This window comes from Scomber scombrus, chromosome 10, assembly GCF_963691925.1.
Source record: "Scomber scombrus chromosome 10, fScoSco1.1, whole genome shotgun sequence".
NCBI lineage: Eukaryota > Metazoa > Chordata > Actinopteri > Scombriformes > Scombridae > Scomber > Scomber scombrus.
Genome location: NC_084979.1, coordinates 17,161,206 through 17,305,384, shown reverse-complemented (window position 1 = coordinate 17,305,384; position 144,179 = coordinate 17,161,206). Strand labels below are relative to the sequence as shown.

Sequence of the window (144,179 nt, the reverse complement as noted above, 5' to 3'; positions counted from 1 at the left end):
TTTTTTAAAATAACATAATATTTCTGTATATGAGACAGGCTTAATCCCCACTGTGGAGGGGGAATGCCGGGGTGGAGTGGGACAGGATGGGTGGGGTCGGAGGAAAGAGGCTGCACATGTGTTTAATTGCTGTTGAGGTAAAATAAAGGACAGCATTTAACATTTTGGCTCTGCTTGGCGTGGAAATAACCTGTTACATTGTTATGAAAGGCAGTGGTCATTCAGATTTTATAAAATTTAGTCACATGAATGCTTGTAAGGGGAACTAATGCATACATGACATGATATTGCTTGTGGAACAATGGATGATGCCTTTCATGTGGCACAGAAGTGTTCATTGTAACACGTCAAAAAGAAAAATGGAAATGGTAAGAGATAATAATATTTGCTTTTATTTCAGTTTTTCTTGTTTCAGGAGATATGAGAAACTATATAGTGGCAGAAAAATCACATGAATGATGGAGCAACTTTTATAGGCCATGAATTTTTCTCAATCAGCTATAGGAGTAATGAATTCCTACAGGAATATACTGTTTTCTGCAAAAGTCAGACCAGTGCTGGTTATTTTTAAATTTCTAGATTTCTGTATTTTGTTTTTTTCCTGTAGTCTTCTCACTAGTTTAAAGTGGGAGTGGCTCAGTTGGAAAACGGTGATATGTACTTTGATACTTCAGTAAAGATTTAGCAACTTTTAAACAGAATCTAATGACAGTTGGTTGTTTGGTTATTTACAGTAAAATCTGATCAAACCACGAATGTGGGGGATACACTTAAAAAATATTTTTAAGTGTATGGCCTGCTGTTACTTTGAACCTTCTGTTATCATGAAGAGTAGAGTTGAATCATATACTTTTTATGTACAACTGCTTTGACGATGATGAAAGATGAAAGATTTAGCAACTTTTAAACAGAATCTAATGACAGTTGGTTGTTTGGTTATTTACAGTCAAATCTGATCAAACCATGAATGTGGGGGATACACTTAAAAAATATTTTTAAGTGTATGGCCTGCTGTTACTTTGAACCTTCTGTTATCATGAAGAGTAGAGTTGAATCATATACTTTTTATGTACAACTGCTTTGACGATGATGAAAGATGAAAGATTTAGCAACTTTTAAACAGAATCTAATGACAGTTGGTTGTTTGGTTATTTACAGTCAAATCTGATCAAACCATGAATGTGGGGGATACACTTAAAAAAATATTTTTAAGATTAAACACTTAAAAAATATTTTTAAGTGTATGGCCTGCTGTTACTTTGAACGTTCTGTTATCATGAAGAGTAGAGTTGAATCATATACTTTTTATGTACAACTGCTTTGACGATGATGAGCCTCTGGCTTGGACATCTCTATACGTATTAGTGAATGTGTAACAGTTTTATCCTGAGGACAGATGGACCCATGCTGGCACATCAGTCTTCATGTCACCCTCTGTGCCAGCAAGTGATGATGTCCTTCCGTCAAAGTGTTGATTTGGCTTCTTTTTTTTCTGTATTCGATATTTCAAAAGCTGCACTGACTAGAATCAGTGCAACTATACAGGTGAGTATTTAAATAAATAAATAAATAAATAGTAAATAGGCTCTTTGTTGCAGAGATTATGTTTATTTTTCCTGAACCAGAACAGTACGTTAAAGGGTAGGTACACACTTTCTATTTCTAGATGTTTCTTTTAACCACGGCATAGTTTTGACTGAGAGGTAGATTGAATCTGAAGTAAAGTAGGCTTAATGCAGTATTTTGGGGACAGCCTGAACCTCTGCCCCGATGGGTGGGGTTGAGATACTGACCACAATGATACAGCTGTAAATCTTCTAAATCTGGTGATTTATTTCTCTGATTGAATAAATAACAGAAAGTGGTACCTGTTGGTGAGCCTGTTTATAATTGCCACCAGTTTTGTCTATGTCTGAAGTAGGTCTACTGTATGTGCTGTTTTTAGATGCTCCAAAGGAAGTTTCTAATTTATTAAGAAGTGATTTTGGCTGGGTTTTGCTTGCAGTGTTGTTGCTGTTATGTGTCAAAAGGCCAAGGGAGGATTTTGGTCCCAGCTGCTGTGCACAGGGACTTGGCCTGGAGCCTGCAGACACACCCATGTCAGCATCAGCAGCTTACATCTTATGAATGCCTTGCAGAGATTGCATGTAGACCACAAATCTGCTCCAGACAGACACATGGAGTAAGGATGGGTATGTTCAAAAATAATATTTAGAAGATAACTCATTTCAGTGTTCTTTAATTGAGTGTGTCATCCAAAATGACCTACAGGTTCCCTGAGTTCTTGATATTGAAAACAACCAGTCACTTTGGTAATAATCAATCTACAGTTTTACTTAGAATAACATTCTTTTGTCAATGCTAAAACAGCAAGATGCACAACACAAAACACCCAAATCTCCTGGTGCTCATATCACAATCCTTTTAACATTTACAGCCTTCCTCCATATGACAACATTTGGAGCCAAAATGAATTACGTAAATGAATGGTTCAGGTTAAATGTTACAAATCTACAACAATTTCAATAGCATTAGAAGTGATGGTGAAAAAAATTACTCAAGTAATAATGATAATCATTTAATTCTGCAGCAGTAAAAATCCAAAATAAAAATGTGGATTTTAAACTATCTAATATACTACAGTAAAATCTATAGCATATAACCTGAATAACTGAGGTAAAAACAAGTTGTCATGTAAATAATGTTGCAAAAACAATAATACTCTCATTTTACTTTACAGCATCCACAAATAAAAATCATTACACACACACACACACACACACACACACACACACACACACACACACACACACACACACACACACACACACACACACGCACACACACACACACACACACACATACACACATCAGCCATGGTCACTTTTGTAGACATTACACTGACTTACATTCATTTCCTGGAGACTCACCGAAATCGTAACCTTAACCATCACCACTACTTTCCTTAACCCTTAGATTTTACGTGGGTCAAAAATTACCCGTATTCATTTTCTATGGAATTTCATCAGAACCTTTGGTTCTTATCAACTGTGACTGTCAGGAATATATATTTTGTGGACCACACAGATTATATATACATACACACGCACGCACGCACACACACACGCACACACACGCACACACACACACACACACACACACACACACACACACACACACACACGGACATTGTAATTTATATTATATAAGTAATTTAAAAGCTCAGAAGGGACTGATATGGATATATTATTTCAAAAAATCTGTTATTTGGATTACAGAAGCTTGATAAATTGCCATCTGTAATACTGTCTGAAATGGTTTGTATTGCTTAGACTTGCTGTAGACTTGTATTTTGGTGTTTTTTTAGTGTATGTGCATGCCATGTGTACATTCGCACTGCAATGTATTATTTTATGTGCTTGTAAATGTATTCTTTTCTTCAAGAAAGGTTGAGATTCATGATGGCAATAGAGAACAAGTCGTAGTCATGACAAGTATGAATTGTTCCCTTTTTTTAGTTGCTTTACCATAATTTAACTGTACTTTTGCTTACACTCACAGGCGCACCAGTTGTGAGATATTTACAGTGAACATTTCATATGTTCAGTTTACACCTTCTGTCTAATACATTCTAGAAAATGTGACTTGGGCAGCATTATGTTTACTCCCCTGTATATGTATATATGTAAGTGTTTGTGTTACTTTTTGTGTTTGTGTGCCTTTCTGTGATGGCTTGCAAGTATCTGTGTTGATCCGACGGAAGAGATCCCTCGGCTTATGGCACTGAGCTGCCCAGTCTGCATTAATCTGCTTAATAGGGTCAAAACTCTGGTCCAAAAATATCAGCTTCACCAACCAATGCCCGACAAAGACCCCCCCCCCATCACCAAATCACAGGAGCATAACAAAGGGTCCAACCTGCAAGGTCAACAATACTCTATGTACTGTATAGCATGAAGTGAGAATGCCTCCCAAGGTTCTCTACACAGAGTGAAAGTTAACTGTAATGGCTGCACACTTGTGTAAACGCACTTAGCAATTACACCAACTGGGCTCAGCTACAAACATCTGGCACACTGCAGATTTATTCTTGTGATAATGAATATTATTCAGTAAAGTATGCTGAAATTTGGACTCTAGTTTGTGATTCATACACAGACATTGTTTATTATGCAGTAGGTATGAACCACTGTAGCAGAGGTAGCTTTCAGCAAATGTACATACTAGTTGAACAACATAGTATATAGTTTATATAGTGTAAGTATAGTACAGTATATATACTATACCTCAGTATAGTGCAGTGAAGAAAAAATGGTAGAGATGATAAATGAAACAGCTAAATGTCATGAAAACGTAAGAATATTAAATAATTAATGAACTAAAGAGAATAAGAGGCAAACTTCTACCTGTATTTACAAGTGACTGATTAGGATCAGCTGTGACAAAATCAGACCCGAGGTCCACTAATATTACAATTTGGAATATTCACATGGATCAGCTGCCAGGAAAAGATCACATACAATTTTAATGAAGCCTCAAGTCTGATTAGAATTACTTAGGGCACACACACCACATGCACAAAGACAAAAACCTGCTAGTTCATGTCAGCTTCAAAAACACAGTGGTAGATTTGGGAAATGCAATAGCTGTTATATAATAATAAGCTGTGTTTTTCTCAAGCTTGACCTCTGTAGCCATAAAAACCTTCTCAGTCTTGAAAGGTCTGACATCAGCAGTTGAGTTCCTCCTCAGTTAAAGAGCTTTAAAGTGAACAATCAAAATGGACATAATATGTTGTTTCTTAGTGGGGAGGGGACATAAATGTGACACAATTCAACTAAGTGCACTATAGTATAGAAATACATCAGTCTTAACACTATGCTTCCATACTGGCTGTTAATGTAAGCTTTTAGTGAATGCTTGTCATTTGCCAAACTTTGTCTAAATGTGGAAAAACTGTAAATCCTCTGTTTTATTAATCAAACCAGAAAAGCTTAATGGTTACTAAATGTTATGAGGACTTATGCAATACATTATTTTGAAGTCTAGGTTAAATAGTGGGCACATACGTGCATTTCTTGCCAACCAGATAGAAAAGGATTGGCTTGTAGTTAAGCTAAATCTGACTGAACATCTGTTCATGTTTACACACACGTGGTAAAGTCACAGGGGTTAGCTTACTAAAATGTACAGCGTGCAATAGCATATTTCTAATGCAGATTCTACTATTGTACCCACTGTGTTTGTGTACATTAAAGCATCACATGTAGCAAGAGCTGTTGTCTCGTTGGCTTCTCCCACCATGACTCGCTGTCTATTAATAGAATGGCAAGAATAGACGGAGCAACATGGGTTGGCCCAGGCCCCACATGACAACTCTGTTTTACGCTGTCTAACCACAAGTCAAGGTCAAACTGCCTCCTTACAAGCATTTTGTCCTCACTGCCACAAAGCACGGCTGCTGTTGTCTGGCAAACTCTTTAACTTAAATATGTAGTGATTAGTCATTCATTATTGATTCTATCTCTATATATTTATTTTCTTTTTTGTTTGTTTGTTGTGTTTAAACATTATAACCCCATATTTTAACACATGACCTCAGACAGTCTTTTTATTATTATAAAGGAAATAAGTCAATGTCAAGAGCAGTATTAAATTTCAGTATGTAAATAGTACAGTTGATTTAATTGATATAATACATTTCAAGCTCATGTTTAGTAAATAAAAAAGCGACAGTGTAGGGGTTAAGCATGTCTTCATATGAAATCCAGACTGGCTTATCTTTTAATTCATGAGACTAAAAGCTTATCCAGAGTTATATCAATGTACAACATCTGTCAATGTATGCTGTTTTTGTTTGTGTTTGTTTATTTGGGTGGTTGGTTGTTGTTTTAGGGGGTGTTTTTGGTTTTGTTTATTTGGTTGGATAGTTTTTGTTTAGAATTGTTGCTGTTTTTTTGGTGTGGGGGTGTTTAAGCATTTGTAAGTATGGGCAAGCTTTGTTTTAGTTTTATTAGTTGATTGGCTGATGTATACATTTTTGAGCATTTACTGCAGATATACAGTAGATTGAGTACATACATACACTAGATATACACAATCAAAGATCAGTAAATCAGAATTTAAAGTCACAATATAATAGAATGATTTTAAAGACGGTACTTTACGGAAAACTGAAAACCAAGAAATTCTTACAGAGAGAAATAAAAATCACCTTCAGTCAGTCTGACTGCATTATTCACTGAGTGGTGTGTGATTCAGTTTCCAGAAAGCCTTGACAATTAATCGTATTAACATGGTTTAAAGAGTGTTCATGATGACACTACTTAGGCTGAAGTGGACAGAAACGAACATGTGAAAAAAAATCATTCATTCAAAGAACATCATGTCACAATTATACGAATATGAATGGAAATAGAAGAAGACAAGGTGATTAATCAGCGTTGACAAGACTCTTTCCAGGAGTTGTTCATACATGCTCTTTAAATTTTATGAGTAGAGTGACAGCTTCCTTACATGCCTGTGTGTAGAAATACGTTTTACAGTGTGAGGAGGTATGGCCAAGTTATGGTTGTCTCTGAGTGTCACTCTGTGGAATGTGACCATTTGTAACCTCCGTGGGAGGCAAAAAATACCTAACCTTACCCTTTAAGAGTTTGAATTTCTTTTTGTTTCCTGCTCTCTAATGATGAAAGATATTTGACTGTGGCAGGTGACAGATGGAGTTGTAATGATTTAGACTTTATATCATTAATAATGCTTACTTTCAAGCTGCACAGCTTAAAGTTTGCAGTTGAAGAAAATTAAGTATAGAGTTCAGATAGGTGATAATTTCAGATTTGCTGAGTTGAAAATGAAAGTGGAAATCTATGTGAAGATAGGAAGGGAGCTTACTCTCATTCAACATGTTAGTGGATTTGTTAAACATCTATTATTGTGATACTGTAACTAAGTCAGATATAGAGATGGCCTATCTGTGTTTGTGTGTGTGTGTGTGTGTGTGTGTGTGTGTGTGTGTGTGTGTGTGTGTGTGTAAACATACACACAGACTCACAGACTTGTTCACTTAAATAAAGACAGACAGACACACGCACACACACACACACACACACACACACACACACACACACACACACACACACACACACACATACCCACCCATACACACATATTTGCTTGCATATTTGCAACAACAACATAAAATGACGTTTAAAAAGATAAAATAATAATAATAATAATACTAATAAACCTAAATGAAGTAATCTTGAATGGGTTAGGAATCTAACCCTAACCCTAACCCTAACCCGATGACCGGGCCCAAGCTCCCTCGCCAGGCCACTAATGAGCGAGACTTGGCGCTACGCATCTTCCAGGGCAAATGGAAACAAACAGCGCCAATATCGCAAATTCGATTCAAAATGGCCGACTTCCTGTTGGAGTTAGTGTATGGGTCCAAGAGACTTTTTTGTGCGTCTTTAGACGATACATATGTGTGCCGAATTTCGTTTGTCTATGTCACTCTGGAGGGAGGGGCTCAATTTCCTTAATCTTCTACGGGGTGCAGTACCCCCATTTGGCCAGCGGTTCCTGTTAAATGGCGAAACGGCAAAATTCCTCACATCGCCACGAAGCAACCAAACCAGTAATCAAAATGATTTTGATAACTTTTCATCTCCAATGTCTCAAGATGTTTCTGAGTGAATTTGAGGTCGGTCAGATTAAATCTCTAGGAGGAGTTCGTTCAAATACGAGGCGTGGAAATCGCCCAAATCGCACATATTTTTCAAAATGGCCGACTTCCTGTTGGGGTGAGGCTATGGTTCCAAGAGACTTTTTTGTGCGTCTTTACATGATACATATGTGTACCGAATTTCTTTTATCTATGTCAATCTGAGTTGAGGGGCTCAATTTTTTTTGGATTTTCTAGGGTGCGCTATTGTATCCAGTAGGTGGCGCTATGGAGCTAACACAGTATTGATGCATAGACGTGTTCAGGGCTGGACCTTCTACATGCATGATTAATTTGGTGTAGATCGGACGATGTCTGTAGGAGTTATAAGGACTTCCTGCTTTTTGGCGAAGGAACGAATGGCGAAGGAAATTGTCGGCACCGCCACGCCCAAATCGAATCCCTAATCAGAAAGATTTTGATAACTTTTGATCTCCAATGTCTCAAGATGTTTCTGAGTGAATTTGAAATCGGTCGGATAAAATCCCTAGGACAAGTTCGTTAAAATACGAGGCGTGGAAAACGCCAAAATCACACATATTTTTCAAAATAGCCGACTTCCTGTTGGAGTGACGTCATGGGCACCATAGACTTTTTTGTGCGTCTGGACATGATACATATATATACCAAATTTCGTTCATGTACATCAATCTGTCACATTTTTATATTCGTTAGGGGGCGCTATTGAGCCATTTTGCGACGGACATTTTGGTGAACCATAAAATATCAAATCTTTCGCCGGGTGTGATGTGCGCGCAAATTTTTGAGTTTTGGGGCACGTTTAGGCTGTCAAAAAGGCGTTTGTTTTAATTAATAATATCTGCAAATACAATAGGGCCTGCGCACTGTAGTGCTTGGGCCCTAATAATACTGATAAACCTAAATGAAGTATCTTGAATGTCTTGTTTGTGTTTCTGTATGCTTGTTTGCATGTGTTTGTGTGTGTTCATGTGTGCACATGTGGCCTTTGCCACAGCTCTGGTTTCTACTCCAGCATAAGGTTACCTAGTGTAGTCTGTGATAGATTAGTCATTCTGATCCCAATTGAGAAGGTAGAAGAAAGATACAGCAGTGACAGAACCTGTGGAGGAACCTGTTTGCCCTCTCCTGCTTTTGCTATTTTACTTACACATTAGTTTACACACATGGTCTGTAGAGCTTTTGCTAAGGAAGGTAAGCTGCGTTTGTATTATTGTTTGGTGATGTTTGTGAATCTGTCTGGATAGTTTATAGTTCCCATTTCCCATTTTCTTCTACTGAGAGTACAAAGAGCAGATTTTGCATTGTAGCTTATGAAATTAAATAATTAAGACAGAGGCCATATTTGATATGTCCCAAGTCATATAGTCAATCAATTTTTTAAGAGGACATATCACTCTCATTCTCATTCTTTGGTCCTGCTGTAATTAATGGTAAATAGCTGAATCAGTGTGACGAACTGTTGGATCTCTTTAAAATTAAAACCTGAAGAGTACGGTTTAGAACCTGCTCTATGTGTAAAGTGCCTTGAGATTGCCTTGTGATTTGGCGCTATACAAATAAAGATTGATTGATTGATTGATTGATTGATTGATTGAGTTCAATCAATCAATCAATCAGTTTTGGAAACCATAATAACCACAATAATAGCAGTCACTTTCCATTACTGTAGGAGACAGGCGTTTAGGAGTTGGCAAGTAAAATTAAATATTGATGCTATGTTGAATTATTGAAATAAACATTAGGAACTCACTGGTCAAGCAGAGCAATATCATTGGCTAATTCCCAGGTATTGATCCACTGTTGCAGCAAAACTGTTGTCAGTGTGCACTGGTTTGCAACTTCTATTTAAGGATCATGAAAAAGTTCTGGTTGCTTGTCAAATGACAAGGAGGGGATAGAAAAAGAGGAGAGGAGGGGATAGGAGGACGAGACGAGTTCTTGAGGGATTTATGTTATTTTATCCATTTGCCATCCTACTCTAAGTCTTATTCCTTTCTCTGACTTGTTCAAATTAGACATCTTTACCAGTTTCAAATCAACCCTCTTCCTGTATGCATAATCTGTCACAGTTTTTGCTTTTTTAACCCACTCATCATCATCTGTTCCTTCTGCTCTTGATTAGCCGCCCCTCTCCTCTTGTCAGGGCTATCATCATGTCTATCCATCCACCCACCTATCAACCCCCATTCTATCTCATTGTCACTTTCCTTCTTTTGCATTCTGTCCTCATCCCACCCAGTCCTTCCTCCCATATCCGTCTTACCAACAATTTTCACGTCATTCTCCTTTTTCACTCAGCTGGCCCATCTCGTTCTTTCTCACTCTCTCTCCCAGAAGGATTGGTATCACTGGCATTAGTTTTAGGAGGTGACTCATCTCTGGACTCTTTAATTAAACATCTGCAGACATCAGCACTTGGTCACACACACACACACACACACACACACACACACACACACACACACACACACACGCACACACCGCATTCAGACAAAATCATGCACACCTCACAGTTCAATTAATATTTGTTTTGATGTTTATGCTGATGAAAAGTAACATATAAATTTAAATGCTGACACAAACAGAAACACAGGAACAAAGTGGACTTATATGGCACAGTGTTGTTAAAATGAGAGCCCTGGTGTCTGGAGGAAGCAAGGCCCATGCTATCACTGCACAGCCAATTAATTATGCACTAATGTATGCACAGTCCCAGTTACCTCTCCTCCTACAACCTGGATTTGGGTCATACAATGATATACAGGGTGTGTACCTCGACTGCCTCTCCGATGAGAAGGCGTTATGTTTGTGAGTATATATGTATACTGTATATTCATGTGATAAAGAGAAATGATGACAGGAGACGTGCAGCAACTATAAATAAATCAATATATATATAAAAAAAATAACTGACGCAGAAAAACAGAGTAGCACGGGACACAGGACATTTTTAGTATCTCATCAAACTAATGAATGTATTATTGAGCATGCATGCACGATGGTCTTCATGTGACAGCTCTTTATATTGTTATGATCTTTTCCTCCTTCAGTTAGGGCCAGTCAGGTGGGAATCCCTCCTGATGTGTTTGTCCGGGGGAATCCCAGACCCCAGCCTGTCTTCACGCTGTCAGTGTGTGTAAAATAATGTTAATTTGTCTGAGGCACTAATTTAAAAGTTTCCTTGATACATGACTGTTGGTTAGTGTTAAACTATTAAGGATTTTTTTTATTAATCTGCATTGCGCTCTTGCCTTGATGACGTCAGCCAGTCTAAAAATATGAGAAATGAATTGTAAAACCCCCCGAGAAAAGAACATAAACCGAACCGAACCGAAAACCGTGACCCCAAAACCGTAATATGAACCGAACCGTGGATTTTGCGAACCGTTCTCACAGTCTCTGCAGAGGGTCATAAAGACAGCCCAGAGGATTATTGGCCGCCCTCTGCCCTCCCTGGAAGAGATGTCCAGCTCCCGCTACCTCAGGAGGTCCAGATCGATTCTCAAAGACTTCTCCCACCCAGCACATCATCTGTTCCACCTGTTGCCCTCTGGCATGCTACAGGTCAATGAAAGCCCGCACCTCCAGATTCCCTGGGCCATAAAAACTATAAACAAACAATGATCTTGTGCAATACTCTTGACCGCTACTTGCTTCTATTTATTGTTTTATTTATTCTATTTAATTTTATTGATCTTATTAAGTGCAATACCTTCCTATTATGTCATCTTTTTTAGCTGCGTGTGTTTTGTTTTTTTCTGGTTGTCTTGTTGTAATCTCATTATATGTTAAATATAATGACAATAAAGCTTTCTATTCTATAATAAATCAAGTGAGAAGTAGGGCCACTTTCTTTTTGGAGTTGGTGGGGTCACCCTGGCCATTAGAGAGAATTCAAGTCTTAGGCACTCCCGCATTGGCTTCACTTTCCAGAAGCAGGGGCGGACTGCACATCGGGAGCACCGGGACAATTCCTGGTGGCCTGATAGTTGTTCTGGCCTGACTTGAACTTCACCAGCAATAGTATAGTGAGCAAGAATCAGTTGCAGGATGCCCGGACCAAGCTATAAAGTGAATGAAGTGAGAGAGCCGCGCTGACAGTAAGAAAGCTGGTGAATCAGATCAATAAAACTTTATTTTCTGATTGTTTTACAGCGGTTACGTTCAACAGTACAAATAAACTTCCCCACACTCAACCCTGCAGCTCAGCCTCAAACCTCTGAATTTGAAACACCTGCATGCTGTTTAAAACACAGCAGCAGCTTTATGTTGCTTTAGTTAGTTCAGTTTAAAACAGTCTAAATGAGAGATCCTCATATTTCCATCTTTCAATCAACTCTGATCCACTTCTAAGACATCTGGAAGTCTTTTATTGCTTAGCAGACAGTTAGTTTAGTTATTTAAAGAAACACAATGTAGAAAAAGATATTTACTGAAAAATGTCAAAATCTAACAGTGTTTTATATGTTCCTCAATAATAAACTTGTTGAACTTAGATAATCACTTCTGCTTTCTTTGTTTCAAAGTTAAAATATGGACATTCGTTTTTTTATGGTGTGTTTGGAACATTTATTAACTGGTAACATTTATTCCCTGTGCTCTGTGGGTGTGTCATCATCATTCATATCTATTAAACCAGCAGTTAAATTACTAAAGCACAAATGTTTTTTCTAGATATAACCTCTTAATGTTGCTCTCAGAGTGCACCAAAATGATGCATTTGACTTAAAAATGTACAAAATTGTCTTACCCCCTACAGGGTTGGACTGAGGTCCAAATACCATAGTCTCTCAAAATTCTGTGGGAAACACTGGGCCACTGGATTTGTAATATCAAATTAGACGTGTGTTGTTCTATTTGTGTGATATAGGATTCTTGCAATCAATTAACTTTTATTTTATTGGCAATATGTTATTTAAAAAAGTCATTAAAATAATTTTTGATCTGATATCTGCATGAAAAGAGTGGCCTGAATTATTGTCCCAGTCCGCCCTTATCCAGAAGTACCTGCTCAGTTGTAGCCAAATGGAAAGATTAGCCACAGCATGAAAACTACCTGCCTGATATTGTGCCTCCTTTGTGCCACCAAACAGCTCTGACCCATTAGGGCCAGAGCTGTCCTGTTATCTGGCACCAAGATGTTAGCAGCAGATCCTTTAAGTCCTGTATGTTTCAAGATGGGGCCTCCATGGATTGGACTTGTTTTTCCAACACATCCCACAGTGGCTCAATCAGTTTGACATCTGGGGACAAAAGCAACACCTTTAACTCTTTGTCATGTTCCTCAAACCATTACTGAATGATTGTTTCAGTGTAGCAGGAAGAGGGTATACTGTTGCCATGAAGGGGAGTCCTTGTTCTGTAACAATGTTTAGGGACATGCTACATGTCTAAGTAACATCCACAAGAATGCCAACATTGAAGGGATTTCCAGAGCATTACAATGCCTATGCCTTTGCAATCTTCCCCTACTGCATCCTGATGCCATTTCCTCCAGATAAATGGCACACACAGTTTTGGTAGGTACCACAAGATCTGCTGTTTTGGAGATACTTTGACCCAGTCATCTTACCATCAGATCCTTATGCTTGCCCATTTTTCCTATGTCCAACATATCACAGTCTGCTTAATATGTCACAACCATTGACAGGTGCCATTGTAATGAGATAATCAATGTTAATCGTGTTGTTCATTTCAACATGTAACAAATGAGCTACACTTACAAACCAATACTTGTTTTACTATGTTTTTGTTTCCCTTTTTCACAGTAACATGATTCCTTTATACAATTGCAGACTGTCAAAAGAAGTAGCAAGGAGATTACTTCAGTCTTTTGGTCAAAAAGTAGTGGAATCTTTTCCTATTGTTGACATCACTTTTGTTTGTTCTTTCATTTTCCTGCCTTCTTCACTTTCTCCCCCTGTTTCCAAAGAGATGAGTGTCTAAGAAACAAGGAGTAATGATAGAATGTTTGCTTTCAGGTGTCATATTCTTGTCACCTGATAATTAACACAAAACAAATGCATGCCTCATGCCTCATGCCTCATGCATACACTGTCATAAACACACTGACGCTATCTCTTTCTATGTCTCATTCTACAGGTGTTGGAGGTGAACAAATAGGTCTTGTTACTTTAAGTCCTACTGAAGATTCTGACCAGTGAACCTCCCATCCGTCTGTCTGTGTGTGTGTGTGTGTGTGTGTGTGTGTGTGTGTGTGTGTGTGTGTGTGTGTGTGTGTGTGTGTGTGTGTGTGTGTGTGTGTGTGTGTGTGTGTGTGTGAGTGTGTGATTGTCATATCCTGGGGTCCCACGGCTTTGCATTGGCTGAACTGCAGCCATGGAGGTGGCCCTGGTAGACCTTGAGAGCCTGGGTGACTTTGATGGCAGCCTTGAGGACGAGATGGACACCGATGCAGATGAGACCACAGCCCTCACTGTGGACATTCCCCCAGAGAACAACAGCCCAGGCAGCAACTACCATCTGCGAGTACCTCAACTTTCTGATACGCCTTCCCACCAGAGTCTCTCAGTGACATCCAGCATTTGGGATTCCACCTTATCTTTGCCCATTACACAGACACAGACATTGGAAATACCACAGTCTCCAACGATGCCAACTCCAAGCAGACATGGGCGCACTAGCTGTGCTAGTATGATCTCCAACTGGAAATTACTGCTAAGAAGTGAAGGCACCAAGGAGAGTGAGACGATCTTCAGCCGGCTTGCTAAGGAGTGCTGTGAGGATCTGTTTGTAGATAAACGAGGGCTGGATGATGGAGACCAGAAAGTCATTATTAACATTGCAGGTCTCCGTTTTGAGACACAGCTCAAAACATTGGACCAATTTCCTGACACATTGCTAGGAGATCCTTTCAAGAGGATGAACTATTTTGATCCCATGAGGAATGAGTACTTTTTTGATCGGAACCGACCCAGTTTTGATGGGATTTTGTATTACTACCAGTCAGGGGGTAAGATCAGACGTCCAGCTAATGTTCCCCTAGATGTGTTTGCAGATGAAATTGTGTTCTACGAGCTTGGAAACGAGGCCATGGAGCAATTCAGAGAGGACGAGGGATTCATAAAGGATGTTGAGATCCCTCTACCTGATAATGACATATATAAGCAATTCTGGCTGCTGTTTGAGTACCCAGAAAGCTCCAATGCAGCCCGGGGTGTAGCATTGGTGTCTGTTTTTGTTATTGTCATATCCATTATTATTTTCTGCATGGAAACACTGCCAGAATTCAGAGATGACACTGACACAATTGTGCCCACAGCAGCACTGCCTTTCAACCAAACCAGAGGCTACACTACTGTGGCTCCACCAAGTGGAAAGCCCACAACTTTCTCTGATCCCTTCTTCATTATTGAGACGGCTTGCGTTGCTTGGTTCTTCTTTGAGCTGTGTGTGCGATTTTTAGTCTGTCCGAGCAAAAAGGAATTTTTCAACAACCTCATGAACATCATTGACATAATATCCATTATCCCCTATTTTGTTACTCTGGTAACAGAATTGGTCACAACACCTCAAGAGAATTCAGGGCAGAACATGTCTTTGGCCATTCTGCGTATCATCCGTTTGGTCCGGGTGTTTCGTATATTCAAACTCTCACGTCATTCCAAGGGACTACAGATCCTGGGACAGACTCTGAAAGCTAGCATGCGTGAGCTTGGCTTGCTCATCTTCTTCCTCTTCATTGGTGTCATCCTCTTCTCCAGTGCTATCTACTTTGCTGAAGTAGATGAGCCTAACACACAATTTGTCAGCATACCTGATGGCTTCTGGTGGGCTGTGGTCACCATGACCACTGTAGGCTATGGAGATATGTGTCCTATTACCATGGGGGGTAAAATGGTGGGCACCTTGTGTGCCATTGCTGGTGTGCTGACCATTGCTTTGCCTGTTCCTGTCATTGTCTCAAATTTCAACTACTTTTACCACAGAGAGACGGAAGCGGAAGACAAGTTGCCCCTGACAGATGCTCTTGAGCAAGCCATGAAGACTGACGAAGACACCAAAGAGAGTAGCAACACCTCGCTCAGTAAAGCCAATGGCATCTGGCAGACTGATAAATTGTAATAACTGTAGAAGAACAGTATTTAGGGAGTATTTTACAGAGACTTTACCACTAAGCAGGTAAGAAATATAAAATAATAGAATACTGATGAAACTGTTTTGATTTCCTCTCAAAATATGGTCTGATGGAATCAATGAGATTTCCCACCTATGAGTGTGTTTTATAATGATATACAAGGTGTACCATACTTTTGCAACTCTTTTGTTTCTAATATAAAAAATGACTCAGTGAACAGTGTTGGACAGAATTCACTATGTTCATGTTCAGGATGTGTATGTCAGTACATTATACGTTTACTTTAGTTAAAAAAGTTTAGTTGCATAGAAAAAGAATAAAATCCTTTATTGTCATATTTCAGCAGTATGTATGTTTGAAAAATCATCTTTATAATGTTGGTTTTATTGTTGTTGCTTGTGATGTTTTACTCACCAGCTTCACTTTGGAGACCCTGTGTAATAGAATTTTATGTTTATACACCACTTAATTGTTTTCCCAATCCCATTGTGCTAGCAAACACAGATGGTGGGCATATGTAGGACGCTGACACCAGAGATTTTGTTTATGTCCAGAATCCTCTGTGTGGTGTGCAGATGAATATTGGCTATAAGTCACTCTGTTACAGTACATCAACTGGTATACAACAAAACATACAGTACAACAAATATCTTTGTGCTACTTTATTTGAAGAGCCTCCCAACTGTGTGTGCCTGTCCTTCCATCTGTGCACCATGTGCTCTATGCTGGTCACTAAAATACCACACAAATGCGCAAAGTGAGGAAAATGCAAAACTGTTGAAGCACTACTTGCGCTGGTCATTGCACCTCCACAAAAACATGAATAAAATTAAATAAAACAAGTTTAAACCTGCAGTGCAGAACTTTTACATATAAATGAACGTCCTTTTTATTACTGCCTTTGTAAAACGGTTTCACACAATGCTGATTAAGCCTATCACTGCCAGATAGGTTTTTGTCTGTGTATTTGACAGTATTCAGAATTAAGTCTGGTGTCAGTGACAACATGCCAATACTGGATGAATGAATGTATCCTGCACATGTTAGTAGAGACCAGTCCTCTACTAACTTGAATTGGGATAAAATAATTTAATCGTGCAGCTCATCTAAACTTTACACATGTTATCAGACCAAATGGTTCAAATTCTGACAGTGAACTTAGTCATTTTGCAGGGGTTGTGTGATGCTCAAAAAAATCAGTGCAACATTTTATAGCTGCAACAGTATGGATGGCGGGTCTATGACAGACCCTGTGACATAAACATGTGTCAGCAGTGTTTTTGTATTAACTCTCACTGCCAGAAGGGGGAGACATAAGTCCTGCACTCTAGCTTGAACGAATACTAAAGTCTAAAGTTAAATTTCACAACCCAAAATGTTCACATAATTATAACTGTCCACGTCATTGCAGAGCCACTTCCCAATTCAGCTTAAAGGAATTACCTTTCTGCTGCTGGAATAGTTGATAAATCATTGGATTTGTACAGTGGTTTATAGGTTACATAAAGATGAGTGACATCATTTAAGTATGTCTGTGCAGCACGAAATTCCTACAAGTTTAACAAGATAAGGCTGGAGTTGACATTCATATTGGACATTGTCGGTTGTACCTTTCATTTTCCGTCTTTAAAAACATTGTCAAAGACATATTCTGTGGGCTCCAATAGTTGCTGCCACTGCCACAATCTGCAGGTAACTGTGCAAAATCATAACTGATAGGAATGATCACAGACAAGACCATGGTTGTAAAAAAGATCATAAACACAAACTAACAATACATAAAAATTCCCAAACAAAATGTTCCCTTTTGTGTCTTGAATGAGTAACTTGCGTTTAGTTTCTAGATTACAGCCCTGTTATATATATTTATTTTAAAATGTGTCACGTTTCTATTGTATTTATTCATTGTTTGACAAGTAGCATGGGTAAGAATCTTCCATTATTGATCGCAATGTGACTCCACAGTATGTATTATAATGGAGTGCCTTAAATCATGTAATGCTTGGATATTTTTTAATTTGCCATACATATCTTAATATCTGTATGTTTATGTTGCATATGTGCTCAGTATTTTTGATTTCAGCTTGGTTAAAAATGTAGAAGTTGTAACTTTTCTCAAATCTAGCATTTTTTCTTGTGAGCAAATAACTATAACTTATTTTAACAACATAATTGAAGGTTGTTTTTTTTAAGAATAAAAATAAATCCCACAAAGAAATGCTTTCTGACATGAAATACCAATAACCATGTCCAAAGTATAAGGGATCATATCTGTTTATAAGAAAGATGCTGTCCTTCAAAATGTGCATCTCATGTTATAAACATAATCATTTTTGTAAATTTGTGGATATCACATTGAGAAAGTAAACCTTTCAGTTACACCATGATCAGAAAATCATATAAAAACATTGAGAAAGTGAGACAAAGAAAGAAGAAGCCAAAGACAATTGCTGAAAAAAGGGAATAAAGGGAGCTGTTCCAGGTTCATGTGACACTGGGTCAAAATGTTCCCTGACCAGTCTTATTTTGCAGGAATAAATGTAAATTATGCTGTATCAGTGTAATGTATTAGTATTTCTTTTATAACATGTTTAAAAGAAATTTTGGAAAGTGACATGTGAGTCCAGATCCAGGAATATGATATGTCATTATCTCAAACTAGCTTTAGACTCATGTAATGTTTGTCTGAACTTGTGGTGAAGCATAATGATGAAACCAGGATTTCATGGATATGTTTTCTGTATGTTTGACAATCAGTTTTGTGGTGATCATGATTATGGTACTTTTACAATATGATGTCAGTTTTTATGATATAGTCAGGCCTTCGTCTATAAAGTCACGGTTGTACAAGTTCATAGGTAGACTGGCCTGAAGTGAATACCTGCATCACCGTGGCCACAGCAGACCAGGTTTTATTACACCGGTAAGACTTGTGCACTGTATTTGTATTTGTATGTATAATAACATTTCAGTATATGATTTACTGTAATGTAGATGCAATATATTCTGGGATTTTACATCATGTCGCCTCATGTTTTTTTGTGTTTGGACGTGTTTATATAATTTTGTGTGTGTAAGAGAGAGAGAGACAGAGAATTAACATTCTTGTGTTCTCTCCTTATCTTCATCAGTGTTTCCCTTCAGGGGAGAAAATCCCTCATGTTATATAAGATTTAGTCATTAGTTTCAGTAACCTGTCTCTGCTTTCACTGTAATGTTAGTGCTACCCACCCCGTCCTCCACACACACACACACACACACACACACACACACACACACACACACACACACACACACACACACACACACACACACACACACACCAAGATAATGGTCACATCAACAAGGCATGTGGGGCAGTGTAGCAACCGTATCACTGGAAGTCATCCAGACAACAACAGGATGCCAGCCTCTGGTTGACACAGAGCAGTCTGTTCGGCAAAGATGCTAGTTAGCTTTCACCTGATACCTTTCTTACCGGACTCCCTTCAACACCTCATCTCAGACTGGGGAAGGCTCCTGTAAACAGATGGATGGAGTTAAACTGGTGCATCTTTTTCACACAAAGCAATAAACTGTGGGGAGAAAGCGAAATAATCACTTTCCTATTTCATATCATAAAAAAATACATCTCATATATATATATACATATATATTTTATTCATATTGTTTAAATGTTTATTTTTAAACCAAATAATATTTAAAAAATCATAATAGTATACCATCATAATATGAAGAATTGTATTCCCATATGCACATATCAGGTAGCATCAGGGTTTATTTATGTATTTATATATAGTATTGTTAAATGAACCAACCCTATTCTATTAATAAGGTGTGGGTACAATTTAATTACAATGTTTTTCAGTGAAAGCCTGTATATGTATCAGATGTTAGATGTCCCAGATGTCTGAGAGACTTAGATTAATCTATACATATGACCACAGAGGTGGTGTTAAATCATCTCAGTAGATGAAAATTAAGCTGAGATATTACTGTTCTCAACACACAACCTACAAAAAAACTATAACAACTTATGATTTGCAAGAAGAGTCTAATTAGCAATGAAGATTAAAATGGACTCATAGACAACTTCCTGCATGTGAGACCCCAAGACAGATAAAATAGACTAAAGATTAGTTCAAATTTTCTTTAGAAAGCATTTGGTATTAAATTCTATCAACTGCCAATATTAGAATAAGCAATGTTATCATACCATTAATATTAAACATATTTTGATAACTCCTAAACATAAACAGACATTAACATGAATAGATATCCATAGTTATACCTGTTCTGCTTGATTTACCTACTGTAAATGTGATGCCTCTTGACTAAATCAAGGCATTATGTTTGCTTTATTTCATTATTTGTTTCTCACTCTTCATGGTAACATACTAGGCAGTCATGGTGAGTTGTTAAAATAATTACAATAATAACAATAATGTAAGATAAGCCTACTGTTCAACTTCAGAGCTGAATTTTTTTCTGTCACTTCACAACTGTTGTGTTATTATGCAGGATCGGGTACAATAACAGAAACTCAGTGTTTCCAACATTTCAGACAGAATGCTGGTGAAAGGCGCAGATTAGTATTATTCGACAACTCCAGCCTCCTAGATTGTTATGCAGTTGAAAGTAACCCGAGACTATGAATGGATGTATGACACAGATTATTACAGGACCATTAAAAAAAGAGGGACATCTAAGGATAAAGAGGCAAAACAGAGCTGCCAATAAAAAGAGAGAAAGGGGCGATGAACGTCACTTGGGAAGAGACAGGAAACAAGAGTTCACACGCTATCTGGTCTGTGGTAATGGACTGTGAAGCACATAGATAGGTTACAAGCAGGTGACTAAAATAGGTTGCAAGTGAAATAGATTTTTGACACGCACATAAATCAGTGTCACACAAAACACATGACGAACGGAAAGCAAACTGATTTGACATGTGGTAGTACAATAATTGTCCTTTATGTAATCTGAAGTACAAAATGATAAATACTTTTTTATGTTTCAACTGCTTCTTAGTAGCATTGGTGAGTGTTACATTTTCAAAAGCTTTATCCCTAAAGGCACTTATTTAATATTTGAATCTATAAAAGTCTCAGCTGATACACCATTCACTCAACATAATATTTTAACGGTCTCCTTGTCAGTGATAGTAGCAGATAGTAGTTTCTGCAAGGATGTCACAACACTCTCCAGAGACATACAGAATCAAAATGTATTCATTAAAATATTATAAACCTTTTTTTTCAGATGCCAAAGGGAGGATAAGGAGCGACTGCTCTAACAGAAATTTATTTTGTATTTCATCCAGCAGCCTGCTTAGCTGTGTGCTTCGCTGTTTGCTTTACAGCTCATGTCTCCCATGACTTGTATTTAAATAGCTAATGTGAGCCTGAAACCTGACTAAAACAATCCTTTCCTCTGCCTGCTGTTCCTAATGCCTGATTAAGCCCTCCTTCCTTCAAAATGCACATCTCGATTTACACATGTCAACATCTGTAGTCTCTTTCCCCCATTGAGCAATGTTTTTATACTGCTCATTTAAACTGATGCATCATTACTCTGTGTTGGTCAGTTTTTAAACAGTACAGGATTGTTGAAAAACGTACTGTTACTATATTAAGCTAATTTATGTTTTTAATTTTGCAATAACAGCTGAATTTCAAACAAAAACATCGTTGAGCCTAGTCATTTCCATGGATTCAGACTCATATTTGAAAATAATATACCCATCCAAATGCTAAATCCAAATATCAGCCAGGATTAAAACAGCTTTGAATATTAATCCTAGTGTCTCTTTCTGGTGATTTATCAAGAATGTGCGTGTGTGCATGTGTTGTGCCCCATATTCTCATGGCACTGTGAGGTTTAAGCCACAGTCAGTCAATACGACTGCATCCTTGTCAAGGTCAGGTAGGTCACTAACATTGTAATCCATTACAGTCACTAGATACCTCATGAAAATTGTAATCAGTAATGTAATCCAAGGGATTATCCAAATTTACTAATATTACCAGGTCACTTTACGTATTTGTTGTGAAAGTAAATCAAGTATTATATATAGATTCATATCATAAATTACAAATTCATAGAACATCTTATTTGTAAAACCAAAACTTGTATCTGTTACATTTAGGAGGCATACGAGTATATTTTAATGAATTTTCTCAATCTCACTTCAAAGTAGTTACCCAAAATTATCATCTTCTTTTTCAAAAAGAATGCCTAAATATAATCTATAATGTTCTTAAATGCATAATGTAATCAATCTTGTTTTAATTGTTTGTTTCTGAGGTGTGTGTGGTAGAAAACCTAAGGAGCATAGCACTTTAGGTTTTGGATTGAGGGTTTTTCTGTCACTTAACTATAAAGAGGCACTAATACACGTACTCTGTAGGGAGCTTAAGTGTAACCAGAACCTAATTTAAAAGCATTAACATTTGTAATAATACAAATAATAGCCTTGGAACTTTGTTTTTTGGTCACTCCCTATGTTCAGATAAGGACAGGACTTTGTTTTCAATTTCTAAACGCAAATGCTGAGTAAGATGAAAAATGGTCCTAGAATATGGAAAGTAGCACTCTATTTGTTTGAGAAACACCAAAGCTGAATGAGAGACTACAGAGGTTTGTGGAACAAAGGCAAGCCCTGACATGACATCCTAGCTTTGGGTCTTTGTATACTCCAATGTGCTATGTATACACTCACAAATCTCCCACACACATAAGAAAAAAAACAAAACGGGATTGCATCTGAATTTAAACATATAAGATTGAGTGCCATCCTTAAAAGTGTGGGTCACACTCATGCAGGTGCAAAAATCACCCATAATCATCTATATGTAGGTGACAACTGGAGTGTTATTTTTTTCATTCAGTATTTGAAGTTAATCTGCTGGGGTGACATTAGATTTTTACTACGAGCTATATACTTTCACATATTTGCACATAACATAAATACAAATGTGGGCCAAATCAGGATTCTTCTGCTCTTCTTTTCAGTGCCTACCTTACCAGTTAAGCTGAAGTGTGTGTTCCTTTATCTCCACCCTTTTGTTATTCAAGTGCAAATTAACTTAACTATACTGTTGACTTTGTGAGTTTGTGTGATCAAAGGGCTGGAACATCACAGTGGAAGATCCCTGTCGAGCGCTTAAAGATGCATGAGTGTTCTCCATCATTAAAGAGATGCTTTGATGGAAAGTTCCACGACGGAGTGAGAGATATGAGAGGCGAGTGAGAAGATAGACAGAGGGGGGCACAATAGGCATAGGATGGACAGTTTGTGTGACACACAGGAAAGAATTAGCATAGTGTTTATTTCTGTTCAAGCTGTGTGTGTGTGTGTGTGTGTGTGTGTGTGTGTGTGTGTGTGTGTGTGTGTGTGTGTGTGTGTGTGTGTGTGTGTGTGTGTGTGTGTGTGTGTGTGTGTGTGTGTGTGTGCGTGTGTGTGTGTGCGTGTTATTCACTCTTGTACATCTTCATCTATAATTAACTGTCTGGTGATAATAGCCCACTGTCATACAGACAGCACAGGAAAGACCCAGATTGTGGATTTTAGCGGTCCACTGAACAAAACACTTGAATTTAAAACATTTTGTTAATAAATAAAATCTTTGGTTTGAGCGTGTGGTTTAAAAAAACAACACAATATTCATTCTTTGCTGAATTTTCTACTTTTTGATCAAATCTGGTATTTTCTTCTTCTTATTATTATTATTATTTTTATTGGTTTTTCAAATTTGTGAACAAACAACAACAAAACATACAGAACAACAAAAAGTCCCACCACAAACCAGAGCTGTTCACAAGTCATTTTTTACAAGTCCAAGTCAAGTCTCAAGTCTTTGAGCTAGAGTCCAAGTCAAGTCTCAAGTCGTTGAGGGTCAAGTCCAAGTCAAGTCTCAAGTCTCTGGTCAAGAGTCCAAGTCAAGTCTCAAGTCTCTCGCCAACACTAAATCAAATTCAAATTCTGACCTCAGAGCTGTACAATCCTTCATCCTGATCAGTTAGTCTTGCGAGCACCTGCCCATGTCTTTTTTCGAGGTGTTTTAACTGTCTGCTGTCACTGAAGTTTGTATGTATGTATCTGTATGTTGAGATGCCCTCTCCTGAAACTCTAACCAAATCTACCTTCAGGTATTAATAAAGTTACCTTGATATAGGACAGTATGAAAATGTATCAATTGTAGGTTCACTATAGAGAATCTACTGCAATGTGATGTGAAGAAACATACACTAAGAATTATTTCAGTTCCATAACTGTATTTTCTTCAACAAAAAATAATTATTTCAACAATGTTGTAAAATACAACAAAATGAACAAAACACACCAACCATTCTTCAACAATAAATAACAATTTGAACAATGTTGTAAAATACAACAAAATGAACAAAACACACCAACCATGGTGCAAGAAAATGAGATGTTATACTAACTTAAAATTCAAACTTAAAAATGAAAAATGATGTTGTGTCGTCTGAATAATCGATTGATCAACTCATCATTTCAGCACTAAAACACAGAATAACTACACATATTGTTCTGCATGTGCTGCAAAAATAAATATGTTTTGTGGTTTCATTTCATTAGATACCGAACACCACATTTTATCCTCTAAGGCAGCATGAACACAAATCACCATCAGTTCAGCAGCAGCGTATCTTTGGTTATATTTAGTTTTCTGATGTCAAATGAAAAACAGACACGAACTGATGCTGCGAACGATCCTGCAACACAAGTAACACAAACCTCAAACCCCCTTTCACCTTCCTGGAAAATATTTAAACAACAGAAAGGTTACATTTCAAAAACATCAAATTCGAAAGCGTCTTTGCTGACAGACTTGCACGGTGGGGACGCATGATAAGTCCCCCTTGGCTAAACACCCTCTCCACTGGTGCACTAGTGGCTGGCACTGCAAGCACTCTCATAGCCACATGATAGAGCCTTGGGAAGGCCTTGGACTGCCTTTTCCAGAACTCAAAACAGTCCACTCCATCTTCATCTGATGACACCTGGATATAGCGGATGAGCTCAGCCTTGACAGATGATCCATGGTCCATACTTTTCTTGGTGTGTTTCTTCCGGTAGCCAGAGAAAAGACGTGGAGTTTTAGTTGGTGGTGACTCCTCCTGATCATCGTCTCCACTACTGCTGTGACGCACAGTCACTCTCTGAGCCTCAGCCAAGACCAGGTCTGGAAAATGGTCATCAAAAAGCATTTAGTTATAGTGTCATATCATGCCAATGATATACAGTGTCAATGAGTATATTGACACTTTGAATCAATCTAAGAATACAGCATATGTAATAAACTTGAAATCTTTGGTTATGCATAAAATGAATGCCATGCATAATATGTAATATATGTTTGGAAATGGTGTGTATATCTACCTATTATCATCTCCTTAACTTCACTCTTCACTTCATCTGGTGCTTCGACATCTTGCTCTAGCCAAAAGAGGCAGAATGATGGATCCAGTAATGCAGACATCATATAGACAATGTCTCCAAATGGAAGATGAACTGCTGGATCATGTGAGCTATCCATTTTGACATTCACAAATATCCCTTGAAAACGGCGTTGAATGGACGTCTGCAGCGCTTTCACTAAACCCACCAGGTGGTGAGTAGCAGTCAGCATCCTGGTTAGATGGCTGTTAAGTGACAGGACACAAGGAAGAGCTGCACTAAGGGTGACAACTTTCTCCCCTTGAGTAAGGTCCGTTGCTTGAAGAAATGGGGCTAAAACTTCCACAAGTTCTTGCAGTTGACCCCATTCTCTGGCTGACAAACACAGGCCTTTATGACCCTGAGATTCCAAGAGTGAATTCAGGCTTTGAGGATCCAAGTCAGTGACTGCTTCAACAAGGCGCAGAGTGCTGTTCCATCTAGTTGCTACAGCAGAGGGGATACTGCGGTTGGCACCATACTCTGCTTCAAATGCCTCTTTTAGTCCACAAGAGGAATGCAGTAGACTACAGAATTTTGTTATTTTTGCCATTGCAGTGTTGAGAACTTTAGTTTCTTTAAGTCCATCTCGCACTACCAGTTGCAATGTATGTGCAAAGCACTGAAGGCGTTTTTTCCGGCAGCTGCTCTGGATATACTCAACTTCGTGTTGGTAATCCTCATTGACGTCCTCCCAGAGCTCACTGTTTTCCAGGTCATCATCTTCACTTTTGGCAGAAGGAAAGCACACAGTAAAAGCTTTCTTCATGTTTGATGCGTTATCTGAGATAATATAATCTAATTTGTGCTTTATGTTGAATTTGTCACACATGTCTTCAAATTTTTCACTAATCCTCTCACCTGTGTGAGACCCTGTGAATCGTTCACAAGCTAAGAGAACTGACTGGAGACTTGGGGTGCTATTGTGTAGCTCCATGAAATGGCCAGTGATTCCCAAAAAGCCCCGCATGGTTCTATCCGTCCAAATGTCCACAGTTACAGACACTGTGTCTGTTTTCTCTAATTTTAACTTTATCTTGGCCTCTTTGTCTGCTGCTAGCTCACTCAGTTGTCTTGTTACAGTGGCCCGGCTGACTGGACAATACCTCTCATCTACCACAGACATAAAGTTTCTGAAGCTAGGCTTCTCAATCAAAGACAGTGGCAGATTGCTTGAAATGATGAGGTCGTTAATTATCGACTCTGTGATGGCCTTCTGCCTAGGGTGACCCTGGTGGTATACTTGCACTCCTCTTCCCTGCATCAAGAAAGAGTCAATGCTGATCTGTCCCTGTCCAGTAGTCCCTTTCTTAAACTTGGTGAATTCTGTAAACCTGTAGATGAACATATAAAATTAAAATACTTGCTACTAATAAAATCCACATGATAGCACTGTATTGGGAACTGTCCTGAAAAAGGTAAACCAATACAGCAACATTTGAATCATGTTGAATAAATGAATAATTGTTATTATTATAAAAAAGGAACATGAATAGTATATATGAATTTCATATATGTTATTCGTGTTTCTTTTTTTTATTACAAAACATGAACATCACAGAAACACTGCACTGCAGTTTAACACTGTGGTACAAACACATTATTTTTTCTCCAAGCTGCCTTTTATCTGCTGCTTAACACAACAGGAAATGTGTGGGGATATTATAAAATATATATATATAAAATGATCATAGTTAATTAATTAATTAGTAGCTGAGCCACTAAGTTAGTGGCATCAGGGAAACTGATGGTATAGGCCTGGTGAAATGTTAACCCAAAGTCTGTCACATCATATGGCCAACAGAAAATATGCAATCTACCTGTTCACAGCATTAGCACAGTTTGTTGTGGCTAGTTTGATGGCTATATCTAATTTTAACATCTTTCATGTTAGCAAGTGACTAACCGGTTGGGGTGCGTTTTCAGATGCCGGATGAAGTTAGATGTAGTTGAACCACAATCCTGTATTTTTTTCCCGCACTCTTTGCACACTGCTGTTCGCTTGTTGGCTGACTGTGTGAAGGCATTGTAACCAAATGTAATTATCTGAGGCACTCCTGGTGAACTCGTTGCACTCGCCATTGTTGCCAACCAATATTGAAGATGTGCGCTTCACATGGCGCATGCGCGTGACGTGACGTTAGTGTTTACATCTAGCTCAGAGCCAGAGATCATACAAAAAGATTAATGACAGATAAATAATGAGAAAAATAATAATAATAACATGAAATAAAAGTTGTTCGCGAGTCTCGAGCCTCGAGTCGAAGTCAAGTCTGAAGTCTTTTGAGGTCGAGTCCAAGTCGAGTCTGAAGTCACAGTTTAGTGAGACTTAAGTGCAACTTGAGTCCGAGTCGCGAGTCCGAGTCCCCAGCTCTGCCACAAACTAACATTGAGCGCTGCAATATACATATATATATATATATATATATATATATATATATATATATATATATATACAAACATATACATATACATACACATACATAAATAAAAATAAATAAGAAAGTAAGTAAAAAGACAACAGGAGACAGGTAAATGAGTAGCACATATAGAGTAAAGGAAAAAGTAGTCAGTCCTCATCTTCCAGGGACAGATGATAAGTTATAGTTTCTGTAGGAAGGAGTGCAATGGTTCCCAGATCCTCCAAAATTTGTCAGATTTACGATTAAGGTCATGAGTCAGTTTTTCAAGAGGAATAAGAGCAGACATCTGCCCTATCCACATGTCGACTGTAGGGACCTGAGGAGTTGACCACCACAGCAAAATATTTTTTTTTGCCAGAAACAAAAGAATCACTAATAGAGATTTGGTGTCCGTGTCCAAAAGATTTTCTGGAGCATGGTTTAAAAGACAGAAATAAGGAGTCTGCAAAAACTGTTTACCAGTAGTCATGTGACCGCATCCAGAAAGTCTGCATCCAGAAAGTCTGGATGCGGTCACATGACCAAAACAAGTGGATAAATGTACCTTTGTGTATTTTACATTTATAACAAAGATTGGAGGTGACAGGGAACATTCTCTGGAGGCGAACAGGTGTGTAATAAGTTTGGTGAAAAAGTTTAAAGTTCTGTTCATGTATAGAGATTTACGTACATTTAGGGAAAACCCCGCTACAGATCTTGTCCCAGTCTATAGGACTAAACGTCACCTCCAGGTCACACTCCCACATCAGCTTCAGAGAGTCATAACCTGAAGAATCAGAATAAAGTAGTGAAGCATAAATCTTGGAAAGCAGTCCTTTGGGAGATTTGGCCAAAACTATAATGTTTTCCAGCTCTGACAGTCTCATGCGAATCCCACCTGTCCTCAAGAGAGACCCTACAAAATGACGAATTTGGAGATAATCTCTATGGGGAATATTAAGATCAGCCCTGATTTGCTCAAATGACTTAATAGAGTTAGAGACCAACAGGTCTGTGAAGTTTGACAAGCCCTCAGATGTCCACTCCAGCAAACCAATACTTCTAATCTGTGCTGGTAAATCCGGATTCAGAGCCAGAGGAGACCAGAGAGAGATTGTGGGGGAATTGTTTAGGTATTTCTTCATATCCCGCCAGACCAGTAGTGTGTTATAAACAATTGTGTTGTTCTTGAGATGATTTAATTGATCTATATTATTGATATAAGGAAGAGAGTTAAGCCTTCTGGGATGGCAAGATAGGGATCAAGACCCAACCGCTGTGTACATACATCTACTGATGCCTAGTCTGGACGCATCCTCAGTGATGTTCCTGGGCTCATAGGGCGTTTCGGGTCTTTCAACATCATACGCCCTCCTCCAGGTGACCCAGCCAGGGTTGATCAGACCCCAGCTTGCGTCCAGACGGCTAGCTAACTACCATGACTCCATGGCTCTCCTCTTTTGAGCCAAAGCCATCTTGAGGCTCTTTATGCCGCTTCGGTGGTGCTGCGGATGGCTCTCCTCTTTCTCTCTCCCTCGAAGCCTAAGCTACTGAAGGCTCTGGCCAATGATCGGGCTGCGAAACCCCTGCATACAACCTCCACAGGGAAACACCTTGCTCTCCAGCCAGCCTGCTGGCAGTTGCTGACCAGTCCCGTGTATTTGGAGAGCTTCCTTTCAAAGGCTTCTTCCAGGCGGTCTTCCCACGGGACTGTCAGCTCCAGCAGCACTGCTTGCTTGGTGGACTCCGAGACAAGAACTATGTCTGGTCGCAGGGTGGTGACAGCAATATGGCTGGGGAACTTTAGCTGGTGTTCGAGATCCACCAACAACTGCCAGTCTCTTGCAGACATGAGAATGCCTGCAGATGTTGTTCGTCTGACAGGAGTTGGGTTGTCTCCAGCTCTGACGAAGGTGATGGATTTCTTGGAGGGACGGAACTGCTTTGCCCACTCCAGGCCTGTGCTGATGGCTTCCGCAATGGCCTTAAGCACTTGGTGATGCCTCCACCTGTACCGTCCATCTCCAAGTGCCCTTGTGCAGCAGCTGAGGATGTGTTCCAGGGTTCCTCGCTTGGAGCACAGTGGGCATGCTGGTGTCTCTGCTATGCCCCATGTGTGCAGGTTAGATGGGCTCGGAAGCACGTCATACACTGCCTGGATGAGGAATTTAAGGCGGTGAGGCTCAGATTTCCACAGCTCTGCCCAGGTCACTTTCCTCTCGACCGCGTTCTCCCATCTCGTCCAAGCTCCCTGTTGCTTCATCCCCACTGCCTTGCAGGTTCTCGTCTCTTCCACTGCTGCTCTCACCTCCTCCTGGACAAGGTGCCGCCCTTCCTTCCCCCTGGTGTTGATTTGGGGAGTTGGAAAGGAACCTAGCCCTGCTCGGCCTCGTGTGACCACTCCCACCAGGCTCCTTTGGCGCAGCCTTGCATCAGCCTCTCGAACTGCATCCTCTGCCTTCCATTTCCTGCCAGTCCTCACTTGGATCCCTGCCTTAGCCACCTTCGGGTCACTTGAGTCCCTGTACTGAACCACTTCTCTGGCTCTCGATACTTTAAATTCCTCCTCCAGGGATTTGAAAGGGAGTTGCAGTTTGTTTGAATTTCCGTAGAGAGCGATGCTGCTCAGGCTCCTTGGTAGGCCAAGCCATCTCCTGAGGTGGTTGCTGACCCTTCTCTCCAAGGTCTCAACTGTCGAGATAGGGACAGCATAGACCAGGAGGGGCCATAGGATCCTGGGAAGAATGCCATGTTGGTAGACCCAGGCTTTAAACTTCCCAGGGAGGCCAGACTTGTCCACGGTTTTCAGCCAGCCATCCAACTCAGTGCAGGTTGACTGAATAGATGTAGTGTCTCTGAGAGAGCAGTCATAAACCTTTCCCAGGCTCTTGACTGGTTTCTGTGTGATGGTTGGGATGGCTGTGCCTGTGATGGTGAACCGGAACTTGTCCTCCACCTTCCCTTTTCTCAGCACCATTGATCTGGATTTGATGGGTTTGAAACGCATCCGGGCCCACCCCACGAGCTTCTCGAGCCCTTTCAGAATCCACCGGCAGCCTGGGACTGATTCTGTCATGACTGTGAGGTCATCCATAAATGCCCTGATGGGTGGTTGCCGTTGTCCCGTCTCCCGAATAAGCTGTGTCACCACACCGGTATGCTCCAGACATCCTGACATTCCGGATATGCCTCCTTTCTGGACTGATGTATTGATGTAGGTGTTCTTTGCCAGGTAGGTACACAGCCGCTTGGAAACAGCGCTGAAGAAAATCTTTGCCTCCACACACAGCAGGGAGATGATGCGGAACTGGTCAAGCTGAGTGGAGTTTTCCTCCTTTGGGATCCAGACCCCTTCAGCCACTCTCCATTGATCAGGGATCCTCCCCCTTCTCCAGAAGACTCGCAGGATTTTGCACAGACGCAGCAGGAGTTTGGGACAGTTCTTATACACTTTGTATGAAGTGCCACTCGGTCCCGGAGCAGAGCTTGCCCTTGCTTTGCGGACAACCTCCCTGACTTCTGCTAGCTGCAGCTCCGACATGTCGAACTGCATGTCTGGTTCAGGGGGTTCTATGAGGGTGTTACACTCTCCCAACTCCTGCTCTCTTGCGGGGTCGCTGTACGTCTGCTTCAGATGTTGATCTATGTCTTCCTGCGAGGAGGCCAGTTTGCCACTTCGCTTCTGCCCCAGCAAATCCTTGGTGAACTTGAAGGGGTTAGCGATGAAAGCAGCATGTTTGCGTGCCCTCTCACGCCGCCGCCTCCGATGCCACTCAGCCCGGCGGAGAACTCTGATGTTTTTCCGTAGGATGCACATTAGCTGGGCAAGGCCAGTGCGTTCCTCTTCTCCTGCTGCCTTGTACTGGGATTTCAGTGCTTTCATCTCCTGCCTGATGTTATGGATCCTGACCGCTCTTTGATTCATGGAGTAGGATGTTCTGGAACTTTTCTTCTCCTTCTTTTCTTTCTCCTCACCAAACCGTTCCGCTGCAATGCTGAAAATGGTTGTCGTCATCACCTGAAGCTTCTTGTCTGCCTCTCCTTTGGCCATTCCCTCCAGAATCTTGTTGACATCGTCGTCAAACTGTTGCCAGAGTGAGGTCATGCTGGCTGCAGGCCATTTGATCCGCCTCCTGTCGGACTTGATGCTCGAGGGATTGGTTTGCAACACTTGGAGGTTCTGGGCACTATGGGGTGACTCCAGGCCTAGCTCCTCCTGCGTCTCACCAGGTGTAACACCTGTGCGTTGTGATGCATCTGCTCCCACCGGGCACTTCATCCTCGCTCGGTGGATCTTTAAGCCATGGATGTTCTTGCAGACTTTACCGCATGTACACTGCTTGGTCATAGTTGTTTGTCCGTTGCTTGGGTCTGTTACCGTTGTATCCGTCCGACTGGGGTGCTCACCCCCCCCCCCCCCCCCCCTCTCTCAGGCACCCCTGGGGGTATTTTTCCATTAGATTCATCATAGCTTGGTTGGGTTCCTCCTCACCATAAGGAAGGAATCTTTTCTGTTCAAAAAACAATTTGACATCATTTTAAGTTGCGCTGACCAATAATATAGTTGTAGATTGGGCAGGGACAAGCCTCCCAGATCCTTTGGCTTAGTAAGTGTGTAAGTGTAGAGAACTCAAATAGCATGGGAGATTTTGAAATACATAGTTCAACTGAGGAAGAATATTCATTTTTATAGAGTTGATTCTCCCAAGGAGAGAAATTAGTAGGGAGGCCCATTTTGTCAGATCATTATTAACCTTTTGAATTAGGGGTGAGTATTACAAATTATTTAAATCAGGAGTGACAAAGATACCTACATATTTGAAGCCCCTCTTGGACACCTGAAAAGGAGATTGTATTGACACATCCTGTGGGATATGAAAGGGAAATCTGGTATTTTCTGAAAGGTTCTAAAGTATCAAGGATGCACATTTTTTTGATTTAGACAAAATTTTAATTTTGTTAGCATTGTCATGACAAACAGTAGGCTTATCTTAAATTATTGTTATTATTGTAATTATTTTAACAACTCACCATGACTACCTGGTATGTTACCATGAAGAGTGAGAAACAAATAATGAAATAAAGCAAACATAATGCCTTGATTTAGTCAAGAGGCATCAAATTTACAGTAGGTAAATCAAGCAGAACAGGTATAACTATGGATATCTATTCATGTTAATGTCTGTTTATGTTTAGGAGTTATCAAAATATGTTTAATATTAATATGTTATGATAACGTTGCTTATTCTAATATTGGCAGTTGATAGAATTTAGTTCCAAATGCTTTCTAAAGAAAATTTGAACTAATTTCTAGTCTATTTAATCTGTCTTGCGGTCTCACATGCAGGACTGATGGCTACTGTCCACGTTTTTAAATAGATGTACTTACTTAATTTATTGATATGGACATACAGATGTGTCTGATATGAAGTTTTCTTCTTCTTATGACTGAAACCTTTCAAGGGGAAAAAATTGGAAAAGACCTCAGGAAGTGCAACAGAGGAGCAATTCTTCTCCCAGGACAGACAGACATGCAATAGATGTTGCTTGTACAAAATAGACCATGGCAAAATACAGCAAGGAACTCAACCCTGAAGTGCTCCACTGGAACATCTGACAAATCAGGCTGTGGTTGAACTGTATAGGAAGCAGGTCATTCTGTAAATAGAGAACACTCTCAGAGACCCTGCATTAAAAAAGCAGTGCCGATACAACCATGTCAACTGTGCATTGGGAAAGTTTTCCACTGTATGTACCAGTCATGAGAGAATAACTCGCTATTGGTTGTTAACCCATCTTCATATGAGATCAATTCAGAACAAAACTGTGTTTCATTGCAGACAGTCATGGGATACATTCAAATGGTAACCTCTTCATTAACATTGACTTCAACACACAAGTTTGAAACTTGAAATCTCAAGAGTCCTGTGTAGCACCTGGGAGGGTTAACAGTTTAATAGGACCAGAAGTTAGGTTTGGAGGAGCAGTAGATGAATTAAAGCATAGGCAATAATAGACCTTAGACTAGAAAGAAAGTTCAAATGCCAGCTTGTTTATCTAGAAAACTTAGTAGTAATAGGCAAAAACTAAAATTTCGTTCAAAGGATAATTTTTTGACTAAGGGAAATTTAAGTTCGTATTTTAGGGTTTTGCTTCCATTTCTCCTTTTTGAGTTAACTCAGTTTATTTTCTCAATCTAGTTTAATTAAAATCTGTCCAGGTTATTTTAACGTCTTACTCCTATTTATTTTAGGTTCAACCTTTTGTTAGCTTACCTTAACCAGAAAACATAAATATTTCACAGTAACTCACCCATCTGCATTACCAATGTCTCAGAAGCAAAATAAAATCAAACGCCACTTAAAGGTTATGTATGTAGAAATCAGTAACTCCTTCTCAATAGCAATAGACACAGTGTTGTTCAATAGCAACACCGTGGCTGGTAAGCAACAGGATGTGTCCAAGAAGCACCATGATGTGACTGAGGAGAAACGCACTGTGTTTGTTGTGAAATGTGTGCTTATTATTACCTTTGGACTACCAACAGAAAAAAACAAAAGGGTTCTGCTTTCGCTCTGGAACTTGTTTTCTGCTCCTTTGTTGAAGAAATAATGATTTATGTGCTCTGGATTGGGCAACTGGTCATTGTGGTTTTATTGTGAAATGTTGTCATTGACAGCAGCAGCAAGCAGTCCCATTAGCCGAGGAGCTAATCTCTGCACCATTTTTGTTGTGTTGTGTCCTTATACCGATGTTTGTTGAGATTAGTGGGATAGAGGCCCCATCCTGAGAAATCAGTCTATAGAGTGATATAGACAACCAACAAAGTCGGGTAATGTCTCATTTTTTAAATTACATTAATACCCATTCACTCATTGGAGATGAAAAAAGATTTAAAAAATGTGAATAGCTTCATAATATTTAGCTACATATAGAACCTTTAAATCTACACACTTAAACGTTGCAATTCAGTGCATGTCCACTGCATTCAGATTTCACAAACCAATGCAATAGTCCTAGGATGACAATCTTTCCACTACAGTTTGCAATAACTGGAGTATAATGTCTCAGTCCTAATCTACCTCTTTCCCGGTGAAAATTCCTAAAGTGCAGACTACACTTTACAGATAAAACAGGCAATTGAGCTGATTACATGCTAAAAGAAACAATTAACTCACCAAGTCCTGTTTAACTTAATTATGTACAATCCTCAGCATTGAGACCATGCAAAAGCAAAGAAAAATCATCACAAAACTGGAGAAATAAAGTTTACAGCATCTTTTCTTCCTCTTCCTTTTAACTCCTAATTAACAGGTGCTGTGCTTTTGGCGCTTTTTTGTGTATACGGAAGTAGAGTTAAATGATCAGTCACGTTGTTAAAGGAACAGTACAAGTATTTTCATGTCTGTGTTTTTAACCTTGTAAACATGTTTTAACAACAATAAATTAACAATGAACTTAATATATTTATAAACTTAATTTGTTTGTATTAACTGTAACCTTTTTAAAGGGTTTTGGTCACCTATGTTACACGTGCTCCAGAGAAACAAAAATGAAAAGGGATTGGTAATAAATTAATCAAAGCAGTTTCAATTCTACAATTGTTTCTAATATTATTGAGAAATAGCTATAGCATGTAAAAGGGTGTGTTTTTTCCGTGTGTGTTCTTCATCTTTCTGGAATGACTTGCAATAGATTCAAAATGGTTATTATTTCCTGTATGTAAATTATAAGATGTATCAATCGACAGTTGAATTACATAATTATTTTTGATGTAATTAAAAGGAAATCATTGCGAATAGCATGTTAATATAATTGATTATAGTCATGATATGATGAATGAAACAGATTTAAGACAATTTAAGAGCTGCCAGTCTGTTTAACAAGGAGGAGACATTCCTTAGTGCAGGGAATCATCACCTTAAGTAAGCATTTCTTCATCTCATCAACTAGGCTCTAAATTTAGGAGAAGCAAGGGGGTGAGGAGGAGGAGGAGGAGGAGGAGGAAAGGATTAAAAACAGAAAACTGTCAATCTGTTGCTTTTTATTACTCACAGGATCCTGCTGATGGTCTGAGAGATCCACTGATGACACACGCACAGACACAAATAAAAACACACTCATCTATTAAAACATGTAAGTTGTGCTCCCCAGTGAAACCTGACATCTGTTTAACTCTGTTGATTGAGTGGACAGAATTAATCTGAATTATCCCCTCGAGATCCCACAGATTACCTAACTTCAAGACAGACAAACAAAGAGTGATAGTTGGTCACGTTTGTTCTGGGCATCTTAAAATTAAGAATTTCCTATAACTTGCACATCTTTTCATGATTCAGTCATACAGCTGTGCCTTTTGTTCCCATGTGTAATTTTAGTTTTATAGGTATAATTTCTTTTAAATTCCTGTCTGGCAGATTAATAACTTCTGCATTTAAAGCAGCACAAATGCTCACAGGCACCATTAGAAGTACTCATCAAAATTACATTACATTCACTTAAACAGGGGAGATAATTGTGATACCAATTTACAATGGCAATACTAAAATATATCCAGGGGAATCTTGCAGACATAAGGTGATTTCAGCAATACAATAATATGTGTGTATATGTATGTGTGCATGTGATAAAAGACAAAAATCTATGAGTGAGTCCTATTCATTGGTGTTTATGTTTAAGTTGAGAATATGGAATTCACAGAGTTTAAAGGCTTTTCTTCAGCAGTCATATGATGGAGAATAAACACTAGACTAACACACTCTGACTGGCTGACCACACACATTCACATGCACTCTCTCACACTTACACATAAAGTAATGCACCCACACAAATATATGCACAGACTGAGTTAATACCATAAGTGAGTGTTTATACAGTATGAGGCACAGAACATATCTCTAGTGCCTTAAACCCTCTTTCAAAAGCAAATCAGTGGACAAATACACACAAACACAAGCTTTCATGCATTAAAACCAAATGAGAACAGAAATACTAGATTTAGATACTGATGGGTGACAAATTACAGAAATGGATGATTATAGTTAAACACCATTCGTCTGATGATAAAGATGGACATCACTCTCTAACAGGCCCACACAAAATATCCCATAAGTGTTCAGTTGGGTTGATGTCTGATGACTGCAAAGGAGATACCTGACATCATTTTCAGACATAAAAAATCCCTCAGTAAGCACTCATGCCTGTATATAATTTGCTGTATGTTAGCTTCTGAAAATTAAGTAAACATGTAAACAATTAAGTATGTGTGTATGCCAAATGTCATATACCATCAGTTCTTAACAACTAATAGGAGAGAGATTACGGGATACGATGAGAGAGAAATGGAGAATGACATGCAACAAAGTCTCTGCGCATGTGTAAACCAAGGATGGTGTGGTTTATGGTCTCCCTTTCTTTTTTATGTCTCTCATTTTGAACTACTCCCAAATCAGACATAAACATCCCCTTGCTTCACCTCCTGTCCTGTGTCTCCTCAACATATCAAAGCATTTATCATTTGACAGCACAGAGGGAGCACTTTCTGATTTCTTTTTTCTTCTTAACTTCACATATTGATTTATTTGTGAGCCTATTTTAAAAATAAAAAAAAGTTGGATGGAGACTCTGTATCTCAGGCCGTAAAGGTCACAACCTCTCTTCATCAGCTCAAAGGTCATCCCCTTGTCATCAGCGCTGCATGTCCATTGATCAAGCACAGTGAGGCAATGACAGTATAAAATCAACCTCCCTCTCTGTCAACCAAACCTCCATTCTTGGAATCATAAATTATGGTGAACATCCACAAACAAATGTCAACCTGTTTGTGTGCCATCACAGCCTAAATACGCATTAAATACACCCAGTGCTTTTCACCCAGTCACCAAGCGGATTAGTGAAAAAGTAGTGTACTTTTAGAGGTATCTTCACCAAACAGACTGGTAGAAGCCAGTGTTCTAATTTTAGCCATGTCAGTCATTTCCTCAAATCAAATTTTTATGGCCTGTGATGCTCCAGCAGGAGAGGAGCGGAGAGGAGAGGAGAGGACAGGAGAGGAGAGGAGAGGAGAGGAGAGGAGAGGAGAGGAGAGGAGAGGAGAGGAGAGGAGAGGAGAGGAGAGGAGAGGAGAGGAGAGGAGAGGAGAGAGGAAAAGAGAAGAAAAAAAGAAGAAAATACACATGCTTTTGATTTTCAGTTAACAGAATCTGTTCTTTTCCTGCATATCCTGAATGTATGAGCCCCTGCATGTTTCCATTGTACAGACACCACACTCTGCCTCCTCTCTGTCTTTACAAGGCCATCTGGTTGCCGACTGACTGGCTGGATCAGTGGCTGATGTAGGATAGCAGCAGATGTGTGTGTTACCCGTATGATCCATCCACACTCATTATATAAGAGGATCTCTCCACAGGTGATAGGCCATCTGTATGAAAAGAACATGGAGCACAGATATCAAATAGTCTGTTCCAGCTCATTGCCAACACATGTTACTGTTAGGGCAGGAGTGTGAAAGGTGGATTAGCTGATCAAGTATTTCTGTGGTGGGGGGGCCCTGTAGTTTCTGGATTAACGCACCAACTGTGAACTGCAATATCCACTGTTCAGTCCTGTTTAGGGACCTTTGACCTTGCATTAATGTCTCATCATAATTTCACAATAGGACATATTTTTACTTTTCCATCACCATATTTCACATATTTTTAGTAAATCAATGTAAAGAGTATTCTCAAGTAGGTGGAGACAGCAGTTACAGTTTACAGAGGTCCAATCCAAATCCCTGGATTAGAGTTTTGAGAGATTTTAAAAAAAGATTTATTGTTTGATGTGTGCTCTTGTAGACCTTTTGATATCATGTCACATGTGATATCAAAAATTGTGCTCCACCCTTGTGCTCAATGCTCCATCTTGTGGGCATTTTATGAAACAGCATTTAAATTGCCCAAAGATTTATTGTATTGTCACTGTCACCAATAAGTCATGTAGTGTTTTCATTCTAAAGTCAGTTCATCCTGGGAAATTACAAGAAGAGAAAGCCCCTTTAAGTAAGGACTGTATAAAAATTATTGTATTGAGAAGGGCTGAATCCTATACATCATTTTATAAATGAAAGTGTTTCTAATATTTTATTTTGATCCTCCGCTTGACTTGGTCAAAAAACAAAAACAAAAAAATACTGCAACACCTCCCCCAAGACCTCAAAATAATACTCTATGGCAAACACAATAAAATGAGAGAAATAAATCCAGCCACTCCGTATTATTTAATAAAGGGCTGCTAGAGAAAAGATTTTTAAGTTTTTCTACAGCCACAAAATACACACGCCCCAGCAATTTGTCTTCTGATTGACTGCAATACTTTTGTCCCACCCCAGATTAAAAATAACAAAGGTGTGTTCATCTGTATCATTATTTTAACTAGTAGCTAGAGGTTTCTCGAACAGTGGCAGCAAGCAAAGGCAGGTAATTAAGAGCTATCCACAGCAACACATACCTTAAAAAAGAAGAAGAAAGAAAATCATTGAACAAAACAAACAAGATGAACACTGTTTATTCATTTGCATTTAAAAAGCATTCGAAAAGCATTTTATCATGGTGGCCATAAAACTAACTGATTAGTGTTTAAAAACAGAAATAAAAAATATAAGCAGGAAGCATGACTTCACACAAGTCAGCTGATGAATCACTGGTATTCACACTTCTATCCGCAATCAGTTTTTGTGATTTGACAACAGAAATCACTGTTGGCAATTAGTTGGCAATAGTTTTTTAAGAGCGAGAAACATTGATTTCCAAGACTCCACTCCCTAATTATTAGAACCACACAATATTTTCACATTCATGCTCTGAGGTGGAGAAAATTGATTTTTTTCAGCCTCAAAATGTTCAGACGAAACACAGGCTCTCCTTGAAAAACCTTTCCATGATGTAAGTTTGGTGTTGCTTGTGTATTTGGCGCCTTTTTATTTAGTTTTACATGCTGAAAATATTCTACAAATGTGTACTATAATAGAACCAATTACTACTAAAACTAAAGTGTAGTGGAGGTTTGCACTATTGACACACTGATACACTTTGAACAGTAAAATGTTTTAACCAGCTTTGCTTAAACGACTTTAAATAGAACCAAACTCAACCTTCAAATATCTTAGGTGCCCCAGTTAATGGCAATATGGACTCAGGAAAAGCCTAACTTTACAAAATACATGCAACCAGCTGAATACACAGAATACACTTATTTACATGTCTGTTTGGTAAGCTATGTTTAAGTCAGAGGCTCTCTCTGTAATTCTGGTTGCATGATGGGGTGACAAACCGTCTGTGCAGACTACCGTGCCAGGCATCTTCTGAGTGGGCAGAAGAGGAAAGCTTATGGTGAGGTGTTGAGTGCCTCTGTCTTTGAGGAACCTCATATTCTGGCTGAAGTTTCAACCATTGCAACAGCAAGATGATGGGCATTACTCTAAAATACAGAAATGAGTACAATTCGGTCAAGTTGAGTCAAATCAAGTCAGGTTGAGATGAGACATGAAAAATATTGAATGTAACACACAAGTTTTAAAAAACTCTGAAAGCTTTGAACAAAATTTACAGTGTAATTATTCCATTAAGGTAAGACAACATTCTTACCTGTCCTTTATGTTTTTCTTGAGGCTACAGACAATAATGTTGAAAAAAAAGAAGCTAAAATGTCTGAGGACATGCCAAATCCAGTAAACCAATACTGGAACCTGCCTGAACATCAGTGGAAGACAGAGAAGACACAGTCAACTGATGAATCACCAAGTCAAATTACAATGCATTTGTAATTGCTTAAATTATGCCAGTGCAAGGACATTACCATGACCTAAACAATAACAAAGTCAAGAGACTCGGCAGGATAAACTCTGGATTGGTTAGTGTGACTGTTGAATGGTTGCTGCTAGATCTGTCTCGAATCTGAAAACTTTACCTGACATCTTTGCATGACAAACAGAGGTATACATGAAAGTTTCCAAGCGACCATACCTCAATATCATGAGGTGTTATCGCAGTCATGTCTCTGTTATGTACTGTATGTTCAGTTGATTACCTGTGCCTACTCTTTAGCACTGCAAAGAACGCCAGCATGAGAGGCAGGAGCAAATTGGGTAAGATTCTTGCAGGAAGTCCAAACATGCTGAGATACATCATCTGGTTGCCCAGCAACACTGCAACACAAGAGCAAGACTTTGTGTAACAATTGGAATATTTTTCTTCACAGGATATACAACTTACAAATTCGAGTGACAGTGTCAGCTGTTTACTAAATTTGTACATAACTGAACTATTAGCAGATTGAAAATCAATATTTATATATACAGTGCATATCGATATGACAAAATACAGACAGATCCTTTTTCACCATTTTTCTGTACATTTTAAAATGAACAAAAATCAGTGTGTAGTGTGTGTGTGTGTGTGTGTGTATGTATCATCCATACCATTCTTTGCTGTGTCACAATTGGGAGGAGGTTCTTTAGTCATGAATTTTCCCATCGATTGGTATTCAGTAGAAGAACTGCCTGTCTGCATGCGTTTGTTGTCTGTAAAAGATGTCAAAATAGTGGCCTTGTTTTCCACCTTCATCTCCTCCCCTTCCTCCATAGTGGTCTCCTGGTGTTTCAACATTCTAGTTTGGTTAAAGTTATGTGGCACTTGGGATACTTTGCGTATCGTCAAATATGGGGCAAGATCTGTATGCGAGGGAAAGATGTGACAAACAAATAAAGAAAGTAGGTCAGGTGAGATCCATACACAACAGAAATTAAAGCATCTCATTATGCCCCACCTAACAGTGAATATAGTTAACCCACCATTGCTCAGAAGAAAATTAATGGCATCTTTGTAGCCACTATGGTATGCTTGTTCCAGGGTCTGAAGAAGATTTTACAAAAACAGAAAAATAAATGTAAAGGTATGGCTTAAATTTTGATACAATAAGAAATACTTTATCTACCCCACGGGAGAAACTGAGTGCATACCATACAATAAGACACACATCAGCTAATAGAGTAAACAACAGGTACAGTGCACAACAGGTACAATAAACAACAGGTAACAATAAACAATAGGTACATTATAGTTATAGTATAGTTATAATTGGAGAAGATGCAATTATTTGAACATTTAGATTGACAGATATGTTTATGCTAGAGTTTTTCTCTGAGTATAAACATCTGCACATGGACAGTTTGACATACAACAGGGACTGACCTCTAAAGCCAGGGGGTATAGGGCATTGATGAGCCTTAGACTGTTAGCCATGTTGCCTTTTAAGGTGGTTCCACTCACTACCATGTCCCACGAGCACGGTGTGTCTGGGGGACAGATGTCTGTCTCTCCAGAAAATGGAGACACTGTTAAGGTGTGACTGCAGAGTGGAGATAGTACTGGTTGCATGCTGCTGAAACCACCATCCATATAATGCTGGGAGATAAGATCAAATACATATATGATGCAGACTAAACAATGTGCTCCAAGTGAGTTAGTGAGAATACCATAAAAAATACCACAAATAATACTTACTTCTCCCTTGAAGGATGGAGGCAGCATACCGCAGTACCCAGGCACAAAGCAGCTACATAGCAGAGCCTAAGGACAGTATAAGGAATAAAAATGGTTAATGGTTGTTTTGTTTTTCTTACTGGTCCATTTGCAGGTTCTAACTGCTTCTTACAAATCAATATGATGTGAAGCTGTAGTGAAAACTCACTTGTACCACATCCTCTTTGGAGTGGAACTCAGATATGACAGAGTTCTTGCCATCAGACAGGCGGGTTACAGCCACAGCGAGACGTCCACTGGCCATTTGGTGTGCCTCAGAAGGAAGATGTTTATGTAAAATGTGCTTTAACCAGTGGAAAACATTGATTGAGGGGTTAAATGGTCCAAGTGTAAAAGCCTTCATCTGTTTCGCAAAATGCAGCATTTCATCCCGAATGTTAACTGTGAAAGAGACAATTTCTAAGTCAAAAACAGTATTTACATTCTACAGAAGTAGATTCATGACAAAATATAAAGTCACTTACTCAGGCTCATTTCACAGACCACAGCAGCTGCTACCAGAGATCCAGCAGATGCACCAACAACAAAAGGTGCTTTATGCAAAATCCTGGGTGCATAATTTAGTAAGCACTGGGCAACCCCTAACTGGTAGGTGGCAAGGAATCCGCATCCAGAGAAGGAGATGGACAGAGGAACTTCTCTATACTGACAACTGGATACACCTGGAGCCATTTCTAAATGCTGTCAATTATCAGTTGAAATGTTTTCAATGATAGGTGATGAGAAGCACTAGTGCTCTCCCAAAAATTAAACTGTTTTTTAGAAACAGGGTTAAAGCAAGCTGAGATGATTTATCCAGTGAAGAGTGGCTCTCACAGTTCACAATCAGTGCTTTAAAAAAAAAAATCTCAATTAGACATACCATGTTGGTCACGCCCATGTGATATAGCATACAATACTGTCAGTGTTGTTTACTCTTTTTCTGGTCCTAAAAAGCGAACATATTTTGGTTTGCTTATCTCCGACTTGCTTCCACATGATACTGAAAAGCTCAATATTTTGGCAATGCTGAACTAATGAATGAGGAATACAAATCCATAAAAGTCCAAATCAACAATTACAGACTCTCATGATCCCATTCTTTAAGTAAATAATGACTCAAAAAAAGAAAAAAAAATAGGATTTGACTGCAACAGTACTTTCAGTACAACAGCTACATATTCTTCACATTGCCTATATCTTGTGAGCTTGCTAATGCTCTAAATGAAGTGCCATTTTACTTTCATCTCTGTCCCTTAAAAGTTTCTGTAAATTAAACATTTGTTTACATTTGTTTTTAGTAGTTTGTGTATTCCATGTAAGTATTTATAAGTCATGACAGATCAATTGTAATAACTAGAATATTCACCAGAGGTCAATCTGGTCACTGACTATCAATAATAATGATGATAATAATAATAATAATGATAATAATAATAATGATAATAATAATAATATAGTAAAACTTGTTCTATGACATTATTCAAATCATTTAAGTATTCAAATAAACTTAATACCTTAATGTATTCATCATTTGGGTAGTGAGAGAGATACCAAAGTGATTACAAAAACACTATACGATTGTCACACGCACTTTCCATACCATACAAAATATTTATTTTACAAATCATGAAAAACACTTATAATTAGCATCCAGACTATTCAAGATTATTCAACAGACAAGGCAGGATAAAGTGTGATTACAACTAGCCTATAGACAATGTCCAACTGGTTACTTTGCTCTTTGCAACAAATAGCTCGTCTTGGAGCTAATATAGAAAACTATTTGTGAAATAACTGTCTGTACAAACTGGGATTCAACCTTCCACAAAAATGTTTCCTTACTTTTTTTTTGTGAAGACTAACAATCACTCCATTCTGCTGCATCTCATTTAAGAACAATCTGAAACAAACTGAACAAATTCAAGCCATTTCCTACACTTACCTGCAAGAACCATATAGTGAAAATAGTACACATTTTGTATTGCGGTTGTGTTGAGAAGCCTGATACATTTTAATTATGAAGATGATTCTGGTGGTTGGATATTGATGTGATATCTTTCACAGTTTTCCTTGTCCCTTAATATTAGTGTTCATTCTGATCACAGCAATACATACATTGATTTACAGCAAAATAAAACGCTATCTCACAGTGCAAAAACCCAAAGACATTACACCTAGCTGTGCATTTTGTACATTTTATGAAGCTGAAACCACATGATAGACATGCAGGATCTCCTTTTTTATCCTGTAATAATTGTTTTTGTACCATATTTGGACATCTAATCCTGCTGTTCTATCTGACTGGAGCACCAGTTGGAGGAGGCTGTGGAGAAACACGATCAGGGGAAACCTCAAAATGGTCATCGATGAACTCATGTGTAGGACTGCTGTCTGTAAAGTCCCTGTCCTGAGGAGGAGTGTGTTCTGGGGACTCTGGAGGGTCAGCCTGCTGTTTCCTGATGTCCTGTGGGGTTTTCAGGAACCTGAGGTGAGCCAGAGGGGAGATGCATTAACAATGAATGTGTTATATGCTGTGGGGAGAAGTCAAAAAAGATAATGACAAAGAAAAAGGGGCAGAGACCTGAAGAGGAGTTTCTGTCCTCGCTCCTTTTTGATGATGTTGAGCTTGTAGTAGTGCCGCAAAGCACGGGACATTTTCTCATATGTCATATTGTCACGGTTCTGTAAAAATAGATTACACATCACCAAAGGCCAAAGGGCTTCACCTTTTTGTCTCTCCACCTGTGTCTCTATTAGCCTTGTAAGATGAACCCCAGAGACCTGGCCTCTCACCTTGTGGTTTCCCCAGAGACGTGCCAGCCCGTTGGGATCAACCACCCTGAACACCAGACTGTCCTGGTCCTCCCATCTGATGTATTCTTGGTATCGGTCATCACACAACAGCTGATACACGTAGTCCCATAGCAGTCGGCACTCTGGCAACGTTTTAAATAGAAATAAGAATCATATTATTAAAACATGTAGTACTATCATTGATGTGGGGTATTTAAAGCTCTATTAAGTAAATACCCATAATGAAAGAGATCATGTCAAATACAACATTTTCAAATTCTACTCAATCTCATGACTGTAGGCTTGCCCATGTTTCTATGCCACTTTTATTGCTCAATTAACTAAGATTTTTGCTATTACTGTACAAGTGAAGAAAATTACTTATTTGAATCAACCCCCACTGCAGCTTTTTGCAGTGTAGAGTAAATTTCAGTTCATAGTTTCAGGTCTGTTAGTGTGATTACTGTATATGGACCTTTGGTTCATAGACAAACTCAAAGTGAAATGGTTGAAAGCTTCCAAATAAAAATGTGGTTGTATAACATATATGTCACAGCAAGTAAAAGAGACACAGATATTTCTCTTAAGAGGCCAAAATCCAGGGCTACATAGTGAGTATGATATTTGAATATTGGACTTAAATGTGTTAGTTGCTAGGAAGAGGACTCATTGTATTTTTAAAGGCTTGTTTTTTATAGAGCTTTTCTACCCCCTACTGGTCAAAGTTAGCTTGATGCAGCTTTGAAATGTCTTTAATTTTACTGCAGTATATCTGTGAACTATTTTTGGGATTACATGTATGTTTGTTTTATACATTTTCAGAGTGAACAGAAAAACACAATAATACCTGGGATGCGGCCATTAGCTTTGTGCAGTGGGCTCCTAGGCTTCTCCCGGCTAGACAGGTTGAGGGGCTCCTGAATGATGCCCCCTGTTTGGGGAGGACACTGGACTTTTTGGGGGGGAGATGTAGAGACAGCTACAGCTATCAATTTAAGAAAGCGAGAGAGATACAGAGACAGAGAGATAGAGGGACAGATAATCACACATCACAGTTAATAATGAAAACTGCTGCCAAATGTGGTATAGTAGTTTGTTATACCCACTACTATGTGTGAGAGGAGCAGGATAAGTGTATAAGATCAAAGGGCGATCTCTGAGTAGGGACATGGGCTCTGTCTGGCTGCTCGCAGTCGTTACAACAGCTGCCGACACTGCAGTAGTGAAAGCGAGGGAAACTGTGAGAAAGAAATATAAGGAACTGTGACAAAAAGCTAAACTGAAAGCAAAAGTGATTTTACAGTCGCTCAAAGAGTTTATTTACAATAATGTGTGTATCAAAGACTAATGCAATATTCAGGAGGCCATTTCACTAATTGCGTACAGTGAGTAAAATAAAGTCATTATTTTGGACTCTGGAGTTATAAGATTATTGGTTTCCAGGTAACTGTAACACGCCCACTGGCATGCATCCTACTTCCTAGAGTGGAAAGCCCCTGTTTTATGGTGGGGACAAAAGAGGAATGCACATGTTTGTATTGCTCTATTTAAGGGTAAAATGTCATCAACACAAGTGGAAAGCAACAAAATACTTGTACTGTACTTATGCACAGTTATGAGATGTTGGTACTTTATTGCAATGTGACAAGGAAATACTGTGATTTTTGCTTCTCTGTGTTTATATAATGGGTATGTTTACAAATAAATTTTTAAAAGCAAAACACAGTACATTAAATATGATGTATTGCAAACTACCAAAACAGCACATTATCTAATGAAACTTCTCAACATCTGAACCAGGTACTACATGGCAATTTTTTATTGTCTACTTATTTTGCTACCATTACTTTTGCTTGACTTTTTAAATGCAGGTCTTTTTCATGCCATTTGACATTGTGGTTACTTCCTCATACACGTCCCCACATGTATAGAAAAAGTGTAGCGAAGGTTTAAATTTGAGCTTAATTTAGGATTTAGAGTTTGGGCATAGGAATGAAAAAAACATCAATGGTTATCCTAACACTTACAGTAAAACAAACACACTGTATGAGATAGCACAAATTCCCGTATGACGTGTTTGCACATGCACATGTGGCTGATCAGGAGGTATTCAGACACACAGTCAACAAGGATAAGCAAGATTGATTTAATACACAACAAACTCAGTCAATCAACTGTGTGTATGTGTGTGTGTATGCTTTGCACTCTATGCAGCCTTGCACTATGTGTAGCACAACCTTGTGGATATAATGCATAACAATGTGACCTGCAAATTACCTGAATCTGACAACATACTAGTACAATAAAGTAGAGTCTGACTGAACCTGAATATACATCATGTTACTGACCTGAAGTGTCCTGGACTGTGGGAGGTTGTGGCTCTTGGACATTATGGGCAGGGACCAGGTGGCCGACTGTGGTCTGGATGTGTCCGGTTGCCAGGGAGGGAGACGTATTTAGGGGGTTGCAGACCACACTCCTCCTCTGCTGTTTTACACACTGTAGGATCTCATACAGGACATCACCTGTAGGAAACAGGAGAAAGGGAGTGCCTATGAAAAAACAGGCATGAAAGCAGTCAGCACACCCTCTTTCTGCAAACACACTCTACCTGAGCTGGGGCAGCGGTGTCTGAAATCTTCCTTTGTGAGCAGGCACAGGGCTCGGCCATTCATCTCAAAGCACCCCTTCTCAGGCCGGCGCAGCGAGTACTCCTTCTGAGCCCAGTGGAGCCAGTGGGCAACATCATCCTTATCCCACAGTGATGGGTTTATTCCTAGAAAATAGATTCAAAAACACACTCATAAGCTTTGCAAGTGGAAGGTGCTCAACTACTTTGTTGCAAGTAGGTAACTTTCAGGACTTTGACTCACGCAGCCGTCCAGGTAGATGCCACAGATCTTCCTGAGTGGGAGGACTGGCCAGAGGAAGCTGGTTAGGGGCTGAGGGATGCCCACTAGGAGGAACGTTGACTTGCCTTGTAAGCATTGAAGGACTGTTTGCTCTGTTTTCTTGCTACAAAACATTCACGTTTATGCACACAAGTACACCCACACAAATAAACACAAACACAAACACGAACACACAAACACACACACAAACACACACACAAACACACACACACACACACACACACACACACACACACACACACACACACACACACACACACACACACACACACATACACACACAAATGTGTTACAGTCTAGAAACAGAGTTGGTTAAAATTAATTGGTTTTCAATAAACAATTGTAACTAACATGATCAGAAAAACAATCAGAATCTCCTCTGTGTGCTTTTTAAGGCAACACATTAAACGGTTTGCAGATGAGAACAATTTACCTTGACCAAAGGTGACAGGGAAATGTTCTCCATGGAAAAGTCCTTTTTTCGATTGTAACAAAAAAATAATTTAATTTACTTATACGCGGACTTACAACTCGCCCAATGACTGAAATAAACTTCAGGTTAAACCTCCCTGAACTCCATTTTAAGTAAAGACTTCATATTACTTTCAAAGAAATAAAAAGTCTATTTTCACATTCGAGCCTTCCGGGAAATGAAAACGAAAGAGACATAATCCTGGCGGGGGGTGTGTACAAAACAGGCTGATTGGAGGAAGCTGCCGCAGAAGACATTTCCACAAACATTTGACGGCGATCCAACTGCGTCTACTGTAGAAGTGTTACATCAAGAGTATGGGAAACACATAATTTGTTTAGGTGATTTTCATACTTCCATTGTCTTGAACGTGAACATAATGATAGATAAAAAATAATGAGAACCATTTGTTATAAATAAAAGATGCAGGCAGAGGGTTATTTAAAAACAGAGTGAGTGTGGATTGTGTGCATGAGCAGCGCCTGCGTTCATGACACACACAGTCCAGAGCTCCTCCTCCTACAAACAGGAAGATAAAGTTTATCACCAGCTGCAGCTACAGTGTCACCAGTGTCGTACTGAGCCACAAACGAGGTGTGTTTATCCAGGCAAGTGCCGTTTAAGAGACCTATTCTCAATAATGCAGCCAGTATGTTAAAGACATTCAGTTTACTTTACGCCAATGCGACGCCCACAACCGCAGGGCTCATATCCTACCTGTAGGAAAAATATACATTCACTACAGTCATCGACCACTTGGGAACAAAATTAGAATTAAAGGAAAATTCTACTTCATATGTAGGCGATGTATGTATACAGGCGTTACTTATAAAATGCTTGGTAAGTGTCTATCCACTAGAAATGTGCTGTCATGTGCGTTAAGACCTGACCATACATTTTGAAATACCTGCAGGAACATTACGACGGTCCTATTGTCAGCATAAAATATCCCTCTGACTGGAGAGAAAGCTTAACTAGGTCTACTACTGGTTGTGCGCAGAATGATTTGTATAACTGTAGCCTATATGTACATATATGTGCATGTTAAAGTGTTGAAAACTAGTCTATTTTTTAAATTAAACTAGTCTGTTTTGTTCAGTCACTCAGCAGATTAAACATTAACTTAGTGCAAGAAGTTAAGGTGAGCAGAGTCCAACTCAGAAAACACAAAAACCACTATGAAAGTTTTCAACAGAGAACGGTTTTTCACCTGATCCCTTGATCTTTTATCTGAGTCATAACTGTCATCGCTGCTGATTACTTAAAGATCTGACTGAAAATCCAAAACATTTGTTTTAATTTGAACAAATTGAAAAAGTAGGATTAAAAAAGCTCAGTTATGTTTGTTTGTTTTGTATGGTTTTGAGAAAAGAGTCTGGTTGTAGCAGCTATCGCATAAATGTCAAGATAATGATATTGCCATAGGACAAGTGCTTAACATTGCCAGGATTTGTAAAATATAGGGTCACTGGTAATGCTGAATGTTAAAATGATTTGTATTGAAATTCGTGGTTGTAAATATCTGAAATAGTAATGTAGCCCCTAAAAATGCCCACATCTTTTTATCATATTTCTCCAGTGATGTGGGCTGAAAAAGTTGGGAAACAGTTGGGCCACCCAACACGATCAGTGGCAGGATGGCTGGTCAGTAAGTTTCTCAATATACGGAACCGGGTCCTTGAGGAGAATGCCGTGCAGCTTTGTGGGATTCAGCCTGGAGACACAGTGCTGGAACTGGGTCACGGCCCAGGTCTGGGTCTGCAATCAGCAGCCAAACTGCTCACAGAGCCCGTAGGCCACCTTATAGGAGTGGATTACTCAGAGTTCATGCACCAGGTGAGGTATGAATACTGGCATAGTGGATTAAGTTTTCAAGTTCCAGTTTGTTTATCACATACATGTGTTGAAGTTTTTTCGAAAACAGTGGCTTAAAAGGACAAAGCAAAGCCAAATCTGCCCAGCAAACTGTAAGCCTTTCTATGTGCAATGAAGAGCTCCCTAGAAACAATAATTAACTATAGTGAGGCAATATTGTATTTGAAAGGGGAACATTTCTCAATTTTAGAATAGTAGCCTATTTCTCAATTTCCCCCTTTACAGATGGCTAGTGAGCATATGAAGGAACTTGTGGCCAGTGGTAAAGTGACCCTACACCACTGTGATGTTGCAGCAATGCCTCTGGCAGACAGTACTGTGGATAAAGTCTTTCATTGTAACTGCTATTACTTCTGGCCTGACCTCAGGGAGGGAGCCACAGAGATACACCGGGTAATGAAACCGGGTAGGTGATGACACTGTAATACAGACTGTCCTGTAAGGAACATTGGTCATGCAAATTAAAATCTCTCAGATGCTCTGGTGATTTAATACTTTAGTCCAAGTTTTGACTGTCTTTTTTTTCTCGCCCTTGATTCCACCCAGGAGGCCTGATGGTGACAACACTGAGGCTGTTCAATGTGGCTACTATGGCAGCAAAGCAAGTGATGCCAGGGGAGAACTGGCACCCGGAAGCCTACATGGCAGCTTTGAGAGACTCGGGTTTCACTGATGTCAGAATGGAAGACAAACAACACAAACACATTACTTTTCAGGCTATCTATGCCACTGCCTTAAAATGAGAGTGTATTAAGATTGTGAGTTTTTTCGACCTAATTTCTGTGATTATGAGGTATTGTATGATCACTTTGGTTTTCACATTGTACCTTTTGAAGATGGAAATGTGTTTTATAATAATGATAACATGATCATAAATTGCTCTCTTCTGGCTGTAAGTTGTTTCCTTTGTTTGATTATCTTCTCAGCTGGACCTCCCTGTATCATAGTACTTTGTTGAAATTTTTCTGGATATGGGGAGAACTTGAAGTAGACCTGAGCATCAGAAATACATTATAATTTATTCTGAGAGCTATGGTTGAAATATCACCATATTAACAAGGGAATTTTCTGATATATATACATCACAATATAATAAATACATGCAAAGTCAGTAATATTCCAGTCTTACATGTCCAATTTATGAGATCAAACTCTTTGTATGTGTAAAACAAACCCTTCAGTCTTTAGTTTTGTTACTGGAAGCTAGAAAGTGCTGTGCTGCTGGCTCACTTGAATATCCTCCTCCACTAGATTGACTTCTTGCATCAAATTACTGTTACTAAAATAAGGTTGAATATTCTGAAGACTTTTGTACTTGATAACAGCACATAGCTTGATGCTTGATATACATGTCAAATTAAATACTGTATATAGTATTACTATGTATATATATATATATATATATATATATATATATATATATATATATATATATATATATATATATATATATATATATATATATATATATATATGATAATTAGATAAAATATACACAAACAAGGTACAAGGCATTAATGAAAGTGCAGAGGACCAATTACAGCATTCCAAATTATAAGCAATTAATTCCGTAATCCAGGTAAGGCATCTAAAATATAGTAATAGTGCATGGCAATAATCCTTTCTTAGTGCCAGTGTTAAACCCTGATCTATTATCTAAATTGATATAAATAATCTAAATATAGGCCTAGACGAATTGGTGAAATATGTAATAGTCTTTAGTTGATGCCATAGACATATGGACTGAATTAGTCCTTATATCTCATTGGAAGCATAAAGACAGTGATGAACGCCACCAAATGACATTTTGTTTCATCCAAATCCAATTCAAAGCGTTTGTATATACATATATATACACACACGCACACACACACACACACACACACACACACACACACACACACACACACACACACACACACACACACACACACACACACACACACACATATATATATATATAAACTGAAAATGTATAAGTTTCATAAATATAGAATTTATAGCAGAGCTGTTATATCTGCATTAGCTTGCGCAGGTGGACCTAATAAAGAGGCCAGATGTATTTTCAATAATGCTTTCAGTGCAACAGTTGGTGGCGATCATGCTCGGGGTGAGTGCCATTAAAACTGAAGAAGAAGAAGAAGCGCGCGGGGAAATCCAAAACAGACACCACGTCGTCTCTCCTCTGTCTCTGCTGTAAAGACAAGCGGCGGTCGAGAAGTGGAAGACAACTGCAAAAGAGGAAGCAAAGTAAGCCAATGTAATTTAATATCGAGTGAACAACATCTTACTTTAACTCCAGCGTTGTTACTGGCCCGAGAATGACATGCTAATGTTTTCATAGCGACACCATTTAGAAGGATAACATATTAATTAGCTAGTATAAGCAGTGGTACATTCGTGACAGTGTAATTTGACGTATGTAATACGTACGCCCATGTTAATAAACTTATAACCATACAACAAATGATTTTGTTCCTGTACCAACTTAATCAATCGATAACCCTAGGGGCAATATCAGTACTTGTTGATATAACTTAGCTACACTCCACTACTCATCGTTTAACAGGATGCAGAGAGCTTCTCGTTTGAAGCGTGAACTTCAGATGCTGAGCACCGAGCCACCTCCCGGGATAACATGCTGGCAGACCGAGGAACGGATAGACGACCTCCGGGCACGTAAGTACTCTCATCAAGGTCCAGGAACTGGATCTAAAACAGGACTAATGCCAAAGGTTAATTAGTAATTTAATAATAATAGTAACTTATTTAGTTATCATTACCTTATATATTTGATCAAAATCATTTAAAAGAATTAATTTATTGTCTTAAATTCTCCTTTTTAATTTTCCTTACTTATCTCCTTTGTAGAAAAAATAATGCCTGTATTTTCTGAAAAGGGGTTTTTATATTAAAAAGAAAAATAAGGTCTTTGGGGAAATGTCTGTGGTCTGTGTTTGATTGACAGCAGCTGGCAGGCACTAGAGTTCTCTAACTTGCACCACAGCTTCAAAGCCTTGGGTAGACAGTGTCTGATTGGTCCCAAATATAGTCTGCAGCATGACAATGACCACAAACATAGAGCCAGAGTCATAAATAACTATCTTCATTGACAAGAAGAAAAGAGAGTTCTGCAACAGATGGTATGGCCCCTGTAGTGTCCTAATCTCAAAGTTATGGAGCCAGATTAAGATTAAATTATGAAACAGAAGCAATTGAGATAAACACAGAAAGTTCTACAAAGATGTTTGGAGCAAGCTTTTATTGAATTGAATCAGTTTGTTTCTGTTTACAGCACTTTGTATTAAGTTAATTGACGAATAAAAACCACTGATGGCAAATATTTTTGAAAACATCTTCACTTAACTTTTAGAGCTTAAAACCTTTGCACAGTACTGTAAATGGACCAACATGATAGTTGCAGGTACATGCTGTTGAATGTGCAGCAGCTGACCAGCTGATTCATAGGAAGGTTTTTATTTTCATTCCCTTCATTTACAGAGATAGTTGGAGGGACAGGAACTCCATATGAAGGTGGACTCTTTTCCCTGGAGATCATGGTCCCTGAGAGGTAAATTTCTCTGAGATTTAACATTTTTAAAGGAGTTCGCTCTCCTTTTTCTTTGCTTACTACTCTGTAGTAGGACTGATCTGCTATTTTCTCTAGATACCCATTTGAGCCTCCCAAAATCCGATTCTTGACACCCATCTATCACCCAAACATTGACAATTCAGGACGTATCTGCCATGATGCTCTCAAACTCCCACCAAAGGTTGTAACAGATTAAAAGTACAATTCAAATAATCTGAAGAGTTTGGATCAAGAAGTGATAAATAAATAAGATGTACCATCTTACAAGTGTTGTTATTTTTCCTGCTTTTTATTTTTTTATTCAGGGTGCCTGGAAGCCATCCCTAAATATCTCCACAGTCCTCACTTCCATCCAGCTGCTCATGGCTGAGCCCAATCCAGATGACCCACTCATGGCTGATATAGTGAGTTGCACTTCATCTCATAATCACACATATAATACAGTACACAGCATGCAATAGCCTAGCATTGATACCGAACACAATCACATTGCAGTGGTTTAATCATTCTTTTGTGGTTTTCCTAACAAATATTGGTATGTGAAGCTTTTGCGGCATTACTTTTATCATACAAGTCATACTATGCTTCAAAAATGATCTCAATTATGCTGTTTATTTACAAGCCAGATGTTTTGTTGAAAGTCAGGGTAGAAATTCTTACCTCTTGTCACAAAAACAGCCTCTTACAGTGTTAAAATCACAGTAGAAAAGCATTGCGAGACTGATCGATTTTGAAACACCACTGTATACATCTGAAGGACATTGTAAAGAAACATTTTTTTTGAATGCAGTCATCAGAGTTCAAATACAACAAACAACTGTTCATGCAGACGGCCAAGAAGTGGACAGAGGAACATGCTGTTCAGAAGAACACGGTAAGTCACTCCGGCATATAGTCGAAGCTGATAAAGTAAAGTATTAACTGTTGTTCATAAATGAAACAGTTTATTCTCTTGAATCTTTTTAAAATTCTATTATATGCTGACTGTCTCTGGTGAAATGTATTGTTGACTCACGGTCTGATTTACTTAAGGTTTGTGTGTGTACTAAAAATGTGTGTAAACTTTACATCACCCACAAAAAAATGTACAAGTTGATCTACTAAAGGCGCACTGAAGGTTGTGTCTTTTAAACGTGCAAGATAATACGCACTGTCCATTTAGTACGTTTCGCAATAATGAATATGTAACATAGGTAGGGCTGGGAAATATATCGATATTACATCGATATCGTGATATGAGACTAGATATCGTCTTAGATTTAGGATATCGTAATATTGTGATATGTCATCAGAGTTGTCTTTTCCTGCTTTTAAATGTTGCATTACTGTAAAAATGTGTAATTTTTTGAACTTACCAGACTGAACCAGAGTTCTAGCTGTTCTGTTATTTAACTTTTACCCACTTTGTCATTATAACCACATTACCGATGATTATTTATCAAACATTTCATCGTGTAAATATTTTGTGAAAGCATCAAGAGTCATCTCTACATTATCGTTGCAATATCGATATCGAGGTATTTGGTCAAATATATTGTGATACTTGATTTTGTCCATATCGCCCAGCCCTAAATATAGGGCGTTTTTACCCCAGTGTGCAAAATACAGGGAGGAGAAAATGCAAATATGTTAATTTAGCACACACATTGTGATTTACCAAACCTGGAGTTAATTTTGCTGACAATAACTGCATCAATAAATAATACGTTTGAAAGGCAGGTATTAACCAGCTGCGTAGTGCACACAGATGACTGCTGTTATTGTGGTGAGGAGGAGATGGAGGCACAATGACAGAATACTCACAGAATCGACCCGTGTTAATATTTTTGAAGTGGAATATTTTTGGTTTTACTAACAGCATTGACTTTGTCACAAATACTCTCCCATATAGTGTTCTTTTCTGGTGATATGTTATTTGCTGTAACTCAATATGTTTGTTAACCTCTACCACTAGAACCTCTAATTCCATGGGGTCAGTTTTCATTTTACATTTGCGGGCTTTCTGCTTGTCCAAGCTCTCCTTTAAGACATGCATAACACTCATTGAAATACTGCTGTCTCCACCTGTTGTCATTTGTGCAGCTATTCTTAGTAGATTACCTGCAAAACGCACACTAACCAAACGTGCAGTCTGTTGCATTGTACACGCAATTTAGAACCCTTTATTTGGGATCTTAGTAAATCAGTGTACCTTGTAATTAAATTGGCGGTTTGTAGTGGTATCTTCTATCCACAAGGTGGTGCTGTACTCCTTTTATAGACTTGAACTTCAGTGCTTCAAAGTGATGCAGGCTGTACAATTTGTGTTTAAATGTGCCCTTAACATTTCAAACTTTTTAGTTTGGAATGTGGAATAATGGCACATGGGCAATGCTGTCATTGTATGAAATAGTTTGTATCTGTCTGTGTTCAGGGAGTCACAGAGAGCAACAAAGAAAATACCCCAGATCAGAAAGCATCATCACGCAAAAGAGAGGCCCTCCACACACAGCAGGAGGAAGAGGAGCCAACAAAGAAAAACTGTGTGTAGTTTGCACCACACTTGTTAGATCCACAGGTCTCTTCTCCAGAACCACCTGCCAGTATGTAAAGAGTGTATTTTAATTTTCAATTCAGTGGTAATACCTTCTTTAATTTACTATGTGTGCATTTGTCTTGTTAACCCTGAATATTGTCATATTTATATGTGGAATGTCCTTTTTTGTCTTATTATAATAATAAAGTTTAGTTTAACATGAATTCATTGTTGACTGTAATATAATACTTACAATGCCTTTACTTCTTGGGCGGTATGAAGGTGTGTTTCAGAAAAGTAGCATAAACAAAGTGGTTGATGTATACAGTATAAAGATAATTTTATTCAAACATATGCTTACCAGTTGTATACAAAGTATGTACATCCTAAATAGCAACACAAGTTGTTTTTTTTTTTTTTTTTTTACAAACTAAGGATTTATTTTTTAACATATAAAATTATATATTTGGTGTTTATCATATAAAAAGGCAGACAAACATCATAAGGCTGTAGTGAGTCAATACCATGCTAGTTCAGAGGTAGTTACATTGTATGTACATATTGCTAGCCTACTCTAAAGTCTGTAGAAAGATAGTTACATCCCATTCAGTCTGTTTGCTTGCCTCATGTTTGACAGTCTCATATTTGAGACAAAACCATGTAAACCATATGAAATTGTACGTGCGATATGTTTCCTGTTGCAATTTACCACCACATGAGTAAGTTTTATAACAGCGATTACATAGGTGCAGAGAAATATATCTGACAATAGCATTTCTATGAATGAAAAATGTTAGCTTACTCTGGTAAAAATGACCTGGCGTGTCTGATGATGAATCCCTTTATTTAAAACAGATCTTAGCAACAGGTTGGAGTTCATAATAAAATAAAACAAACAAACATAGTAGATAACTCCACTTAAAATATAACCGAACAATCTGTAACCTCTAAGCTGCAAGTCTTATTATCACATTTCAGTATAAACATTTACGCTTAGAATTCTACTTGCTCTACCTAAAGTCCCCACGGCTAAACCACTGCTTATATTTTCCATGTAGTTACAGGCTTTGAGTTCAGCTCTCTTTTTGTCATGTGAATCCATGACTGTTACAGTCCACTGTATAGTGTCTGAAATTGTCCTTTATTAGAACAGTAATGCCATATTGTGATGTTTCCTTTAATAGTCTTTATTGTGAAGGGAACTTTTAGGTGCACTCTCCATTTTCAGAGGCACTTTGTTTTGCTCTCATAGACTTCTCTAGAGTACTCTACAGTCTCTGTGTGGACTCATTCTGAGGTGCATGTAGACTGATAACTCAGTACTGGTCTTGCTGCTTCTGTAAGATAATGGCCCTTGAGTGTCCATAGTGTCCCAACTATTCAGACAGCTAACTTGGAGGCTCATGGATGAGAGGTGAGAGAGGAAGTCATGGCAGAGTGATACAGGGGCCAAGTGTTATGAATCACATCTTGATCCAAACTCTTCAGACGTTCAGTGTCGTCCAGGCTCCCTCGTTCTGTCACTCTTTCTCTGTCTCTGGCAGTGGGAGTGGGTATCTGGCAAGGGATGAGAGGAACAGAGGAAGTAGACGAGCAGTGGGAAAATCTGATGGGATCCAGCCGTGGTTGGGGAGAAGACCCCCCACTGTATAGGGTATCAGCATCAGCGAGTGACACCTGTGTCGATGAATCGGAGCAGGAGCTCTTCTCTGTCTCCACAGACACCAGTGAGTCCAGGGTGCGGTCCCGACGTAGCTGTGGATGTGCTTTGGGGCAAGGCCAGAAGAAAAACTGGGAGTGGTCTCGTGTAAAAAGCAGGAAGAGGAGGGGGTTTAGGCAGGCAGGCAGGGGCTGCAGAAGCAGGAGGACTGATTTTAGCACCTCCTCCCCCAGAGAGAGGAGACCCAGGAGGGAGCAAAGGGAAAGGAAAGCTACTGGCACATAGAGGAGGCCATTTGTGAATATTAGCCAGGCAACATGTTTGATCATAGCACAGTCCCACAGGCCCTCGCATTCTCCCCTAAGTAATTCCCAGTAAAGGCGGATGTATGAACCTGTGACTATGAGCAAGCACAGGGTGTTCATCATAATGAGCGCCAAGGGGAAGACCAGGGAGGATGACAGCCGAGAGGTTGGAGGTGGCAGGGGTGAGGGAAGGCAGAAAGGTGAGGACCCGTACTCCCCAACTCCTACCAGTGGGAGACAAGCCAAGGTGAGGGAAAGAGTGAGGCAGAAAAGTGCGCATGTACGTACACTCCCAAGGGATGGGGACTTCCCATAGGCACGGGCACATGTCACACTCACACCACACTGCACAGCCGCCAGAGTCAGCAGCAACACACTTGCCTCAGATGCAAACACCCAGACCCATCCTGTCGCCTGACAACCAGGACCCCCTTCCCAGCGGGCACCATGGTGACCAAACTCTCCCAGGGTTAGAGCATCCACAAGAGCCAGGGTGCATGTACACACACCCGTCAGCAGATTTGAAGCGCCCATGCAGGCCACAGTGAAGCGGAGTGGTGACAGGTAGCCAGGTGAGCTGAAGAGTGACAGGAGCAGGAGGGAGTTTCCCAGGAGAGACACCAGGGAGATGGACCACAAACCCACACGAACCAGCCAGCTGCCCAACAGAGAGTCACAGGGACGGAAAGGACCTGCAGCAGCACAAACGATACAAACTATCAGCTTTAGATAAACAAACCCAATACTGTATTTTGGAGAAAACAGTATGCAAGCCAATTTATAACTTAACAACTTGATCGTATCACTGAAGGTGTATCTTCACATACCTGGTGTAGGTGTGCATTGGACACTGGTCTGTAGTTTGGATTCCTCTATTTCTAGCTGGAACTCCTCCAGGTCGGGATCATCTGGAATAACATGCATTATTAGGGTAAAAAAAAAGGTCCAATACATTTTGGCCAATCTGTTGTACAAGGTCTGTTAGTCTATTTGAGGCTCTATATTAGATTAGATTAGTAGCTTTATTGTCATTATATTGAGGGTCAGACAACAATGTAACGAAATTTAGATAGCACTCCCTGAGCCATAACAACATTTAAGACAATTAAAAACAACTTAAGACATAAATGCATGTTAGATTGTGTGTGGCACTGGCTGTAGGGGGTTGGAGTTATAAGGGAGGTGATCTAACATTCTTTCACACTGAAACACATTTTTGTATAAGATAATAGTAACTTTGGGAAATGTGATCATCGTGACTGGTTTTATAACAATTAAAGCTAAATATATTTGAATCAGTTGTATGTAATTGTTTAATCATCTTTTATTATTGTTGCCTTTTGGTACACCCAGCTCATTTTTATTTTCAGCTTTAATGGTGTAGGTTTAATTGTTCTAATTTCATCTTGATTTTGGTTTATTGGTGTTTATATTTTATGCCTGCCACAGGAATGCATAAGGGTCAACACTCGAGTGTAAATGTGGGTCAGTTGCCAGGTAGCTGTAGTCTCAGTGAGGCTCTGACATGTTTCAAGCAGGCTTATGTCAATAATTAGGCAGTGAGCACAGACATATGGGACTCAGATTTCCATGTATTATTTTACCCCTCTACATTGGGCTTGCACCATGTGTGTTAAATACAGTATGTAAGCTCACACAGATATTGTAAGTGTGTGCTTTCTTACAGTGTGTGTCAGCATGGATAGGGTACATGGCTACAGTCCTCTTGTGCAGGTCCTCATCAGTGTTACTCTGATCAGTGTCCCACTGGCTGGCTGGCTTGTAGCTATCACAGGAACCATACACACAGCACTGGTAGGCATAAGGCATCTCGATCACCCTGTAACAGACAGATGGCCTCAGTAATGTAAACCAGGAAGAATAATGCCACAACAAATAGTAAAACAAATGTGTATGAAGAAACTGCTATAAAACCTTAACACTTGACTTGATATTATTTTTTTTTTTTTTAGCATTGCTACTGTAGTTTAGCGTTTAGTTATTTTTAGAGTATTTACATGAACATTTCAAAGCAACACTACAAATGAAAAATCAAGCAAAATTCCACATCATCGATAGGGAAAATGTGAGTGAAACTGTCAGTTTTCTGAAGTCTGTGTTGTAGATGGTTTTATGCAAGCCTTTACTGTATATATACAGTGCTTTTGAAATGTATTTCTGCCAGGCGTTCTGGTTTGGGCGATGTTTGACAGTCATGCTAACATTGCCACTTGATCACCTGCCATCTCCTATTAATTTGAAACTCACTCTCCATTTTAATTTTACTACACCTTTCCAGGCCTTGAGGGATGTTAATCTTTGAAACAAGAATTAACTTGCTGCTGATAAATGCTTTCTCATTGTCAGAGTTCAGTTCAAGAGTAGCTTGCAGGTATACACTGTAATTAGTCCATTGTCAAACTTGGCTGCTTTTGGTACATTTAAGATATTAATAGAAAGTTGTGAGAGGAAGGATAATTGAGGGGATGGGAAGGGATTCATTGTTCGTTACAGCCACAGGTTACACACCTGGAGCAGTAAAAATGTACTCAGTGTGTTATCATCTTAAATCAGTTTTTGTCAATAAACCAAAATAGAAAAGTTAATATTAGACAAGACAGAAGAGAATGATGCTGGACGGTGGGTGTGTTACCTCATACGGGGGAAGTGATCAGGACTGTAGGCCTCATATAATTCCATATTGCCCCTCAGCTTGAGATGGGTGAGACCCCCCAAACCTGCAACTGGCACTGAGCTAAGTCTGTTCTCAGTCAGGTCCCTGAGACAAAAGACCCCGAAAAAAACAGAAGGGAGTGGGTGTCAGATGAGAGCAAGCCAGTGTGTTTTTATTTCAGGTATTGCCGAGGGTCATCCTCAGTAACAAAAAGGCCTTGTCTTTTAGATTTTTGAACTGTTCAGACAAGGCCTTCTATCAGATTCCCTCCCGATAACACTTCCTGTCAGATGTAGTGGGTTTGCTTGTTTAGCTAGGCATACTTCAACTAGTCTTCACACAATGAATCAGTTTATATTGGCATGACACGAGATGAGTCTTCTGGCCACACAGAGGGGTTTTGCAAACAATAAATGCATATCAGTGATCTCTGTAGACTGCCAAAGACAACTGGTTTTCTGTGGCACTCACAGTCAAGTGCTTTAGGTAATGCTACAGCTCTGACATACAGCTTAACTTTGATTAAAGATACACAAATTCCGCATGTTTTCTAAGGGAGAAGAGTGACACTGCTGAAGGACCAGATGACAATACTAGCATATTTACTCACAGTTTGATCAAAGAGTGAAGAGAGGCAAAGGCATCTGTGTGGATCCAATTGATCATATTCCAGCTCAGATCGCTGACAGAAAAAAAGACAGAAAACTGAAATGCACTCAAGGAAATTGGAATGACACATTGAATGTTGTATGCCTATCACCACTAGATGTCAGTAATGGGTCATAAGTGTACATAGTTTGATCTTGATTATATATAGCCTCACAACCCTTTTGACTTTTGACCCCTTAAAATGAATCAATCTCTTAATTATGAGTTATGAGCAGTTTAACCAGGAGTGATTCTCCCTCCACAAATGTTTCATTTGAATTTTCCTTGGAGTTAGGAGAGGTGTACAACTATGTTGTGCTTTACAAAGAAAAAAAGCAGAGGAAAAACATTTTAGTTGTAACAGATTTATATTTTGTTTTTCTTCTCTTCTATCCCATTCATAATCTGGTGACACCTTGGAGGTCCTGAACCCCATGTTGGGAACCACTGATCTAGATAGTACATTCTCAAGAAAGAAATTTACGAAAATGCACTTACAGTACTCGTAGAGAGGTGAGCTGCTGGAAAGTGCTTGACTCTATCCTCCTGATTTGGTTATGCTGTAGCCCTCTGTTGAGAAAAATACATTCAGGCATACACACTGATTGTCATGCATATGTGCATTTGATTGTGCTGGGGGCTACTACTCACATCTCTTGCAGTGCAGAGCAGTGGTAAAAGCTGGGCAGATCCTCTATCTGATTGTAAGACAGCTCCCTACAACAATACACAATGCACACACACAAAACACACATAAACACAGTGACCAGCTGTGGATTTATAGCGTGGGAAATCATGGGGGTGACAGGATTATTTGAGTCTTCGGGTGAACAGTCAGCTCTGTGAGCAAGGCGATATAGCAGGGCAATAATTTTGGGGAGCTATTGGATTTCATAGCATTGTGATTGTGCAAATGATTGCTTGGGGGCACAACCCTCCACAATTGGGGTTTGTGTATCAGTTTTTGTACCTCTCACTCTCTTCCCCTGCGCATGTTTGTGTGTTTATACTCACAGCACTCTGAGGCGAGGCAGCTGCTCACATAGATCCAGAGGGAGAGCTGAGAGACCAGCCCGGGTCAGCGTCCTATAGAGAGAGAGACAATCCTCTGATCATTGTCGAAGTGTAAGCAAGCGAAAGGATCCCCCAGTCCTGTGAGTCTAACTTGGTCAGACAGGGAGCTGTGTAGGTTCGCCAAACCTATCATTGGCTGGCATAACTAGCTTACCCCTCCCTATTCCATTTCTGAGTCTCCTGTTCTTTCCCCTTCTCTCCTAGAATCCTAAAACATACATATTCTCTCATTTTTACTCCGGGCTTTCTTTGTGTGTCTCTCTCTTTCTTCTCCATATTTCTCTCCACTCTTTCTCTCTAATGTACTCAGACTCCAGGGATTGTATCTCTACCCTCAACCTCAGTGTCGACTCTTTTCACATTCTTTGTTGCTGTATGTGGTGAAGACATACTTGATTAAATAATACTATGCGTGTGTAGTGGTGGGTGGGGGAAACACTTACAAAATTTCCAGGCTGGTGGTTCCTTTCAGATCGGGAAACTCACAAATTTGGGTTGCTCCATTAAGGGAACTGCAGTAGAACAGGGAGAAAAGTGTCAGAAAACTCCCTCTCTCACACACACACACACACACAAACGCATGCATGTGCACACAGACTTTGTCTAACAGCTCATTTCTGCCATCACACTTTTCCTCCAACATCAACACGGCTGTTTTGGCTGTCTCACTAGACATCATAAGTCACACCATTCAACATGTTCTTACAACGCACTCTCCCTTACCACAACAGCACACTGCACAGCAATACACTAACACAACATCATTCAGTAGGCCATTACACATGTCCACTCTCACTGCTAGGGACAGAAAATGATTTAAACAGTGTTTGAGCTAACTTAGTGGAACAGTTTCTACTGACCACATACTTACAGTGTGTGCAGCTTAGGTAAGAATTGGAAAGCAGATTTTCCCACAAACTGGATAGGGTTCTCATAGAAATGACTGCAAGAAAGCAAGAGAAAATTATTTTGGAGATATTCTGATGAATTTGCTTTTGCTCATGAGTTGTGTTATAAATGTTGACATGAAATAGCAATTATGTGTTTATCAAATATGTGCACATTGTAAAATCAAGGATAAGCATTAAGCTCACATGGTTTGGAGCAGAGGGTTTCCCACGAAGGCCCTCTCTGGGATGGCTTTGATATTGTTGTTATGGAAGCCCCTGCAAATATAAAACATACTGTTAGTCAGACGGTCTATCAATATTTTTCTGATTTTGTGTGTGTGTGTATGCGTGTGTGTGTGTGTTTGGAGGGGCGACAGAGTGTGTTTGTGAGCGAGAGGCAAGTCATATGTCCTCATGTTGCACCTGCCGTTGCACAGCTGAAAAACTTTTTTGGACACATGAGATGTAAACACGCACACATACGCTGTATCTGTGACACATATGCACGCTGTGGAACATCTGCTGAAGCTGAGGGAAAACAGTTTGTGTGTACGTGCAGGCAAGCGGGTGTGTGGGTGTGTAGCCAGCACCTGCTTAGGGCGAGAGAGATTGTATCCGAGTGCCACATTAAAATCACTTAACGGGATTACTTGGGATAACGCAACCATGATAGTCATGTTGGGCAGGTGTGTTTTCGTGTGTGTGCTCGTGCGTGTGTGTGCACTTACAGTTCCTGAAGCTTACTCAGTGTCCTGATGGCCACAGGGAACTCCTGGAGATCATTGTAGTTCAAATCCCTGAGAGAGAGAGAGGCCGCAAGATAAACAGTCACGATTACATAAGATATTGAAATGTAGACTCTATGACATGATGGAGGTTTTATTTTCTTGTAAGATAAATCATAATTCATCCATATGTAATATTCTGTGTGAAAGAAACTGTGTCTGATCACAAACGTGTGCATAATCATTTACTCTCCACTCTCAGAAACGGCTAGAGTGTGAATTTTGGATTTGACCCTTCACCTTTGCTGCTCTGACCTGATTATTTAGGTCTGTCTCTGATTAGTTTCCCAGGAAACACAGTATCATAACAACCGTTGCTATAGTTGACACAGCTCATATGCAGGTGGCAGGGAAAGTTTTTTTTTTTGTTTTTTTTACTGTATGTCTTGTCTGTATATGAGTAGCCGTCTTTAATCTAAGAAATTCTGAGTCCCCCCCCCTCCTGAGTTCCCTGGTTTTCTTCAATTATGATGATTGTAAAGACATCTTCTTAAACTCCTCCCTACATCACTGTACGGACATGTTTCACTATTCCAAATTTACCCCTTCCTTATGTTTCTAATGTTCATGATAAGAGGCACATATTCTTAGAGGGTCATATAACGGTGAGGCTATGGAAAGAATCCTTTACATGTTCAGCACATTCATACTGTATAGAATTCCCTTACATGGTCAATACAGTAAATGCATACAGTATATCCATCAGTATTTCTCATAAGCAAAACTGCTGTGAGAGATTAACACCTCATACCAGCACAATCCCCACGTCAGTGACACCTGTCATCTTATCCTGCTGAATCATACGTCTCTCCCCACGCTGACGGCCACAGCACTTTAACACACACTATTCTGGTCCAGAGTGCTCCATCCCTCTTTTTTTCATTCTCTCATTTCCCTTCATCCTATCAACCATGGCTCCCACACTTACACCGTATTCCCTCACACATCCCAGGAAGGGTAATAGCTTTTAAGTTGAGTGATAATCTGGCTATACACTGCAAATGCACACGCAGAAGTACTTGCTGATATGCACACTCATGCATGTGCCCACACACATGCTCATAAAAACACATAATTTTTAACACTTCAACAGGTTGTTAAGCAGCATACCAGAAATGGTGTTTTCATCAGACCACCATGAATTTTGCAGGAGACATGGTCATGCTCTCTCAATTTCTCTGGCTTTCTCTTTCCACCTCTTTCATAAGACTGTCAGTTTTCTGTGGTTTCCATATTGGTGTGCGGTAAGGATCTAGTTATTGAAATTACGGCACGTACACTCCTGTAGCCCCGCTGAGCTATATTTGACCTCAGTGCTGCTAAGCAATTACTTTTACAAAACACAGAGGAATCTGTTGATGTCACTTCAAGGTAATCAAAGAGCAACTTTTCATCTTCACATTCCTGTCGTTCATTTGTTGGTTGTGGTTTTGAGAAACCTTCAAGCACCTGCTGAAATTACCAGGACATTAATCATTATGACTTTACGATTTAGCGCTACGCTTTATTATTCTTTGGCAAAGACTTGGTACCTGAGATTTATAGAAACACATTAATTTCAAGTGTTCCAAGTATCACCACATTGACACACACAAAAAGAAATGAGGCATACACACAATGTGAGTAAATTGATGGCTCTGGGTTATATTACCTTTCTGAGGTTATATCTCTGGGAGTTCCTCATATATCTTAGGGTTATTCTAAGGGAATGTGATTGTTGTAAACATGACCATACAGATTGGATGTTGATACTTGCTGATACTTTGTCATCACAAAGCCTGTGTCTGTGTTTAGGGAAACAGCAGGGGTAGTCATTTGGGCCTATGAAATGAAATCAGTGTTGGGGAGTGTGTGTGTGTGTGTGTGTGTGTGTGTGTGTGTGTGTGTGTGTGTGTGTGTGCGTGCGTGCATGCGTGCGTGCGTGCGCGCGTGCGTTTGTGTGTGAGAGTTTGTGCTTGCGTGCATGTGCGATACTCACAGTGTCTCAAGACTCTGTAAACCTTCAAAACATCTTGCGCCCATGCTCTTGATTTGGTTGTTATGGAGATGCCTGGGAAAAAGGCCACAAATAATTTTCAACAAATCAGAAATGACGCTCTCGAAAAAAGATTTCCACACTGCAGTGATCACTGCTGTAGTTCTAAATCAACAGAACAAATCACTTTCTCTGGTAAGCTGAGAAACTCAAACTCAGGAGAGTTTAAAGTAAACAAATCAAGATGTCACTTACAGTACGACAAGAGCGGAGAGGTTGGTGAATGCATAATCTGGGATGTGTGTGATCTGGTTGAGGGCCAGCGTCATAGCCTGAAGGGAGGGCAGGGAGTCCAGTGCCGTCACTGGGATCTCTGTTAGGGAGTTGTCGTCCAACCACAGGTGTCTTAGAGAGTGAACCCTTCTAAAGGCCCCAGCCGGAACCTCAGACAACAGGTTAGCATCCAGACGCCTGCAGGGTGAGAGGAACTAAGCTTAGCAAGATAATCGCCAAGTCTAAGTACATTATGTTTGCTTATGTGCATGTGTATCCCTGCTTGTGTGTGCATTAGTGGTTGTGTGTCGTGGCATTGAAACACTTTGGCTTACAGGAAGGTTATTATGAGAATTACACATCCTTTATTCTCCCCCTTTCATCTTTGCTACAGCTTTTTAGAAGCTCCTCATTATGATTTATTCCCATGCTAAATAAGCCATGTCTAGGTTCACCAGCACAGACATGTATGAAATGTAAGATGAGAAAAACACAGACTCAAACATGTAGGAACGGTTTTGCCAAGCCTGTTTCATTCTACCTCACTTTATTTATGTTGTGTAAAGTGTTCCTCCCTCTGTGTCTGGAAAAAGGGAAAGACAGACGGAGGGAGGAACAGTTAAAGATGCATCCTCAGCTGTTCCTCCTTCACTCTTTCCATTGGAGTCTTGCTGTCGCCATTAGTTCCTGATGTATCCACCACTCAGACACAAACACAGCCCATTTCAACAGGACACACAGACACACACAGACACACACACACACACACACACACACACACACACACACACACACACACACACACACACACACACACACACACACACACACACACACACACATTTCCTCTCATGCGTGTACTTTCATCTTTTCAACCATACAAAACCTAACAAACCTTTGTCCCCTTCGTGGTGTCTTCAACCCACAGGCAAGAGTGTGACACACACCCCATGTAAATGCACACATGCATACACACTGTCCATAGTGATGAATGATCCCCTAAGGGCAGAGTTGACAAGCTGAGACCACTTCCTCCTGCTATTCTTCTTTCTTTGACCCTTCACACTCATTCATTAATCTCTTTTTTCTCTCTCCAGCCCCTCTCACAATCACATTTTGTTTCTTACATCTTCATTGACGCACTCCCAACCGCTGCAAACCCCTTTGCATCTCACTCCTTAACTCTTGTTCATCTTTCAAACATCCCCCCTTATCAATCTTCCACTGTGGTACTTTTATTCTTGCACTGCAGCTTCTCCTCAGCCTCCTCACCCCTCAGAGGCTTCACCAAACAAACAGCATCATCAAAGTGATATCTGAACTTGAACTCTGAACTCTGGGCTTTTCTCCGGGCTTTTCTCCCCAGGGAAATTTTCCATCAGGAGAGGCAACTGTATACACTGGCAGATGCTCACACACAAGCACACAGAGAAACACCCTTGAGCATACATGTAAATACAAATGGATGTGTGTGTGTGCACACACAAACAGCTTCAAGAAATGTTCATCTTTTCTACTTCCTGAGCACATTCTTTCGTCACTAAACATCGTCCTTCCATCGTGTGTGCTCTAACTGTGGACATTGTTTGTCCCTGACCCAAATCACAGGATGAAAGCTACGGAAGACTGGTCTGTTCTCCAGGGCAAAATAATAATTGCTCCTCTAGGTGGACCTGCCAGGCCTCCCGAAGGTCCAGACAGAACCAGGAATGTTCTACAGAAGCCAATAAAGCAGCAACTATTTCCTGTCTGTCACATCAAAGTCTGAGGTATGATTATGGGAGAGAGAAATACAGGCAGAAAGAGAAAGTACTCTTAAATGGAGATCCAGGAGATCTGTGGACCTGCCTCCACTGGTTCAATTCTCCAGATGGCCAACGTTTTATACAGCAGAGAAGTTGGAGAAGCACATTTCACTGCCATTGAGTCAAATCTATAAAAACAGATTTAGTGTTGCTTGTGGAACTCATCAGTGATGATTAAGCTGCTTAACCTGCGGGCCGGGACCCAAAACACGTCTGCCTAATGATCGCACCCAAGTAAACAGCAGCACTGACAGCTCTGTGTGTTGTAATTAGCCTGTTCCAAATGGTGAGACAAATTTCTTGACTCTGTTTCAGTTCTGTACTGACAAAAGGATTCTTGTCTGAGGTTAAGTGATGATTTATTTTGGATGAAAGCCTCCTTCATACATTTATACCAATTTAAAACCCATGTGCTGACTCAGAAGCTGTCTCTCCTTTTTTCTTTTTACCTGATGTGTTTTATGTCAGTGAGAGGCGCCGACAAGCTTCACTCTCCAAAGCCTTTCAAGTAATCTTACTCTGCTGGGCTTATCATTACTGTAATGACAAGGTACGTCTCTATACACTGTCTCTGTGTGTCTATGTGTGTTGGGTTTATTTTTCATTTCTTGAGACCATCTCTATGAGAAGCAAATGAGGGAAGACCACACACACATACACACTGACTAAAGACAAAGACATCAGAATCATCATGACAGTAAATTGTGAAGTCATGCTTGCACATACTCACACAAGGACAGACTGAGCCAGTGACTGCCTGTACAGTGTGTACACATGTGTGAGTGCGTGTGCAAACTTGGTGATTGTATTGAGGGAGAGCATGCCTGCTTTATACCAGACGAGGAAACATTGTAGGTGGTAGAGGAGTAACATGTGTACGCCCCTCCTACATTACAACTCCAGCCATTTGTGTCTGTGTGATGAAGGAAATGGCTTTATGGATATTTACAAATAATTATTAATTTGGAAAGAGGGGTTGTGGAGTACATATGTGGTATAAAGTTGGGAGAGACAGGTCGGGGTGAGGAATTACAGATGAGGTGGTCCACATGCACCCGCCCAAACATGCACGCTGACACACACACACACATACACATACACACATGACCCCACAGATGAGACAATTAAGCCACCAAACACTCTCATTAGCCAGGGGGATAGCGGTGTGGGTGGTGGGAGAAGAACGAAGGAGAGGAGCGGAGGAGGAAGAGAGGGGGAATTGATGGAAAATGGGGTTGTTTCACAGCTCATTGGAGATGCTCTCCCTGGCCTGCAGTGTCTGCTGTTTCCCTCATGGCTTCCAGATGCTACCATGAATTGCACTGACACAATCAGGCTGTGACTCCTACCGTCAGGCAGTACTAAATGCACAACTATTTTAGCCGCCGTTGGGGTATGGTCTGTAATATGTCAGTGGTACTCTATACCTGCAATGCGGTTAGATCTGAGATGTGTGGGTGGGTGGCCATGGGATGTTTCAGTCGTGGCTGGATGAGGTAGACCAGCATGATTAGGTTGGGTGTGTGTATGTGTGTTTGTGTGTGTGTGTATGGAAGAGAGTGACTCACATTGACAGCAGGTTGGGTAGGTCCCATGGTGCATCATCAGGAAGTCTTTCCAATTGGTTGTTTTGTAGCATTCTGAAAGGCACATACAAATATTAGGAATATTAGTACAGTTAAATACAGATTTGTAGATGATAGAGTGTATGTGGTGTGCGTGAGGTCACATCAAGCAGAACAAATAATTCCATAGTGAGGGAAATCTGACACAAGAAGGAAAGGGCCAGTGAAAGCTTGAAGAGAAGCAGAGAATGAAGGGTAAAGGAAAAGAGAAAGAGAAGCTCCTTGGGTGGCCTGCTGATGTCATTCTCAGAAGAATGGAGCAAAAAGTGAGGAGGAAGTGGGGAGCAAACAATAGCCCTCTCTCTTTCCTCTCCCTCCTTTGCTTTCTCTGTCTTTAAAGTTTTTATCGTGACCAGTCGTTTGACATTAGTGCACAAGGTTTATAGTCTCCAGTGTGTCGTGTGAGCAGTACTGTTGTGCCTTTATCATGGCATCATGGTGCCACAACAGTCAGAACAGTCTTTGTGAGCGTGAGGCCTTGTGTCACAACAGTTAATCTGAGTTTACAGTAAAGTTATTATAATAGATGCATTCTGTATCTTTATTCTTTGTGACCATGAAACAACTTTGATGCCTCTGTTGTATGTTTGAGATCATGTGCAAAAGATTGTATTGTATTTTAGCATTGTATTTCTTTGTTTATCCTCTCATTTATATAGCTATATGTTATATTCTGGATGTCAGATGTTTTTTTAGGGTAGTGTATTTCATAATAATCCCCTATGTAAGATTCAATGATTGCTTCAGTGCATAAAAAGTGCTGCTCAGGTTTTGAAAGGATCAGTGAAATGTTTCCACAGGGATGATGATGCCATGATAAATACATTGAATTGAGTCTTTTCCTGTTTTAAAAAAAAATCCCTACGGGGAGCTTCGCTGTACTTCACTCTGGGTTCATAACCTTCTGTGAGTGTATGTGTGTGTGTGTATGAGAGTCAGCAGGGACTTTGCGGTTACCCTACACAAGGTCAGCGGTCCATTTATGTTTGACACAGCCTGGGTTTAACTAATACATTGAGGAAGGAAACCGACAGCTCATCTGCTCTGAGGTCAAACAGACCGTCCAAAGTTTGCTCGGATGTTATAGTGCTTGCAGACGTGCATGAATTCGGAATATGTGTGTCCTTCCGCAGTAATGACATAATAGCCCAGGATTCATGGCTAGTTCACTCATTCTGTCCTGGTGAGTTTCACAACACAAGGTGAAAGAGAATCAACTGTGCCTGGTAATTCCCTAGATTCCCTCAAATTACAAACCACAATTCTCTAGCTAAGTTTATATTATGTGGCAGGGCTTCTCAAACTTTCTCATTCCAAAAGGAATTGAGTTGGTTGCCAAGGCTCATGAAAACCTCCTTAATACCCTTGTCTCGCACTCACTAGAAATAAGGCCACAACTCATTAGATGCCGCACTCACAAGTCAGAAGGTACTATGGTTTTTATGGTTGCTTTGCACTTTTTTATGACTTAATACTTAACGGCAGCATGAACAGTTGGTGGCCATGCATCATAAGGCAATGAACACACTGTGAGAAATGGGGTGTTAAGAGAACAGCTTCAAATGGCGTTTTAAGTGATTTCTTTGTCACTTGATGTAATCTTGGTGGGTAGTGAGACTGGGAGGTCCCTGTATTACACCTGTGTGTGTGTGTGTGTGTGTGTGTGTGTGTGTGTGTGTGTGTGTGTGTGTGTGTGTGTGTGTGTGTGTGTGTATGCTTGCAACTGAAACAGGGCTTGTTCAGATATGAAGGAACTGCAAGCAAGGCAGGTCTCCCCCAGCCCATAAACTTTAACTGCAGTTAATGATGCGTGGCCTGTGTGTTTTATTCAAGGCGGGAGCACAACTCCTTTCCCCCAAAAGGCTAGATTGGAACAACCCACCTGTGAGGAGGACTGAGTAGGATAGGGAGAGAGAAAGGGAGGGATCAGGAGGTTACTTACAGAACTTTGAGGTTGTGGAGGCCCTGGAGAGCATGGCCTGAGATATACCTCAGCTGATTCCCTGAGATACGCCTAGGAGAGAAACAGATCAAAAAGGAGAGAACAAAATGTAAAAGTGAAAAATGAAATATAAGCACATACACACAAAACATTTACAAATCTCGTAAGAGTTTTGCCTTTTGCTTTATTCTATGTTTTTGGATCGAGCTTCGATATGACCTCATCCTTGAGTTCTTGCTTCGGGGTTACTGTTGGGGCAGTATGCAAATAACAATGTTCTATTCCCTTCAGTGTGGTTGCTATTGGCCCAAAGCACACCCTGAAACCTTAACCAATCCTCGGAGCTCTGATGAGTGAGTAAAGACTGAATTGAATGAGACTGAGATTGGGTCAACAAGTGCAGCGTGAAAGTGTATTTGCTTGTGTGCATGTGAATGTGTTTATGTAGTAAGGTGTATACTACATGTATATGCACATGTGTGAATGTGTGTGCTATTTTCCGTGTCCTTGGGGTAAATTAGGCCTGTTCTGAGGGGCCTTGAGGACAGCGAGGGAGAGAAACCACACACATTCTCACAAGCAATCCAATCAGTTTGTTTATTAAACACAGCACCTAATGGTCATTTGTAAGTGTGTATAAGATGTCCAAATAAATAACTTTCAGTCCAACAAAGTAACTCTCAAGGTCACAAGCTGGAAGCACAGTTTAAACACAGATTTGGTCTTCACAGCTCGAGACCACCCACTTTTATTAAACACAAGCACACGTTAAAAGTTACTCATTGGCATCCTCCTCCTCCTCACACCGTTGCTCTACAGGTGACATTTTCCTGACATTTCAGCCTCATGCTAAGCAGCCTGCATCTGGCTGAGTTGTACGATCACTGCCAGAATATTGAAATAGTGATAAAGAGCGCTGCCTGCCTTTCTAAACCAGTATCATTCAGACGGGAATTGACGAGTCCTCCCAGCAAACTCTGAAAACTGTTACTCATGTCAACATGTCTAAGTCTTAATACTGTGCATTGGCAAACCACACAACTCCACTCAGGCCTGCCAAATCTCACACTCAGTCCAGTTTAGAGCTCATATTTATTAACACAAACCACCCCCACACATACATATCGATCGGCATAATAGAATACAAAATGGTCTGACAGTTACCCAAGCTTTTGTGGTGCTATTTAGTCATGCCTTTCAAACCACAGTCAAATTAATTATTATTTTGAGATGAAGGAGTTAAATTTGCTGTTTGATTTAGTAATCTGATAAGACATAAACGAGCTGAACTACTTTAAAGACACGTCTGATTTTCATTCATACAGAGGCCTGTGTGCTGCCCATTCATTGTCCCTTGGAGGACGATAGGTCTGGTACTTTAATCCCATTTCAGTTTCCGCTATTGCACAGGCTTGTCACCAGGGACCATTTCAATAGCTACTTTTCCAGAGGTAACTGTTTCAATAGGCCTTGCTGAGGTCCTGACACCAGTAAAATAGATCTAAGCCTCTTTCTGCAAAGACCCTTAAGTGCCCTCTTTTGGTTCCTGTTCAAATGCAGTGATTAGTTACAGACTCATTGGAAGGGAAAAAAGATATACTGTACGTAGGTAGCACCAAAGAAAAATAAATGTCTCCTCGATGGGGGGACGAGGAGCGCCAGTAATTTAGAGTTTTAGAAAACAAACATTGTAGTTAAGGCCATGATATGATGTGCATGTCCTACTGCCAACCAGCCTTTCTTTATTAGCTGCACCATTGGAGCCAAAACAACATTAGAGTGGAATTGTGCTTTTTTTGCCGACTTCATTTGTCAAATGGATAATTATGTCGAAAGTGAAGATGGATATTGAAAAAGGAAAGAAGTGTTCAGATGTTCTTGATAGACATCAACAGAACACCATGCAGTTGCCATTGACCAACTGTTTCCATGATATCAGTGTGTATTTATGTGTGTACGTGTGTGTAAATGATCGTACATATGAGTGAATGTTCTGCACTTAGCCTCCTAGTCGTTCCACATCAGTCTCATTCTAATGAAAGGCGCCTTGCTCTTGTCAAACCATGGCTCCAACTGTTTTTTCTTTTAATTTGATTTGGGGATGGTTATAATTTTTCTTGGCCCTTGGACGGAGTAGATAAAAATTCCACCTCAACATAATTCAGCTCCATTGAAGTGATTCATAGATAAAATAACAGAGGCCAGTGTAGTATGAGAGAATGTACGTATGGCAAAACACTGGAAGGGGGGCTGCTGGTAATAAAGGTGAGACCACCCTGCTATCATAGCTGATCAGTGAGGGTTTTACTGAAGCATACCAACTGCTGATTATCCTATGTATCACCATGTCTTATTGCCCCAAAATAATAAACAAAAAGACAGAATAAATACCTAGGCTGCATGACAACATCATATTTTGAAGTACTATCTAGGGTAGTGATTGAACATCATAGTGGCAGCAGGGCCAGGGTGGTTGATATGAGCTGATGATGAAAGAAGGAGAGGATAAACAGGCATTATCAGAGGGAGCGGTTTGTGAGTGTGTGGGTGTGTGTCTGTAAGGACAAGTACATATGCATGTATGACCTTTTCCACCCTTAGTCCATCAATAGAAATGCTATCCCTCCTTCAGTTCGGAGGTCTAGCCTGAGGGTCAACCACTTAACCTGGTGTTAACCTTGGAAATTACTGGAGTAAAATATAGACATGTGGAAAACTCTCTCTGTGTGTGTGTGTGTGTGTGTGTGTGTGTGTGTGTGTGTGTGTGTGTGTGTGTTAGTGTGTGTGTGTGTGTGTTCATGTTTGCTAGAGAGAAAGAGACAAGCAAACAAAAACCAATGTTGGCAACACAAAAAGGACAAAAGTTTTAATTGACCTAGATTGTCCCAGCTGTGTGGTGCACCTGGAGTATCAAGACAGCCAAAATCGTAACCCCTTAACTCTCACCTACGTCATACTCCTGACCTATCAGCAGACAATCTTATCACTGAGAGGAAGACAAGCAGGGTAGCGCTGGTCTCCACTCACTACCTCTGACATTTGGATTTTATTTGTACAATAGTCAGAGCACCTGCGAGCACTCTCACGGGGCTGGAGAGACCCAGGCTGAATGGATATTCCAGATTTGGAGGCTACAGCCAATGATGAGATCAAATTTATCAGATTTTCAGACTTGAGCTGATAAGATGCACTATTGGCACGCACGTTTACTTAAGTTGGTAATATTGTGCGTCACAGGAGGCACAGCAAACACTAAGTAGTAGTGGTAGTAGTTGTACCTGTCAGGTCACTTCTAATGGACTGATTTCAGCTCTGTATTTAGGATGTGAGTGATTACTACTGATAATGATAAGATGAAAATGAGAGACTCAACCCAAACGGTTGATTATGAGCAGAGTCAAAGAAAAAAGGCAGAGTGAAATGTGATCTCCGGAGGTACGAACAGCATGAACTTTGATACAGTTGATAGGTGGAAGATGCTTTAGCCTTCTGAAGTGTTTTTCGGAAAGGGCTTTCAGGGGGACAGTTTAACCTGAAACCACCTCTGCTTGTTCCAAGTTGCAATTAAATCAATAATTGCCAGCACTACTTTGATATTAGAGTGGAACATTTGAAGAGAGAGGGGATGTCTTTGATATTTCAGGTAGATGAGTAACCAGTCTCAGAGGCTGTACCTGAGTGTGGGCAATGCTGCCCTCTCATTAATCCATAGACACGCAGTCTGCTTCTCAGTCACCTCTCTTCATGCGCCGTCTGACAGACAGTTGCGTGCAGGTTTGTGTGTTTGAATTAAGAGGCTATTCAATGATCAAAGTACTAAATGAAGGCTTAATAAGAGGGAGCTGAGAGCAATAGAAGTTGGATGTAGTGAAAGGGCTGGAGGGAGGGGCAATAAACACGTAACATCTTATTATCAATATTAATGCCGCAAAGAATCAAAGGGAGGTTTAGCCTGGCGAGATTTGCTGCCTGCTTTATGAATTAATTTAATCAAATTGTATGAGGTTCAAAGGGATTAATTGTTGAGTTGTAGAGGTGAAAACTTAAGGAAGAGATAAGAAGCAACATGATACAGTTTATGTTTATGAGCAGCACTTCTGAAGGATACTGTGTGTCTCATAAGATTTTGTTCCATTCCTTGCTTCAGTGTTAAACAGGATGAAAGCTTGACATCTTGCCACAAGCAGATTTGTATTGGTTTGTGAATGTGGAGAAAGCCAAAAATGGAAAAAAAACTAGAAATATTATCAAAGGCAATGACTACAACTTGCAATAGCCTGCAGTAAAATGGAGATGGGGGGCTGTAGAAATGAATTGGAAAGGAGGGAGATAGAGTGAGGGAGGGCAGGCAAGGAGGTAGAGCCCAACATCAAACAATTTATCATTCTACCAGTCACAACATGCCTGGCCTTTGCCTCTCCCTGTGCTACCAACAAATGCTGTAGACCCACATCAAAAGCTCTCTCTCTCAAACCGACCGCGTTTGTGTTTAGGGCCTTGGTTTGTTTTTCTATGTGCTATAAGTTGTTGTAATTGCAATGTGTTTACCTTAACCTGCCATGCTTCATCTCTCTAAAACTTCTAGACAGGAATGAATGTCAGAAATGCGCTTCTCCCTTGGAATTGTCTCATCGTCTCTCCAGAAATGGTCAGCAAGCTATAAAAAATTGCTTTAGGGCAAGAACATCCTCCTTGGAAGAATTACAAAGCAACAGAACCCCTCCATAAAGTGTCAGAACATGAGAGCAATACAGAGGAAGCAAGATCAACTGGGCTATAAAACACTGGGAGGATTGTCTCTGGACAAACATTGCAGGTGGAGCTATGTCCAAGACCCCCGCCCACTGTTCCCCAATGCAGGCAAATGTCAGCATCAGTGTTCAGTATCAATCTGCAGTATGTGGTTTTGATTATTATGCCATCAACAATATCTGACCTTTACCATTTTTACAACGGCAAAAGTTCGACTCAGCTATCCAATAAATGACAGTAAACCAAATTCTTAAATTCAGTTCTCAAACTTCAAGTTGTCACCTAACTCCATTCTACTCCTCGGATTAGACAGTTTGACTGTGACTCAAAGTCTACTGAAGAGTTATCCAGATAACCTTTTACTTTCATGATCATTAGTGCATGCCTCACAGGCTGCAGCTGCAAGCATTAGCAAAGAAAACTGTGGACTGTTCAAACACCCAATGCAGACACACACACACACACACACACACACGTACCGCAGGCTTCAGAAGTAAAAGAATCAGGTGAAGGCTGACGTACACACATAATCCCCCACAAATCACGACACACTATACAACCGCATACGCATACACACGCACACTCACACCCTTGGGGCACATCTGTGGTGAGCCTTTGTCAACCCGAGACTTAGCCGAATACTGCTGAGTGGTCAGATCAGATATCGGCCAGGTCGACCGAAAACATGCTCAAAAAACTTTCGGATTTTGCTGCGGAATCTGTGCCCTATGAGAATAAAACCAATACTTTCTACTTTGTGAAGTACCAAATTGTGTGTGCAGTACATCAACAATCAAGGAATTTGGCACAGAATGCTGAGGTATCTATCCCCAGATTCAAGTCACAAAATCTTTATTTTGTTAAATTAAATGTTTTCATAGAAAAATGTTTTGTTTGTGTAAAGCCAAGAAAAGTAAGAATAAAAATGTAAAAATAATAACTATTTAGGCACCTAAACTCATTTAATGTATGACACCTATCACAAACCCAGCTGTATCTGTACTTAATGTTATAAACAAGAAAAACAAATCTTTGCTCTTTTCATTTTCTCCAATTTTCCTGTCCTGAAGTTCTTCTATAGTGTGTGTTTGTCTTGGCAGACGCTCGTGTCTGCGTGTGTACTGCTCCTGCTGAGCTGTCCAGCTGAAACAAAGTCAAGGAGGGCAAGAAAGCAGCGGCTTGGATGCTGAGCACAGAACCTGCTCTCTAAACACTTTGAGGACCATATATTCACTCTCTGAGTGAATATCAGGTTCCCTTCACATCCCTCTTTTGTGCAGCCATCCCAGGATCTACTAGTGTATTGCTTCAGGCAGTTTCTTGGTAGGAGAGATCAGAGGCAGGCCAGTGTCATCAATCCCCATCACTGAGATCAGCAGCTCAGGGAATGACTGTTTCGTGTCATGGGTGGCAATAGAAATGTATTAATTGAATGTGAATGATTTTATACTCACAGTTCTGATAGCAGGTGCAGTCGATGAAAGGCTCTGGGCTGGATCTCGCTGATGTTATTCATACTCAGATCCCTAAAGAGAGGAAAGAAGGGAACATCAGAATCAAAGTATCAGTCAATGTATACCTTATCAATGTTCTTTGAAGATACTCAGAACATGTAAATTACAAATGTTTAAAATAATTTTTTTCATGTGGCAATCAATCATCTAGGGTAGGTAGTGGGACACAGAGAGAGGTTAGAGGGTTAGGTAGAGAGGTTGGAGGACAGGGAGATGTAGAAGAGAATTTTCCCCAATGAATCATTGTTGGGCAGCTGTAATTTCCTCCTCGTTCCAATGACTCTTTCTCTTTTCCAGATGTCTCACTCTACCTTCTCTCAGATCTGACCCCTCAATCTCCTTCCATATCTATCTCTTTCCCTCTCCGTCTTTCTCGTTCTTTTTTCCCTCCGTCAGGTTTCTCAGGAGACCACCTCCTTCCTCCTTTTGTTCATTGCTGTATCATAGACACACTCCATTTCTCTCCGCTTCTCTCACACACTTTCTGACGTGAGAGGGTGTGTTGAGGGGTGAGTGTTGACGCAGCTGCATTGCGGTCAAAGAGGGAGAGGTGCAGGATGCTCGGATACATGCATGCACACACACACACATGCAGGCATACAGACACACATACGAAACCTACTTTTTTAACACTTGGACAATATGAGGACAACTTATGTGTCAGCCTCTGGTAGAAAACATATATAACCTTGTGGCCCTAGTCATGTAAGGTCATCTCTTTGATAAACACAATGAAAGCAAGGAGGAGTTACGTCACCCCTTCTTTGCTTTCACAGCCCTTGGGGTCTTGCATGAGTTTTGAAGAGTGAGGCGCATACATATGTGTGTGTCTGTGTGTGTATGACACTAACCATTGCTCATAAAGCCAGACCACCGGGCTAGCAAGTGTAAACTGTGCTCTCAGAAGCCCTTCGCAGTTGGGAGTTTTGACACACTGGCTGTTTGTTTGTCAAGTCAGCCAAGCTGACGGGGAGCTGGATGGATCTATCCGCAGGCATGATCTATATTCAGCTTCAGGGGAGATGTGGAAAATACACTGCACAGCAACACTCTGGTCCTCAGATTTGGGCATTTGAGTAGCCATATTTAGCAGTTTGGTACTCTGTCAAGGATAACATTTAATAGGAGAATCTAGGTTTCTTCACTCTCACTGTCACTGGGTGTGAGGAGGAATGTTTTCATCATGTGATGAGCTTGCAACGTTTACCTAGTCGTTTCACTATAAGATTTTACAGGTGAGATAATTATGTATGCCTTTTTACAACTTCTGCTGACATTGATTCTTTTCTCTATAAAATACATGTTAGTTTGCCTGCATGGGAATTTCCTGTTATGGACGCCCCCCTCCTGGGAGGTCTGAGTGCTGAATAGTGCCATCCCAGCTAAGAAAGGTTAAAGGTGTTACTCAAGGACACATAATGATGGTGGGTGCTTTCGATCAGTGGCAAAGGAGAACCAATTTCAGTAATCACATCACCATTACTGATCTTGTTCTATTCCTATTATTTAATGAGCAAGTCGCTGTATTGTTTGTATCTCATGTTCAGCCAGTGGTGGTAATAATAAATGGTAGCAATGGGCTAATAAAAGAGAAGACCCGATCTATCTATCTATCTATCTATCTATCTATCTATCTATCTATCTATCTATCTATCTATCTATCTATCTATCTATCTATCTATCTATCTATCTATCTATCTATCTATCTATCTATATACATAAACATATACATATATGTGTATAATATGTATATATATGTATATGTGTGTGTATGTATATATATACATATATATATTCTCTTCTACATATATTTATATAGCTATATATAGATATGTATGTATGTATTTTCTTCATCTTATTTAGCTTTCAATTTACAGTAAAATAATTATACTAACAACAAAATAGTAAATATGATAAATCTTAAATTTGAAACATTCTTTTAAGTGCACCTCAGCAGCTCCTTCATGGATTTAAAATGTAAAACACTTGAACTTTTTTCTTGAGTAAAATGATTCAGTAAATTTAAGCATATGATCTAATATTTTTTGTGATGACTCCCAACACTGTTATTGGGGGGTACCTCAGGTCTCCATCTCAACAAAAGCACTTTATTGATGTCATGTAAATTATATGCTTCATGTTTGTCCTATTTTTTGGCACAATCTGCGCAGCTTCGGGCAGTAATGTGGGAATGCATGAATACAACAAGTCTAAAGTACTACTGCTTGATTAAAGTCAGAGAGAAATGTAAGTGATAACAGAGCTGCAATGGAGATGACATGGCTAGTGGTAACAGCAGACCAGTTGAAATAATCAATACCAGGTGACATCACTAATGACACAGAGAGAACAAATCACCCCATGAGTCCTCATGAACAATACACAAACACACCTTAATCCTAGTCATTGTCTGTGTACTAATATGCTACAGAGAAACATATTTATTGGAACCTTCAGGAGGGATCATGAAAGCATAGCAACACATACACACACATGCAGGCACACACATCACAAAGCTTCTGGGGATGCGCCCATGGATGGAGACAACTCTCTATTATCTGGTCCTGATTAAAGAAGCCATAAACAAACGTTGTGTGAAGTCCGTAACAGCGGCCTCACTCAGACAGAATAAACACGCAGCAATGGAGAGAGAAAATGTTTAAAAATAAAGACACACAGTGGTGAGTCATGGGGAAAGGTTGAATGCAGCTCAGCTCGGCTGTGCTCTCCAACGAGCTCATTGGGAAGTCAGAGAGAGAGAGAGACATTTCTGCTCTGCAGGCCAAGGCCTCCGCTGACAACTTGACGTATCGTTGGAAGGCGTTGCGCTATGGCTTGTTTTTAAAATCAAATAACAGCTGTGGCTTTTTTAAACCATGATAATTATGATTGATGACTACCACATGTGCATTGTGTCGGCTGGCGCTGTGACGTGCAGATATTTTCAGCGCAAATAAACGGCCGCAAAAGAAATGAGAAAGAGAGCGCTTAAAGATTTTGATGCCTCTGCAGTATATGGGAGTTTCACAATTAGAATTGGGGTTTCTGCGTCCCCATTTTATGGGCATCTCGTATGTGTGTGTGTGTGTTGTGTGAAAAAGAGGGGGACTTAGTGCAAGTATGTGTGTCAGTATCTGTGTCTGTGTGTGCAGTACAATATTTTTTCCATTTATAGGTGGCTGCGGTGTGTGTGGTAAGATGTCTGTCGCTCATTTTCACACCCCTATTGTTTTCCAGTGAGCCTGCAGATGTGGTGGGTACAGTCCCTGGTCGCGCCTTCACCACATCATACATGGACGCTGTTGGGGCATGGAAACGGATTGCTGTGTGGGTCTCTGTGTGTGTGTGTGTGTGTGTGTGTGTGTGTGTGTGTGTGTGTGTGTGTGTGTGTGTGTGTGTGTGTGTGTGTGTGTGTGTGTGTGTGTGTGTGTGTGTGCATGAGGGAGAGACAGAACGCAAGAGACATAATAGAAGCTTATGTGGTTTCTTTTCTTTATTTTTCATGTGAGTATTCAGTAGGGAACCGTCCTGCCCTATCTTGGCCATCACGGCGTCAAGAAAACAGCATGATATTACTTGCAGGACAACACATCTCTCAACCGGCAGAGGCACATGGGCCATCTCCTTCCCCTGAGATCTCTGTGTGCTGCTGAATGATGAACTAAGGACTCTTCAGCAATATACAGAATAGAGCACACAGATAAGGAGACCCATGCTCATCCCTCAACAAACACAGTCACAAATGTGCCTCTTAACTGACTTTATATCCCTGTCCGCTCTGAATCTGCAGAATGACTGACAAAGCCCCCAGTGATCTCTTCTGTTTCCCTGGAGAGGAATTAGATTTTCGTGTGCATGCATGTTATTTTGTGTTTAAGCACAGTAGCGTGTGCAAAATTGAAGTCAATATTGCAGCAATTGGAGTGAAAAAAAGACATTTTTCCATTCCTATTCCCTTCATCGTTCCATGATTTGAAGATACACAATGTGCTCTGATAGATCGTTTAGTCTTTCCTTTCCAAAGTGTGTGAGAGTGTGTATGCATGTGAATGTAAGAGAGGAAGGCTTGGCATGGGAAGAAAGGTAAAGCGCTGGATTTTGACTGTTTTATGCTGTGATTGATAGAGTAACTATGGCAAGGAGCTTGTCTTAAGGGGGGAACAGAAGCATGAAGAAGCAGAGGTACATTTCCATTCATCAGCCTTGGCCCTTTCTCTCTCTCTCTTATGCCACTCTATCGCTCATACTAACTGTCTCTCCCTCCATCTCTGTTTCAAATTTCAACTGGAGCATGGAGTTACATAGTCCGGTAGTTACAATAATGTGATTTATCATATTTCCCCTTCGCCGTCAACAGAACTACTGAAGTATGTTATCAGCTCTGTGATCAAAGGTACTGTGTGTGTGGGTGTGAATGTGCCCCTAGCTCCGTTGTAGCCAATTTAAAACTTGAAGCCTTTCTGACAAGGGCTGGTGATTTAGCGCAGCAAAACAACTGGCCACATCATATGAAAACACTCCTGTTTATGTACAGAGACATACACACACACACGCTAGATCCACCAGCACTCCAACACACTCAAGGCTCCGGGTGGCTTTTGTCCGGTGGATGATAGACCACCCTGGTGAGTGAATATACCCACAGACCGGGACAGATGCGATCAGCAGTCAGGTGTTTGTTTCTAGCATCAATAGTTAAATGTGTCAGTTAGACAAAGCTGGGTAGGAGCAGGCTCAGGGGAGGTAACTTGATACATTTCTCTTTGGAGGATATACATTGTCTCAAAGTAAATCTTTTTTTTTATGAAAGAAATACAAAGAAAATGTTTGTATGGAATCTTTTCATGGAAAAGTTTCTGACATGTTGCTCTAGCATTAAATTGCATGTGTCACATGCACTAGCTTACATTGTTGCCCTTGAGAAGGATGTTTTTCATGACTCTCTTACGAACACACACACACACACACACACACACACACACACACACACACACACACACACACACACTAACATAAGAGCCATACCCTGAGGCCTTCCCTCTCACTTCCTCCTCTGCGCTCACTCTCTTTCTTCTCACCTCCCTGCCAATCCCTTTCTCCTTCACTCAGGTGGAGAATTTTACCAAACAAACAGCCAATAATAACAGTAAGCTCTGTGGCTTTGAAGGTGGCTTATCTTTGAGGAACATTAGAGTAATAGATCTTTAGTGGAAAGCAACAACCAGAGCCTTGCCCAGAGGGCAGGAGTTTTGCATTAGCAGTGCTTGAGCCACACCTTGGCTGTCTTTTACAGTAACTATGACAGTAATGTCTTCAGTCGGATTCAGCCAGTCTGATCCTCTCCGCTTAGTTCTTTGAAACAGTTAAGGCCACGATGAAAGAGGATCTTTTATTCCACACAATGCAACTGGTAGTCAATGCTTGGGTGCCGCCTTAAAGAGGGCCTAAATGGTTGGTGTGTGTGTGTGTGTGTGTGAGAGAGAGAGAGAGAGAGAGAGAGAGAGAGAGAGAGAGAGAGAGAGAGACCAGAATGTGTGTGTACAATGTGTGAGGGTGAGGTCTAAGTGTGTTTGCTTTTTTTCTATCTGAATAGACTGACTGCTTTGGCATTCAGTTTCTCTCGCGGTCACACATGAGCTTGCACACACACACACACACACACACACACACACACACACACACACACACACACACACACACACACACACACACACACACACACACACAAGGGTCAGGAAGGAGGGTACAATGCTGTCCTCCCCTCCTCCTTCCTCTAAAGATGTGTGTTTTTTTTCTCTCTCTCTCCCAGACTTCCTGGGAGGGGTACACTGCCCTTTGTGTCCAAAGGCACTCTCTCTTTATCTTTCCCTCTCTTATTCTTTATTTCTCTCATTCACTGGGCACAAAGAGTGAGGGAGAGGGCGAGTAGAAGTCTTTCACCTGGACAAGGAGGGCCACAGGGAAGACTCGGTTACAAAAGAGAAGAGAAACAGAGAGGGAGTGAGGAAGAGAAAAGACGAGATAACAAGACAGAAAAGGAAGATGCGTCTGTGTTTTTGTGTTCCCATATTTTCTGATCTTTTCCGCTCGCTGTGGTTTAGGGGAGGATGACAGGCGGATGTTTGGGTGGAGAGAACGGCTGTTTAGTCTGAGGCCATGTCATGGGAAACATATTCATGCCCTCTGGGACTTATTCATACCCTGGTATACCGCACACACACATACACACGTGCACATACACACTTTATGTCCGCTCCTTGTCCTCCCACACACACCCTGTCATGAGACAGAGGGGAGGGGGGTGAAAGGTCAAGCACTTCAGTAATGGAACAGGAAGTGTTGGAACAGTCGGAGCTACACAACATACAACTGCCTCCAACATGTGGACAGGACTGACAGGCAGCTGTTGTGGGTAGGACATAGCTTCGGAAAAGCATTCATAGCCCTGCCCATAGTCCACTAATCTGTTGTTTTGGCATGTATATTTTGTCTGACTTTCATATATGTTCTTCACATGATGTGCCACAGAGCATTTTTCATTTCTATGTAAATTGACACTAACAATTTATGGCACATAAAGGAAATGTTTCATGAGCACAGGACAAACACATGCCACTGAAACGTATTGAAATAATCGCAAAAATGTGTGGTAAATGGGTTACAAATTTCACTACTTTTCCACACATCCTGAAAAGGTATCTCTTACAGAGACTTTTTTTTCCTGCACACTTATTTGAGGCAGATTCTCAGCAGTGGACACAAGAGTAAATGAAACCCGATGAGTATTAGTGTCAGGCTCTATTATGACTTCATTTGGTTGAATGGCAGAAACAGGAGGACACTGGATCCAGTTAGAAGACTGCTCAAATCCATTCCTGGCTCACTCCTCCTTTACTGCTTCACTCACAGATCTATGATCAGCTCATCTGCTCCATATATTTAACAGTACCCATGGATAACATCTAGAACTGAACTTAGATCAGCACTTGATGAAATCTTACCCCATACCAATGAGGACATGTGGCTGCTGTTGGTTTAAAGAGATTTAGTTTGGCCTCTTGCCATGCATGTAAAAAGTCCAGATTTCCTCTTTTGCTCCCTCTCAGACATGTAATAGAGATGTGAGTAAGTCTGGCTGCAGTTGCATAGACTCTGCAGTGGCCGAATTCCCTGCTGCCTCTCTTTACAGCAGATGGAAAATACACCTGTGAAGTCCACTTTTAGCAAGAAGTAATACTTATGCCATCATCGTGACCTGACTGCTGTTTCTGCATTCAGAGCAGTTAATTTAACCCTCTGAATTTAACCCCCCCCCCCCCCTTCTTAATTCATCTCTCCATCTTCTGTTTTCTACATCCCATTCTCCACTTTCTGGTCATTTTTATACTTGTCGTGTGCCCTGAGGTGTGTGCACGTGTGTGACATTTAAGTGTGTCTGTGATTGCTTCTTTGTTCCCTTTAGCTAACTCCCATCACAGTGGTCCATTCTGTCAACCTAATCCCTGCTAGCATTGCTGTATCAGCACTGCTCTGTGGGATTCTTTGATGCTGTGCAGGGGGATTGGATAGGGCATTAACCGTCATTAATTCAGTGTGTGCATGTGAGTGAGTGAGTGAGTGTGTGTGTGTGTGTGTTTATGTGTGTGTGTGTGTGTGTATTTGTGTGTGTGTGTGTGTGTGTGTGTGTGTGTGTGTGTGTGTGTGTGTGTGTGTGCAGGCAAGCATAATTGTATATATCGGTCTATGCATGTGCAACGTGTTTCCTTGTGTATATTGTGCACATGGGGGTACTGTGGGTATGTGCACGCACATATGCGTGTGTGTGTGTGTGTGTGTGTACGTTGTTGGAAAGGGCATTAAGTATCATTAGCTCTTACTAGTCATCACCTGCACACTGCCAGCTCCACATGAGCCACTTTAGTCAGCAGGCCTGGCCCACGATCACACAGATAGGCAGACAGAGACAGACAGACCCATGTTGAGGTACGTAGCGGACTTAAAGAGATATGTCCTACAAACACTGCTATGAACACACATGTTAACATTGTCCTACAGTATACTGTATGTTTAGGGTTCATTATTTTCTGTTTTTATTAAAAACTTTGGAATTAATTGTTTATTTGGAATATTAAAGATGGCTAAAAAATATATTTTAAAAAGTCAATGGTAAACCCTGATAGACAGTAAAAATTAGTTTAATCCAGTCAGCCAACCATTCTCATAAATGACAGTTTACACAAGTCATAGGTACACACGTGTACACGTACACACACAAGGACAGTTAGGGACATTTGTCGTGGCCTGGCCCAGGATAGGACAATGCCCTCTCTGTAGTGGAAAAGAGAGGGCTAGTGCACTTGTACAGATTCATGCACACACTCACACATGCAAACATTCCCATGGATTCTCAGGGTTGGAAAGGGGCTTAATAGGAATCTGGGCCGTGCAGGCATTCTGAATTCTCTCAGTCAAAAGCAGCCCTTCACTCCTCATCCACACGTCATGGGCAGCACATTCCAAGCCCCCATGTCATACTTGCGTCACGCTGGTATCACACGAAACATACAGATCCACATATTCAGTCAGTGGGCACAGGTCTGACCCCAGCAAATTCCAACCACTGTTGTGTTTCGTACACATGGGCTCATGACATCCAGGCTCCTGTGCATATACACTCCACTTCCCTTATCTCTACCTCTTCCATCTGAGTTCCCTTCAAGATCTTGTGTCAGTATTTCTTTATGTTTTTTCTAAAGGACAGGATATGGAGCGGTTGAGTGCACTGTGGCCTCTGTGTCTTCTCTGCCTGCCACTCCAGAGGGACTTGTCATTGTTTCCATTGTTGTCCTGTACCTGCCTACCTGCCGTCTGTCCCTGAGCGACATTTAAATGCCTCCCAGGTTGCTCTCAGGAAACCACAAACCGCTGCACTATCCAACACTAACTGCCTATCCCTTCTCTCCAACACCCTTCTGGCATAAATATCACTTTTGTAGCAGGTGAAAGTGGCTTTTTCTGCTGGTGTTCACTGCATGGCCTCCAGGGAATCTAGGAGAGAGCTAAATAATTGACACTTGGAGGCAAACAGTACAGGTTTGCAGGAAGGAAGGACGGAACAAAGGAGGAAAGGATGGGTGGACATAATGAAGGAGAATGGAGAAAAGTTTGAGCAGTAAACGTTAAAGGTTATGAAGCTTTTTAAGTTGAATAGATTAACTATGAGGTTATATGTCACTGGTTGCTTCCGGTATATAATCAGAGGTGCGCTACTCTTCCTCAACTCTGATCACAGCTGACAGTTAGTTGGCTTGTAGCCAAAGCACCTCCCCCAACCACTGTATGCACACATACACACCTTGAAAACATTTACACCATTTGGCCTGGCAGTGTTTCTCCTAGGTTGACTGCTTTGGGGTGGTGGAGAAGGAGGAGGTGTGCTGAGTAAAAGTCAGAAGAGACTCAGCAGCCAGACATTTCTTCATTATCTGTTTAAGAGCAGCTGAGACACTAAAATGATAATAGCTGTTCTACCTTAAAGTTCAGTTCACCTTAAATTAGCTTGGTCAGGTTAGGCTAACTCATTGTTGCTAACTTCTGGGATAATCCCTAACTTTTCCACTAGTTGGAAATGAAACTTTTCTTGGTCTTAAGGGCTGCAGCATTTATTAACTGACACACTGTAGCCTTCATTGTACATTTACTGCCGTACTGATAATTTACTGCTCACCTGCTAAATTTTTAGCAGCAGAGCTCATAATCTTGCAGTGCTGGTGATCTGCTGCAGAGTGAATATAGGGGGGAAATTGCTTTGGTATGCAGCCTTTACTTTTCGCACTCTGCTGCCCCAAGCTATATGCATTCATTTTGATTTTTCGAACAGGCACAATGTACATTTACACTTAGTGCTGTATGACCAGCTTCAACACCTGCTCCAAAGACACATAAACAAACACACTCAATCACTTAATGTATGGATTCTTGTTCTAACTGAAGAAGGCCAGAGGAAACAGGTGAAGAAAGGAGAATAGGTGGGGGAGGAAGGATTGACAGAGAGCAAGCGAGGGAGGGAGAGGAGTGTAGATGGGGCGGGGGGTTATCATAGACATCTGGAGCCAGGACACTGATGCTGGAGCTGATAGCCACTATATAGACCCTCCGCTGACAGTATTTGTGTGTGTGTGTGTGTGTGTGTATACCCTGCTATTCTTTTATTTTAGTTCACTTTTGCCCCTCCTCCTCCATCCCTTAAATCTCTCTCTCTCTCTCTCTCTCTCTCTCTCTCTCTCTCTCTCTCTCTCTCTCTCTCTCTCTCTCTCTCTCTCTCTCTCTCTCTCTCTCTCTCTCCTCTCTGTTTCAGACATGATGTTTACAGTGTGACTCCGGCCGCTCATGATAGGAATCATTCCATCAACATAATGGCTAAATGACACGCACACAACTGTTACAGCCATCACACAGAGGCAGGATGTTGTCTTCTGCATATGTACATGAAGTATGTGTGTGCGTGTGTTTGTGTGTATGAGTTTGCCTGACTCTTCATGATCTTCATATATATTATTTCTCTGTCACCAATTCCTAATTCTCACCTTTCTCCTTGTCAGTTTTCACCCTTTCAGTTCATCTTCCATCCCTCAATGTTTCTTGCACTCTTGCTTCACCTCCACTGGCTAGAAAAAAATAATTCCCTCAGCAGTCTGGGTGGTCTTCACACACACATACACACACACAGACATGCGCACGCTCACACACTCCTTGGTTTTCCTCTGTCTGGTAATGCGCTAGCTGTGGTTTCCTGGCTTCGGCCAAAACACCGTTAGAAGTTCACCGCACTCACCGCTACCACAAAGCATCACCTAATCGCTGCTCAACTGCAGTCACAAACCAGCCCCAGACTCAAATACAAATGTTCTCACACACTTCTCCTCTGAAGACTGCTGAAGGAAGTGTGAGATGTGTAAACATGAGCACCTAACAACTTTAGAAACTGACAGTCTATGGACATAATCACACCTGCAAACATTCTAGCCAGATCATGAACATATTAATTATGTTCAAAATGTAATATTTGCTTTGGATAGACAATAGTCCATCAAGTGGACAGTTGACTAATTCATTTCCTTCCAGCAAACATTTGTGACAGATTAGCTACTTAGTGTGTCACTGTGAAGCCATCATTTATGACAAGTTACATTGCTGGCAGCTACACATAAAACAACGCAGATTCCCAATGTATGTACTGTACACAGTGTTCTCAAACTCAACACATATTAACACAGATGCACACACGCCCACGCAGACACACACCCCTGGGCAGTGTCTTTCCTCTAATCTAATATCAAAGAGAAGGTCCTTCAAAGCGTCTCACATGACAGCTCATTTCATGCATTGCCCATGGAAACGATTATTGTCATAAATCTCTACCCACTCTGCTCTGAGTTGCTCCGAGCACCTTTACCTCCGAATAGTTAAATTCTTCTGCAGAGTCAACCTGCATTCATATCCTTGTTAGGATACAATCGTTTTTGCTGATTACCATTGTGTATTTACCTGTATGCAGTTGGGTCATCCAAGTGTGCAAATAAACACTAGAAAATAGAGTGAATCATGCATACACTGGATTGCCCTCTTGGCCACTATAGCATGTACAGTTGTGCTCACTTTGAAGAGCTCTCCAATGACATGGGTGAATGATGTCATATAGTTTCACAACGTTGTGTGGATGTGGTTTGTAATGTGGACTGTTCCCAAGCAAATCTCTGTGACCTCCGAGCCTACAGTATGTGCTGGGTGGCTAATCCGGCCTCCATAGCACAGCGGGGCGTGCTTGACAGTTCTAAAGATCCTGGTGGGGATTGGACCAGCTCTCCGCTGTTGTAACCTTTTATACTCCAGGACGAAATGAGAAACTGAAGCCTGCTGTGGTCTGGCTTAATGAGCCACATCTACGATGTGTGTGTGTGTTTGCTTGTAAGAGAGGGGAAGAGGGTTTGTTATTGTTGTTTGTGTTTGATGATTTTTATGAGTGAGGCAAAAGAGAAATCTGTGATTCTTGTGTGCAGTGTCTTAATTTGCTCTCTTGTGCTGTCCTACATTCTCTTCTTCTGCTCGCGTTCCCTCTGCAGTAAGTATCTGTGACTGTGTGTGTGGGCGTGTGCGGTTGGTCGCTGAGTTTATTTATCTTATTCTAAATCAGCCCTCAAACTCACTAATTGGTCCAGTTCCACCGTTAGGTAACGAGGGGAAATGAACAATTACTCTTGTGTTTGTAGTGAATGATGTATGTTTGTGTGCACATCTGTGTGTGTTTGTGCGCGCGTGCATGTGTGTACCAGGTATTCTTCATGTTGTGGGGACATAAATCTGTTTACACAGTCATGTTAAATAAAAATAAAGTTTGATGATGTTGTGGGGATTATTCATTTCAGGCTGCTGGCTAAAAACTTGGTTTAAAATGAAGGTAAGTGTAGGGTTATGTTAAGGTTAGGGTAAGGGTTAGGGTTAGGGAAGTAGTACTAAAGTGATGGAAAGATGACTGTGTGTATGTGTGTGTGTGTGTGTGTGTGTGTGTGTGTGTGTGTGTGTGTGTGTGTGTGTGTGTGTGTGTGTGTGTGTGTGTGTGTGTGTGTGTGTGTGTGTGTGTGTGTGTGTGTAGTTGTAGAAGAGCAGTTAAAAGCAGTGTAGATTTTCCACAGAGGGAGTCTCACTGTCATCACTGTTTTTATTTTAAAGGAGGGGATGAGAGGCTCGATACTCCTTCTCACATTCATCTCAGATTAATCACTGTTTGTGCGCGCACGTGTGTGTGCGCTGTGCTGTGCTCCATTGGGCCAACTGGCTGATGTTCTCATAGGTAGAGTGATTCTTGGATGGAGTTAGAGACTGTATTTCATCGCCATAAACTCTACAGGCTGCTAACTATCCTGCTAACTGCGTGCTAACATCTGAGCTGCACCTGTGGCCATGTGAAGCTTGCAGGGTGCTAACCTCTTAGAAGCACCTGTGGTTGTGTGAAGCCTGCAGGGAGTTAACAAGTGAGCAGCTCCTGGTGCTGTGTGAAGTCTGCAGATTACCTTCATCTGTGCAGCACTATGCCTCCTAAGAAAGGAAAGTCGCCAAATCTACTAAAACAGCAGGACTTCTACAAGGAGCTTTTACTCCAACAATAAGGTAACTTCATTCAGTCATTCATCCAACTAATCATTGATGGGACTGACAAAAGACTTGATGGAGTAATAAAAGATATCCAGGGGGTGAAAACAAGCATGCAGAGCTTTGTTGATCGAAAAACAAGTAGAAAAGGACACTGAAATGAAACATGATGGGATTATGTCTAAACTTGACTACATGGAAAATCAATCGAGAAGGAACAACTTACTTGTGGACAGCATTGCTGATGAGCTGGGAGACAGCTGGGAAAATTGTGAAAAGAAGATCAAAACCATGCTGGGAAAAAAAACCTAGGCCTGAGTAGTGAGTGCATGGAGACTGAGCACGCACACAGAGTTGGCCAATGCCAGAAACATGGCAGACCCAGAGCAATTGGAGTTAAATTCCTTTTTCTCATTTTAAAGACAGCAAATCCATCCTCTCAATAGTGAGAAGGCTAAAAGGAATTGATATCTTTATCAACGAAGACTTTTCTAACATAGTGAAAAAAAGGAGGAGAGACCTACTTCCTCACCTCGGAGAAGCCAGAGAAGAGAGAGAGACAAAGCCAGCTTGAGGTATGACAAACTGGTTATTCAGCCCAGGGATCAGATCCACGCTAAATGAACAGACCTTCTTTGCTTTTAATTCAGATGAACAGTGTTTTTAATATGACTGTATGAATAATATATCTGGGTTTACCTCAGAAAGGCTTAAGGATTGCACACTTTAACATCTGTAGTCTGAAGCATAAAGTTCAAGATCTCTATCTATCTCTATACAACAATGATAATGTAATATTTCAGAAACACATTTAGACCTCCTAGCTCTAATGTACAATACACTGATGTTATATAGAAAACTACAGATGCAGACAGAGAGATATACTTTCAGGAAGACCTAATCACTGACTGTCTTTTTTCCTTTTTGTGCTCTGAAAGAGAGATTATTAGTTGTAATGAACATATGTTATTTTACTCAGATGATGAACACGCCTATCAGGGTGAACTGTAACATATCTTGAGTCATATCTGCCACGTGTATTGACCACATTTACACTAATGCCAGGGAACACTGCTCTAAGGCCATATCCATCCCTCTTGGTTTTAGTCACCACAATACAGTGGCTAGAAGTAGCAAGAAAAACTAAAGTAACAAAGGCTTAGCCAAGGATTGTACTGCGAAGATCTTATAAATTATTTTGCAAAGAAAAATGTTTTTAATGACATAAAAAAAATATACGATGACACTGACTGTGCACAGTGAAAGACATAGATATTGAACTATGTATTTTTTTGGAAATATTACAGACTAATTGCTGTCAAACATGTACCAACAAAAAAATTCACTGTGAGAAGTACTTTGGCTTCATCTAGCCTGTGGCTCGATGAGGAATTGAAAACATGCATGGCTCACCGGGATGAAATGAAACATGCTGCAATAAAATTGGGAGACTCTATTCGATGCAAGAAATACCTTAAACTCAGAAACAAGATCACAACAATGAACATACAGAAGAAAAGATCTCATTATCAAAATAAGCTTCATGAACTAAAGCATGATGGGAAGAAATTATGGAATACTTTTAACAACATATTTGATTGGAAAAAAGCAAATAACCCTTTCTTCATAGAGTCAGATGATGCATTCATTAGTATTTTAATGAGAAAATGTGAGCTATCCGTATAATTAATTCTGGACTGGATAACCTCTATGGTAAAATATTTATAGCTGATTACATTGCTGAACCTATATGTCACAATTTAAACCTTAACCTGAAGGAAAATGTTTTCCCTCGTGCATGGAAACTTGCCAAAATAATTCCTGTATCTGAGAACAGCAAGATTGCCTTCAGTGTGGTGAGAGTATTAGAATGCTTCCTGCTCTTAGTAAACTTGTGGAAACACTAGACTTATCTCAAATTTTAAACTATTTCTTAATCATTGGATTTAATTCTGAGTGTCAGCATGCCTATAAAGATGGCCACTTAACCTGTGCTGCCTGAACACATATGACTGATGGCTGGCTGAGTCAAATAGACAGTAAGAAAATTGTTGGTGCTGTCACTTCAGTGCTGCTTTTGATGTAATTGACCATGATCTACCATTGAAAAAAACCCATCAGCATGTTGTTTCAGTGCAAATGGTCAGCTGAGCTGAATGAAATGTTACTTTACTAGCAGAATGCAGTGTGAGTACTTCAGTGGGAGTTTTTGAGCTACAAGAAAGCCTGAGTGTGAGGTTCCCCAAGGTAGCTACCTTGGTCCTCTCCTCTACTCAATTTTTAGCAAGTAATCTATCACAATGTACGCAGATGATTTGATGGCTCTACATTGTATCAGTCCACCAACAGTCAAAATGAACTAAATAATGTTCGGCAAAATGAACTTGAATTGGGTAGAAAAAATCTAGCTTATGCTAAATGTATCTATAACAAAGTGTATTCTTTTGCTTTGAATCATGCATGCTCCTCTCCCTCAATGAAGGGTATAACTTTGGAGCAGTTCCATGAAGCGAAGCTTTTAGGTGTCTCCCTGAATGAACTTACCTGGTCTTGTCAATTTGATAGGATTGTAGCCAAAAGGGGTACAGCAGTGTCTGTCATCAGGAGGTGTGCCTATTTCCTGACTGATCACTCAGACAGACAGATTATACAATCGCTGGTTTTGTCTAATCTTGACTACTGTTCAGTAGTTTGGTCAAGTGCAACTAAAACAATTTGCTCAAACTTCAACTTGTGCAGAACAAAGCTGTAGTCTAGCTCTTCACTGCTTCACTGTGCAATCTGGGGCGAGAGTAGAGGGCATATACGAAGCTCTCTCCTGGCTAAAAGTGGAGGACAGATTTTTTTAGCAGTCACCAAGTTTTCTTTTGTTACATTTGTAATATTGCCAAGCATAAAAGCTTGCACTCAAAGATTACAAATATCAATGACACAGTCAGAGAACGGTTTTGCACAGACCTACTACTCAATGGGTTATGCTACTGTACCACGAACCCTAAAAATAATCAACTAGCAGAGTACGTAAACTATAGTCTGGTGTATGACTAGAAGTCTCTTGGTCTTATAGTGGTCTTAGTGTGGACCCTCCCAGAGATGTTTTGTTTAGTCTCTTCTGTTCTGTTTGTTTTATTTTGCAACTCAGTGCTTTTTGTCCGGGTGGAAATGGAGTTTTGTTTCGTTGTTCTATGTTTTTATTTTGTTTTCTCTGTTTATTGTCAGTTATTGTCATTATCATTGTTATCTGAAAATTGTAAATCAATTTTGTGATAAGAAACTAGATATTGTCTTAGATCTTGGATCTCGCAATACCATGATTTGGCATGAATGCTCTCTTTTCCTGGTTTTGAAGGCTGCGTTACAGTGGACTGGTGTAATGTTCTGAACTTATCAGACTGCCCTAGCTGTTCTATTATTTGCCTTCTATTATCATTATTTGTATTATTTGCCTTACCTATCTGGTCATTGCATCCACATTACTGATGATTGTTTATCTAAAATCTCATTGCATAAGTATTTCGTGAAAGCACCTATAGTCATCCCTTGAATATTGACAAAATATCAATATTATGGTATTTGGTCTCACTATTTTGACCAACATTGTGATATTTTGATTTTGTCCATATCGCCCAGCACTACCCTTGAAAACGAGAGGGCTCTGTTTGGTAAAGGGTGATTTGGGGGTGTGAGGGAGTCTTGGTTTGAGTATTGTTGTCAAGTGTTCAGGTATGTTGATGCTGTATTTTTATGTGTGGATCCCAGAAAGAATAGTTGCTACCATGGCAGCAACTAATGGGGATACAATTAAACAAACAAAAAAATGTTTTAACTTTCAAATTAATACAGTGTAATCTGGCAGACAGCTGAAAAGTCAGGCATTACTCAAATAGTTTTCTTTTATGTCTCTCTTTTAGAGTCATTTGCTACATAATCTGTTGATCTTGCCTCACTCCCACTAAATTATGTCCTTCCCCTGTTGTAATACTTGTAGATCCTCTGGTGAGCAACTGCTCTATCACACCCTGTTTCCTGGATTTGACTTCTATCACTTCAATATCAGTTATCACAAAGTGTCTCTAATCTGTCCTCAGAGGCTTACGCAGCAAAGCAATTTGAAAGATCTGACTCTAAGCATAGATTACAGTGTATGGCTGTAAGCCACAGTAGGATGGTGTAAGAAAGCACTTAGATCTCCTGTCTTTTATGCAATATATGTCTAAAGCTACTCTTGTTCCTGGTGGTAAGAAATGTTTGATGAATATTGTTAATAATCATGGTATTTACACTTTGTGCCATGTGCTTTAGCAAACCTTTCAAACATATGTTCACACGTCATATTTTAAGATTGTGTTCACTTTTCTTCAACCTTTGCAAAATTAAGTCATTCAAAGAAGTTGTTTTGTCAGGTTTTCAAACAAATTAAAATAGACTGGTAGAGAATTTTTGTAGGTTACACACTAAATATGATTTCTATCTGTTTAACCACTGAGTTGAGATAACAGTTTGATGCAGATGGCATAAAACTGATCATTAAAACTCAGACACATGTATCCATCTGTGTTCAAACATTTCCTCATTCACACAAATAAATGCTTGTGTCATATGCTTCCAGCTTTCACACACACACACATATACTGTGTTTATATACACACACACACACACACACACACACACACAAAAATACACTCGCATACATATACACAAAACACACATATGTGCACACACACACACTCTCACGCTGGATCTCCAGTTGGCGCTCGGAAACCTGACACTGAAAGAAGTGGTCCAGTCATTTTGCCTTAGTGGTCAACATGTGCACATACACACGCAAACTCTCTCTCACTTTCACATACACACACACACACATGTTCCCACTTGGCCCTGTCCGTTTTTATCTACACGTGGGTTATACTGCTGTTTCCTGGTCACACATCCAACCAACTGTTGCCTACTACTCTGTTAAACAATAAAAAAAGGATGAAATCCTAGCTTCAATTTGGCAGCATGAATTAAGGGTTTTTCATTTACAAATTAATGATCAAGAATAACGGTTAGGACTTACAAACAAAATGGCACTGAGCCATGATGAAGGAGAAGGAAAGTGAAGAAGTTTGAGGATCAAGAAGGGTTTAGGATGAGATTCAAAGTTGAAACAGCGGAAAAGGATGAGTGAGGTTAAGGAAGCAGTAAGAGGCCTGGAGGTGGAGAGGTTAAAGTGAAAGACGGACTGGGAGAAGATAACACATAAAAGAACTTTCTAGCTGTTGCAACTGTAACACTTTTTACTCACAGATAAGTGGTGAGAGGGTTGAGGTTGACTGGCACAGACGATAGTCCCAACTCGGAGCAGTCCACCATGACAAAGATCCCATCTTCCTCACACTGGCACTGAGATGGGCACTGCAGTGCCGCCGGTCCCTGCCTGTCCTCGATCCGTCCATACCCCCACATGCCGGGGGTGGACCCCCAAACTCCTCCAGCCACACAGAGAAGCAGAAGCACAGGCAGCATGTCTGACTGTCCACCTGTCTGCATCTACACCTGGATTTTTGTCTTGTCACACTCTCCTTCCTGATGTTTGAAGTGTCAGCTGTGACAAAGTTAGGACGTCCCAAAGCTTCTTCTCTTTTATAAATACTCCTCTGACACTGTTCAAAAGCCCTCTAACTACCTTTTTCTTCAATGCAGGTTATCCACACTTGTCACAAGTTGTTCATCTCTCTTTATCTGCTTTTAACTGTCTGTCTGTTCCCTCTCTCTGTCTCATTCACTACTTCATTCCCAGAGGTTAACTTTGTTATAACTTCTTTCCCCTCTTTCTTGTCTTCCCTCTCACTCTGCCCTTTCCTTTCTCATCGTCTTCCCCCCCCAAACATAGTCACTCTTTCTTCCCCTCTCTCTCTCTCTCTCTCTCTTCTTGTATATATCTCTTGCTCTCTCTCTGTCTCTCTCTCCTTACCTATTGTAGAAGGAGCGCATGAGTTGCGAATGAGCTATCCTCATTGGCCCACAATTTAGGGATGGGCTGGAGCATCTCCGGAAAGTGGGAGGGGCCCGCGATTCTCAAACTCTTCCCTCTCTTTCTCCCTCTCTTCCTTTCCCGTTTTACTTTGCTGAGAAGTTCAATGTGAAGAGAAAGAGTGAGTGTTTAGCTTGAGAAAGGGAACAGGGGGGCAATACAGTACTGTGGTGTGAGTCAAGATTTCTCCTTGTGGGATCTTATGAATGGAACTGAGAGAAAATGAGAGACAGTGTTTACAGCTGAAAGACAAAGGATAAAAAAAAGGTCTGGAGGGTAAGAATGAATGCAGTAGAGTGTGTTTGGCTGTGTGAGAAAAATGCTGAGGGTCAGAGTGTGTGACTGGGAGTGACTGTTTGGAGGAAATTGGAATTCTGACACTTCAGCACCCCTTAGTCCCCAGAAAGAGCAGAATCCAGTGTCTCGTAAGTCACACCTTCTCAGGTTTCTGCCGCTGGAATGTCGCGATCATACACCCGCAGAAAGCACCGCAAGCATGCATGCACACACGCACTTGGACACCTATAGAAAATAACAGATTATGGGTGACCAGTGCAAAGGAGCTTGCATATCCATTTCACATACACACACTCCAGTCCATGGAGAGAAGAGTGGATTTGTGAAGTGTCAATTGCCTCGGGCAAAAGCCTATCTGTGCTCCCTCGTAGTTTTTCCACAGTCTTGAACATGATCTCATCCATACCCCCTTTCTTTTATTCTTTTATTAGAACACATCATTGTAGTTTTTGTATGTAGACTTAATATTAAAAATAAAACTATGCTTTTCCTAATATTCTGGGGAAAAAATTGATGCAGTTTGTTACATGATTGATCTTTACATACTTTACACCTTCACAGGATGTTGCACAACCACCTAATGATGCATTCTATAATTATGACAAATCAAAGAAAGAAAAACTGGCATGCAATTTAAAGGCAGTGGCGTCTCTATTCTATCCCTTTGTTAAATTTCAGGCGTATCGCCCAGCCACAAGAATTAACCAGTTACATGCCGCAGTAAGGAGGGGAGATACTGAGAAAAACACTGTACCAACTGATGATCACAATACATTTGAGGAGTTTGCAGAAATCCTAGACAGGGTTACCATTAAATCACAACTCATAACTTTATTTTGTTTAGGACTTTAGTTTTGATGATTTTCACGTTTTACTAGAGGGATTACATGCTACACCATACATTGATAAAATATGCCAACCATTTGTGCTCATAAAAATGTTCAAACCACTAAATTAATTCATTTTCTCAATTCCTGGAAAGCTGATGCTTAAGGAACTGAATCTTTCATTCAGCAGCGAAAACATGTTACATGCACACACATGCTCAGCCAAGTAAAATATTATTCATGTGCAAGCATTGCATAAAAACTGAACCTAGAATGAGAGCACAACATGCAATTTGAAAGATGTCTTTGCACCCATTTTGAGTTTGTCTACCCCTCCGACCCGTCTCTCTGTCTCTCTCCTTTTTCTGTCTTTCTTTCTCCACCATTCTCTGTAGGCTGAATAGTTTCTCATTAATTAATTAACATTCCTATGCCACTGTGTTTTCTGAGGGGCCTTTGTTATGGCCCCACAAAAACTCTTTCAGAGCTGTTCTTCACATAGTCTCTCTCTCTCTCTCTCTCTCATGCTCTCTCTCTCTCTCTGTTCTCTCTTTTCGTCCTCTTTGTAGTGGAATGTCTGTTGATGCTCCCTTTGTCTATTGATAGTTTAAAAATGCTGCGTGAAGAGTTATCAAGTGATGTTTTATGGTATTTTTTTTCAGGATGGGCAATTACCTTGATACACATACTGTAGGCAGATTTACAGACAATTCACAAGAGTGCCTTGCGTGATCTTACAGTTCACCCACCAACAGCACACACAGTCTTTCCCATGGGCACACACGCACGTACACAAAAACATGCATATGCTCTTCATACACCTGCAAACTCTTCCACTCCCCGGGCTCTTCACCTCACCCCATCTTGCGCGCGGAGCCCTGTCATCTTTTTAAATGCTCTTTAATTGTCTGGCCTCGGGGGAGCCCTAAAACACACATACTGTAAAAACATGCATGTCTGGTCTGCTGCCCGTCTCTCTGTCTGTCTCTCTCTCTTTTTGGTCCATTTCTCCTTTCTTCAATCACAACTTTGACTACACACAACCGCGTGTGGAGCTCTTATCCATTATAAAAGTAAGCTGCGCATTCGTTCACATTGCACCTGTTTTGACGCATTTGATAGGTGTGTGAAAGGTTAAATGTGGGGCAGTGTGATTCAGTCTTCTGCTATGAAGGTGTATGCAATCTTCTTATCTGTTTAACTCAAACAGAGTGGGGAAATTCTCTTATAGACCCTTCCACTCAAAAATGTGTTTTAGTTTATTATTACTTAAACTTGGACCTCCACTGTGATATATGTGAAGATAAATCATTCAGCATGCAGCATGATAACATGCTCTATAGCTTTATCTTTGACTAGACAGATCATGCGTGAAGTAATTTAGTTGTCAATGGAGACTGGCAGCTTAGAGTAACTTGCTTTTCAGTTTTCCAAAATGCTTACGCCAGTAGTGTTAAGTTAATTATGTACGAAACAGACTTTTTGTTTGGATACAGATTCAGCTCAGGGCCCTATAACGTAATTCTGAGTTGAATTTATGCCTCAAACAAACACACAGTTTTCTAGCATGTGTGTCGAAAATTGTAGATGCCACTGAAAAGGTATGCGTGCACTTATTCCCTTTCTCTCTATTTTCTCTCTTTGACTCGCTCTCACACACACGCTATCAAACAGTCTACATCAGATCAAAGCTAGCGCTCGCTCCCTTCTCCTCCCCCATCCTCCCTCTCTCCGCCATGCTCTCTGGGCTGTAAACACTATCCAAGCAACGGCAGCCTTGAAGACACAAAGACAAGTAGCTACCTGACACCTGACACTAACTTGAGAGCATTCACTGTGGTCTACCTGGGAATAAAATACACGCATGCACGCACCCATGCACACACACATACACACACACACACACACACACACACACACACACACGCACGCATGCATGCACACAAAGCTACCTGAGCTTGCAGCAAGAAGAGTCCATTCAGAGAGAAAAGAAAAAGTAGCCGTGCAATCATCCCTCACCCCCCAACACACACACACTCCATCCCACCTCACCTCCTCACCCACATCCCCTGCCCCACCCACATTCTCCATTCCCCAGAAAACCTCTAACCTATCTCCTGCACATCCAAACTAAATTTCAGGCCAAAAGTCAACAGGTCTGTGTGTGTGTCTATGTGTGTGTGTGTGTGTGTGTTGCGTGCACCTGTATGCACATGTCTATAGATGCATTTGCTTGCAAATGTGCCTGTGTCTGTATTTGTGCATGCCTGGGCCATTCAGAGGCAATTGAAGGCTAACTCAGGTATACTCAGCGGAAGCAAGTGAGACACAGTGGGTCGCCAGTGGCGGCAACTTAGGTGTGTTCACTGGCTTTTCATGTGAAACCACCTGAAAGCCAACAAAAGCCCCCCCCCCCCCCCTCCAAACCTCCCCCTTACCCCGTCCCTCTCTTCCTCTTTGCATCTCACAGTACAAAGGAAAGGAATGAATGAAAGAAAGAGGGATGGAGGAAGGGGGATGAGGTAAGGGAATGGGGATGCAAGGGTGGGGTGGGGGTGGGGGTGGTGGGGTGGTTGCTGGCGAGCAGGCAAAACACTGGGGGGGTGGAAGTATTTTCCTGTTTGTGTGGGCCAATAGTAGGCCTCTAGGGATGTGGTTAGTCATAGAGTTCAGCAGAGCACCCCATCACAGGTTTGGGTGTTGAGCTCTTCACTCAGTTGTACTACTGCTGGTTTTTGTCATTTCTGTTATGTAAAACTCAAGGACTTGTATTGATGAAGCTTTTTTTAATGCCTTATTTCCACTTTGTTGAAAAAGTCAAATGTAAAAACTCAGTAATTTAGTTATAAGCCCAAAGTTCAGCAGCTTTGTATACAAAGCATACAAAACCATGCTGGCAAGAAGTGCACATTAGATAAATTCAAATTAAATGATATTTGTACACAAAGCAAAAACAGTGACAACAGCAGACTTTTCAATTTGGCTTAAAAGCTACTAACAGAACTGTGAGTCTTGCTGTTGCCTGGTTGGGCGTTTCACTGAGTTGTGGCTTTCACAGAGAATGCTGACTGCCCAAATGCTTCGTGACGACAGTGCAATGTGTTATGAAAGATATTCTTAATGTCAGGTGGAGGGGCCAAGTCGTTTAAAATTTCAGACACACCTTCAGATATAATCTAACATTCTCAAAGCTTTATTCAGGCATAGTTTGATATCTTTATTTGTATAAAATGGAAATACATTTACATAAGATAAGACTTTATTGATCCCCAGAGGGAAAATTTTCATGTTACAGCAGTGCAGGAAACAAGGAAACAGATAAGAACTAGTAGTAATAAACACAACAAAATAAAAAGTTAAGTAAATGGAATGCAATCTCTGTATGTTATATGAATTACAATACTTAGGCTATACATGTGACCTAACCACACATCCAGATACATACATACAGTACATACATCCATATATACATATTCAGTATATACATATGTACATACACAAGTATGGACATATAGATGGGATGAAGAAGTGTGTGGGGTAGGATGGAAATGGTTGTGGTAGGGTTTTACAGCTGTTTCATCCCTGTTGTCACAGTTCAGTACAGTGAACAGTGTGATGGAAGTGAGCATGAAATGAGAGCTTGAAGTGCTCTGTCTTCCTATTTGATGAAAAGTCTATGACTGACACCATAGAATGGTTAAGAGGGGCTGTCAAGGATAGCATGAAGGCTGCAACTATTTCTTATTAATGCAAACTTATTATGCTAACATACCAATAAATAACCATGAATTAAATGGTTCAAATTAATTTATAATCAGTGACATATTTTAATGTGAAATCTAGAAATGAAGGGACCATTCAAACTTTAACATTTATCTAATCATACTATTCATCACAAAAGTTAAGATTTATGCATTGTAAGTCTAATTAGTTAAGGTGTTCTTCACCATATTCTGCCATTAATTGCCATAGATAGTGTTGATGATTTACTTCAACTTGTAAATGTGCTGGAAAGTGTTGTTGCCATACTAGCCATTAGCATCTGCTGTATGGAGTCTTTGTTGAGTTCTTGTCTGAAACACAACACATACGGACACAAGGCACTCCCAGGCACTGAATACCAACCAACAATCAGACAAACTCACTGTAATAGTCCAAATACGTATACTACTGTCTCGTTATTTTTAGGATGTTTTCTTTTGAGGTGCTTGTGTATAGCAGTTGTGTCGCTTATTAGGTCTCTGTTTCAATCATTCCCACACTTTTGACAATCAGGTTTGGCCTTTTTTGGATAAAGCCGCATTTTTAGCATGCCCAGGAGTGGGAGAAACCATACTTGGGAATTATAGTTAACAGTGTGACACATTGCTGTGTTTCACACAAATCAATGGCACATAGTCCTAGATGGCACTGACCTTGTACCTCGTCCTCCTTTCTGCCACTACCTCCAGACGCTCCAGTTCCAGCCCAAACATTTGGACTTCCGGCTAACTTATTAAGTTTGCTGGCATTATCCGCCTTAATGCCTCCTCCCCAGTACACAACTGCAAAGAACAGTGCAACAGACCAACCTTGCCTCCTCTGAAACATCCTAAATAGCTTGTTGCACACATTAAAGGAGCTCTATGTCCTTTCTTACATCTCTTATCTTTTTGTTTTTGTACATGGTCCCTGACAAATAAATATAATGAACTAAACTAAAAATAGTAGCTGTACTACTAGCATAACTTAATTATGAAGGAATACTGGCTTGCTATAATATTTTTACTGTCATTATTGTAATAACTAACAACAAACATAAGAGGGAGCCCCTTCTACACTGCCCACTTTAGACTGTATACAGGAGTAGGTGAAGAAAGCAAGGTCTTATCAGCGCTGACAGAACAAGAGACAAACAAGCATATGTCTCCTGTCAGTGAGGATTTCATCTGTGTCTGTATGGAGATACTCCTGTTATCTCTGTAACCACACATTGTCAAGTTTTTCTTAAGTGTGTTTTAATATTGTTGAAGGATTTTCTTCTTATTTCAGTAATTATTAAGATAATGTTGTGCATCAAGATACTTCCAGCTGAGACATTTTTATTGACACATTAAACAGCATATCTGTGAATTATAGATGACATACACAGTGCACAATGTTTGTTAACATGTATCATGTTGGCTAAATAACATACTCATGATCTCAGCAGGACAGATAACTTTAAATGCACTACATCCAAACATTTTCCTTTATGGTAAGATGACCCCGTTGTACCCAGACAAAGCTTTCTCGTGTGTGAGCTCTGTTCTACTTGTTTTCTCTGCAGTGACAGTGTGATATACGAGGGTTAATATGGTGAAATAGGCTGACTAAAGTAGACAGGTCTACACCTGTACACAGCTGAAGAGAGACACTCCACTCTGTTTGATGCTATTCTGGGCGACGCCACTGGCGCTGCAATCAGAGGGTGTGTGTTTTCGAGTGAGTTTGCAGGTGTGTGTGTGTGAGTTTGTGTGTGTGTGTGTGTGTGTGTGTGTGTGTGTGTGTGTGTGTGTGTGTGTGTGTGTGTGTGTGTGTGTGTGTGTGTGAGTGAGTGAGTGAGTGTTTGTAAATATGATCTATAAAAAGTTGATTGACCTAGAAATAGAAATGTGGTGATTAATGTGGCAAAGACAGCCTAATCATGCCTCTGTATGCAAGTTTGTGTACGCAGCAGTGTGTGTCTGTGTATGTGTGTTTGTGTGAACTTGTGCATGCATGTGTGTGAGAGTGATAAATGTTTGTGCCGTCTCTGTGGTTCTACCCACTTCAGTATGATCGTATCAGCCTTGTCAGTGTGGAGGGAGACTGATGTGGAATGTTAACAGTGACTGAAAGTATTGGACTGTCTCCATAGAGTCGCATCCATGCAGAACCTAGATAGGACTGGCAGGAGACGCAACACAATATAGTGAGAGAGGAAGAAAGGAGCCTTATTGTAGGTTTCACGAGCCTCAGAGAATTCCAGTCATCTGACAAGTACTGAGCAGCAGTTGAAAGATTACACCCATTAAAAAACTATAAAGCATCTGGGAAGTATGAAACTTACCAGCACTGAAAGCCTGATTACAGTAATCTTATTAAATCATACCATTACATTTTGTGAACTGCTCTTTATGGGAGCCAGACTTGAATTATAGTTTAGCTGATGAAATGGCGCCATCTTCAGGCAAAAAACAAAACAGCATCACTGCAGCAGGGCAGGAAGGCAACCAGCTGATGGCGACAATCCTCCTGTGTCACTGCCAGAGCTGTTTACAAGTCATTTTTTACTTAAGTTTTTCATTTTTTATTTAAGTCCAAGTCAAGTCTCAAGTCTTTGAGCTAGAGTCCAAGTCAAGTCTCAAGTCTTTGAGGGTCAAGTCCAAGTCAAGTCTCAAGTCTCTGGTCAAGAGTCCGAGTCAAGTCTCAAGTCTCTCGCCAACACTAAATCAAATTCAAATTCTGACCTTAGAGCTGTACAATCCTTCATCCTGATCAGTTAGCCTTGCGAGCACCTGCCCATGTCTGTTTTTGTGGTGTGCTGTCACTGAAGTTTGTATGTATGTATCTGTTTGTATGTTGAGATGCCCTCTCCTGAAACTGTTACCAAATCTACCTTCGGCTATTACCTTGACCTAGACCTTGATATAGGACAGTATGAAAATGTATCAATTGTAGGTTCACTAGAGAGAATCTACTGCAATGTGATGTGAAGAAACATACACTAAGAATTATTTCAATTCCATAACCATAAACTTTTCTTCAACAAAAAAATAATTATTTTAACAATGTTGTAAAATATAACAAAATGAACAAAACATGAACATCACAGAAACACTGCACTGCAGTTTAACACTGTGGTACAAACACATGTTCATTATTTTTTTTCTCCAAGCTGCCTTTTATCTGCTGCTTAACACAACACACAGCAGGGAATGTGTGGGGATGTTATAAAATATATATATATATATAAAATGACCATAGTTAACGCAACGTTGTATTTTTTAATAATTAGTAGCGGAGCCACTAAGTTAGTGGCACTAAATAACGGAGTTGCGGTGGTTTCCTGTCTGATCTTTCAAAATAAAACCTTTGCTATTGTGCGCTTCTTATTATTATTAACAAACAAATTTTGGGCTTGTCAATTACGGGAGAAATGACGGGAGGGCGGCGGGAGATGGGTTCGAAATATGGGAGAACCAGGGAAAAACGGGAGTGTGAAGGCATTGTATCCAAACGTAATGATCTGAGGCACTCCTGCTGAACTTGTCGCACTCGCCATTGTCAATGTCTGATACTGAAGATGCGCGCTTCACACACGGCGCATGCGCGTGGCATGACGTTGGCGTTTACATCTAGCTCAGAGCCAGAGATCATACAAAAAGATGAATGATAGAGAAATAATGAGAATAATAATAATAAAAAACATGAAATAAAGGTTGTTCGCGAGCCTCGAGTCGAAGTCAAGTCTGAAGTCTTTTGAGGTCGAGTCCAAGTCGAGTCTGAAGTCACAGTTTAGTGAGACTTAAGTGCAACTCGAGTCCGAGTCGCGAGTCCGAGTCCCCAGCTCTGGTCACTGCCAAATTGTTAAAGCTCCCAGCCCAAAAGATTTTAGATTGCTGTTTTTTATGAATGTTCATAATGAAATATGTTTAAAAATCAAGTTCTCACACAAAATACAGTCACATTGGACACTAATATTGTAGATATAGCAAGTCCTTGATTTCCCATAAGATTAACATATCAAGTTTTATAAAGCGTCTGTGACCTCAAATGCTGCATTTAAAAAAAAACTTTTGGTAAGAACATTACATTTATAGTTATTTCTAACATTTGTGATATGAGACAGTTATCCCAAGTGACTTAAAGTGCTGTTCACTTTTAATTATTAAAAGGCTGCACACTCACACAGGTGTTTTCAGTTAGTGTGATTGGACCTCTGCTCAGACTGAGGGTGTAAAGTTCATGTACATTTAATTTGAATGATGAAAGTGTACTTTGTCTCACCCAACAAAGCTAACCGGAAAGTCAGGGAGATGTCAATCGAGCACATTGTGTACACGCCTGCACAGTCCTGAGATTAGGTCTAATCAACCAGAATAATTATCATCACCAGTGTGGTTATAGTATGGGTGCACAGTGCCTTTAGACATCACCATCAAATCCAGTGATTAACATTTGGTAGCAATCCAATTGGCCTTTTTTCATAATAGGAAAAATGCAGGTGTCAATAATAAAGTTAATAATGGATTGAATTACAACTGAATTTCTATTATGTAAAGTCCAAATGTCTGCTGTAGAGAATGCCTATTATCATCTGTTTATTTATTTATTTTATTTGTTTAACCAGGAAAAGCCTCATTGAGATTAAAAATCTCTTTTACAAGAGTATCCATGACAAGACAGACAGCCGCACGACTTAAAACAAAAACGACATAATATAACAACTGAAAATGAAAATAAACTATAGAATCATAAAATATTCATCAGTAGTTTTTGCAAGTCATTGACATCAGAGATCAAAAAGGGACAATATGAATCAGTCAAAACATCAACAGTCTGCCTCCAAGCTATACAGAATTACTTGTAATGCATCCAGTAGGACCAGCTCCTGAATATTCAAGTAATTTTGCACCTGATTATAAGCAGAGGGAGCAGCACACTTAAACATCCCTTTTCCCTGTTCAGTCTGTGAGCAAAGGCAATAACTTCCTATACTTCTCTGAAGGATGTAGATCTGTAGACAAGATGGAAGCAGACCAAGAATGGCCTTATACATAAGATTATGCCAGTGGTTACGTCCACGGGTGGACAAGGCAGGCCGTCCAACCCGAGTATACAAAAAGTAATGGTAAGGGCTTCAAGATTTGTAATAAACCTCAGTGCTCCATGGTAGACAGTATCCAGCATGTATGGGCACTGCAGAGATGCATGCATGTATAACATTGCCATAGTCCAGCAACTAGTCTCCTTTTGACTTCAAAGGAAAAGTAAGACTTACTTCTCAAATAAAAAAACAATTTCAACTTCATCATCTATTTACGATTCCTAAATATGTGTATTGAAAAGGCAGAGGTGGAGAAACAAGCTTCAACTGATTCTAGTACATGCCTGGATTTAATAGTGTGCAAGTAATTCAAGTGCACTATTAACCGTGAGCTCTAAATAACAGCTCTGACATGCCAAATACATGTATGTTTATTTTTTTAAATGGTATTGCTCTTAGAGTTTGTTCACTAGAAAAAGCAAGTTTATTAGTTTTAGTTAGTTTCTGTTAAGTGTCTGTTTTAGTAAATATCTTTCTGTTTTAATAAATATCTAAAATGTTATATATATTTATTTCTATGTATTTTCATTAAAAAATGAAATCGGCATTTTCAGATTTTAAATATTGGTATCTGCATCAAAATTCTAATATCAGAAGTGTTATTCTAAACTACAACAGACAAAACAATACCTGCTGATGTTTACCATTATGACAGCTGGACAGTGGAGGAGTAGAAACTGAAGGCATCAGTATGCTCCAATTGAAGTGCTTGTCGGATGGTTGAACAGTGTCTGACATCCCTGAGAAAGAAAGCAGGTTTTTAAAATCTCTCTCAACCTCTCTTTTTTTAATTTGTTCAGTATTTCTGTTACTTTTTCTGTCTGCAATTCAAGTGCAATACTGTGAATGCCGTTAAAGAGTCTGTATGAACATGTAAGCCAATATTGTGTTTTGTCCATTTTGCGCTAACCCGCACCTTTGAGTGCGGCCATGTGGAACAGTTACGTACATTTACCTTTCTGACCAAGTAGTTTGTTTCAAGCATAACTCTTATTCTGTGGAGGCATTTTAATGTGCCGTGTGATGTGGGTCTTTTCGTTGGAAAACCGTGTTCATTAGCATCGTAGACAGAGGTTGATGTAGTCTATTGTGCAACTGGAGATCCCCTCTCAAGTTCCAGTCTCAGATCACATTGCAACATGCTTTGTAAAAACTTGATTTCTGACATACTTTGCAAGTAAAAGTGCTGGTAAATAATGAATTCTTTTAGCTAGTGAAATTATTCAGCATTAAGAAATCTTTAACCCTAAATCAATCAATATAGATTACATCCACTCTGATTATATTTTTTAAAACAATAAAACATGAAATGGGGGGTTAATACTTTTTTATAATAAGCACTGTTATTATTCTTTTTGCCTTGGCATAATGGGCCTGTGTTGCTGCGTTTTCAGCAAAAATTTTGGGAAGCCGCAGTCCTACGAACTTCAGAACACAAAAACTGCCCTGTCATTTATTCTACTGACCGCACTATGGCCTCTGAAGATCTCAGCAAAGGAGAAGTGATAAATATCCAATAGTCACTCAGACAATGACATGGTCTTCTGTGGAAAGAGGAAGCCTTTACCCTGCCAAAATATTGCGGGCTGTTTGTGGAGCAGTCAGAGTAACCATAAAGTGCAGTACAAACATGCTGACACAGTTATCCTGACTCCACTGGACACTCCTAAAGGTAGAGAAATCACAGCAGAGAAAACCCCAACTGGATGTAGTTCCCATGGATTCAGTGTGAACTACAATAATGAAATAATGTCCCATTTAGAATTTCTCCTTCCTTCTCTGTTGACTGTTTTCTAAGATACTACTTGTATTACATGTGAGTTTGATCATACCACACAGCACAGATGTGGAATTAATTAGCTTAACTAATTGCGGCCTTCTCACACTTGTTTTTAATGGGGTTTTTTTTTTTAAAGGAATTACTTTAAATGTATGTTGTTTTAAATGTCTTCTATTTGCTGAAAGAGAAGGACAAGTATTGTAGGTTGACAGTTTGAATTGATGGCCTTTGCATGAAAACATTTTCTTCCAAATGTTCATATTGTAGCGCATAAATGTTGCGCTACTTAATTTTTGCCAGTTTTCTGGCTGAAACATTTCTTTGTAATCAAACCCGCTAAAAAACTCTTTCATGACAGACATTTTGACTCGTGAAAGCAGGAAAGGCAAAGGTGTAACAAATAACATTAATGTAATTTATTGCATCTGCTCTTTATCCTCAACATGTCCGCCAGGGGAAGAGTCTGCTGTATGTTTGTTTCCTGTGTTTCTATTGAAGTATGAACAAAGTTTACCTCTTCCTCGAGAGCTACCATCACATAAACGTTTAAAGTTTTTAAAAAAAATACACCTTTAGTACCTTGGTTTATGACCATTGGGTCCAAAGCTAATGACATTCCCAGCAGAGTCAGAGCACAGCGGTACTTTGCTGTGCATTGGGTACAGACTCACAGAGCCAATAGCATGAGCATAAACTTTGTTGCATGCCAGTGTGTCTATCAAGGTTATCCACTATCCACGCATTACAATAGAAAAAAATACAAAATGTACTACTACTACATACAGTATAGCATTGATTCCACTTCAGAGACTAAAGTCATTTACTTGTAACCGAAAACAATGACTTGATCCCACTTCACTACTTCGCTAGTTGTGTGAATGATAGTTTCTCCCTGAAGAGCAGGTTGGCACCATGTGTGGCAGCCCCTGCCATCAATGTATGAATGTGTGAGTGAATGGGTGAATGTGACATGTAGTGTAAAAGCGCTTTAAGTGGTTATAAGTATATAAGTACAGTCCATTTACCATTTAGTAAACTGTGCTACAACTTTTTGAGCAGGAAAAAAGACAGATGTTACGTGACAGTTTGTTGCTAATGATGTGGGAGGTTAATAGAAAAGACTGCTATTGTTTTCGTCTACCCTGCCCTCCTGACAACAGCTGTGGAGTGGAGGTGTGGATCTCCAGCAGGAGCACTATGATATGGTCAAGCTGTGCTTATAGACAAATATGCTTGGCTTAGCTTAGTGTGGTGTGTGTGGGCTTTCCTCTGCGCATCAGGGACTGGTTTCAAAATAGCTCATCAACAACCCTCAGGTCCTTTTATTGTATTCTTTGGATACTGGGTGGAAAATCTCATGGAGATGTTTGATTTTATCCTCTGAGCTCAGATAAAGTTTCACTCTTTCATTCTGGCTCTCTTTATCTGATCTTATCTCACTGCGAAAACAGATGATTTATGTACAGTCTTCGCACTCAAGTTTGTGTTATTCTGATAAGGCCGGTGGGTTTGTGTGCGTGTCCATGTCTGTGTGGTTTATGAGTGTTTATTGAGACCGCAGATTGTAGGACTGCCTATTGGAGGACACAAACAATCTTCCGTGGGAATGCAAAGTCCCACCAGTTCCCAATCCCATTCCTTATCTCCAGCATTCCCATATGACTGATGTATATTATCCTCCTGAACCAAGATCACTTGAACATGCTCTGCTAATGACCATATGTAAATGACATGCATGTATTTGCATGCTGCAAAGTTATTAAGATTACATCAATAAGGGTAAACCAAAAAATAAAAAAGGTGTAAAAAAAAAAAAAAAAAAGTGCAACTTGCAAATGCAAACATGAATTAAAAATTATGGTATAATTAATTACAGATTGAAGGCAAAAATATGAAATAGATAAAGGTTACATTTGTATTGCATTGAGTCAAAAGAAAAGGCAGAATGAAAATGCATAAAAAGAAAGAGAAACAGAAGTGTGTGAGACAGGTAGTGGAGGTGGTGATGTTGGGGGGTCAACCTCAGGTTTTGCATACTTACTACTGTCTCTGATGTACAGTACATATGCCAACACCACGGCATGTCCAACTGCCTCCTCACCTGCTGGATTGTTCACCTGACTCACCTGGTCTCTCATCAAGAGCCCTGCCCATGGGTGTGAACATCAAACAGATTTTTTTTAACTGTTTCTCCTGAAAAATCATTCAAATCACCATCAGTCCCACACAAATACATAGGTGTAACACACCTAATGAATAAGTTACACTTTTGTAAGAGGCAAAATGTAATTAAATCAGTGTGAAGTATTGTCAAATTAATATTTAAGATATTACTCAGTTCAGTTATTCCATATAGTATATAGATCATGTTGGTGTTGCTTCATTAGAGGCTTATGGCTTTATCACTTATCACTTTACACACACGTAAACATGTACACACACACCTTTTTGTCTAGGTGCTAGGGGAATTCCCAGTAACCTGCATGCATACAGGTGATTTGCGTATGTTCACTAATCTAGGGGGTTTGGCTATAACTGTAAACCCACTACACCTGGACACACATGCACACGTGCGCACACACACACACACACACACACACACACACACACACACACACACACACACACACACACATAGCCCCTTGCTCATCAGCAACTGATGGCTGTGTTGATAATCACACTGTAAACCTTTCTTAAGTGTTTCAACACTTTTCACACTAATGGTCAACAGTGTGTATGCGTAATGTGTGTGTGCGTGTGTGTACGTACATCTGTATTCACAATTCACCTGCCACCCTGTGACCGTTAAACATCACAAGTGACTCAGACTGAAGACAGCTGATCAAATCTCTCTAGATCTTACACATACAAACACACACACACACACACACACACACACACACACACACACACACACACACACACACACACACACACACACACACACAAACACACACATGCCTGGCAACAAATGAAAAGAAATATGCAAATGTAATTAAAACTGCCATTGATTGCAAACAATAGGGTCACTTCAGCATGGGCTTTAGAACATCAGATACCGCACATCGATTTCTGTCAAGAGGTTAATATAGTGAAATAATGTAGGCAGTACTATGCATGGAGTGTGATGTCACTCCAGTGATAGTAGTGGTGCTTCATGTGTGAAAGAAAGATTTCTCTTGACATTTGTTTTGCCTTTGTGAAAATCTTGCTCAACCATCTGTGAATCGCTGCATTACTTTGAGTTTATTTTTAGAAGCAAATTGCTATTTTTATCTCAAACATCCCCATTCATTTTTTTAAAAAGGGGATTGGCAACATTGTTAAAGCAGTTCTAAGAACATAAATCAGTTAAGTGTAATACCTACATGTCCTGTTAAAGCGGGCGTGTTCGGGTTTCACCTGCCTCTCTGTGTGTTTCTGATTGCAAGGGTCCAATGTCTTTCTGGCCCTTATCACCCAGTCTGAATTCTCCAGGTGCAAGCTGAGTTAGGAATCCTAACCGTCACTCATTTCACTTCACCACTGAGGGTTTTTCCGAACATGTTTATCAAGTATTTTTCTTTTTTTTTAAGCTCTTGAAAAGTGTTTTCATGTTTTGACAACTAATAACCTCTACAGCTGCTACTTCTATTACTACTGCTACTATACTGCAATATTTACCTCTAACACTACTACTCCTAAATATATAACCAGTGCTACTGGATGATATATAACTACTATTATATAACTACTACTACTTCTGGCACTTTTACTAACACTGCTACTGCTGCTGTCCAGCCAGTTGTCTATCTATTATGGTAAAGTCTTCCTCTGACTTCCACTTCAACCAGTGCTGCCACTGATTGTTATGGGTCCCATAAAAATTATGGTTAGAGATGGGATTCCCCCTAGATTTGCTCTAACCTGAAAGACAAGGTTTGGTTTTTTTCAAGTCTGTAAGTCATTTGTCCTGCTCATACTGACCATTAAAGATCCCTTCCTGATGTGCTTTCAATGTAAGTGATGGGGGACAGTACTGGTTTTGTTCAAAACATGTTAAAACATGTATCTGAAGAAGGAATGATTAATGAATGAATGGTTTTTGATGATGTTCAATGAATGAATAAGGCTTTAGCAGCCTGAGTTAGTCAAAGTAATTAGACTTACAGCCTTGTAAGAACAACATGTACTGACAGTATTTTTGTTTCCCTGTTCAGCTGCAATGGGGGAAAATAACAAAGAGAAGGAAAGGTCTGCCTGAAGACTACAGCTAGACTGCTGAAATTGCATATAAGCATCTTTGGAATACATTTTTGCGCAAAACTATTCTAGTCTATTTTGTCCCCCATCACTTACATTGAAAGCACAGGTAATATGAACAGGAGAAATGTATCAATGTTTATTTGGGAACCTGGCTATTCTTTTAAGATACTTAAAAAAAGGAGAACCTTTTCTTTAAGGTATGTATGCCTACAATAACATGTATTTGGCATGATGTCAATTTTTTTTTTTTAATCCGTAATAGCTGTGATGTTTGTGTCACTGAGTTCTGACAGCGAAGCCTCATAAAAGAGAATTATGATAAAGATTGAGGAGATGGAGGATGGACATTGATGTAAATTATATTTATAACTATTGCAGTGTAAGCAAATATTAGGCACACTCACTGATGTCTTGCCATATCATGAAGATTATGGTCTACTGTGCAGTTTGACTTTTTACTCATGGTGGTGTATTCAAATGTGCATCTGTTTTGAGTATATATACTGTATATATACAGTTAGTATTCTGAAGGTTAAAATGGTGTATGACATCATGTGCATCAAGTACGGGAAACTCTTGATATTGCAGGGAAACTATTTATCTGCTTTGCTGAACAGGTTTCCCAACTGCTACTTAAAAACCCTGGTGCACTATAAAATCACATAAACAAACAGCTTGTGTGGAGCAGTCATTTCATGATCAGATTTATAAATCAAACCAGAGGCAAAATATGTGTGTAGGTTCTAATCTAATACCTGCACAGAAAACACAAAATTGTGTTCTGTGTTATGTGCATTCAAGAGAAGCTGCAACAATTCACAGTGGATGGCTTTTGTAAAAGGCATGTGTATGAGTGTGTGTGTGTGTGTGTGTGTGTGTGTGTGTGTGTGTGTGTGTGTGTGTGTGTGTGTGTGTGTGTGCGTGTGTGTGTGCGTGTGTGTGTGTGTGTGTGTGTGTGTGTGCGTGTGTGTGTGTGTGTGTGTGTGTGAGAGAGAGAGAGAGAGAGAGAGAGAGAGAGAGAGAGAGAGAGAGAGACAGAGAGAGAGAGAATTTGAAAGACTGCATATTCCAGATGGTCAGCCTGCCACACCAGGGAAAATCATTGGCGCTATTGGCTCAGCTGCTGCACTGTTTCAATCAAGTTTTTGGTTGTTTCACAAAATCATATATGACTGGTCACACAAGTGCATGTACACATGTATATGTAAGATTTTTTTATAGGTGCAACATTACAGTGAAGAATCAGAAATATATAACCAGACAGAGGCTGAACTGAGGGGCTGCATAAAGAGCCAATGTAACACAAATAACAAGTCCCAGAATGAAAATTTAGACCTGGAAATTGGTATTATATGTCCTCTTTAAAGTCCGAAAACCAAACAGGTAATTGCTGATACACTTTGATATACTGATCTTCCATGACCCCTTTGTGTACTCTGATATGCTAACACTGTTGGGCCTGTGGTAATATTTCAGTGTGATGAATTTCTACACTAAACCTTGACAAGCTGTAAAGTTATTGATGCCATTCCTGTAAAAACAGTTTGAGTTTTTATCATGCTGAAATGATAGCCTAGATATACAATGCAGGGTGTAAATACCTGCTGTCTCTCCCATTACTGAACATGTGCTTCATATATCATCTGTCCACAGATGTCACAGACTACTGGCGCTGTATTTGGATTTATCTTGACACTGCTTATCAGGCCATACAGTAAATATCTGTGTCAAAGGCATTTTTAATTATATTCATTGAGGTTTTGTTTTATTTCTTGAGGTTAAATGTCGGTCAACATTTACACGTACCATCCCAACATGCACTGCAGGGAAACACGTTCACATCACAGTGTTAATACAAAGATGCCCTGACATTACTGTTCAGGCTATGGTCAGTTAGAGTATGCAGCTGACCTGAGTCATGTTTCACATGATCATGATCACATTTTCATAATTGCAGATAAATTTGTGAGTTAATTTAATTTCAAACCCAGGTGTCTATCAAGATAATACATTTCTAGTATTATAACACACTATTTCACAATGTGTTTCTCAGACCTAGAGAAGATTGGGGAAATCCCTTAGCTTCACACCCACAGCAAAAAAGAGACATGTTGCAATGCCAGTAGTCTATTGGAAACTACGTCTGAAACAATAACATACGTAACAACAATAAAAGGGAACATGCTCACTTGCGAGACACAACCATAGACTGAGAGTGAAGTATGAATGAAATCATGTGTTCCTGATTTTAGGTGACGCAACACTTGAGGCTGTTCACTTCCACAACAGTTTATGAAGAACAATGTCATTTTACTGCAGCTTTTATTTTAAATGCTATTTATCAGATTTCCAATTCTGTTTTGTTATATTATGTTTACAGTAAAAGACAGTATTTTCTGTATTTCGTAAGCATTTCCTAAAAGTGTTCTAGAAATGTTGATTATCTATGAGTCAGATCATTTGCCCAGAGTTGATGATGAATAAGCCTGCTATAATAATATCAATACAGGTTTAAAAACCATCTCATGCCTGTCACGTGTATGCTCCTCTTTTGGTTCTGTTCAACATTTCTTTATTGAGCAGCCGTCAGCCAAAACACACTATTACACAACAATATATCACCATAAAATTGGAACACATAAAAAATCTGAGTGCAGAGATAAAGACAATAAGTGAGTCAGTATAAGTGATACATCAAGCCCAGTTTTTCAGATAAAGGCAAAGAAAATGTGTATATAAGCAAGTATCATCAATCATTCCTCAAAACACATTCTCCCACACTCTAATTACCCTATTTTACCCCAACTTTTCCATCATCCCATTGTTCAGTCTATCGGCATACAGTAAATATGTCAACAGCAATGTACAGCCAAAAATCTAAGGCCACATGATTACATTCCATGGTACCATGAAATAAAACTTCAAAAGCCAAAAATCCTCATTGAACCGCTTACTGTTGTATGGAAGAGAAAAAAGGACAACATTTTTTTTTTACCTTTATGCCTAAAACCCTGCCATTAAACAGGTGAGTGTGTTTGTGTCAGAAGAAAAGGAGATGGAAATAATGAGAGCTAATACTTAATCCTATTACATTTAAAAATATAGCACAATATATTACAGTGAGAAACAATAGACAATAGGAGTTTTAATTTGCAAACCACTCCCACTCTAACAACACTTTTGGCTAAAGGGGCTTGGCCACACAGAGGGGGCAGGAGGGTACGTGCAAAGACTATAAGAGAGGTGACACCCAGATGGAGCATCATACAGGTGAGCCTTCACAGTCTCATGCCTCCACCCTCTACCGCCTGAGGATACTACTTCTCTATACCAGACACAGGAGTACACCTCTGACTTGACACGGTACTGCTTTCCTTCATGCCCTCATTCATTCAGCGTCTGACATAGTCTGTTGTCGGTTTGCTGTCATCTGACTCTCTGTCAGTGTATGACAAGTTAGAGAAGTATGTCTGACAGCTTCTTTCACTTCTCTGTTCATGTTGTCAATTATTAGCTTTGGTTCTGGTCACTCATGATGGTGTTTTGTCTCTCCAGGTTGTTATTTAAGTATGTTGGCAGAAATGGAGACGGTGAGTCTGATATTATTTTTAATGAACTTGTTTTTGATTCAAGTTAACCCATATATGACAGAATTTTTTTTTTTTGTATTCATATAACTGAATGTTCCAGTAATAGAGTGCTCTAAAATGTTATTCTGTGAACTGTAACTGATGTGTGTAGGGTGAGGGTAAAAGGTTATTTGTAAGAATAGCAGCTCAACCACACACCGCTGTCACCAAAATGTTACCTCCTGGCGAGGGCACAAACACTTGCATAAATTTGCCAGTCAAACTAAATTACACATGGTCACAGTGTTGTTGCCTGGCTCATTTCCAAGGCACAAACACAACAGCGCACAGCTAAGCTCTGCAGTTTGACAATACCCTTGATGGACAGAATTAATCATACCTGATGTTTAATAGTATGAACAAAAATTTGATGATTTATAGACAATTCACATCGCATTTTAAATTAATGATTGAGTGCATTCATGATCATCAGATCTCAGAACAACATGACTTACTGTATGATACACCACAGTACAAAAGTACACCACAACAGAACAACAATGTGTTATCTTTGGGAAGAAAAAAAAAACATTTGGTGTGCGGACTGATAACACCACCACCTCAGGCTATGACTGACGTGAGATTAATGGCAGCCATCATGCAAAGTGTTTTTCTCTCTGTCAGCACAACACAACAACAACCCCCTAGTAAAAAAACAGAGTGTGCGTGATTGCTGAAAGCTGATGTCCTGCTCTGTCTCTGTCAGATGGCTTATGTGACTGAAATCAGGCTGAGTGGAGGTCGCGGAGCCTGGAGCGGAGTGGCTCCTTCCACCTGCCCTGAGGTGGACCTTGAGGTCATCGAGGAGTACCTGCAGGAGCATTCGCTGGAGGTTCAGCCTGCACACACACCTGCCTCACCTCCGGCCACAATGGCACAGCAAACGCACACACACACCCACCGGGGTACTAGGATCATAGGTGAGTGTGGTGATGGCAAGAATGTTAATGGAGACAATGTAGTGTGTGTTTGTGCATGTTTCTATATTTTCAGTTTGACTGTTTTTTGTGTCTGTATCTGCACAGAGAATAACTGGTCAGGTCAGCATGCTTATGAGTGGCACTGTGGTTCTCACACTCCAAATGAGGAATATGAAGAGCAAGCCCCAACAACCTGGCCTAGTCCCCATGACAACCAGTGGGTAAGTTCAAGGACCTTACCTCAATCGCTTAGTAAATTAAAGCTTAATCACCTCTTTTACAGCTGAACACTACAACAGGCAATGTAACACATTTCACCATTTTGAATGGAGGCAACAATAAGACATTTGATTGACTTTATTCATAATTTAATAGAATGGTTGAATGGTTGTGAATTATTAATATGTTTTTATATGTGTTAGCTCCAGGACCACATTGCATATTCCTATGAGGCACCTGTGTGTATCGACTCAGACTCCCAGTCCAGCAGCTCCCAGTACCAGGAATACCATGATTCCCCATCTCCATCCTCTGACAGGGGAGGCAGAAATAACAGGGACTCCTTGCCTCTTGCCCCACTCTCAGGTACACACACACACATTCACCTTTGCAACAAAACTTTCAAACTTCAATGTATCCACTCACATCTGTATGTACTTTATTTAGAACTGTAAGATGTTAAAAACATGCATGTTCCCATACAAATTCACATCCCCTAATAATTGTCTTTACATCACCTTCCTCCTTGGCAGGCAAGAGAAAGGAGCGGTTGTTCCAGTTCCTGTTCGAGATGCTTCAGACGCCATCAATGCGAAGCTGTATCTGGTGGGTCCAATCATCCTCTGGCACATTCCAGTTTTCCTCCCAAAACAAGGAGCGCCTGGCCCAGATGTGGGGCCGCCGAAAGGGTAATCGCAAGACCATGACCTACCAGAAGATGGCACGGGCACTGAGGAATTACTCCCGCACTGGCGAGATTCAGAAGGTGAAGAGGAAACTCACTTACCGGTTTGATGAGAAGACATTGAGAGGCCTACAAGGAGACTCTAATACAGTGTAGGAAGCATGGTGGAGAGTGTGTATATAAGCATAGAAAGAGAAGAAGCACAATGGATATTCTTATAAAGATGATTCTGCTGATTCTAATTCTATGGCATGTAGAAACAAATGAATACAGAGTATTTGAAAAGCCAGAAAATGAAACACTGTAGTTCAAAGCTCAATGTGTGAAATCAGCTGGCATTAAATAATATGTAAATCTAATAGGTTGTTACATAAAATCTACTTTATAAGTAGAACTTAAATGATTCTCAAAATAAATGTGTAAACGAAATAAACCTGGTATATTTGTCTATCTTTCTATCTATGTGAATATATGCTGTGTAGTTGCATATCAGCAGATGCAGATGTTTTTTTTTAATAAAATAAAGCAAACACAGACACACACACAAACTCACACCCATAGCCAAAATTGTATGCAAAGTAAGCATGCTGTGAAAAACCGCCACTAAAAACAGACCTGTTAATCAGTAACATCTAAAAAGTCCCCTGGCACACAGTGTACCAGAACACTCACACATCCTGAATACATTTTTAGATGTTGATGTAGTTATTTTATTTTGTGAAGTTGAAATACAGCAATTTATTTTTCATTATGTTATAAAATATTTGCAATAATGAGTGTAGTTGTTAGTTTAGTGAAGCTTTGTACCCATATTCAACTGTGACATATTTTCAGTATCTCAGTTCTACATTATACTATTTCAGAGGGGAATATTGTACTTTTTCCTCCACTGCATTTATTTGACAGCAGTAGTAAACACTTTTTTTTAATAGATTAGCTTAAATAATATGATGTATTGTATTGTTATAGATCAAACCCACACATATATAAAGTTGTTTAAAGTAGAGTAACATTAAAATGCTGCTTACATATCAATGAATGAGAAATATTCCAATAATATAATACAAAGTATTATATGGCATTCTGAAAGGGAACACTTTACTTGTAACTATTTCTCTTTGGCGGCATCTATGGCGATAAGCCATAATTGCAGATATGTTTTTGGACCTCACTTCCCAGAGATCACAACAGTGTCACCTGTGTGACATCAGTCAGTTGGAAATATGCTGCTTCACAAACAAGTGAGTTGAAAAGTGATAAGTGAGTTGCATTAACTCCATCTAAGCTCTCTGGCAGACCACCCACCACTTTTAGGTAAAAAAAAACAACAACAAAAAAACATGAATATCACCCATTGGTTTGTGGACTACCGTTTTGAAGCCTTCAGTTTAGCTATCTAGGATTTGACTGTCACCATCTTTGATTTTTGGAATCAGAAGTGTGTGGAGCTAGCCCTTGCACTAGCTGCTAGCTTGCTTAGCATGGTGCATTAATATTCTATGGTTAACTATGATAATGCTAATGCTAATTTTCACTAGCGAAAAACAGACTTAAAACCATTCAAACAACTGAACATCTGACTCCTTAGAGGGTCTTTTATCACATTGATCCAGACTTTTTATGTGACCAAAATGTTATAATTAACTTTCATTAACTGAAAACACACCGCAAAATAGTAGTATTGATCCAGACTTGTTATGTGACCAAAATGTTATAATTAACTTTCATGAACTGAAAACACACGGCAAAATAGTAGCAGCTATGCCTATACTCTGTGAATCTGGGGTTATACCATAGCTATGTTAGGTAATTAGTGTTATTGCTGTGGTAGCAACTTGTCAATCACAAAGAGCCACGCCCTAAAGCATACCCAGCTTTATCTTCTATTTAACTGTAAATGGGACCATAACTTACAAAATGAACATCATGCAATATTGGAGATGACTTGAACGATTGAGACCATAAACTTATTTGGAAAGTGTTTACTGAGGTAATAAATCAAGTGAGTAGGGTCATTTTGCAACCAATGGAGTTGCCACCTGCTGGCCATTAGAGAGAATGCAGGTTTAAGGCACTTCTGAATTGGCATCATTTTTTAGACTGGGAGCTACCCACTTGATTTGTAGGTAAACCAGCTAGCTGTTGTAGCTAACAAATTGCTGTTAACTGGAACCTCTTCAGCCATGAATGTAAAGATTTGGGGTGTTTTGAAATACATGTTTGATTTATAAAGCTCTAGTGTGGTATTTGTGTTCACAAATGTGAATATTAACAGCAATGTGTTTGTGCACGCAGACTACAAAGTAATGTTCTAAATAATATAATAATGTGTCCCTATTTGACAGGTGTGTGACGTCCACTGGTAGGCTGATGCATAAACTCACGTTGTGACTGCACCAGGAAAACCTGGAAACAGACAGAGGGAAACTAGCAGCTAAGTACAACTTACAGTAAATGACCAGAAGTAAGATTTAAACTATTTTAAATGTATTACAGTAAGTGGTAAGACGATGAATATTCCACACTTTCTCGGTGTGGGTATGGCGTTGTGGGAATGTACAGTATATTCATATTCTTATTCTATTGAAAAGGCAAAAAATGTATATTCCATTTAGTTTACAGCTTTACTAAAACTGTATCATTGTGTAAGCTTAAGTGAATAAAGTAATAATAATAAGTAAATTATCCAAGAAATCACAATTTGTACCTTTACAGCAAAAAAAAACTAAACAAAAAACAAAAAAACAACCCAACCAAAAAACAAAACATTTCAAATGCAAAAGAACAAAAGAAGGGCATGACGCACCAGGTCTACTTTTTCCATGGTTATTTTTTTGCTGCTCTTGACTGATTCAAGCAATCCCTTGCCCTTTTGCACAGCCAGAGAGAAGTCCTTACATGACAAGTCACAGTTCACAGATACTTGAAGCTCATTTTTGATCAGCATCTGTTTCTTGAGTCTGGCTATTTAATGCTCATCAGAGAGAAAATCCTCTCTACAAAGGCATTTTGCCTGGCATACTGAAGCCAAATGAGACAATCTTGAACATGTTGATCAAGTAGGATTTTCCTATGTTTTATTTTGGGAAAACTGCCACCCACCTTCCACTGGTGGATTTTGTGGTATTCTGTCCAGTTTTCTGCATCTCCTCCCGACATCACAAAACTCCTCATAGAGTTAGTTCATACTGATTGTCTCTGTTCCTTAAAATCAAGGCTGAAGACGTTTCTGTTTCCACTGTCATTTATTAAATCAAATTTGAGGCAATTTCTTCCACTGCACTGTAATCTTTATTCTTGTATTTTATCTATTAAATAACTATTTTTAATTGTATTTAATTATTATTTTGTTATGTTTGTTTTATACTTTATCCTAATGCTTTTAATGTTTTATGTAAAGCACTTTGAATTGCCTTGCTGTTGAAATGTGCTGTACAAATAAACGTCTGTCATTTTGAGGGCAGCTGCCACCAGTCCCAGGTCAGTGATCAGAGCTCCTCATAGGTTCAGATTGGTTCCAGTTTCACCATTACATTTTCTGGAAAGAAATCAAATCACTTGTCAATGTATGCAAGGATGGAGTCGTTGAACTTCACAAAGTCCTTTTGCTGCTTGTACCTTTGTGCGGACACCTGTTTATCCATCAGCTGAGATTAACTTTCCGAATCAAGCAAAAGGTAAAGATCTGAGCCTGCAAGTGGGAAAACAATCACTTCTGGTGGGCATACATTGATGGTGTGCAATTGCCCCATCAGATTACATTGCAACTCATTTTGTGACTGCCAACTGCATCGTTCTCACTCAGTACTGGACCAAATTAAAAAATTGTTGTCCTCATTATTCACTTAAACACAAAACATGTGAAAATAGAACCTGGGTTGAAAAACACCAAAGTTTGAATTTGGGCTCTTTTGCCATATTTCACTCCCAGTAAATTAAATATTGCCAGTGTTTGCCTTCTACCAGAACATTGTACCATAATGAATCTTGAAGAATCTGGGTAAAATTGCCTGTATTACCTGGTCACATAACCGACATTATCAATAAAAATATCTTTCACCTGAATGGGTAATCCTGTTAGTATGCAGTAATTACTCACACTTAGTGATATTGCATTCAGGATTATGCGAAACAAAGCAGTTTTGGAAACAATATGCATCCTTACATCGAATCAAAATTCCACAAACTTCATAAAACTATGTCAGGACATTCCTTTTGTCACTATCTATAGGATGGTGAAATCACAAAATACTGAAATAGTGACTGTTATGTCAGCCACTGATGAGCAAAGCCTGTCATCAGGAAAAAGTGGATTAAAAAATCAACAAAGACAGAGTATTCCTTTCGTTTATTTTGAATAAGGCAGAGGTTATGACAAAAACCAGATGATGAATTAATACATTTGTATCAACTGTACAAATATCAACCATCTCTTCTAATCATTCTGTAATTTAAATGCAGTGCTTAAATTAAATTAAATTCATTTTCAGTTTTTGTTGACATTGTCTGAAATGTGATAATTATTCCTTTTAAATTTATTTTGTTTAAAAGTCTATTTATTAGAAGTTGTACTGGGTGTATAGGCTTCATATAAGTATCATTTATGACAGAGCTGTTGTATAGGACAGGTGTTCCTAATAAAGTGCTTGGTGAGTGTATGATTTGCTGTATAAGCCCGTCTTATTGGTAGACGTGAGCAGACGTGAAACCCCAGCAAAAGCATTCACTTGAGCGACACTTAAGATTAATTTAAATAATGATTGCATGAGAAAAAAAACGAGGTTAATCTTTCCTTTTTATTTGATGGTGTTTACATCCACATATGAACAGAGTAGGAATTATAGCTTTAGTTTTTACTTGTCCACCAATTTCAGTGGACCAAAGTTCTTTTGACCGGTTAAAACAACTTTAGTCATGATATATAATATTTGATGTCAAAGTGTTTCAGTCATTGACTGTCTCCAGTCTGTGATCCCAGCGGACACCTATATATCCCCTGGGGATTCTATACCAGACCTGAACTTAAAACTGGACTTTTGCCTTCGGCCTGTTTTTCGGTGAGTGATACACCTGCTCATCTGGACTGGTAAATGACAATGCCACTCGAGAACATCCCACTCCTGGGTCATAAAAGTATCCAAGCTTCATTTTTTGTATATATAGGATTGTCCTCCTTCTGCATTGTCCTAGATTTGGCATATGACCTAAAAAGGGGGGCTTCACTGTTCATCCAGTATGGATGTGAACACAATAATCTACTTAAAACCAAGTCAGCAATTTAGTTCAAATCAAATATGCTGGCCAAAACAACCTAAATGAGTCACTATCTAAATGATGAACTCTACTCTCTACTTACCGGCTGCTAGTTTCCCTGGTTCCCTGGACTGTTTCCAGGTTATCCTGGTGTAGTCATAGGGTGAGTTTAGTCATCAGCCTACCAAATAGGGTAGACATTATACATATGACATTTATTATATTATTTAGAACTTTACTTTATAGTCTGGATGCACAAACACATTGCTTGTATAGCAACTGAAAAATGTATTTCAATGAAAATCTTTGAGACTATTACTATAAGTAATTTAATTTATTAAGTACTTATTCCACCACAGGCAAACAGAAATGAGAAATGTGACATGGCTCGAACAGAAGCCTTCAACCAAGGCTACTGAGGCACATTTATTAGGGTGAGGAAGGGATTTTCACTAACTGATGAAATACAGATGGTGTCTCCATGGAGTGCACGCCTGTGTGCACAGAAGCGCATGCACGTTTGTATATAAAAAGCATCAGCTTAATGCTTTTCTTGTCATTTGAAGGCACAGGCTGAAAGCAGCAATACACCATGTGAACAGCGGATACAAGGATTATGTTGGACCTCACTGTGGAATTCATTACACCTGTAAACAACCTTCAAGGAAACTTGTACAATCAAACTTCTCCCGTCTTCTCTGGTCTTCATCTACAGTGATGGCTGAATGGAACTGGGTGGCTTACACAATACTAGAAGTGCTGATTGCTGTGGCTTGTTGCCTTGGCAATACGTTGGTGGTGTGTGCGGTGTGTGTTGGCATCCGGGATTCCCTTCGGGAGCCAACGTTCTGCTTCCTGGTTTCCTTGGCAGTGGCAGACTTCCTGGTGGGTGTGGCCGCAGTGCCCCTGGCTATACTGTTGGATGGCTGGGTGAATATGACCCCTGATCTGTGCCTGCTTCTCAGCTGTGTGGTGCTTGTGCTGACGCAGGCCTCTGTGCTGTCCCTGCTAGCTATTGCTGTTGACCGATACCTTCGGTTACACACGCCGCACAGGTGAGCTATGCACTCTGAAACACTGGTTTACAGGAAGAAAAGCTATATACAACACATCCTCACTCGTTGTTTTGTTTTCTTTCTTTCTCTTTAATTATTCACCCTCAGATACAAAGCAGTGGCCACACAGCAGCGTACATGTTTGGCTGTGTCTGTGTGCTGGATACTTTCATGTCTGCTGGGGTTCACCCCTCTGTTTGGCTGGCACAACTACTCCACTCTAGCATCTGATTCCACAAATACATCTTCCCCTTCCTTCATCTCTCCACCCTGCACCTTCCTCTCTGTTATCTCGCTTCCTTTCATGGTGTACTTCAACTTCCTGGGATGTGTCATGGCGCCCCTGCTGGTCATGACTTTCCTCTACATTCGAATCTTCTGGAGCCTGCAGCGCCGTTTGAAAGACAGCAGTCCTCAAGCCCAAGCCTCTTTGCTCAGAGAGAGGAGGCTGGCCTGCTCCCTGGCTCTGGTCCTCATTTTGTTTGGTGGCTGCTGGATTCCTCTGCACCTGATGAACTGTCTGCTGCTGTTTCATGGTCCTAAAGCTGTCACACAGGGGACACTATATACAGGCAGGTGGCAGTAGCTTTTCCATTCCTTACACATTCTGCAGTTGGTTGTTTTTATGTTTTTATTTGCATAGTTCCTCCATTATTTGGATATGAATGTAATTATGTAATTTCAGTCACAGTGAATATAAGTCTGACAGTAACAATTGAAATTTTCCAGGTATTCTCCTGTCTCATGCCAACTCAGCTGTCAACCCTGTAGTTTATGCTTACCGCATCCCAAAGATCCAACAGGCCTACAGCCAAACATGGAGTCGCCTGATGAGGTTAAACTGTTGCCATGGGGACAAGCGAGTTCGCCGGTCAATAACGGGCCACAAATCATACAGAGATGACAGAGATGACGATCAGGAGGGAAGGCTACATCCTAACACCACAAAACAAAAATCCACAGTGATGTTTTAAGTGATGTTTGAGATTTGAGTTTATGGGAATTTGTGCCAAATGTTTTACACACTCAAATCAAACAATCATTTAATGCTTTATTACATACAGTATAATCATGTAGGCTGAGGAAATGCAGGCACTAGGGTGAGTGTTTGAATTTGTGAAATCAGTATTCGTAGTGTTTGGTTTGATATAAAACCTGCACTCTAGGTGTGCCATGGCGTATGATTGACTACCCCATCTGCAAACTTTATTCTAGTCAAAGCTATCTCATGTGTCTCCACTAGAGGGGTCTCTATACTAATAAACTCAAGACTCTGTTGCACACAAACCATGAAGCCATCACACAATCACACTTGGCAACAAACTATTTCAAGATCTCATCTTGGACAACTGATTTGAAGAAAGTACAACTTTATTGACATGTACATATTTTTAGGTTAGTCATGTGACAGGTTCAATCAGTCAAACATTAATCCTTTCCAGCACATATACCATACCTGCTCCTTTTTTGTGAAATGGAAGAATAAAGGTGGCATTTAGACGTGACAGTGTGTTGAATATTCACGTGTTCAGTGAGCCCCTCAGGGAAGGCAATAGACTGTATAGTTATCACCTGAGCAGGGTGCAATCCCACCCACCAAACTATACAACCTACTACCTCACCCTGACAGAGCCCAAATTAAATACACCCCACATAATTAACCTGTTCTAGCAGAAACACTGCTTGTCACAGCTCATTGTGTTGATTGCTGCAAGCATATGTTTTGACTGGATGGCATGATTGCCCATCTGCAGATGACAGTCGGTGAGTGGCTGACTCAGCTGTCTCCTTGGGAAAGACAGTAGATTGTATAGTTATCTCAAAAAGAGGTTACAAAACCCCACAACTATTCAATCTACTACCTCAGCCCCAAGGACAGCATCCACGTTGCTTCAGCATCAAAGATCCACAAAGGTTATACTCCTGCAATGGTACAAAGAAGAAAAGACAGAGGGTTATCTTAATTAACTAGTCTTGTCTGTAAAATACGTGCAAGATAAAACTGGATAGGGTGTGTAGGATTGCCACTTTTGAAGTGTATATTTACATGACATTTCTGATTTGGTTTGGTCAAATTCAGTAATCAAATGTTTGTTTTATTCCTGTGTCTTACTCTTTGTTTAAATCGGTTCTTGGAAATAGATCAAAATCAGGACTTATGGCTGAAAATTGCTCGTGCTTAATGACAACAAGTCTTCAACTGCCAAGATTTTGAAAAACATTTTTCACTCCTTAACAAGAGAAGAGCCTCAGAGATTTTGCATATTGGCATCATCTTCACCGATCACCCAAGCTTTTTTTGTTGCAGCGCTAAATGTCTTTGAGATTTCTGTTCCATTAAAATAATCCAAAGACAAATAATTTAACCATAAGCAGACATCGAGAAGTGAGAGCACTAATGTGTGAAAGCCCAACAAACAACTCACTGGCTTCCTGAGACTCTGGCATGTGATCGAAAGAGAAAAAAAGCTGCTCGACTCTGTGCCAGGAATTCATTTCCGTTTTTGCCAAAAACTGAGCTCATTCCAGTGGGCTATCCCTGTGTAGGCTGGCTGCTGCTCAGACGGAGGTACACACACAGATGCCTGCAAATATGGCTGCCACCAGCTGCCTCTGATTGAATACAAGGCTGGGATTCTGCCCCCCAAAACAAAACAAGGAAACACAAAATGGCGTCTTACACATCGGCCATTTTAGGTCTGCTTAAAAACATTGTCTGGTCTACCTTTCAGGGTTTTTTTTCCCCGAGTCTGCTGTCTCTTGATGAAGGAAGAGCGGCTGTTCTATCGAGAGTGATGGAGAATCAGTCTCATGCCAAGCTCCAAGACGATGCCAACAGACCCAGACAGCACACTATCACAGGTACTGAATGGGGAGAATCTCTAACATTACTTATCAAACAGCTGGGAAAGCTCAAAGAGAAATTGTCCCTGTGATTTTATTGATACCATTTTTTTTGGTTTGATCAACAATCTTGAACTAAGGAACTCTCACTGTACAGGCAGATTCAACTTTTATTCATTTCACTAAGAAACCCCTTTTTTATCCTGCTAAACTCTTGTGGTATAAAGGTCGGAATGTGCCAGCAGGTTAACATAGCAGCAACTGAAGGGTTAATAAGTGCCAGACTAAATGCCAGACCTGGGCCTCAGATAGACAGAGAAGGGGTTAGGAGGTATGCCACTTGCATAAATTAGCATACAGCTCCGACCCCAGAGACTTGGTCCAGACCAGCCCATAGTTAGCATGCAGTAGACCCTGCTAGTCTGATTACAGAAGACCAGACAGACAGTAGGGGGTGGGGGTTTATTGGCATTATGCCCAACTCTGCCACCATGCCAGTGACAGATCTACAAGCTCTGTTTAGTTGCCAAGAATGGTCCCCTGACTGGCGCTGTATTCGAGAGGAGCAGAGTAATAGTGATATAACATATTGTACTGTGGGGATATGGGTCAAATTAATAAAGATTTAACAGGACATCTGAGCATGGCCTCGAATGAAAACATTAAATGCTTGTGGGGAATTCTGTGCTTCTGGGTTAATTGTAAAAATTGGCGTCCCATTCCGTGAACAACTCCAGACTGTTTTGGAAACACTGAGGCCAAACTCGGTCAGTCATGTGAGCTCTATTGGGCACTGTTGTCTGTGATAGTGGACTTTGTCTGTGGCACAAAGAAGGGGCACGCATGGCTCCTCCAGGGCAAATCATTTTCTCTGTCAACAGATCAAAAATAAAAGTGCCACAAGTCAGTAGGGCAGCTGAGGGGATCCTGAAGAAAAGATGAGAAAAGGAAGAAATGTGGCCCATTGAGTTAATCTCATCTTTCTATCAGACAGTCTGTCTGTACATCTGTCACAGCAGAATTATGGTAGTAAATTCACATAAGCGCTATTCTGTGTAAGCCAGGAAAACACGGACCTTGTCCTCATTTGCCCTCTGATAACGCTAGCCTGCTGTGACCAACCAAAATATGTTTTTCTATAACCATCACAACTGTTAAGTATGAAGGCCTTTCAAGAAATTTTTAAAAAGACATATTTAACTTGTACAAAACGCAGAAGACAAGTTGTTATGACCAAACTATTTACTTATTCAGCACTTTTGTAGATTAGATTGAATGACCAAGATCAAAACGGCTGCCAAATTAAATTACCACTCATTTATTATTAGCATTTTGACATAGATTTTATAAAATTTTGACATCAACCTAAATCTGCTGTGCTATCAAAAAAACATATCAAAAAAATTATGAAATGAATGCGCCATTTTTCACGAATCAAAAAACATGCGAAAATTAAGATGGAAAACACTGTGGAAACAATAGGCCTTAGCTTCCTCTCACCCAGTGTGAAAGGATGCACCGTTCGTCGGATTTATTCCTCACCCAATGCAAACGACGTAAACACAAATTAATTAGCAAATCCCCAAACATACACAGAACGTTGCCAACAAAACTCCTCGGAATTGGAGCAGATTTTCGCAGAAAGCAGAGGCCGGGAAATACCTATTGGACTGCCTGGTCCCTTGGTCCGCGAGACGGGATGAATGCTTGGCACAGACACAACGAAGGGGGCACCAGACGATTGGTAAAGGTTCTTGTGTGTTTCTCCCTCTCTCTCTCTCTCTCTCTCTCTCTCTCTGAGCTCTGTGCCAAGAATGGGCAGTGTCTGTGTACCAGGCAGAATTTCAATGAGGGAGGAAGGAGGTGGTGATGGTGGGCAAAGAGGAGGAGGGGTAGGGGAGCTGGAGTTGGCAGAGGAAGTATGCCACACAATAAATGGCAGAATGAAGAATTCCTACAGCTAAAACAATCCAAACAGATGCGCCAGTTTTGTCTTACTGTTGTCCAGCTGTACTGCAGAGTCTGGGCATCTCACAGATACAAGAAAGTATGGTTGTCCTCTATAGAGCGCTATGGAGATTTTTATCGTACCTGCTTTTCTATTTCCCCCATTCCCTAAGGAATGCCTTATTCCTACATTACAGGACGAAGGACAGGCGCAATGAGTCTCCTCCATGCCCATTTGGCATGGTGCCTGCTCTGATGCTCTGTATATCCTCATTAATCGGCTGCAAACACACAGGACAAATGCTCACAAGTAAGCATGCATATAGAAAGGCAGGTACTCAAACACAACCACACACTGGTAGACACAGCACAGCCTGTACGCATGGAAAAAGCTCAGCCTATTTGATCCTGATTTACTAAATGTTAATTAAATGGAAATACCTTCAGCCCTTCGCCATCAACTTCTTTTTTTTTGCAAGACACACACAAATGTTTGACTCACAGGCATAAGAGCTAGGTAAACATGTCGGGCAACGTGTTTGATGAAAAGATAGTATGACCAAGATAAGGCCGGAATATAAAGGAGCCATTGTGTTGACAATCACAATGTCCAACAATCATTTCAAACATAGATACACAGGAAGAAGTGGAGCTAAGTTCATTAATCAGTATTTTAAAGAGGTAGCAGGTCATTACACTTTTGTAAATCTCCAATTTTTTAAACTTACAAATAAGCATCTCAGGTTAACTTCTCATGACATTGCATTTTATTAATATATATCAATATATATGGGTGTATTATATCAAGAGAATGTGAGTTATTAACTAATAAAAATAAAAAGAGGACAATTTCTGAATTGCTCAGCTATACTATCCAACGTGAGCATGTTGATAAAAACCACTGAATGAACACCACATACATCACAGATCTATTCCCTCTATCCTCTCTCCTCTTTTCCTCCTGTGTATGCTTTTGCTAATATGCTGATGAGATGTGTGGTTACCATGGTTTCAAATGTTTCTGATAGCTCAGATGCCTGGCCTGGCATGTACCTACACGCCCACATGGTATAGCATTCACTGATCCCACACATGCACATACAGAATATACGCGCAAACACACTTTTAAAAGGTATGCCCTTTCAAAGAGGGTGTGTGTGCATATTTGCCTGTATGTATACAAAGAGTTTGTGTGCAAGAGTGCAAAGCGGTGTATGTCAGGACGAAACAGCTGCAGCTTCCTGCATGAGAAGAGAAACTTCCTGTTGCCTTGCTGCAAACTGTGGCCGGTCAGCCGAGATATCAGCCAATCAGCTATGTTGAATTCAGGAAGTTAGCCTGACTGCCTCTAGGAGAAAAACTCAGAAACATTATGAGGCAACACGATAAGTTCATCTGAGGATAAGAGAGGGGCGGGGAAAGAGCTCTCCCACCCCTACCTCTCTTTCTGTCTCTGTAACCCTTGTTCTCTCTCTTTTTTTCCAGCTTCTTCTTTCTTAACATTTTCCTCTCATCACTGTCACATGTTTATATTCATAAAAAATATATATTTAAGAAACTTTTTCTTATCTTTAAATGTATTAATTTTGCCTCTCAATGCCAAAGCTGAGCAATTTGAAGTGACAGAGGCTAATGCTGAGAAATTGGGAGTAGTAAGCCCACGTATTGTGAGGGGTATGTTGAAAGGGTCTGCCCATATTCTCTGTTTGTTAAACACGTGGCACGAAGGCGCCATCTTAACACCAATCCCTATTTAGATACAAGATACAATACTGACAATAAGCAGTCTAGTTACATTCCTAATTTTACATACAACATGCTGATATTTCATATCACTTCAATCAGTGTTAAATGTCCTTTCTAAATGTAGATTCAACTATCTAATCGTTTGTTTGTACATTAACATATCCTGTTTTGTCTAATATGGGGAGTGCAACAATGATATTTTGCTTTGGTTGAGTGGCGTTTTCGTTTCTCACAATGAGACTTTAAACAAAATACGCAGTGTAATATGAAGAAATGGCTTATTTCCTTGCAGCTGCATAAGATACACATCAATCAGATAAATACAACGGTTTATTTTCACTCTTTTTTGGTTTTCCAACTGCAAGTCACACTAGTGATAGTAAACCAACAGCCTTGCTGATAAAGTGAAAAAAACACTAAAGGAAACAACTTTTGCGAAACAATCCGCCCTTTTCTTTACAGTGTTGGTCGGTTTCATTTCTGCCTAAGTTTCCTCTGAAGCGCAAATGATCATATACACTAGCCTATGACCCAGTGTGTCAAGACAAACATTACAGTTGCCACCTTTTCACAAACTGTCACACCTAAAGATCGCAGGAAGATAAAACTAGTGCACACACACATGCTCCTGTGAAACAACTGCCACATAGCTGAGTGTAAGAAAGTGCAGACAGTGTGCAAAGGGAATGAGAAACAAAGTAAATATTACCCTCATATTACTTATCATAACGGCTCTGGATGATAAGAGACCTGCCAGGCGTCTTGATTGTCCTGTGGGTGCAACCCATCGACACTGGTCAGCTAAACTCATACTGACCTGAACACAACAACAGCTCTATGACTCGGTCAACCCTCTGAGGTCAGAAAGTAACCAAGGAGGCCTGTCCTTCCTCCTGCCAGTCTACAAAGAGACACCTGTTCAGTAAGGAGAGCCACAGAAAGACTGTTTACCACTCTGTCAGAGCCTGCTGTCCTGGAGCACAGAGGGAGAGGAAGAGGGGGACAGGGAAGGAGAGAAAGAGATGAAGGAAGCAAAAGACAGAAGATGGTCAGCAGGGAGTCGTGGGGTCCCTCTGAGCTCTAGAAAAGTTTCTCCTGTTATGTCCATGGAGCCAAAATGGCGGCGAGCGGAGTGCGGCGTGGCAACCGACGACAAGAGACACGTTTGCAGGACGAAGACCATGATGAAGGACAGAGAACAGGGCGAAAGGAAGTGCAGGAGAAAGATTATAGGTCAGTGAAATAGATGGGAAGAGGTGTCGCAGGATAAAAAAGAAAAATACCTGGAGCCTGTATGTGAGCGGCGGGTGGGCCGGAGGACTGGAGGAGAAGAGGGCCGTGATGGCGGGAAGAAGGGAAAAGAGAGGAGTAGAGCACACCCTCTGAGAGCTACACCCCCTTCCCACAATCCCCTCCTACTGGCGTGAGTGCGTCTGTCCGTACACGGGGTGACAGAGGGACGTCTGCTCACACACAGTCCTATAACACACACACAAAACACACAAGCCACAGTATCAAACACAGTGCACAACAATAAAAAAGCTCCAAATCAGACTCGCAATATACTCACATTACTTTCAGTTGCGTATGACCAAAACGGAAACAACCACACGAACAAACAGACACAGGACAGTTCAAAACACAAACATACACATAATCAATTCGCCAGCCTTTGGATCGCCCTCTGCTCTGCCCTGTGCTGTGTTTGCCTCGGTCCGCCTGCCCATTTTGGCACTGCTGCCAAGAGGGAAGGAGAGAAAAAAGGAGGGGGGGCGTAGAGAGACAGAAAGAGGAAGGGAGGGACATGCTGTAGCGAGAGAGGGGGAACAGAAAGAGGAGGAGTCAGAGAAAAAGAGTTAAGAAAGAGTGAGAGAGAGAAAGAGAGAGAGAAAAGAAAAAGACAGAGAAGACGTGTAAATTGTCGTGAGCAGACAACACTGTGACACAAAACAGTGGGACAGCAGCTGGGAGCACTCAGAGCATTTGTATGTTAATCATCTAACATTCAAAACACACTGCTATCCTTGTACCTTACTTATACTATCCTGCAGCAACAGACAGATGGCGAGAGAGACAAGCAAATCTCAACACTGCCATATTGTTCCATCTCACCACATTTTGACAATCAATAGATCAAAAAAGCCCAAACTGGCTTGAGATCCAAATTCTAAACTGATGGACATTTGTTATCAAGTTCTCTCGCCTGAAAAAGGAGTCCCGGGAGACTTACTGTCTTTTACGACATCTTTATTCTGCCTGCTTTTCTCCGCGTCTCCCTCCATCCTTCCCTCAATTCATCCTCTCCCTCCATCGGGGATAATATCAGCCCTCCTCAGTGGGAGGGGTTTGAGGGAGTTCAGCTAAATGAATCAATGAGCGAGGAGGGTGGATATTTCAGAGAATGTCACTTTTTTTTCCCGCCGTTGGCATCTTTCCCAGGTCTCCCTTTGCTTTCTCACACCAATGCAGATCTTGGATCAGCAAGCAGTCGCCTCTAGATGACTTCAATCATTAGGGGAGAAAACATAAATCCATCTGTTCATAAATGGCCGACCTTGTCTATAGCCTGACTGCGGACCAATCAGCGGCGTTTAAGCGGGTATCCCAAGCTGAGCCAACCAAACCGAGCTCACATCTGAAATGACGTCATTTTAAAAAAAAAAATGCTGAGAATAATTCAAAAACTTTAAAAAAAATTAAAAAAAAACCTAAATACTTTTTACCATGAACTTTTCCATCTCTTTTAAAAATTACATTAACCACTTTAGGGCAAACACACTAATCTTGTTTTGTCTTTGTCAAGCGAAACAGTTAATTCCTTGTGGCGGTTACTGTAATATTGAGTCCTCAAAGTGACCAAACACACACACACACGAACAAACACACATTTTTGGAGGGCTCTCCCGGTCCTCAAACACTCACTGCGGAGACAAAACAGACCACAATAGTCTTCACACATGTGGTACGAACAATCCGGTTCTTCCATGGAGGCTCAGATTCAGCCAGCAGGTTGGACAGCCCCTCAACCTGACGTCACGTCTCCTTTGTTGTTTATGAATTTATTTCTCTCCTCAGCTGAACTCTCTGAACCCAATGCCCCCCCCAAACTTTTCCCCTCCCCTCCCGTCCCTTACTCCAGCCCTACACTTACCCCCTGCCAACGAAGGCGGGCAAATACAGTACAGCTTTAACAAGAAATGAGAAAAGAGGGAGAGACAGACAGACACAGAGAGGAGAGAGACAGGGAGAGAAAAGAGCTCAGATGTCTCTCTCGCTTTTTCTTTTTCTCCGTTTCTTTTTCGATCACTCCCTGTGTCTCTTCCTGCTTGGCTTATAAAAGTTTCAGCTGCATGGCGGACCGGCCTCTTTTGGCAGCCATCCAAATCTTGACTCTCCTGTCCCCTTGCAAGAGAAAGAAAGAGGGGAGGACAAATATAGTCACAGCTAGACTGTAGTGTACAGTTGTAGAGGCAGATGTACTCTGAATACACAGCAGCCATTCAGTAGTTTAAAGCAATCCTTCAGCACTCATAATGAGCAACAGTGAAGCATCATGCAGTGGACCTAACATACAAAAACAAGTTAATCATTGCCCAAGATGTCATGCAGAGTTTTTAAAGGCTGTGCCACAGTTGTGATGTTAAGTCTTCATTTAATTGATTGTGACAGCTTAATCTGATAACAGTGTGTTTTTGGTGCTCATGCCCAGTTCACACAAGGACACGCTCACATTGTTATTTCTTCTATTATCAATAACATGAGCAGCTCAGTTGAGCTTGTATGTACAGACATATTTACACAAGCACACAGAATCATAAAATGCTAGATATTTTTTATATTGTTTCCAAATAAAAATCTAGGCCTGTTTAATGGGCCTTCTGTGTCAATGTGTGTCACTACTGTAATACTGATATACTGTACATTAGGGGCGTGTATCTTTGGGAGTGTCACTTTTCGAAGAAATGTGGGCACAATATGGTCTGTTGCTCCAGTATTCTGTGTGCCAAAGCATTCACGGTTGTCCTTATTCCACTGAAATACAATATTAAATATTACTGGCAAAGTAGATAAATGGTCTGCAGCTATTTTATTTCAAAAAGTTAACTTAAATTGATCAATTAGTTAATTTGAAAGCATCTTACAATCTCCTGCCTGTATGAAAATAACAAAAAGAGGGCAGAGTGCTTCCAGCAGTGGAGAGCAGCCTCTTTGCTGGGAACTATAGCATGTGTCTGCTATAGTTATCTTGATCCTCTGAGTAATTAGCCTATCCATTATTACATTCTCTGAACTTGTTTTTTTTTGCTTTAGTCTAATATGCTCTGTATATTGGCTTTGTTGCAGGACTAAAGGACTAAAATTACAAAGCAAAGATCACGTTTAGGCTTCATCTCACAATGATTTATTTTCCGTGAAGCAACTTTAAAGGTTTGAAAACCTATAATAAATGCATTTTCAGTGGTTCAATCCCTACAGAAAACTGTGAGTTACTTTATAATATTTATTAAATAATGCAACAATTCTTCTGAAAAAGTTATAAAATACATATTGCATGCAGCAAATGGTGTTGACTTACCTGCAAGTGATGTTAAGGCATTGTGTATCTTATTATTACTTTAATAGATATGGAATTTTAATTAAAAAAACATGCTCAAAGATTTCTATAGTGGATCAAGTAACAACCTACAGTAAATAAAGTGAGAAGTTACAAGTGGGAGGCCCTGTATTCAGTTTTCCTATTGTGCCTCAGAAAGAATTAAGCTACCTTCTATCCATTTTCAAATAAATCCTTTGACAAATAATTATGCCTATTGTTTCCAACTTTGATTTAAATAGCTTTAACCCTTAGATGCATGACCTACCGATACCTACACTCTTCCATGAGTGGGGTCAAAAATGACCCCAATAAGAATGAATGTGTTTTATGCTGTAGACTTAAGAAATTTATTTAATTTTGGTTAAAGATGATGATTTTTATTATATTTTGGTCAACAAAAGAATTATTTCATGTTTGACAAGCTCATTTATCACTTTTCTATAACATTTTTATCCCAAAACAGCTTTTAAAAAGGTCAAAAACGGTTAACAGTCAAAAAGTATCCCAATTAGAATCAATGCATTTAATGCAATATTATAACACAAGAATGATTTCATGTTTTCCATGCTATCACAACTTCAACATTCATTGTTTGTGTATCCGTCTGTCTGTCTATGCATGTACACACGCGTCTTCTTTCTTCTCACTGTGAGCAGCTGTTACAAACTACTTGTTTCTGGCTGTGAGCACTGCACACAGGGTCACTGCATTTCCAACAACTATTTGTGGCTTTGCACACATCTTACACCTCTTTCTCTTCTGTTGGCCCTGTCATAACCCTAACCCTAACCATCATAGTGACCATCTGCTTCTCTACACAACAAATGCAGTAATGTTAGCTATCTTAGTTAGCTAGTGTTAGCTAACTAAAAAGTAATTTGATAATAAGAATAATAATAATAATAATAAAAATAGGTGCGATTTATATAGCACCTTTCACATATCCAAGGACACTTTACAATTTGATGATGATAACACAACACTATATCACACAAAAATCATGTATGTGGAAATTAAGTTCATATTTTATAACAGCATATATATTCTGAGGTATAAAAATGATGATAATACTTGTACTAATAATACATGTATGTTGCTGTGAAAAAATAATCTTTAGGGGTGGTGAGACTGCTGACGTTAGATGTGTGGATCGACAGTAAATATACCTGACAGTCACAGTTGATAAAAATCAAAGGTTCCTAGGGTTAACCCTTGAAATTCCATAGAAAATGATTGGGGTCATTTTTGACCCCACGTATGGAAGAGTGTGGTACTGATACAAAAAATGCAATTACTTAAAAAATATAAAAAATTAGATACAAATCCAAATGGCCTTGTGTCAAAGACAACCTATTTGAGGAATACATGGAAGATTAAATGATAAAAATTTAAAATTACAAAGATATTGCAAAAAAACAACCGCTGGGGTCATTTTTGACCCCACTTATGCATCTAAGGGTTAAAATAGGTCTTACAAACTCAATAGAATACATTTAACGCTATCTTCACTGAAGCTAATGTGTTCACTGCTGACCTGGCTGAGAGGCTTTACACAATCTGCGCATTTTAAGGTTCGTAAATATCTATAGGCTGTTCGTTGAGCCTGTTAAATTTGAATCCCAATATGACCAGTTTCAGTTATAAAAAAGACTAACAGGCACAGGTTTACTCACCTATTCAACAGGTGGGTTGATACAGTTTTTTTCTTTGCTTATTGGGTCGAGGACGGAAAACAGCAGCCAATAGTAAAAAAACATGTGAGATAAGAAGGTCACCAGTAGGCTGTGTCTGGGCATATCGGATAATTGAAGAACTGCCGCATTTGACGTTGATCCGGTATTAAACTCATAAACTATTATTTCGCCTATACTACAAAGTTTAAGTAAGGTAACTTTTTTGGTCTAGGCCTTCTTGATTTGGAACCTAAAAGAAATCCTTGTTGAGACCAACACAGATCAATAATAGTCAGAGTAAAGAGGCCAAGCAAACACTTAATCAATAAAATACTGTATCTAATTACACATAGACGTACATCAAATCTATGATAATTATTCTACTGTTACTGTTTCAGATTCAACTCACATCTTGCGTTATTTTCATTCTAGAAAGTTGAGGCGCCCCCTCTAGTGGCAAATGTGTGCAAATGTAGTTTGTGAGCTGTAAAGGGAATACATTAGGAACAGTACCACTTTTCTGCAGGTCCTGTATTTCTCCCTACTTTCCTCTGAAGTATTAATTACTCTAATAAAAGACAGAAACTGTATATTTCAGCTCTGACCTTCAGAAGTATTTATACTAACAAGGATATTACACTTATATATGCAGCATTATTTTCTCACCATATACATGATCATCATCTTCATTGTATAATATTAATGCCATTGTAGTGGCACTCCGTTCTTACTAATCTTTGTTGTACCACTTGTTGAAGTCAGTCCACCAACACTGTTTCCTTTGGCTTTATAATGTTTACTTGAAAACTTCAAAAACTAAATTACACAATTACATACAAATTGCACGGTCAAAGGACTGTTGCTTCCACCATTATCTGACTCCAAACTGAAAACTTACATCTGGTCACAGGTACAACTGCACAGTGACATCATAGCAAAGAATTTAAAGACACAGAACATTTTTTATCATGTATACATTACTAAATTATACATTTGAAACTAAGATATTTTAAATTTTGTATGAATTATGATGAAACTATCATTACCAATTTGTAACTGTTTTTTAATAAAATTATTACCATTAAATTATTAACTTATTGGCCCTTACAGCTATGATTAAATATCAAGTAGACCATTTTTCCTGCTGAACAGATTATACTCCCTGCTGCTCTGTTAAATCAGACAAAAGTGATGTAAATAACACCAAAGGCTTCTTTCCTTCTTCTTTTTCCAGCATAACTACATTCTGGAGACTAACATAAATATTTCTTATAAGAATTTGCCCTCCAGTCAGTTCCTGAGTGAATTAAACAGAGGTGGAAATTATTGAGGGTTAAAATACAGGTAGATTAACGCTTATACCTGGACTAAATGATTAAAAAAAAGAGGGTGACAACCTCTTTAAAATCCATGCCAATGCCAAGCTATTATTTCAGACAGGTTTTAAATAAAAACAAACCGTATTTCATGTATTTCTAAAGGCTTGGAAAATTAACCACCTATAATTACCTGATCTCCACTGATGCCTCAGACCTCACTGGGGAAGAGAAACAACTTTGTATGGGCAGGTTGAGTTATAGACATGTTTGCACATGTCCCAAAAAAGAAAACACTCCAGGGAAATCCAGTTGAAGTTAGGCAATCTGTCATCTACTGTAATGTATATTTCCGTCTCAGGCACTTTTCTATCACCAGTAAGTACAAGCGAGTCATTGTCAATTCTAGTCTTTGATTAGTTTTACTTTAAATCGTATAGGTTGTTTTGTGTAGTTTTTATTACATATTTTGGTTTAGTTTAAATTTAAATTGGCCTTTGTGTTCTGAGCTGCTCTCCTGAACTCACAGGACGAATAAAAATCAAAACAAAACACTTGTATGCTTACAGAATGCTTGCTTGTTGGCAGGGAAGTCACTTTTTTATATCAATCACTGCCAAGAAAGTTGTGGCCTTGGCCTCTGAAATGCCCATGATTTAGGTAATACTGCCCTCCAGTGGCCGAATCAAAGGACAACATCAGTCCAACAGGAGGTCAACAGGTTGACATTTTTCCCCCGTCCTACCTGGTCCTTTTCTACTTTTCTTTCTTCCCCTTCACAATTAGTATTTTTGTCATTGCCAACATTGTCATGTTTTTTTTAAGTCCTGTCACTTTTATACCCAATCACATTTCAGTCAATCAATTCAGAGTATTAAAGTACACAAAATAGGTGCAGCTAGGGCAGACAAGTCTTAAAAATGTTCAGCATCAACCCTCACTGGCCAGTACTGATCTGATGTCAGTTACTGAAAACAGGCCTAAGTGTGTCTGGGACTCCTGCAGGACCGATGGGACCCGCAGGATTCCAGATCAGATGTCAGCCCATAATCTGTACCCTTACACAGGAGCTTATTGTCAGCAGTTGGGGGCATGTTGAGAATAAGAGGGTCTAAGTCTCTTTGTCAGTCTCGTGACATTTTGTCAAGAGGCCATTACATCTGCTTTTACAATAGAATCACTGTTACGTACCGGCTGCATTGGCAAGGCCTTTTCCTCCAATTACTGTGCACCGTCATTATGGGGAGAGTAATACTGTAGGTGATGTAAATCATTAACCAGGGCTGGCTCAAGCTTATTTGGATCCCTGAAAGGCTTTGACAGCCCCTTCCCCCAGTGTCCCAGCTCATCACACTGCTAATCAAAAACTAATCAATGTTAAATTTAATTGACTTTTCGTCTTATCTCAAGAACTTAACTATAACATTTGGATAGACAATATTAATAAAAACTTGAGTGGTTAAAATAATGATTATGAATTACTATGCAGTGTCTCATTGAGTGCCTCCTGCTGTGCGTATAGCCACTTAAAACCAGCAACAAATAAAAACGCACTCCATGTATATTTTTATTGGTATATTAAATTAAATACAATTTAAAATGGTAAGAAACTAACAGCTAGTTTATGGATTGATATTGGTCCTATAAAGAGTGAAAGTGGGGAGTTTTAACAATACACCCAGGCCTATATTACGTGTACTGCAATTTAAAAAAAGAAAAACGTTGGGTGTTTTTTTATGTTACTGTGGAATAAATTTGTTTGCCATTTCTATTAAACGTCAATGTGATGTCTGGTTTTGAATACAGTTATGACAGAAAGTGATACTGTGTGTGTGTGTGTGTGTGTATGTGTGTGTGTGTGTTTGAATGACATCATTCAAGACATTAACATATGGATCGAAAAGGAAAAATGAGCTGCTAGGCACCTATTAATTCCCCAGTCCTGCTGTTCTGTTTACATTATGTACACTTTTTCTAGGCTACAATATCACCTAGAATCAGATTTGCCGTGTGGTTGTTGGATTCAACACATTCATTTAGGAATATGCAACACAGAAATAAGGTTGTCTAATGATTCAAGATCCACCTTAATGTCTTCATCATGTCAGTTTAGATTGTGCTCGCCAAACATATTTTGGGCCCTTGGAGTTTTGGGGTCCCAGGGCAGTCTCCCACTTTTCTGAATTGGTAATCCAGTGTTGGTCCCTGCAAAATAAGACTTTTATCATGTTCATTAAATACAGTTCATACTTGTTTATAGCTGCTTGGGTCACCTATCCTAGTGTCCTGTGACCCTTAAAACAAAGCAAGGTAATAACAACCCCTTGTTATAATGTTTGTGATGTTAACATTTCAAGTAAAGAGTAATTGATTGCCATTTCCATAGGGGGGAGAGTATAGTCTGAATATTGAAATGCCTGAACAGATAAAGCTACCTTAATAAGTAAAAAAAACAAAACAAAAAACAGCCCCCATGTTTGTTTCTGTTACTTGTTCAGAAAAACCCCTAGGATAACAACCAATGACATACCCAAGCATCATTATAAATGTAAAATAATTCATGAATAGGCTATAGGCTACATTAACAGCTGCTGTGTATCGGGGTCAAATAGCCTACATTAAGACCACTAAACGACTGGATCCTAAGGACATTTAACAGGAACAGAACTCATCCTAAAATTTCAGGCATTATTGTTTGAATGTATCCTTTGAAAGACAACAAAACATCACAGCCTTTCCAAATCATCCCCCCCTACTCTTTGGATCAGAGGCTGATGTCATGGGAGGAGTTTGCGTTGGGACCCACAAAACTTTTGCGTGTGCGCGTGTTTCGTCGCCACGCCTCTGTGCGTTCCCGTCCGCGCGTTGATTTCATACCAAACTCATACTTGGCATTCCGCCTTTTTTCTGTCAAACACGGTTATTTTTATTTCTCGCCGAGGAAATAGTCGCGATTCACAAAGCATATCTGCTTTATAAAACCAAAGTGTAAGCAGAGGGAGTGTGTGCCTGCAGCAGCGGAGCAGGGCAGTCTTTTGTAAGGTGAGTGCGCTCTCACATACTTCTTTGTTGTGTGCTGCAACTTTCACGCTGCAGCAGCTGCTTCGCTTCGTGTCTGCCTGAAGTTTTGGGATTTTTTACATATTTCGCATTTTCCCCGCTGCCGCTTTGCTGATTCAGAGCCTCGTGTGTTTAACAGGGAGTCCCTCTGTACTTTCCTCAACCGCCCGTGTTGTAATTACAATGACTTTTTAGGCGTCCCTCGGACTTAGTTTGGAGTTTGTTGAGGTAATATTAGCCCGCAAGCTAACCAACTAGCATGTCAGCTCGAGTGTGTTAGCAGCTGCTTGTGTCTAATATATCCACCGAAAGATACAAAAATACATTTGTCGTTACACTTTACAAGCTTCAGATAGTGTCTTAATAACTGTCGGGTTCGGCCACATTGACTTTTTCCTTCCTTTTTTTGGGATCAACGACGGATTTCGCCAACTCACAGTTGCTTTCACGGCTTCCCACCGCTGAATGTGATTTCATTTTCCCTCTAACTACATGCTGGCAGGAGGGATTCATTTCTTCTTGTTGTGAAAGTTTCACCAACATGTGCGACTGGTCCTGTGGGTTCAACAGAAGCAAAATAACGTTATAGTGTTTTTTTGTTCGTGTCCTGGCTGATTTTTTAAAAATCAAATTAGTGTGATTTATGATTGGACTTTAAGGATCCCATTAATCTATGTACTCTAAGTTTGGTTGCTGTTTTAAAAGTAACAAAACAAGCCTGTCTGATGAAACAGCCGTGGAAATCTTAAAAGGACTGTGATGAAATCTAGCCCGGCTACTCATAATGTCAATGGTGTTCCCATTGGAGCAGCAGGCAGACTGTAATGTGCATGTGTCTTGTCAGTGTTTGCTGAGCTCATAGCTGTATTTAGCTCAATGCTGTACTGGCTGCTCACTGCACTAAACACCTGACCTTTTGGTCACTGGGAGCTATATTGAAACTGGCAGAGCTGCACATGCCCTCAGTGTATAATGTCCTAACTCTGCATCACAGCTGTGACCGCACACCCCAGTTGTATCCTGTCCCAAATCTTGGCCAAAGTGCTCAGCATTACACTCAGTCTTGATATATAATACTGCACTGTGTACTGACAGTAAGGTTGCATTAACATTGGGGTTAACTGAAGAGATTTAATCAAAGTTAACAATGCCATGCTGTGTTGATGTTGACTTTACAATCTTTTTTTTGGGGTCCCACAGGACCCCACTGCTATGTATGTACAAATGATAACTGCAACTGCAAAATCAACTAGTTTATTTCAGTTTGAATGTGTTTTCCTCTTGACTTAATTAAAACATTATGTAGAAAAGTTTTCAATTGGAAATCTTTCCATTTGCTACAAACTGAGCTCGCACATTTGATTAGAGTGACACAATACAGCCGTGACCATAAACCATTAGTCCACCAAACAAGGACATAGAGCATGTTTTGCTATGTATGGTAAGGCATTGGAGTCCCCAACCTTTTTGCTCGCAAGTTACGATTATTTTGTTATCGATTCATCTGCTGATTATTTTCTCAATTAATTTGTGTAAAGTGTTAAAACACATCAATCACAGTTTCCCAAAGACCAAAATTGCAACTTAAAATGTTTTGTTTTGTCCCAAACAGTCCAAAACCCAAAGATTTACTTACTCTCATAGAGGACTAAAGAAAATAGCAAAAAATTATAAATATTTACATTTAAGAAACTGGAACCAGAGAATATGGGCTTTTTTTCCTTCAGAAAATGAATGATGAATTGATTATCAAAATAATCAGTGATTCATTT

The 144,179-nt window shown here is 40.0% G+C and overlaps 10 protein-coding genes across 15 annotated transcripts in view; 6 read left to right on the top strand and 4 right to left on the bottom strand.

Annotated features, from left to right (window-relative positions):
* The first annotated feature begins 14,050 nt into the window (after positions 1 to 14,050).
* Positions 14,051 to 15,796, top strand: kcna10a (potassium voltage-gated channel, shaker-related subfamily, member 10a). The gene has a single exon (XM_062427104.1). The coding sequence runs from the start codon at positions 14,051 to 14,053 to the stop codon at positions 15,794 to 15,796; it is 1,746 nt and encodes a 581-aa protein (XP_062283088.1).
* Positions 15,797 to 29,163: 13,367 nt separating this feature from the next.
* Positions 29,164 to 32,025, bottom strand: LOC133987658 (uncharacterized). Its single transcript, XM_062427103.1, has one exon. The coding sequence runs from the start codon at positions 32,023 to 32,025 to the stop codon at positions 29,164 to 29,166; it is 2,862 nt and encodes a 953-aa protein (XP_062283087.1).
* A 7,915-nt stretch (positions 32,026 to 39,940) lies between these two features.
* Positions 39,941 to 43,129, bottom strand: pnpla1 (patatin-like phospholipase domain containing 1). The gene is made up of 9 exons (XM_062427102.1): positions 42,721 to 43,129; positions 42,405 to 42,637; positions 42,218 to 42,283; positions 41,906 to 42,118; positions 41,506 to 41,566; positions 41,134 to 41,385; positions 40,743 to 40,860; positions 40,301 to 40,405; positions 39,941 to 40,133 (listed from the first exon to the last, which is right to left on the bottom strand). Exons 1-9 carry the CDS (start codon positions 42,926 to 42,928, stop codon positions 39,941 to 39,943), a joined length of 1,449 nt encoding a protein of 482 aa, XP_062283086.1. The 5' UTR covers positions 42,929 to 43,129.
* A 706-nt stretch (positions 43,130 to 43,835) lies between these two features.
* Positions 43,836 to 48,631, bottom strand: etv7 (ETS variant transcription factor 7). Of its 4 annotated transcripts, none has more exons than XM_062427019.1 (9): positions 48,377 to 48,631; positions 47,905 to 48,046; positions 47,643 to 47,807; positions 47,380 to 47,556; positions 46,138 to 46,269; positions 45,879 to 46,016; positions 45,032 to 45,174; positions 44,820 to 44,920; positions 43,836 to 44,721 (listed from the first exon to the last, which is right to left on the bottom strand). In XM_062427019.1, exons 1-9 carry the CDS (start codon positions 48,407 to 48,409, stop codon positions 44,532 to 44,534), a joined length of 1,221 nt encoding a protein of 406 aa, XP_062283003.1. In that variant the 5' UTR covers positions 48,410 to 48,631; the 3' UTR covers positions 43,836 to 44,531. The 4 variants fall into 4 exon arrangements, with proteins under 4 accessions (XP_062283003.1, XP_062283005.1, XP_062283006.1 ...); XM_062427021.1 differs by having other exon boundaries at positions 46,138 to 46,245; XM_062427022.1 differs by lacking the exon at positions 46,138 to 46,269.
* A 313-nt stretch (positions 48,632 to 48,944) lies between these two features.
* zgc:194242 (uncharacterized protein LOC100005854 homolog) lies at positions 48,945 to 51,186 on the top strand. 3 transcript variants are annotated; one of them, XM_062427273.1, is made up of 4 exons: positions 48,945 to 49,023; positions 49,995 to 50,251; positions 50,516 to 50,696; positions 50,837 to 51,186. In XM_062427273.1, the coding sequence occupies exons 2-4, from the start codon at positions 49,997 to 49,999 to the stop codon at positions 51,031 to 51,033; spliced, it is 633 nt and encodes a 210-aa protein (XP_062283257.1). In that variant the 5' UTR covers positions 48,945 to 49,023; positions 49,995 to 49,996; the 3' UTR covers positions 51,034 to 51,186. The 3 variants fall into 3 exon arrangements, with proteins under 3 accessions (XP_062283257.1, XP_062283258.1, XP_062283256.1); XM_062427274.1 differs by having other exon boundaries at positions 48,952 to 49,009; XM_062427272.1 differs by lacking the exon at positions 48,945 to 49,023 and adding an exon at positions 49,232 to 49,255.
* A 1,245-nt stretch (positions 51,187 to 52,431) lies between these two features.
* On the top strand, positions 52,432 to 56,544 carry ube2t (ubiquitin-conjugating enzyme E2T (putative)). The gene is made up of 7 exons (XM_062426839.1): positions 52,432 to 52,540; positions 52,860 to 52,969; positions 53,792 to 53,861; positions 53,958 to 54,063; positions 54,188 to 54,286; positions 54,673 to 54,756; positions 56,296 to 56,544. The coding sequence occupies exons 2-7, from the start codon at positions 52,861 to 52,863 to the stop codon at positions 56,410 to 56,412; spliced, it is 585 nt and encodes a 194-aa protein (XP_062282823.1). The 5' UTR covers positions 52,432 to 52,540; position 52,860; the 3' UTR covers positions 56,413 to 56,544.
* A 1,145-nt stretch (positions 56,545 to 57,689) lies between these two features.
* On the bottom strand, positions 57,690 to 97,000 carry LOC133987458 (leucine-rich repeat-containing G-protein coupled receptor 6). Its single transcript, XM_062426838.1, has 18 exons — positions 96,756 to 97,000; positions 78,260 to 78,331; positions 72,054 to 72,125; positions 70,055 to 70,126; positions 66,664 to 66,879; positions 66,412 to 66,483; positions 64,377 to 64,445; positions 63,853 to 63,924; positions 63,630 to 63,701; positions 63,202 to 63,270; positions 62,699 to 62,770; positions 62,336 to 62,401; positions 62,183 to 62,254; positions 61,647 to 61,718; positions 61,016 to 61,141; positions 60,048 to 60,202; positions 59,190 to 59,270; positions 57,690 to 59,054 (listed from the first exon to the last, which is right to left on the bottom strand). The coding sequence occupies exons 1-18, from the start codon at positions 96,998 to 97,000 to the stop codon at positions 57,799 to 57,801; spliced, it is 2,931 nt and encodes a 976-aa protein (XP_062282822.1). The 3' UTR covers positions 57,690 to 57,798.
* Positions 97,001 to 117,032: 20,032 nt separating this feature from the next.
* Positions 117,033 to 119,072, top strand: LOC133987656 (transcription factor Spi-B). The gene is made up of 5 exons (XM_062427100.1): positions 117,033 to 117,053; positions 117,799 to 118,012; positions 118,118 to 118,233; positions 118,441 to 118,597; positions 118,765 to 119,072. Exons 1-5 carry the CDS (start codon positions 117,033 to 117,035, stop codon positions 119,070 to 119,072), a joined length of 816 nt encoding a protein of 271 aa, XP_062283084.1.
* A 5,705-nt stretch (positions 119,073 to 124,777) lies between these two features.
* Positions 124,778 to 127,144, top strand: LOC133987373 (adenosine receptor A1-like). Its single transcript, XM_062426714.1, has 3 exons — positions 124,778 to 125,224; positions 125,333 to 125,796; positions 125,954 to 127,144. Exons 1-3 carry the CDS (start codon positions 124,887 to 124,889, stop codon positions 126,196 to 126,198), a joined length of 1,047 nt encoding a protein of 348 aa, XP_062282698.1. The 5' UTR covers positions 124,778 to 124,886; the 3' UTR covers positions 126,199 to 127,144.
* Positions 127,145 to 142,126: 14,982 nt separating this feature from the next.
* Positions 142,127 to 144,179, top strand: part of tead3a (TEA domain family member 3 a) — a 16,211-nt gene continuing 14,158 nt past the window's right edge. Inside the window, 2 exon segments of the mRNA XM_062427099.1 lie at positions 142,127 to 142,199; positions 142,202 to 142,256. Coding sequence (XP_062283083.1) covers positions 142,127 to 142,199; positions 142,202 to 142,256 — 128 coding nt within the window.

Excerpts from the sequence above, each read along its gene's own strand:
- ube2t (XM_062426839.1), top strand. The coding sequence starts at position 52,861 with ATGCAGAGAGCTTCTCGTTTGAAGCGTGAACTTCAGATGCTGAGCACC. Across the intron at positions 52,970-53,791 it reads GATAGACGACCTCCGGGCAC|AGATAGTTGGAGGGACAGGA; the intron begins GTAAGTACTCTC and ends CTTCATTTACAG. Across the intron at positions 53,862-53,957 it reads GAGATCATGGTCCCTGAGAG|ATACCCATTTGAGCCTCCCA; the intron begins GTAAATTTCTCT and ends TATTTTCTCTAG.
- LOC133987373 (XM_062426714.1), top strand. The coding sequence starts at position 124,887 with ATGGCTGAATGGAACTGGGTGGCTTACACAATACTAGAAGTGCTGATT. Across the intron at positions 125,225-125,332 it reads CGGTTACACACGCCGCACAG|ATACAAAGCAGTGGCCACAC; the intron begins GTGAGCTATGCA and ends ATTCACCCTCAG. Across the intron at positions 125,797-125,953 it reads ACAGGGGACACTATATACAG|GTATTCTCCTGTCTCATGCC; the intron begins GCAGGTGGCAGT and ends GAAATTTTCCAG.
- pnpla1 (XM_062427102.1), bottom strand. The coding sequence starts at position 42,928 with ATGGCTCCAGGTGTATCCAGTTGTCAGTATAGAGAAGTTCCTCTGTCC. Across the intron at positions 42,119-42,217 it reads CTCCATCCTTCAAGGGAGAA|CATTATATGGATGGTGGTTT; the intron begins GTAAGTATTATT and ends CTTATCTCCCAG. Across the intron at positions 40,861-41,133 it reads TTGTGACACAGCAAAGAATG|TGTTGCTGGGCAACCAGATG; the intron begins GTATGGATGATA and ends CTTGTGTTGCAG.
- etv7 (XM_062427019.1), bottom strand. The coding sequence starts at position 48,409 with ATGGAGAACATTTCCCTGTCACCTTTGGTCAAG. Across the intron at positions 46,270-47,379 it reads CACAGTCCAGGACACTTCAG|TTTCCCTCGCTTTCACTACT; the intron begins GTCAGTAACATG and ends TCTTTCTCACAG. Across the intron at positions 44,722-44,819 it reads GGACAGAAACTCCTCTTCAG|GTTCCTGAAAACCCCACAGG; the intron begins GTCTCTGCCCCT and ends GGCTCACCTCAG.
- LOC133987658 (XM_062427103.1), bottom strand. The coding sequence starts at position 32,025 with ATGACCAAGCAGTGTACATGCGGTAAAGTCTGCAAGAACATCCATGGC.
- zgc:194242 (XM_062427272.1), top strand. Across the intron at positions 50,252-50,515 it reads ACTCAGAGTTCATGCACCAG|ATGGCTAGTGAGCATATGAA; the intron begins GTGAGGTATGAA and ends CCCCCTTTACAG. Across the intron at positions 50,697-50,836 it reads ACACCGGGTAATGAAACCGG|GAGGCCTGATGGTGACAACA; the intron begins GTAGGTGATGAC and ends GATTCCACCCAG.
- kcna10a (XM_062427104.1), top strand. The coding sequence starts at position 14,051 with ATGGAGGTGGCCCTGGTAGACCTTGAGAGCCTGGGTGACTTTGATGGC.
- LOC133987656 (XM_062427100.1), top strand. The coding sequence starts at position 117,033 with ATGTTGGCAGAAATGGAGACG. Across the intron at positions 117,054-117,798 it reads TGTTGGCAGAAATGGAGACG|ATGGCTTATGTGACTGAAAT; the intron begins GTGAGTCTGATA and ends TGTCTCTGTCAG. Across the intron at positions 118,013-118,117 it reads CCGGGGTACTAGGATCATAG|AGAATAACTGGTCAGGTCAG; the intron begins GTGAGTGTGGTG and ends GTATCTGCACAG.
- LOC133987458 (XM_062426838.1), bottom strand. The coding sequence starts at position 97,000 with ATGCAGACAGGTGGACAGTCAGACATGCTGCCTGTGCTTCTGCTTCTC. Across the intron at positions 62,771-63,201 it reads ACCACCAGCCTGGAAATTTT|GACGCTGACCCGGGCTGGTC; the intron begins GTAAGTGTTTCC and ends CTCTCTCTATAG. Across the intron at positions 62,255-62,335 it reads TGCTCTGCACTGCAAGAGAT|AGGGCTACAGCATAACCAAA; the intron begins GTGAGTAGTAGC and ends TTTTCTCAACAG.